This window comes from Thunnus maccoyii, chromosome 5, assembly GCF_910596095.1.
Source record: "Thunnus maccoyii chromosome 5, fThuMac1.1, whole genome shotgun sequence".
NCBI lineage: Eukaryota > Metazoa > Chordata > Actinopteri > Scombriformes > Scombridae > Thunnus > Thunnus maccoyii.
The window spans coordinates 6,102,554-6,246,732 of record NC_056537.1 but is presented as its reverse complement, the minus strand read 5'-3'; the positions used below and the strand labels follow the sequence as shown (position 1 = coordinate 6,246,732).

At 40.3% G+C, this 144,179-nt stretch overlaps 5 protein-coding genes and 1 long non-coding RNA gene across 9 annotated transcripts; 3 read left to right on the top strand and 3 right to left on the bottom strand.

Annotated features, from left to right (window-relative positions):
• Nucleotides 1–36,580: 36,580 nt before the first annotated feature.
• Nucleotides 36,581–87,161, bottom strand: poc1b (POC1 centriolar protein B). Of its 2 annotated transcripts, XM_042411246.1 has the most exons (14): nucleotides 87,087–87,103; nucleotides 86,762–86,816; nucleotides 86,503–86,628; nucleotides 85,801–85,885; nucleotides 84,863–85,034; nucleotides 84,515–84,694; nucleotides 84,077–84,184; nucleotides 83,667–83,782; nucleotides 83,446–83,579; nucleotides 82,922–82,990; nucleotides 81,519–81,671; nucleotides 81,304–81,381; nucleotides 38,439–38,744; nucleotides 36,581–37,282 (listed from the first exon to the last, which is right to left on the bottom strand). In XM_042411246.1, exons 3-14 carry the CDS (start codon nucleotides 86,524–86,526, stop codon nucleotides 37,121–37,123), a joined length of 1,587 nt encoding a protein of 528 aa, XP_042267180.1. In that variant the 5' UTR covers nucleotides 86,527–86,628; nucleotides 86,762–86,816; nucleotides 87,087–87,103; the 3' UTR covers nucleotides 36,581–37,120. The 2 variants fall into 2 exon arrangements, with proteins under 2 accessions (XP_042267180.1, XP_042267181.1); XM_042411247.1 differs by lacking the exons at nucleotides 36,581–37,282; nucleotides 38,439–38,744 and adding an exon at nucleotides 80,487–81,001 and having other exon boundaries at nucleotides 86,503–87,161.
• Nucleotides 75,529–76,979, top strand: LOC121897019. The gene is made up of 2 exons (XR_006096165.1): nucleotides 75,529–75,707; nucleotides 76,434–76,979. It is a non-coding gene; the product is annotated as an uncharacterized LOC121897019 (long non-coding RNA).
• A 128-nt stretch (nucleotides 87,162–87,289) lies between the features above and the next one.
• Nucleotides 87,290–95,531, top strand: cep41 (centrosomal protein 41). The gene is made up of 11 exons (XM_042411249.1): nucleotides 87,290–87,420; nucleotides 87,737–87,800; nucleotides 87,898–87,945; nucleotides 89,286–89,347; nucleotides 89,613–89,682; nucleotides 89,939–90,062; nucleotides 91,828–91,994; nucleotides 92,090–92,157; nucleotides 92,312–92,426; nucleotides 92,766–92,984; nucleotides 93,551–95,531. The coding sequence occupies exons 1-11, from the start codon at nucleotides 87,388–87,390 to the stop codon at nucleotides 93,676–93,678; spliced, it is 1,098 nt and encodes a 365-aa protein (XP_042267183.1). The 5' UTR covers nucleotides 87,290–87,387; the 3' UTR covers nucleotides 93,679–95,531.
• Nucleotides 95,532–97,444: 1,913 nt separating this feature from the next.
• LOC121897017 (carboxypeptidase A1-like) lies at nucleotides 97,445–104,791 on the bottom strand. Its single transcript, XM_042411248.1, has 11 exons — nucleotides 104,714–104,791; nucleotides 103,426–103,507; nucleotides 103,104–103,238; nucleotides 102,830–102,934; nucleotides 101,830–101,931; nucleotides 101,532–101,633; nucleotides 101,326–101,436; nucleotides 100,506–100,596; nucleotides 99,666–99,865; nucleotides 99,396–99,480; nucleotides 97,445–98,075 (listed from the first exon to the last, which is right to left on the bottom strand). The coding sequence occupies exons 1-11, from the start codon at nucleotides 104,776–104,778 to the stop codon at nucleotides 97,888–97,890; spliced, it is 1,266 nt and encodes a 421-aa protein (XP_042267182.1). The 5' UTR covers nucleotides 104,779–104,791; the 3' UTR covers nucleotides 97,445–97,887.
• Nucleotides 104,792–107,822: 3,031 nt separating this feature from the next.
• On the bottom strand, nucleotides 107,823–116,582 carry cpa5 (carboxypeptidase A5). Of its 3 annotated transcripts, none has more exons than XM_042411944.1 (12): nucleotides 116,524–116,582; nucleotides 113,520–113,719; nucleotides 113,095–113,176; nucleotides 112,774–112,908; nucleotides 112,480–112,584; nucleotides 111,911–112,012; nucleotides 111,697–111,798; nucleotides 111,484–111,594; nucleotides 111,038–111,128; nucleotides 109,777–109,976; nucleotides 109,484–109,568; nucleotides 107,823–108,173 (listed from the first exon to the last, which is right to left on the bottom strand). In XM_042411944.1, the coding sequence occupies exons 2-12, from the start codon at nucleotides 113,585–113,587 to the stop codon at nucleotides 107,986–107,988; spliced, it is 1,269 nt and encodes a 422-aa protein (XP_042267878.1). In that variant the 5' UTR covers nucleotides 113,588–113,719; nucleotides 116,524–116,582; the 3' UTR covers nucleotides 107,823–107,985. The 3 variants fall into 3 exon arrangements, with proteins under 3 accessions (XP_042267878.1, XP_042267877.1, XP_042267879.1); XM_042411943.1 differs by lacking the exon at nucleotides 116,524–116,582 and adding an exon at nucleotides 115,320–115,407; XM_042411945.1 differs by lacking the exon at nucleotides 116,524–116,582 and adding an exon at nucleotides 115,157–115,268.
• A 4,062-nt stretch (nucleotides 116,583–120,644) lies between these two features.
• On the top strand, nucleotides 120,645–136,978 carry tes (testis derived transcript (3 LIM domains)). Its single transcript, XM_042412645.1, has 7 exons — nucleotides 120,645–120,865; nucleotides 127,184–127,269; nucleotides 128,952–129,414; nucleotides 130,315–130,962; nucleotides 133,680–133,895; nucleotides 134,028–134,186; nucleotides 135,214–136,978. The coding sequence occupies exons 1-7, from the start codon at nucleotides 120,650–120,652 to the stop codon at nucleotides 135,403–135,405; spliced, it is 1,980 nt and encodes a 659-aa protein (XP_042268579.1). The 5' UTR covers nucleotides 120,645–120,649; the 3' UTR covers nucleotides 135,406–136,978.
• Nucleotides 136,979–144,179: the final 7,201 nt, after the last annotated feature.

The window sequence follows — 144,179 nt, the reverse complement described above, 5'->3', positions numbered from 1 at the left end:
TGACCTGTTGATTTGATATCACTTGTCCAGACTAAGGAAGTCTAATTAGCTGCAGATTATAAGTACAAAGCACATTTCATGACATTAAAGGACATGAAACCACAGTGATCCTGCTGTGGAAGTTGGAGATATCTCAGGAGTTAATGACACATAATATGCAATGTAATAAACTCATACAAACATATTTTTAATATGAGTTTGTTATTCGTTTTGCAAGCAAAATGTAAATCTGCAATGTAGTATTGCGATCAAGTGAAATCTGAACAGGCCCACATAACTCTGAGAGGTGAGGATGATAGTAGAAAATGGCACAAAATGAAAATAGTAAAGTAAATATTGCTGATTTAAATTTATAATTAAGACCATGTGCTTGAGTAAATGTAAATAACACCTACTTCTGGTTTAATATTCTACCAAAACTTGAAGTGTATGTTGGAAAATTGCTGTGAGAATCACATAAGAAAAAGATGAGACAGTACTGTACATTATGCTACAAATTATACAGCTTATTCTATATAAATTACCATATCAATTATCATCATAGCAAAATTATGAATATAAAGTATAGATATTTTTTAAAGAGGCAGGTTGTTGAATTAAAACATCTGCATCACAAGTACAAACATGACTAGAAGATATTGCAAAACAGACAACATTAGAAGTGATTATCAGTATCAGATGTCTTAAGGAGTCAGTTCTTTATAGTCAGAATGAAACATTAGCTCATGCACTGACCAAACAGTGAATCATGTACCCTACTCTGACATTAATGTTTAATTTCTCACAATCATCCTGTCAAAATGATCTCCTTCACTCAGGTGACAGAGTGTGGATTTCTTTTAAAAACCTATGTGATTGTTTCTGTCCATATATAGACATGTTTTGACAGCTAGCGTCCTTATCTCTCTGTGCTGTGTCCTGTCTGTCTCACACTTCGGAAACCAACAGCTCTGTAACAAGATAGCATCAGTGTGCTGGAGGAGTTTATCAATCACGGACAACATCCGCTGGCACAAGCTGTGCAGATTCATGATTATAGGTTTTTACACTTACTGCACAGCATGGCACGCAATGATCCCTTGTGTGCTGTTTAGAGACAGTGCACACTTGGCTTGGATGGTAGATGGTTTTATTTTCACTTTACACCAGTTTTGCCACATGAGATTTAAGATGAAGAGTCTTTCTTACCGAACCTGAAAATGAAGTTCCACCATGCACTAAATTTTAAACAATAAATCCCAACCTAACTATTGATCTCACTCATTATAGGCCATTAACCAGACCAGAGCACAATGAATAGCCAGGCAGGGGTTCACCGTCTTTCTATTTGACACTTCAGCAGCTCTTTTCCTTGCATTTCTCACATAAATGGCCGTTCAATATCACAGTATTATTTGTTCTGTCTTCACAAATTGATGCCAATAGGACATTGTAGCATCATAAAACTTTTTTTATGAACTTTTTCATTCCAAGACATTACATTGCATTTCCATTACAGACAGGAAATCTATAAACAGAATGAAGGCAGTCATGGAGCAATAAAAATCTCTTCTGAAACTCATATGTTTCATGTAAGTGTATATGGAGGTCTTAATTTATCTCAAGCACAAATATGCGTGCGCCTCTTCCCGTCTCTCTCAACCAAAACTCACACACATGACAAGCCGACAACAACACACTCTACCAGACTCACACCCATCAGCCCCTCTCATTACTCAGTACCTGCGTGTCTGTGTGTGTGTGTTGCATCGCTGCCAGTGTCTCTGCAGCATGTTAGCATATGAAGTGTGTTGTGGCCTCGGCGTTAACATTGGCCCCTTAGCCCCCACCCCCCCACGTCCCCCCCCAGCGTGACAGAAGTTCCCCTGAATGGAGCCAAGCTGTTTCTATTCACCTTCAAATGAATTCTGCTCTCTTTCACCAGCAAACACCCCGTCCCTCACGTCCTCACCCCCCCTCCTCCTCCTCCTCCCTGCTGCTCGCTCTATTCTTCTGCCTCTGCCTTTTTTCCTCTTTCTTTCTCACCCTTTCTGTGTCATTTTCACCCTGTCTCTTTGTCCCCATCAAGAAATCTAGGATCTGTCTCCGTACATGTTAAATGTCAGAAACCACCAATTTTGACCAAATTTGTGGAGACGCTGCATGTTACTATACTTTGAGGCCACATTTTCAAACATATCAGGTGTAAAATGTTCCCATGTGAGAACAACATGCATCCTCTGTTGCGTTTTCAGGTGGGTTTCAAGAGGTTCTCATCAACACAGACATACCAAAACAATAGAAATCTCTTTTTCATCATCTTATTTTGGTTGTCAAACAACAAATCTCATGGTAAGACTCAATCATGGCTCATTAATGCTATTGATTACCATATAAAATTAGTGGTTACTGCACAAATATAGATGTTTAGCAATACCTGCACTACTGGCTGTTGTGATAAACATGAGCAATAGATAGATGGATAGCAGGTGAGTATGAGTAGCAACAGAAAGGCAGCATTATGTCTAATAGTCAATTTCACCCCGACATCGCTGGGAGGAATTGAATAGCTGTATGGCCTGGGGGACAAAAGACTTCCTCAGTCTGTCTGTTGAGCAGGACTGAGACAATCTGCCACTGAACATACTCCTCTGACTAATGAATGTGCTGTGCAGAGGGTGGCAGGCATTGTCCATGATGGACAACAGTTTATTTAGGGTCCTTCTCTCTGCCACTGACATAAGGGAATCCAGCTCCATGCCAACCACAGAGCTAGCTCTCCTCACTAGTCTGTCCAGCCACATAGCTTCCCTCTTCTTAATACTGTCTCCACAGAACACCACAGCATAGAGGTCAACGCTGGCAACAACCGACTGGTAAAACATCAGCAGGACTTTCCTACAGATGTTGAAGGAGCCCAGCCTACTCAGGAAATAGAGCCAGTTCTGCCCCTTCCTGTAAAGAGTGTCAGTGTTTGCTGACCAGTCCAGTCTACTGTAAAGCTGCAGCTCCAGGTACTTGTAGGTCCTGACCACCTCCACATCGACCCCCTCACTGGAGACCGGTTGCAGGTGGGACCTGGTCCTCCAGAAGTCCACCACAGTTGCAGATGGTTCGACCTGCACCATGTCACAAAGTCCTCCACCAGGCTCCTGCACTCCCCAGTCCACCATTAATACACCCCATAATCACAGCGTCATCTGAGAATTTCTGTATGTGGCATGATTCAGAGTTGTACTTGAAAATTGGCTTTTTTCCTGAAAAAGCACCATTTATTGTGGGAAAATCAGTGGCTTTGTAGTGACAGAAGGCCAAAGTTTCCTGGTTCAGTGTGGAAGTGGTCTAAATGGGCCACAGTAGGCCACTACAAAATTTTGTTATTCAACTGTCTACAACTTGAGAAATCTCAGGCCATGTTTAAACCAATGCAAATATACTTGAAAAGACTGTTTACATGTGGTAAGATTTCCATCAACACTGGCACACTGAAATCAAAGTCTGCAGCAACTGATCGGTTAATTTATGTTACCACAAATCTAATGTTTAGTTAATTAGTGAAACAGCTATTTTACACTAGTTCAGTTGTCAGACTACAGAAATGGGGAAATATGTTGATGACAACTCAAAACTGTCACCGGCTGTACTGACACACAACACAAATCATCACAGGCTGAATCAGACGTAACATTTCTGCTAACTTTATTCGGAAAAAAGACTCGAGACAGTCACAGAATAATGGCTTAATTCTCCGGTCAGACGATTGTTCATTTTTCCGGTCAGACGATTTGTCATCTGTTGACATGTTTACTGTTTCCTTGTCTGTTCTTAATTGCTTTGCATTCGACTCCTGGAAACCCCCTGTCTTTCCTCCTCTCCTTGTCAATCTCTATTTATTTCCTCCAGCACTCATGACATACTGTATTTCACGTCTTATTCTTATTGTGTTGCTGGTTTTGTTTGTGCTTTGCTGTTTTGTTTTCACCCCGTATTGCCTCCACTTCTTGAGAGTTTCACCTCTTCATTTTCTCTCCCCTCTCTCGCTTCATTTACATTTCAATCGGCTCACATTTCCACATTGACTGACTTAATGATTGAAGATGAGCGAGTCGAATGAGCTTCATTTACTAGATGACCAAACACAGGGGGTTTAAAGGTCAGCAACACTTCCCTCTCCATTACTGCAGATTAATACCTGCTGGTCACAGTTCACAGAAACTCCAGTCTGCAACTGTGGCTTCATGGTAACAAAGAAATTGAAGTTTCAGTTCCAGTTCTTGTGTGACCTCTCTGCTCTTTTTGAAACTACTTAGGTAGTCAGTCAAATTATTTCAAATGCCAAAATAATACATTTAATTCCTGTCCCTAATAGAGATGCCTGTTCACCAAAGATGTGCAGTATGCGACTCATGAACCCAGGTCCAAACATTCTCTTTACCTCCATCTTTTCCCATCTGGCTCCCACCTTACCCCACCCACCCCACCCCCTCTTCTCTTTCAGTAGCTAATTTTGTCCTCCTCCTTGTTTCTTTGCCACCGGCTGCTTGTCTCAGACGGGGAAATCCTTTGTCCTCAAACAAAGACTCACCATGTGCACTAATCAGGTCTGGAGCTGGACCTGTCTGTGTGTATGTGTCTGTCTCTCTGTGTGTGTGTTTGCGTGTTGATCTATGCACATGACACATACACAGGAAGTGAGTATAGCTTATCATGGAATTTATTGTGTGAGAACGACAGCTAGACAGACAGAGGCAGACAATGAGAGACTGTCTGTGTACATCACCGCATTGCAAAATACTAAAGTTAGTCTGTTTGTGTTCGTGCTCGAAAGAGGAAATGGGTTTTTAAGCATTAGGGGTGATAGATATGATGACTAAACACAAAAAAGAAAAGCAAAAGCAAACAAAGTAACTTGGAATCAAGTTTTGAGAATCTGAGCAACCAATTATCTCACCATTAAGTTGTTTTATACTCCATTTACACCTGGTATTAACATGCAAACTGTATCTGGACATTTTGTTTGGATTAGGAAAAACGCACCTTAATACAGGTGTAAATGAATGCAGAAGGTATCGTGATCGGAGTACAATCAGATCGGCATGTGGTCTGGCTCACATTGTCAGCCAATTGTAAATGCAATCTCCACAGTTTGGCCATATTCTAAAGAAAAAAAAAATCCAAAAGTTCACACAGTTCTTCCTGCAATCTACAGTTTCTCAGCAAAAAGGTATAGAGACAAGGTCTTTCTTGGCAAAGGAAGGAAGAGCCCACACACCAGCATCATTCCTTGGACCTAGGACGCACCATGATGTTTGAAGAGTCTGCCAGATCTAACTACCTAATTTGTAAATTGAGGTCAAATCACAATGTGGGGAGAATAGAGATAATAATACATTTATTTATAGAGCAACTTTCCTTAAAAACAAGCCATAAAATCTCAAAATCTAGTAAACTCACAAGCCACCAGTGAAAGGGATTGGTGTGATGTGGTCACTTTGTGTCAAAAGCCTGGCAGCAGGGTTTTGTGTAGTCTTTGGACATTTGTTGCAGTACTCAAGTCTGGAGGATATAAGATTGTGTCCTCTTATCAATCACAGGACCTTTTCTAGATCTAAAAATGAGAGGAATGACCAAATCTTGATTAAATGTCTCAGTTTGACAAAGCAGGACTTCGACATAGACACTTGTGATATAGAGTGTAAATACAAAAGGCTTGTTATCAGATGTCAGATAACTAGATAACACATCCAGGTATAGATCACATGTTAATATCATGTAAATGGGATCACAATCAGTATCATGTCAAGACGAGAGGAACTTGCGTTCAGCATATATGTTTCAATACGCAGAGATTTGTTTTTACTGCATGCACAAATGTAAATAAAGGGCAAGTTGAAACCAACAACAGTAAAGCCGATAATGTATTTAAAATGTCATGTCACCCAGATCTAGCTTATTTTGGTAACACAAACGCATCTACTGTCGCAATCAGTGGGTTTTATTCAAAAATGAAGACTGAATGTTTATAATGTGTCTGAATTTAGACAGAGTTCAGCGAAATGTGAATTATCTGTGTGAATTGTCATTAATTTGCCAAATTTGTAAGTCAATACATTTCATCATTTTCAATGCTGAAAACAAATTAGTTGATTTTCAGATTTTGTTCAAAGCTTGTTTTCTGTGTGCAGGTGAATCTGTTTGTTAGTAATCAAGAGTTGAACCGCTTCAAATTTTGATCATAGAGGTGTTAAACCAGTGTGCACAATGCAAAAGTGACACAAAATGCAACAGTGAAAAAGGCAAAACAATGCAATGTGAAGGCAAAACAGCATGAAGTCAAACAGCAGAAAGGCCATGTGGCATGAAGATTTCGAAGGCTTTCGGCTGCAGCAGAGTCTTTAGATTAGCAGAGACAAAACAGGAGGAGATGCCAGGCTCCTGCTCACAGATAACAACCACATGCTTCCTTCTCTTATCACACTGATTCTATCTGCACGGGGGCAAGAACACTCTCCAGAGCAACACACACACACACTCACAGGTGAACAGCACGCAATGCCCGTGACAACTTATTCTGTACGTGCTGTTCTCATAGAAACACTGTCCTCATGTTTTTCGCACTTAAGGGACTGCTTGGGGTTTTTTGGAAGTCTGAAGCTGCCAGTGTGGATTGAAGCAGGTTTTTATGCAGATGAACATTATGCCAATATTCTTTAGAGCCCAAAATGTGAGGAAGGAAACTCATTTAGCCTGCTGGACACTTCAAGAGAACCATATTTGTTTGTGGAATTGTCATTTTAGACAGACAGTTCAGTTACCATTAAACACATCATGTTTATCATGTAAAATATAAATGGCCTAACCTGACATGCCAGATGGTTTGTTATGCAGAGGCATCTGAGAAGTCGTCCTTGGAAGCTGTTTGCAAAAGGGCAGGCACTTTTAAAAAATATAATTGGCACGTGATTGGATGAATCATCTGTCCGTCACCGTCTATCACCATCTATCACCGTCTATCACCGTCTATCACCGTCTTATCTTGTGAGGCAGCTGTTTCGCAAGATCACAAGATCAAGCAAGAATCCTCATATGACACTGACGCTGACATTGACTATCTTGCAAATCCAGCTGCCTTGCAACATTATAGATGGCCAAGAATGATTGTTTTCTTTTATTTCAAGTATGAAGCTAGTGTAATTTGTGACCTCAACAGTCCACATATTTATTTTATAATATTATATGTAAAGGTGTGGTTATGTGTAACTCATGAACCCATTATTTTACCAAGAACCAAATTCAAAATTCCAGATTAAGTTTGCAAACAAAACATACATGACAAGGAAGTAATTTTTAGGTACTTTTTTGCACACGATAAGACAACAACATACCGTCATGTTGTTCTTTGTAATGTACTGTTATGACACAGTATGATGTTTGAAAAGAGACATTGAATCAAGGAACCAGGAACCAAAACTAGACATGCCTCTGGTCAAAACAAAGTTCCAAAAAGGGTTCTTGGAAAAGTTCCTACAGCAGAAATGAGTCATACATTCTGCCAAAGATAAGGGAAACACACACCAGTGGCGTATGACAACCCTCATTGCAGATAAACAAGAAACAAATGTAGTCACGATTTGCCCAAATCAATTCAGGCCATGACTAACCTACAAAAAAATAGATAAATAAATCCACTCTTTTCAAAAGAGTGGCAAAAAATCTTCTTGTTTTGTGGCCAATTACCATTCAAGAAAGTGAGAAAAGTAGGGAATGAGAAGAAAAGATCTTTTGGTGTTTCACTGTAAGCAATACATGTTTAGAAAAAGATCTGAAAATGCTAAAGAAAGCTTTTCCAAATGTAGCACCATTGTATCCACATCAATGTGGACACATGGCATCTTTAGCCCCTTTTATACAACCTGTTCAAGGCGGTAATGTTGCGCCATTATCCTGCCTTGCCGTTCTGTATAAAACATACGAACATGGACTGGGGGGAGGGAGGGGGGCATTGTTGTTCTGCCATTAAGCCAGCAGCAAAGGTAGTCACATTGCCGAATCAATGTCTGTGTAAAAGGGAGAGCCGGCATGGTGGGACAGTTGATACTAGACGGCGACGCTGTTGTGTTACACATCACAGCATTATGCTAGCTTTGTTTAGTTCAGTGTATAAAAGCAAAGCCGGTATAGTGAGGCATCTTCTTTATGGCAATATTGCAGGATCTCTGTTTAAAAAAGGGCTTTACTTTAATGAATATCGTATACGTGAGCTGAAGAGGTGGAGATTCAGACCTTTTCAGCCCACAGTGAGATCTCGTCTCCACTGCTCTGTCAGCTGCCGTCTCCACCACTCTTCTACAAACTATTCACGTGCAAATCAAAGAGCTTTACATTTATAACCTATATCACCTGGGGGAGGGGAGGGGGGGTGAGGAGCACACAGAGACATTCAGACACATTCACACGGCAGAGACTGAGACAAGTAGGCGCACACGTTTCCTGTGTTGTGCAAACTTGTCCCGCTCTATGAGGTACACATTCATGCAAGCATACACACTTAAAGTATTTCCAGTCTGTTTTTGTGAGCACACACACCCATAAACAATGTCTAAAATCTGTTTACTGTCTTCTGAATGATGTGTAAGACACAATATGTTCTCAGTATCTCAGTAAATTGCAGGTTTACTACTTTGCTTTCATGTATCCATTATCTTTTTGGTTATTAATATTAGTTATAATACATGCGTATATCTGTATCAGTCATACAGAAACTAGAAGTGTCAAACACACTTTCATTTCCAGGGAGGTTCCCTCCAGCTGTTCCGTGACACCTCCAGACACACACACAGACACACCCTGGTCTGAGCTCTGTAAGGACAATGGTGGCTCCAGTGTTATCAACAGTTCCATCACTCTGTCTCTGCTCTGAATCGCCTCACTGCTGTCCTGCTTCTGTATGTGTGTTTGTGTGTGAGACCCACATAGAGGATTTCCCCTTCAGTGGGTGTCCACTTCCCTCTGCCTTTGGCCCATTTCTGTCTGTCACTCTGCATTCACCATGTACAGATAAAAACAGGTTTTTTTCCACTGACTCAGTAGCTATCGTGCATATTTAGCACTCAGCGTGTAATTTACATGTTCAGATCAGAGGAAGTGACAGTTGGCCCGACAGATCGCTTACATGCAGATTTCTGTTTTGTGGTAATGTTGCTTTGCAATGTCTTAACCTTGCAAGATTTGTTTGGAGCCAGAGCAAGGTGCTGCACTGTCTTATCAGCTTTAGCCTTCAGCCATGTTAGATGCTCCTTGTGACACCGACAGTCATGAATTTCTGAATGGACATTCAAAACAAACAAAAGAACAGTACTGCAGGAATAAAAAATAACCACATCATCTACATATATATAACCACATCATCTACATATATAGCGATTTCTCATAAGATTACCAAGAAAACTTTCCATAGTACCTAAAGTATCATTTATTTGCCAAAATCAGTTTAAAATACAGTACATTATACATTTGTTGAACGGTACAGGGACTTGCTGGTATAGTTTGATAAAGAGAAGTACCTGAAGCATGGTCCAGAGTTTTTACTGGTGTTTTCAGGTCAGTTTAACATCCAAAATCGGAGGGTGTCATAAGTGAACAGTTAGATGAAAACTGGATCTGGAACTTCTACAATTTAGAGATATTGGTTTAAACCTGCTATGGAAATGAACTCAAAACAAGTTGCTTCTTTATGTATTAAATTAGATTCAAAATACAATAGAGAAAGCGCTCCAAAATGCATTTTGACTTCAGTTCAGTTGTCAGCTGACATTTCAGGCCGAGCCCTTCCTCAGTGGACTTGTTAGACATTAACCACACGCAGGTTATTGCCACCTTTCTACATAAGTCATGGTGTGCAGACTTTCCAGTTTGTTTTCTGTATTGATTTTGAAGTTGTAGCACGCATGCATTTCAAAGAAGGAGAAGAAGAAGAGTGTTTATATCAGTATTTATATCACAATATCACACATATTGCAGATTATACCAATTTTGTCCCACAACACCAGCTGTTGTCCAAAACTAAACAAGTCGAGCAGGACAATAAGACCCATCTTATTGTGGTAACACAAAGGCATCTTCTGTTGCGGTCAGTGGGTTTTATTGAAAAACAGAGAAGAGGTGTTTATATTATGAATGATGATCTTTCTGAATTACATAACATTATTAGTCTGTTTGCAACCTTTACGGATCAAGTGAAATTGCCAAGCCTTTTCCATTATGTCACTATAATGACCAGTTGGGTGGGCCTTGAATATATGCAAAGGCTGTGTTAAAATAATTTTAGGAGGTAACATGTCCAAAAATTATGAAACCAAAGTCTAATTGACTTACTGCTAGTAGTTGAGGATTTTTTTTACTTACATTTAACTAACTGATATTTAACTTATCAGTTCTTAAATTATCTGCCCAGTGTCTGTAATTCTTTTTTGTTTCTTGGGTAAAAATAGAGGATGTTTCATCTCAATTTGTCAAGATGAGAAGCTCCTCTTAACTGCAGTCAATAATCATTACTTACAGCAACATGACAAATGGAGTTTTACATAAAACTGTTAAGTGCACTTCCAAGCTATGGTGTCTTTCACTGCTGCCGCTGCTGTAAGCACTAATTATGCCTTGTTGTGCTTTCCACGAGCAGGTAATGGAACAGTCAAGGTGTTTTACTGGTTCAAGTGGACAGAAATTCTTGCTGCCCTGCTCTTTCGTCTTATGTGGTCTAGTGAAAACAGGAAGCGTCAGACTGAAGGGCGTCCTTCGAGAGCGGGTCCGCAAACAAACAGACCCGCTGGAAAGAGACGAGTACAAGCATGAAGAAAACAGGAAACGCTGATGGGGAGGGGATGGAGAGAATTTCACAATGTGCAACTGTGCAAGTCTGTGTGTGTTGCACTGAACTGTGTATGTGTGTGGTAGTGGTGTGTGTGCGCGTGTATGTGTGTAAGCTCTTTGTGGTTTTTCTGTCCATTTGAAGAGGATGCGAGCATAAGAAAGAAAGAACAAAACAAAAACAGAGGAAGAGGTAAGGAGGTAAAGGTCATATGAGAGTGACACTATGAGACAATAAGAGAGACAGACGGAAACAGAGACTATTGTATGGAATTGAGAAACCATTTGTCCAAAAAAGGCTGTCTCTCTTGCATGGATTCACTTTGTTTCTCTTAGCAAAACATCACTGACATTCCTTGTCAAGCCGCTCTGGGAGGAGAGAGGATGTGTTTCAATTTCCAAACAGCTGTACAGACATATATAGACATCAGCCAGTGGACTCAATGTACAATAAAACCATCAAAACAAGGCAATTGGACATGTACCCACTCATTGTATGTGCTGTGGCCACTCTAAAGTTGATTCTGGTTGTTTTCTTTTTTTTTTTTTTTAAATGGATTTCAAGAATATAATGTGTGTTTAAGAGATTACCAAATGCTTACCTCAATGGCAGAAAGAACTGGGTCATTGTTTGAAACAGGATTATTTTGGAGGTAGGTTTTTGTTTTTTGTAAGAAGCCTCCTTGTTTTCTGATCTTCTCATTTGCTATTAAATTCAAGATAACGTACATCGCCGCAGCTTCCGTTCCATCTGTACAACAAAGTATATGATGCTCACCGATCTGTTGCTCTACTTCACTGATGAATTGCACTTGGATTCACATTTAAAGCCTTCCAGCAGGTCAAAGGTCACAAGATCATTACTGGAAAACTAGTTTTTATTCAGGAATTTAAGGTAAATGGCTTTGGCTTTTATCATGCATTATTAGTATCTTGGTTCTACGAGGTTTTTATCTATAACAATGTCCTTCATTTTATGTGATAATGTGTTAAACTCCCAACTTGACCAGACACTTTGCACATGAGTACACTGAACCATCCACTTGCAGAGTCATCTGCATTTAATCAACAAATATCGGCCAATTCTACTGAGACAACAACAAGTGGAAATCTGCTGAGATTCGGCTGCATTTCAGCCAGACATCAGGGATGTGTCCACTCTCAAGACCTCATCCAACACAAAGGGGCATTGTGTCACTGCAATACAAACTGCTGGATAAACAATGTAGACACAGCAACACTCAGCGTCATCGGACCTCAGCCACAATGTGATGTAATTGAATTTGTCTCATCCTTCCTTAAAAATGTTCAGAAAAATTAAACACAGGAACATGGCAGTTAAATGGCATGTTAAGCAAGAAATAAGGGGTGGGCGTTTGTTACATTGAATGTCCTTGTTGCTTTTTTGTGTGTGTACTTTTGTAAAACCAGTAACCGAAATATTTCCTTAATTATGTTAAACTTCACAGTGTTGCACCAAAAACTATTATATCTGCAACACAAGAAGTAAAATAAGATTTTACAAAAATACTGAGCAATGCATGATTATAGTTATCCATTCAGACAGACCATTATTGCTTTGTATTGTTCAGTTGTATTGTTATCCGGTTAGTTTGGTTGTTGCTGGACGGTTAATAGTACAAGTTACATCACCAATACTGAATGGATAATGTTTTTTTTTTCTTTCTCAATTTCCATTACGAATCTACGTATTTCAAAATGTTTTGGCTACACTCAGTAAGTCCACATTAGGCCCTTTTTTCCTCCACCGCCCAAGATGCTGTTTTTATCCCCCCAAAACTGAGCTTTTCAGAAAATAGCTTCCAGATGAATCTGAAAGTGATAGCTTGTATTAAGTGTATACAGGGGGAAAATGGACTCCTACATAATGATGACATAAGCCTGCCCAGTCACAGCTGGGGGATGTGTGGCAGTAAACTTAAGAGAAAAACCTTTTTTCACCCTAACCCTCTCTGCGACAACTCATTTTAAATATCAGTTCAGCTGATCAAACAGCACAGGTGTTGTCATTAACCTGTATTAATCATAAATTAATGATTTTATTTGCACCACAGCCTGGGAATGACTGGTCTGGTTAAGAGGTGGTATTTATGTGCTGCAATTAAATCATCATTTTATGGTTGTTTAGTTGTCTGCCAATGAAAAAAACAATATGTAAATGAGATCGACTAAATAATCAGTTCAGCCATATTAAAACACAGTATAGGTGATGACAGGCCTCAGCAGACTGTCAGGCTGTGTGTCCCATTCCTGACCAGATGTTGGTTGTGATGCACAGATTTTGTTTTCTCTGCCAACTCAAATAAGGACAACAAGGAGATTTGGCCATTTTTCTATTGTATGGGTGTTTCCATGAGGACAGAGATCCTTATTAAAGGTGCACTATATGAGATTTAGCCACCTGCACCAAACAAATAGGGGGCAACATATCACCAGAAAGCACAGCCCCCCCCCCCAATATTCACTCACTGAATATAGCATAAAGCTTACTAAATCTGTGCTATGGCATCGTCAAGATATAAAAATGCTAAGGAGACACTACAGCCAGCAGTAAATTACCAAAGAGCCATACACAGATTAGTTCATCGGATCATGCAGCTGAGACGACCAGCTGTCTCACCCAGCCAGCAGCTGCAACAGCCGACAACATCCCCACAGATTTCCAAATAGGCGTTTTTTGGATAAACTGACCACATATCAGGACTCTAAATGGTTACTTTCTTGCCAGAAAAAAAATATTAAAACTTAATAAAGTGACATATTAACAGTCCTACAGTGAAACTTACAGCAGCTTTCACAGCAATACTTCTTCTTCCTCAGATTGAGGGCACACTGGACGCTACAGTGACTCTCTTGAGGTACAAAGTGGTATTACAAGACATCAAAAACTGTTATTTTTTCACACACTGTTGATAATTTTAGTTATTCTTTGAATGTTTTAAACTAAAATTCTACTCAGACCTTACATAGTGCACCTTTAAATCCATCTGGACACAACGGTTTCTCATACAAATGCCATTTTAGAAATTACAGGAGTGCTGTCAAACCTTCATTGGAGCAGAATTGTTGAATGCCAGCAATATAGGCCGGCAATTTTCTTTAACCTACTGGCAGGTATTGTGTGTGTGTGTCTCCAGACACTGAAAATGTGATTGCTGCTATCCGTCTTCAGAGCTGTTTCCAAACAAACTAACATGACCATAATCTTCAAGGCGAAGGAACATGTGGCTCGTTCACGTGTTTTTAATAGTTTTTGCACAACAATGGAGGTCTCTGGCATAGAAGAAGAAAATATATCAAGCTTTGAATACACACACACAATACTTATAAGTATATACATTCATTGTTGGTTGTGTATTTTTCAAAGTAACTCAGTAACATTTACACTACAGTACATTTGAAATGAGCTACCATTTATTTGTAGACCAGGAAGTTCAGGTACTCCATCTACCTTTAGCTTTAAATGAAGTCTTTAAGTAACTGTTTGTTAGGACAAAAATGTGCCTGTATTGAGAGGCAGAACAAAAGACAACATACTCCGCGTGATAGCAGATGATGAGGTCTGAGCTTGTTGCATTCCAGTGCCCCTCAGCCTCCCCTCAGCCTCCATAACATCCCAACAATCCCTCCCCCCCTCCGCACCCCCGCCGAAAAAAACAGCAACCACATGTCAGGAAATGAGTCGAGACGTACAAGTTCAGGCAAGACCCTTCGCTCCTCGACAGCTGTTTCAGTCCCACACGCACACACACACAGATACCCTTGCATGGTCTGGAGCTTCCAGTGCAAGTAATGCTGAAGTATGGGAAGAATGTGGTAAACACTGGGAAAGGAAGCAGGCCCTGAAGCAGCGTGGGTAATGACCCCCCAGAGCCAGGGATGGTGGGATGGTGAGCAGGATGAGGGCTATTATGTGGTTGTTGGTGATTTGCTGGTTGTTGTGTGACCTTAAGTGAAGAGGCCCCTGTAATTAGATCGCTATTGCAGTTATTACTATGAGCATCTGGTTGGTGGGACAAACCAAAGGAGGAAAACCTACATGTGGACTAAGTACAGATAGAAGTGGATGAGTGTGTATATCCTTCAGCTGCATCCATGTAGAAATATGCTCTCACAAACTGTGAACAGGTAAAGCTCGTTTAAGACACAAACAAGCTTTTTAAGTCAAAATTCATAAATATATTGCCAAGATTTGTGTACTTTGGTGGTATTTTAGATAATATTTAAGACAATGTGTGCTTCCAACTTTGAGGCAACAGTTTGGGGAAGGCCTTTTTCTCTTTCAACGTGATAGTGAGATCATATACAGTGGCAGGTCAATGAAGAAACTGTTGTCTGTCCATCTAGTTTGGTGAAGAAAAGTGTTGTTAGGTGCTGATACAAACTATAAGTGTGGCATAGTTTGCAATATCTCCATTGGTTCACCAGTTTGATTGCAGTGAGGTCCTGCACTGTCTGATAAGATCTACGAAGAGATGTGATTTGATGATTTATGGAAGATCCAGAATCAGTTTTTTCCATACTACATTGCTGTGATTGTGAAAGTACAATGAATAATCAGGCTGGTTGCTGATCAGCTCCATACCATCTCAGTATTATGGCAAAAACTGAAACTATGGCATGTCAAAATGATTATTCATTCAGGGCTTTTTAGACTTATTGATTGTTAAATTGTTATATAAATACAATAATTATCGTATACCTGGTAATACTGGAGTTTGTAAAACTGAAACGGCCCTGCACAGAGCTCAGACCTCAACCCAAAGCCAGACCTTATTGCCCAAAATCAGTGGCCAACCTCACTAATGCTCCTGTGGCTGAATGGGAGCAAATCCCTGCAGCCAGTTTCCAAAATCTTGGAAAGCTTTCCCAAAGTGTCGGCTGTTATAGTAGCATATTGATGCCTACGGTTTTGGAATGAGATGTTCAGCAATCATATATGGGCGTAATGGTCAGGTGTCCACATACTTTTGGCCATGTAGTAAACATAGAATAGAGGAAGAAAATGTGAATTAAATGTCACATGAGCAAAGTTGTTGATTTTTTTACAAGGTTCTCTGACCCTTTGATACACATCACATTTTGTGCCTGCCAGCTACAGGTCTGTGACGTCAAATCAACACACAGAGTAGCTGTGTTTGTTACAGCATGGCTTGCACTGGATCAATACCATATGTTGTATCCTTTGGATTCAGTGTCTTAAGGCTAATAGGAGAATTGTCTTGTGTACAGATTTACTATCTCTAACTTTATATATTACTTCCTAAAAACACAAGTCAGTGTTTTTATCTGTAGCACTAGCTTTGGGCTAGATACTGTACTGTCAAATGTATTCAAACAGTGTTTGTGTTGCCATAAAGAAAAACCAAAGTTCTTCCTCTGACAGATTCATTGTTCAGGTTATATCCATTTTCTGCAAATAGTATCCTGGTTACAGACCTCTGAACTGATGCGTACATTTGAATTTTGACTAGCAAATATAGATCCGGTGGTTTCTCTCACCTGTTGGAGAAACCACCAAGCAAATAGAGCCTTTGTGAGGCAGACTGTGTGTGATGATTATGGTCAGCAAGTGAGTTTATCACACAGTATAAGCAGATGCAGATAATGAAAACTGAAATACAGGAGTCCTGAATATGCTCATTGACCAACATTTGCTATATGCTGCGTTGGCCTACATGTTAGCTATGATTACAGTCCTGTGTCTGTCCTAACCGGCCATATTTTCCTGAAATTATGGTGAATATACAGATGGGTGACAAATTAAAGGAAAAATCAACAAGGTGTTGGGCCACCACATGCTGCTAGAACAGCTTCAATGTGCCTTAGCATTGATTCTACAAGTCTCTGACCTCTTCAGTAATAGGATCCTTCTGATGTTCTCGTGTTTGTCTCCAGGTTAAAAGAATTCATCATGAGATTTTACAAAAATCATTATTGAAAATACAGATTTTACTTGCAAACACAACGGTTTATTTATAGGTTTTGGTTTACGGTTAGGAAGGAAATGTCAATGAAATGTCAAATATAACCATATTGCTTCTTCTTCTTCATCAAGACTCAAGAGTTGACTTGGACTTTGTGAGTGAATGGGAATCTCCGGTATGTATGTCTCGTGTATATTTGGTCTGTTATGTTAGCGTCCCTCTCCTCACCCCAAGCCTTGCATTCCTTTTCACATCTCATGTTAGGCAAACATGGAGGTGCACTAACCCCCTCGTGCCCTTGACACAACTCTCTGGTGGGTTTCGGGTGCTCTGCAAATGTTAGCAAAAGGTAGGGGGTCTGGTCTCTACAGCAAAACAAGAACTAACTCTGCTTAACTTGACCCCACTACCCCTATCTAATGTGGCTGTGGACCACCCAGGCTGCCACTCACTCACACACACACACACACACACACACACAGCGGGTCACTATTGTTCAGATGTCTGGATTCGGTCCAGGAGAACAGGACTTGCTCCACTCCATCCCCTTTGGAACAATTAGCACAAGGGATGACCTTTGACCGACTGAGCAGCAGGGAAGAAATGAGCTTCGAGGAACTCCGGAGGACACAAAGCCAGGAGTCTTACACGCTTCTGACGATAAACAATAACTGGGATTTTTGAAGAGAGTGGTTAATTTGCTTCAGCTAAAGGGATGTGGTCTCCGTTTAACTGCTGCAAAGTTGAGATCAAAGACAAAAGGTAATCCAACAATTTCAGTCAGAGCCACTGAACTTTGGAACAACCTGCTTGAGGAAATCCCATAACAAAAGACTACCCTCTGCTCTCAACACTAAGTTTTATGAACTGTCAGTTTAATTATAACTTATTCATAGCAGTCGGTTTTGCTCTGGTAGTATTGTTATTTCATTTGTTGGGGTTTTTCACTAATGGTTTTTTGTTGCAAGGTATGGGCTTTAGTGTCAGCAGCAGTAATCTTCACTGCCTCTCTTCCTGATCCCTCAGGATCCTCGTGAATGTTTCTTCACTAAGTTACAAAATACAGTTTGTTTGGTTAATAACATTTGTTTGGTTATTTCTGTATTGGGTATTATAAATAGGATGCTATTGTTAACATATTCATCCAAGTGAGTATAAACAGTGTTGATTTGAGGTATGAAAAGCTCAGTTTTAATGTTAAAAACATGACAGAGATTAAGTTGCAGTTTAAACCTGATTTTCACACTGAAATGAAAAGCCCATCAGGAAGGTTTAGGCTTTATTAGTGTCTGAAAAACTGTATATTTCTGCTGAAATTTTACAGCCAGTGTAAACATGGTGGAAGTAGAGAAATGGAATTGATGGGATTATTTAGAACAGAGGCCTGCTGGCGAGAGACACAGTGCAGTAATGAGAGATTCAGAATCACCACTGAAATACTGGGACATCCTGATGGATCTACTAGCTGAAGCACTTACACTGTTGGTATAGTTAACCACAATGCTCAAATAATAAAATAATTTATAAAATCTATACCATGAGTCACATTTGTATCTCACAGTTGTCACAGATATGATATGTTCAATTTCTTTTACTTTGCATTTTGTTGATTTTCTTACGTCGTGTTTCATTTTCTCTCTGTTTGGGATTCAATATTTCATGAGTAACCCATCTAAACTTCACGAAACCTCCCCGAAACAATATCAAACAACACTATGTGGACTGGATCACATAATATTTCATGTTTAAGTCACCACACCTCAACATAACCCTGCTTTGTGTCACTTTTATCAATTGAGACCTGCAATCCATGTTGCCCTGTAAAGACGTGGCGGGTTTAAATCCACTGACAGCAGATTTCCTTTCAGCACTTCAGCAGCTGTGACAGTGACACACAACGACAGTGAGCAGACGGACGCTTTACGCCAAGAGTCGACAGCCGTTAGCCAAATGCCCGAGATGTAGCGATTAGCACTGTCACTGCTGGGCAACCTGGGCCACCAACTGTCACCACACTGATCCACATCACACACACACACAAGACAGGGATGGCACGTGGGCACGCACACACATAAACAAATAAGCTTACAGTCCAAAAAAAATAAACCAGCCGTCATTGTTATTACGTACATTTAGCTCATAGTGAGCTCAAGCGCTCATTCTGCTCCATAAACAACCTTCTTTATATCAGAATCAGATAAACATTATTTATCCCTGCAGGGAAATTGCTTTATAATCATTCATATGTCATATTCATCAATCCAAGGACACACGTGCATCCCCCTCCCTCCACCCGTCGCCCGACACACACATATTTCCGTTCCCACTGTGGCTGAAAAACACCGCCAAACACCACTAATCCTCAGCGGAGGCGTACTGTGTCCACCCCCACACCTGCACTGGTGATATTGGGGGATTTGAAAAAGGCCATAGCTGCCAACGCTGGCCAGCCCCACACCTCCTCGCCTCACTCTCCCCCTTCCAATATCCCCATCCGACCTGACTCCCGCCGTAGCCAGCACTCCCTGGCTCCTTCAATCCCATCAGTCCCGCATAGGGCCAGCTGCCCACAGGTCTCGTGTGTGGCTATGGCGTCTTAAAGGATCTCTCTGCCACTAATGCCACTTAAGCACAAAGCGCTTCAGCCGAGGAAGGCTCAGCGCTGATGGTGCCTCCCTGAAGATCAAACGTCACCATCCCACAGCCGGCTGCTTGCTGGCTGGCCCTTTGCCCACTCGACATACTACAGCAAGCTGTCGGGACAGGAGGGGTGGGGGCTACTGTACCACAGCCAGAGATGACAGTATAGGCTGGAAGAGGCTGCCAGGAGGAGAGAAAGCAAAGTAAGACTTAGGTCTGATGGGATGTGATGAGGAGGACATCAGAGGCCCAGCTGCCTGTTTTTTTTTAATCTTTTCTGGCCTACAGTATGTGAACTTCCGTGTTATGGTCAAAAATAATTAATTGTAAGTGGATTTTACTGTTTCAACTATATGTTTTTCTGAGGGGATGCATTAAGTTAACTGAATTTGTCCCCAGATAACAAATCCCCAAAGTCTAAAGAGATCATGACAACCTGAAATGAAAGCTGACTTAAATACTTCAGTTATTGTGAACAGTAGGTGTTGAACTATGAATGCAACTGGAGTGACTGCTGCAGCTTCTTTTTCAGATGACCGTCAGACCAAAAACAGCCTGACGTTATAACAGCACAGGGGGCTGTATCGGTGGGAACTTAAGGTTTTTAAGGTTTAAGGTTTTTTAAGGTACCGGTGAGACAATGAAATTCAATCCAGGAAGTCCACTTGGAGTTAAGTATTGATGTGTTTGAAGGATTATCAGACACCAGTACTCACAGACATGATTCTACAACTCCAGAAAGTTATCATGGTTGCAACCATTTTATCTTTCATCACAACAATCATGAGGTAAACAGTTGAATGCTGCGTTCAATGTAACAAAGTAATCAACCAGGAATGTGCGCTCGCATGTATGTCATTGGCCAACATGTGATCTAGTTAGGGTTATTTTTGTAAGTTGTCATTAAAGGATAACACCGTTTTTCTTATTGTCAAAAAATCCATGGAAAGACCAAAACCGACAACGTGTTAGTCCGCGCGTTATTCTCTCAATACTTTCCGACTCACACCAAGCCCGTTTGTTCCTTCTGATGATGTAAGTCTTCGGAAGTGTGTTACAAATATATCGTTTTATTTTTAAACAGCTGAGTAATTTCCTTAAAGGGCTGGCAAACATTACTCAAACAAGAGTAAATAGTGCATTCGTTGGGGACTATTTCAATCTGTGGATTAATACAGTATTTTAACAGTATTAATAATTGGCCAACGCAGCACCTTGCCGGATGACCCTACATATGCACCTCTACTATGCCAAAGCAGAGAGCGCTGTGTTTTTCCACACAGGGTTCAAGTCGGTTTGAATTCGACTTAAAGGTGCATCCTTGTAAACATGGGCTTAATAAATCAGAAATATGATTTGGAGCCAATCCATTAAATGCCTTATGAGTTGATAGAATATTAAACTGTATTTTGAAAGCAATCTGAAGTGAAGTGAGGATACTAAAATTGGAACTGCATTTTGAACAAACTAGAAACGAAATAATAGGGAATTAGTCGGTGAATCATTAGATCAGAGTGAATTATTGCTATTTTTTATCAGTAGCAGTAAAGATACTACAAACTTTATTACTGATCAAAAGGTATATATGTGTCCAATGATGCTGACAGTGTATGGCAACACCTGCCCTGAATACAATCTAACAGAATAGCCCTTCCAAAAACATTACTTTGAAGTATTTATGATATGTTAAGTTTTTGGCATGTATGTGAGTGATATAACATTCGAGATAAAAATTTTAGTCTTGACTGGGTACTCACAGTGCCTTCAGCCCATCAAAACTGTTGCATGGTCACTGTAACTTATGCTTATCATTATTATTTTGTCTGTTTACGTGCTTCATGTGAACAAACAGTTCCGCGACTTGCTTCAAAAGTGCTGAATCTTTGTGTTTATGTGAAAAAATTCACTTCCTGCCTTCCTGGCGCCTGATCATGACATAGCCACAACACGGGCCTCTTTCCCATTTCCCCCCTCTGTTCAGGAAGACCGGCTGCAAGGTCTCGAGGTCACAGCCTGTTTAGCAGAGAGGGACAGAGTCCGCGGTGAGACATGGCCAGGCACTCTGCGTATGACAGGACCAGATGCTCCTGAGAGGAAATGACAAATAATACAAGTCTTTCATTAGATCAAACGCAGAGATGGAACTGGGTCTACACTCAAGGTTCAGCGAACTAATCCCCCTTGACATTTTACCTGGAGACAAAATAACAATCTTTCTCTGAGTTTTTTAATGTTTTTGCTTCTGCTATTGCAGCATCATTCACTGTGAAGTGAAAATGTTTTGTGTGACAACACACGGTGAAGAAAATCTCCAAACGTGCTGTTTCGTTAACAATGACCGATGCTGGTGTTATGCAACCAAAGTTACCAAAGACAAAGGGAAATTAGAACAATCTGGAAACATCAGTGAGTCTGTGAAGGCTTAAACGACCACATGAAAGTAAGATATAAGCTAGAATGAAATCTTCACCTGGATGACCAGTGAAAGCAGGGGGGAATACGGTTGTCTTGGGAATCACAGAGGAAGAGTCCTAATCAAATCAATCAATTCCCCAGCAGAGAGATTCTCCTCCTTTAGTCACGGCTTTCAAAATGGGTGGAATCCGCTTTAGACTATCAATCGCTGATTGATCTCTGGTCCATGGGGACCTCTTTGATGTAAAGAATAAAGGGTTCCTATTGGGTTACACAGGTCAGGATTGATGATGCGTGAAATCAAGGCCTTTGAGTGGGAAAACAGGGGAAAACACTCATCTTCCCATGGGAAGATCACTGTTTTTCCCAACATGCTTTTTACGCAAAAGCTTTTTGGAAAACCGTTTACATCTACAAAGGCTGGCAAACCATCAGATGAAACTTCAATGCATGACACCAGGTTCAGGGTCTTCTACTGTTGGCAAAGAGAGAACCAAAGTCACCGGACATGGAGCGTTTTTGTCTTGAGTGAATAAAAATTCCTGTTTATCATTTCAGGAAGCAGATAGGAGCCGTTTTTTACAGTGTATAGGGCGTCTCATCTGAGGCCTTTGGCTGCTCCTCTCGCTTTCTCTCATCTGTCATCTTCCTCCTTTCTTTCCTCCCCTCCCTTTCTCCAGTCTGGGGGATAGACACGCTGACAGATGGACCTAGGACATCCGGACGCAGGAGAAGGGAGAAAGGAGGGAGAGGAGGGTGGACCTGGAGGGAAGGAACAGCAGCAGTTGCCAGATACAAAGTGTTTCTCTTCGCGGGCAAAGGAGAGATGTCCGATTCCAGGAATGGAGGGTTGATTAAGGGGAAGAAGAAAGAGAGGGCAGAGGGGGGCCAGTGTTGGGGCCTGAGTTCGCCAACACCTGGTGAGGATTAGAGGTAGAGGGATGGGTGGGAGTTAGGGGGCTCTGTGATCTGGGAGAAAGAAATGGGTTTTTTTTACTTTTTTGGCACGTCGCTAGAGGCTTGTAGTAGATGTTGAGGAAATAGGACTTTTCCAAAACACATGAACAAAAACAATAGGGTTATTGAAGGTGATCTAGTACGATGAAAGGTTATTGTTTTAAGGATTTAATTGTAAGTTGTTATTAAAGGATAATGCTGTTTTTCTTATTGTCAAAAAAAATCCCATGAAAAGACAAAAACCAACAAGTGCGTACCTCAATGTCAATACTTTACAACTTACATACCCTGTACCAAGCCCATCTCTTCATTCTGAGGATGTAAATCTTTAAAAACATGTCACAAATATATAGTATTACTTTTAAACAAGGCTGAGTAATTCCCTTAAACAGCTGGGCACTGTAGTTTTTAGCAAACATTACTCAAGCAGGAGTAAATAGTGCATTTGTAAGGGACTATTTTCAGTGGTGGATTAATACCCATTTGTTGCACTGGTGCGTATTTTTGGCAGCAGGGCGGTGTATGAGGAATTCACTCAAAATAAGTGTTAATAGTGATGAAAACACATGTCAACCAGTGCAACAGGGTGGCTCGCTTCTTTCTGATTCTACATAGTTTTCTATCATGTTATATTTGTTAAAGTTAGTTTGAGTGCAGATATGGTAATTATTTATATAGGCTGATAATTAATCAGGCTATTTACTCAACTGGGTAACTCTATTTTAATTTCTGTGGTGGTTATAGTGGTTGCTGCCTATTTAACATCGTGGAGCAAACGATCCACCGGGAACATACCATGGTTCTGTGTCTAATTTTATCATTTTTAGGAGCTTTATGTGGGGAGAAGATGAAGTTATGTAGGTGTGAAAGGAGACATTCCAGGTTACAGCAGAAGATTGGGAGTGACACTGTCATTCAGTGTAAAGGTCAACAAACCTTTGGGGTACAAGAAGAGGCAAGTTGTGGCTGTGACACCAAAGCCTTGCTTATTAAAATCTTTCCCTTGAGCACCAAACTATGTAATTTTCAAGCTAAAGCAAAAGCTAGAGAGCGATTTATGTGGCTGTACTTGAGACTTGGAGCTCTATATACAGTATGTGCGGACTATTTTTATGTCACAAAACGTGGTGTTCTATTGAGGCACAGTGGAGTGTTTTTCCATCATTTTTTTGGGAGAAAAAAAATCGTGCGTGGGAGTGTTAATGGCAATCCAGTGGCACATTGCAATTTTGGAATGACGATTTACTGCATTTTGAACTGTCCAGGACCAACCTACGCTACTTACCGCACTCTTTTTGTCACTTTAATTGGCGGATTCACACCCACATACATCTTTCCAGCATCAAATAAACACCTAGTTGCAGAGGGGAGGAAAAGCAGCTGTATTCTTGTTATGGCAGTGATGTACAGTAGGGTTGTTAGCGTATGTAAACCCACCAAGAATGACTTCTCCCTCATTTTTAGGCTAACCCAAATTTATACTAAACACCGTAGCAGGTTGTAACAAACTGATGCAAAAAACTGTTTTTTCATTACGTGTAACAACAACTGAATGGTTATCTCTACTTTGTATATATGACTATAGCTACAAGAGAAGAAAAAGCATGATGAGAAGACAGGAAAAGAAATATGAAGACAGGAAAAGAAGACAATGAGAAGAGCGAGCAGACTGTAGAGAAGAGTAGCGAAAGCATGTTCACAAACAGCAAAGTGAAAGCAGGTAGGAGTCGTGTCAATCCAATCAGTGAAGGTAAAGAGGATGGAGGGATGAGAGAGGACAAAAAGAAAAGAAGGGATCAGGGCAGGCTGCTGGCAGGAGACTCTGCTGTCACGTACAGGGAAGTGGGTTTTACTTCCCAGAGGTGCATTGTGGGAGCTGACCCAGAGGCGCCAAAATGCTGAATAGAGGACTTTGGCTTAGTGTGGTGTTGAAACTACTAGAATGGACAAACTGAACAGTAGCAACCATTCAGAATTATCAGCAACTCAGACTGTTAGTAGATACTACAAGTCTATAGACTGAATATATCAATATATATTGAGTTTGGAAGACAGAGAAATGAGTCCTTGATTGATTTTTCTATTATAAAATGAATATTCGTTGATTATTTTCATCATCAAATGAGTACTGTGCCAACTGAACTGATTTTATTTTTTATCCAAAGGGCTCCAAGTTGCAGTTACTTTGTCATTATTTTAGTTAAGAGAGATTACTTTGGGTCTTCCTGTTTGACTCTGCTTCTATTGGTTCATAGGAGAATACATCATAACCACTGCATATCGTTTTGCATTTCAAAATAAACACAAATAAACACCATCAGAGCTGTTTTTAACTTGTTTCATGTACTTAAGATGTGTAAACGTGTTGCTCCAATTCAATTCTGGATAAAAATTTTCTAACACTCACTCACCTTTATGTTTCCTGTATGTTTCTATTGTCATCAAATAAGGTTAAAATGCACAGAAAAATAACAGTAACACAATTATTTGGAATAAAAAAGCCATCCTTCATTCACAACTAAAGAGCACTTTCCTTTATTTGTCTCTTTTCATTTTCCTTGTGTAGTTTTTCTGTCTAAACTGATGCCACATAGGTGAAACAGTCTCACTACATTCACCCCTTTTGAGTACTTTGTGCCATCTTTCACACACTGTGTGTAATGAAGGAACATTTGCACATGCATCTTTGTATTTGTTTTGCATTTGTGCACACACTTATTGAAATAACTCAACATGCAGGTAAAGCTGAGAAATGTGTAAAGACAAACTTAACCTGCCGTGACCTGGATGAGTGATCCTCTGCCACCCTCACCTCAGAGGAAGGACTATGGAGGGAGAGGCTGCGACAGCAGGCTTAGAGGAAAAAACTATTAACTGAGAGAGGATCCTCGGGTCTGGAGCCAAACACATGACTGAACAGACACATGGAGGGTTGGTGAGAGAGAGAGAGAGAGAGGAAGAGAAAAGGAGAAAGCAAAGGAGAGACAGAGGGACAGAGGTGATCCAAGTGACACAGTTACTCACACGAAGAGAGAAAGACTATCACGCTTTCATGATCTGTCAGGCCGTCTGTCGATCCCACAGCTGAAGACAACGTTTGAAGCGGTCTGCTGCATTACTCAAGACATCCAGATACAAGCTCTGACAAATACTTTTACACCAGTTCATCATATCACTCTCCAGGTTAAAAATGTTGTTGTTTAGTGCATAAAACAAAAGAAATCTGCATTTTCTTTCTGTATATAGAACAGTGCCTACATGTACCAGCATGCATTGTGTTTGAGATTATCAATGAAAAGCTTGTGAGCATGTTTACCCGACTGTTGGTCTGATCTTCTTATCACAGCTGTCAACTGAAAGACGGTATTCCTGGAATTCTGTCGATCACGAGGGCTGCATCTAATGATTATCTCTGGATTATTTTTTCAATTAATTGAATCATTGTTTAGTCTCTAAAATGTCCAATTCAAATCCTAAATATATTTGGAAACTGGAACCAGAGGATAATGGATTTTTTGCTGGATAAAGGACCTATTAATCCATGATCAAAACAGTTGTTGATACATTTTCTGTCAATGGATCAGACAGTCTATCAATAGTTTGAGCACTTTCTCAACAGTAACAGAAAAATACCACAGTGTGATCAATTATATTGAAAAGAAAAAAAGGTGTGTGCATGATCTTATGACATAAAAAGAAAGTTTCATGTGACAGAAAAGTTAGGTTCTACACCGCATAACTGCTAAGCACAAGTTCTTTGGTTGTGTTTATAAAAAAATATGACAATCTGGATAACAAACCGCATTATTTTTGTTTAAAAAAGCTCAATTTTCAGCACATGTTTTCAAAGCATTTCTGAAATGCTCACAGGATGAAAAGCCAAAACAAACAGAAACGATGCATTTCTAAATATTCTTCCATTAGTGAGGATAAGAAGAGAGGAGAAAAGAATAAAATGAAATTTATTTCAATCAAACTCTTCATTCGTGGCCCTCTGCCATCCACTAACGTCAGAATTTTACTTCATGATGGAAGTAAACTGGCTGCTACAGTTGGCTGCAGAGAATACTGGCAGATATTATAGACATATCATCCCAATGAGTAATACAGGAAAAAACATTGAAATTTTTAAAAAAGTGTCCATGATCTGATCTGATTTTACCCACAGTATTGGCAGTATTCTTGTGCACATTAGTGTATCTTACACTTTTATCCCAACCGAGTCTAATATTGATGTAAAATAATCGCTAAAACCTTACAGGCAGTAAATGGAAAAGCAAAAAGTCAATAACACAGTGAAAAATGAAGGATTTTGTACATAAAGCAGCAGTGATGAGTATTATTGACTGTGTGTGTGTGTGTGTGTGTGTGTGTGTGTGTGTGTGTGTGCGTGTGTGTGTGCGTGTAAAGGGTAAATAGGATATGCCAGTCAGAGCTGCCACCCACAACCCAGATGGCACTTCCTGTAAATCTGTGTTCCTCAGAGTCAACTGGGGCCAAAAAACACACACACACACATATTCACACAGACACACACACACACACACACACTGACAACACACTAAGTTGAGGTTGAGTCGAACAAAAGTCAGTGTTCAAGTGTGTCGGGCTGCAGTTCCTCTAACAGTCTCTAGCTGCTGCCTCCAAGAAAACTGTTTCCCCAAAGTGACTGAGATCACTTCCCACTTCTTCTCTGAAAAACAAAGTTTATAACATTACAACACCAAAAAGTATAATTCAGGAACAAACTCTTTGATTCTAAATGTGAATATACTTCATATTTATACGGTTTAAAAATACCAGCTTACAGTTAGTGGAAAGGAGAACTGAATAAAATCCACATCGAAGGCCGTGACAGGAACCCAACTCACCAAACTAGGTGGTGGACGGCCAGGCAGGAAGGATGTGTGATCCACTAAAGCTACCTTTGACCTATATGGCCCCGGACCAATAACACACCAGGATGCCAGGAAGTCCGCCACTTCCTTATCTGAGGAAAGGAGACAGCCTGTTCCCACGTTATGTCCCTTATTCCCGAGAAAAAGGAACCAGATAAAACGACTGAAAGCTGAGCCATGTCGGAAGCCCGGCGGCTTTTACTGTATGGGAAGCGAGTTGGAGGGATGGCGGGAGGGAGGGGGTGGGGTGGGGGGGTTTGTTTGTTTTGTTTTTTAGTGTTCTGGGAAAAAGTCAAAAAAGTGCATAGACTGAGCTCAGTTGTGAGTCAACCTACAAGTCTGTCAGGTCTCTGAGTGTTGATCATTAAAATGAACATTTCCTTTCAAAGCTAGTTAGAACTGGTTTTTATTGATTTATTTTTACATAACTAAGACCAAAACCTTGAAAATGCATAGGCGTAATAAATATTCAACTTGTCCTGCCAGGTGCTGATTTATCTATTTTTTATTGCTCCAGGAATTGAATTCAAGTCTTAAAGGGAGTCAGATCTCATGAAAATGTGTCCAAAAGTTGAGTTGCTCTTTTTATGACTTAATTATGACTCAAGTTTCGATGGTGTAGTGTCAAACCTTCAAACCGAGTGACTAGACACGCACTCCTCCGCGTCCAAATCTCCCACTTTCTTCATAAAAATGAGCAACGTTTGAGCTCCGGATAATGTTGTAATCTCACCATTTTTTTTTTTAGAAAATCTTCCCCCACACTACCATAAGGCAGACTGAAATTAGAACTACCACACATGAAATTTCTGCTCATTTACAGTTGCTCCGAGACTTACGGTGCATTCCTCAGTACCACCTGATTTACGGGTCAAAAGATGTCTAGAATTTAATAGTTTTTGTAGACTTCTAGTGGGAATGAAACAAACAAATTTAGATCAGTTTTAACCTGGACATCTGCATGTCTTTTGACCTGCAAATCACAAAATCAATGCTTACTGTGTCTCTGACTCATGCAAATCAAGAAAGCAGTTAAGGTGGCTGTTTGATTTCTGTAGTGGCACAAAAACCAGACAGAAAACATTTCATGGTCACTGAAACTAGACACGTTATGTAAATATCTTTAGCAAAGGTATGCAAGGAGGAAAAGGCATCCACTGCTTAACACAGTTAATGCGTTTTTCGTGGAAAATAACCATAGCAGTGAGGCTTTAGTGAAAAGCACTCAATTAACGTCTTTGTGGCTTATCGGAGGGTAAAACGGTTATGATGATTAGCTGGTTATATTTCATGGAAGTGAAACTATTTGGGGTTTAGCACGTTGTGTGTGTGTGTGTGTGTGTGTGTGTACAGGATACAGGAAGTTAGAGGAGAAACAAATAACATTTTATTAGCCCACAAAGGAAGGGAAAAGGGTGAACCTGTTGTCAGAGGCCTTGTGTACATGCATCTCTCTGTTTCCTGTGAGTGAAAGAGAGGAACAGGAAGGCTGAAAGAGAAAGAGAGAGAGAGAGAGAGAGAGAGAGAGAGACAGAAAATCAACTCAGGGATCAAATGACAACAAACAGATCATGCAGGAGCGGAGGTCCCTTTGAACCTTCCCTGTGCGGAAGTCAGCTTTTTTTTTCCTACGCTTGCTCTCTCTTTCCCCTCACTTTTTTTTTTTTTTTTTTTTATCCACCGCTCCCCCCCCTTTCCACCGGAGATAAGCTTTCAACATGCTAAGCCCTGTAAAAACAGGCCACGAGTGTTTAAGCTGAGACCGGTCTGCAAAGATGTCCCTGCATGCTACGCTGCATCAGGCGACTGCTGCTCAGGGCTGCGTGTCTTCACTGTGCAGTGTTATTTCAGCTATAATAGCGGGGGACGTATAAATGATAATTTGACTAATGAAGAGCCTGACATGATGGTTGCGGGTTGAGAGGATAAAAAAATGTGTTAATGCTTTAGGTAGATTATTTTCAGCTGGTCACTTTCTGTTTTGTTGCAAACAAACAAAAGTTTATATTCTGTGTTTCTCACTGTGTGTATCTTTAAGGCCGGGCAAACATAGCAAGTGCATTTCCTTCCTCATAAAACACTTTCAAAGATTTTTAAAAAAGATTTCAAATTGTGCATTGTTTGCATCCACGTTTACTAGCTTCTTGCTACATTTCTTTCATGTTACTGCTGCCATCTATCGATCAGCATGAACCCGGTGACAGGAGAGTGCATCGTCCTCGTGCACATGCTTGATAAAAACAAAACAGGGACCCCACTCATAAATAACTGCTCCATAGCGCTAGTGGTGAAAAACTCCACAGGGCACCTTTAATTACTTAAAGAGTAATTTATAATCCCCTGAAATCTTGTCTTATTTGACCTCCAGTGGTTTAACCTCTTGCCTTGCTGCAGTGGTGTACAGGTGTGCCTCAGGACCCCACACCAGCACTGTTGGGTGTAGCTACAGGTGCAACAGAGGACATTTCTGACCAAGTAGCAAGTGCTTGGATGGTGTAAACAGCTCACGGTGGGCTATGTTCACTGTCAATGATGCATTTGTTCACTTCACCAATTGCACAGTGTGTCAGTTCCTGTGTATCTGTTAAAATTTTCACCACAAGACACATCCTGTACATTTTGGTCTGATGGTGGAAAATTATTTTACCAGATCAGCAGTAAGAGTTAAACTGCCAATCATGTAGACATGAAAACCTGTTGTGCTGTGGTTTTTTTTTGTTTTTTTTAAATGAGCGAGGCAGCGGAAGCAGGTTGTTAAACCCGTCTTGTTTTTTTTATTGTGTAAAGCACTTTGTGTTACATTGTATTTGTGTGAAAAGTGCTATATAAATAAAGTCTGATAGATTGATTGGTTGATTCTGGCAAACAGGCGGCATTTTTCCGGCCGAGGCGAAGTCAAACAGAAGCATGAAAAACAAACACAGGAGCCACTTGTTGAACAGCGTGCAGGTTTCACTGTTTACCTGTCCCCTTCTGTACCTATTTGAACAGGTGTCATTGTGTGTGTGAATAGGTGTGCACATTAGATAAACTACAATCAATTATTGTTGAGGTCGTATCCTGAGTTCAGAGACAGACTCGCTGTAACTCAATAGGCGTGGGTGCAGGGTTCTCCTCTCCTCTGCTATCTTCCTCCTCTTCTTCTGTCTCTCTGTCATCTGTTGTTCCGCTCCCTCCGCTCTCCTTTGTCCCTGGCCTCAGTTTATCGCTTCATCCCCTGAAGGGGGTTAAGGGGGGAATTTCCTAAAAGAAAATCCTCCTGTTTTTCAGAGGAAGCGGTAGAAAAGAGAAGAAGAGGAGGAGGAGGAGGAGAAGGGGGTAATGTCGATTCACTTGGGAGCTAAAGATAATGTTTACCTTCCGCCTCAGGACGGAGTTGCCAGCTGTGAGACAATAACTTTACCATGCAAGGTAAAACGATGACAGGCATACAGTGCACAGAAAAGGGTACCGAGACTCTGAAAGCCAAAATTAATACTTTTGTCCAGAAGCGGACAAAATTTCTGTCAGGGTGGAACAACATCCAGAGCCCCAGGGGACACTGAAACTCTCCACTGACAACCAGACTCATAAAATTCTTCTAGAATTACCAGCTCTTTAATGGGAGAGTGACTTAACTGACCTATTCAACCACAGGGGAACTCTTAAACTGACCAAAAACATTATTGAGCAATTAAAAGTGCCAGTTCACTGAAATTTCAGTCCTAACTGACGTCTTTTTCCTCGTAGCAAATTGTTCCAGTGAAAACTGTTGACAGCATGTTGTGGGGATTATCCAGAGTAACGGGGACATCATTTCTGGGAAGAGATGATGTTGAAAATTTCAAAGTCATTTGTTTTATTGCTGTGAGCACCACTAATAAAATTCCATTGAACAATAACTCAGACCTTAGCACAGTCACCTTAACAGTAAGGTTTTACGTTTTTTCGTACTTCATGTTACTCTAGTTAAGGCAGAACCAACTACCACAGCTTGAGGCAGAAGCCAATATGGAGGTATATTAAAACGTAATGCCACCGACGGTTGCTAGATGCTAGCTCCAATTGGCTCCCATTCAAAATTCATCATGTTATCTCTAGAAACATGAAAACAAGTCATCATGGCCTCACTGGCTGAATTCGGCTAATTAGTGTGCTGCTGACCATTTGGAAATGATCGCTCTGTTAGTAAGATTTGCAGACTTGTAGTAGTTTTGATGTTTGCTATGTGGGCGTTGATTGACAGCTATCGAAAGTTGGCTCACCTGCTGGTCTCCCTGTCTCCAGGACTCGCACTGAGTTGGACTATTGTCGCAACATTTCACAAGTTTAATGTTATTTGCTTGCAATACCTGCCCTATTAGCACAAGTTAGCTAAAGTAGCCAACGTTAGCCCATGTGTGCACCATCTCGGTGTTCCCTGTGAGCTAGCATTAGCTTCAGTCAAGGTCCTAGCTCCAAACGCTACTCCAAGCTGCTACTCTGGGCTTCAAAAACAGCTCCAATGCAAACCAAGAGGTGACACTTTGCTACGTCCATCTTTATATACAGTCTATGCTTGGTGGAACATCCATTATTATCATCAAAGGATGAAAACTAGCAGATATCTGATATTTGATAAAAGGTAAGTATCAACCAAGCAAATCGATACATATATCATACGATAACATACGTCAGAACATTGCTTCCACTGCCTATAAGGACAAACATAAATACAAACACACACACACACACACACATGCGTTGGCTCAGTAGCGAGTGAACAACCCTGGCTGTATGAGCTCCTTCCTCAATATCAACAGGAAGCCCCTCCTCCAGGAAACTATTAACAGGTTATAGGATCGTGTTCACAACGCACTAAAGAGAGACACACACACAAACCAGGGTTTACAGTGCGCTGGTGTGTGCTCTGTAAATTGAGGCCTGTGTGCATTTAATGAGATGGAAGTGGAAGTGAAGGTGGAAATTGGTTGTTAACCGTTTGCATGTGACTCTCCCTCCTGCTTTTGTACACAAAAGGTTTTGCAACTGGGTTTGTTTGTGTGTTCCTGTGTTTCCATTCTTAGAAACCAAATAAGAGTACTAGACCTTCAGGGGAAAATGTCTGGAAAGTGAGGTCATTTCGTCCAGTCTTTAATTCTTTTATTCACCCTTGGATTAAGAATTAGGTTGAGGGTTAAAAGAACATCCAAAAGTAAGGCCTGGAAATCATATTTTATGGTGTTCAGTGCATTTCAAAAATTCTTGACGAAAGAATCTCCACAGTTTCCTAACCGACCTCACAACAGCAGATGAAGTTTGCTCAGTTGTCTTGGGACTGCAATGTTCAAACTTTCCATTATTTTTAAAACTTTTAGGACTTCTTGTCCATGTCGGCTCAAAAGTTGAGCTCCAAAGTCCGTTCTCGACCTTGGAAACAGCAGATGACAAAACGATCGCAGCAAGTTCCACTTACTCACTTGTTCTGGAGCTTTTAAGATGTTGTGATCTGGTCAAAACCTCAGGACAAAAATGGACCTTGAATCGAGTTCAATTTGAAATTTTGAAGCTTTTTTTTTGATGAAGTCTTTTCATTTTCCCTCTGATTGTCAGGTCTTGCTGAGTTCTATCTTCTAATTTCCTACATCTCCCAGAAAACGTTGGAAAAATACTGTTGTTACCCAAATTGATTTAAAAAGTCCACAATAGTGGGACACAGTTGATTGCAATGCAAATTTGGTTATTTTATGTGATTTTGCATTCATTTGAAGGAGAGTAATTATATGCACATCATGTAGGTGCCTTTGCATAAATTTGCCATATTGTGATATAGTACATCATAATATTGTGATACAGATTTAAACTATTCAGCTGAGCATCTTCTATTTGGGGGAAAACTCATACTCTGTCTATGAGTCTGACTGGTGAACATGGCATCTCGACAGCCAACAAACTAACATTTCTAATTGATGTGTCATATTGTTGAAATAATTAAAGCTGTCAAACTAAACTGTAGCTAGAAACATCTGGACATGATGTCACATTTATGTGAGTCAAGTTATCAGAATGGATCACAACACTAAAACCTAAAACAGACCCAGAAACGCTCCACTGACAGCTGTTATTTTGCTAAAATTTAAAGTCCAATCCCTAATTTTTCAATCATATGAACTTAGATTAAGTTCTCGTCTAGCGGTGGTCCCTGTATTAAAAGTTCTGTCAATGTGAGGGGCTCACAAGTACAATAAAAATGTGAACGTGCTCTGTAAAACAATAATTGTGGATATAACAAAACAGAAGTGGAAACAGGAGGACGCCGGTCCAAAATTATGTTGTTTTCTTTCAAATTGATCTATTTTTGTACATCACCCATGTATGTATTTTGTTTTTTTATGCTGCGTGAAACCTCAAGTCTTCCACAACTCCAACATCCTCCGCTCGGCCGTGGGTGAACTGGATCTGTCCTCTCACAGCAGGCCGCTCCTTCTTACGTAACTTAGAAGGAGAAAAAGATGCAAGAGGAGGAAAACCAGTAAAGCCAGAGAGGAAGGAAAGGATGTGGTCGGGAGAGCAAACAGCAGCCATTGCAGAGCGCCCCCCTTTGTGTGGTTTTTTTTTACTGCTTCCTCCCGATCCGGCCGCATCGCTCACCACATCTCCGCCGCTGGAAAAACATAAACAGCTAAAGTCTCCACGCTGGGCGAGAGCAAGCCAAAACATTTCACAGTCAATGGTGGAGACAAGAGGCACTGTGACACGTATCGCATGTACGAGCTGTACCAGATGACAAACAAGAGCATCAACAGCGTCGAGGCCTGATCCAAACGCTTTGCCTTGTTGTTGAAATGTGCTATACAAATAAACGTGCCTTGCCTAACCAGAATATATAAAAAAAGATAGACGAAAAGTTAAAATATGAATACTAAGTCAAAATATTGAGACACTAACTCATAACCTTTACAAACCCAATCAACATACTGAGATAGTAAGTCAGAGTCTATTTGATACTAAGTAAACAATGTTAAATTAGGTATATTTTATGAGATACTAAGTTCTAACATTGACTTACTATCTTATATTTCTGACTTAGTGTCTGATAACATTTCACAACACAGATTACAACTTTGAAACTTCAACGTTTCATGAACATTTTGAAGTTTGAAGGAGGTCTGTAGGATATGAGATATCAGAGCAGATGAGTCTCAAAGTGACAAAGGTTCCAATCCTCCCATAGACTGCCATTATATACATTTAGATATTTAAAAATTCATATAAAAATCACTGGAATATGCTAGAAAACAGGAACACATCTGCTGAATAAGCTTCACATTTTGACATTTTAATGTTTTTTTTTCTAGCACAAAGTATGCAGCAGTTTAAAAGGTCCAAAAACGTACAGAATGTGGAAGAAGAAGAAGTAGCAGAACTAGTAAATGCAATTTCTGAAGAAACTGAGTGATTGCTGAAAGCTGATTTAGAATGCATTGCCCGAAGCTGAATAGTATTGAAAATCTATCAAGACTAACGCAGACGGGATCAAACCTATGACCTCATGTTTGCAAAGCAATAAAGCTAAATACTAAGCCAAAATGTGACAAAACAAACAGTAAGCAAGGTAGATTTTTATATTTAGACTTTTAATTGCACCTCTGACATCTTTATAATATGAAAGGGAAGTGGAGAAGACGAGGTGAAGAGGAGGCGTGTTTGTGTCAGTGCATGCCAGTATATTATGTTGTTTTTTTATATATTGTTTGTTCATGTTTGTGAGATAAAGGCAGGTTTGAACTGTGAATGTAACCTGAAGGTTTGAGGTGACTAACAGTTAAAAACAGAGAAAGAGAGCGAGAGAGGGGTCCTGTCAGAAGGACTGTGTTTAGCAGCCTCAATCAGCAGATTAGGAACACCTGTGTGCATCTGCTTTTTTTTTCACCTTCAACTCGACTGAGAAGTGATTGTGTATGAAAGAAGAGAGAATTTGTAAGTTTAAGAAATGGGAAAATGCGGCTACTGGCAATCAGCGCTCTTCCTATCAATTAAGATTTAGATATCAAAAACTATAACTCCTATGTGAAATATATTGACATTTTAAGAGAGAGGAGGCCTGTGGGAACATTTTAAGGTATGATATGTGCTTGAGGACTTAAAATTGTGGGAGTGAGATGTGTTTAGAATATTTTTTCTGGCCTTAAAAGAAATCTTTTGCTCTCCCCTCTGCCTGATAATGACACACTGATGACATCTAAAGACTGCTATAAAAGCCCTCACTTTAGACTAAAATTGCTGAAAAAGTACAGAAGGTATCACAGCACAGAAAACAACTTTGAAAATTGTTGTGAACGTTTTAAAGTATGAAAGGGGTCTGCAGGATAAGTTACGTCCGAGCAGTCGAGTCTCAAAAGTGACAAAAGGTTCCAACTCAGTTCAACAACTCCTCCCATAGACTGACATTATAAATTTTGATGTTTTAAAAATGAATATAAAATCACTGGAATATGCTAGAAAACAGAAAAAGTAATAACACACATCTGCTGAATGAGCTGCATAGTCTGACATTGGAATAGTTTTTTTTTTTCTAGCACAAAGTATGCAGCAGTTGAAAAGATCCAAAAAATGTACAGAATGTGGAATAAACAGCGGAATAATAATAGTGAGAAGAACAAAGTGTGATCACACAATAAACTAAAAAAGAAAAAAACATAAAGAGTGCAGATAACGAAAGTGTGATTGCTGCAATTAGCTTTATGCTAACTCTAGTGCAGTACATCAAATGCAACATTTCTGCTTAAAAATTGTACATGGTCCCTTACAAATAAATAAATAACAATATAGGAATGTTTATCAAAACAAAAATGTGTAAAGGGTACAGACAATACTAATAACATTAGGGCAATATAATATATCATTTATTCATATAAATTATATTTATATGAGGATATTTATTTGAGGCAGTATGCAGCACAGCTTTTAAAGTTACATGGCATTATGCAAAGATGCAATCGGATTACGATGAAAAACGTTATTGCCGAAGAAACCAACTGCTAAAACACATGCTAATACACGAGTATACACATGTAAACACACACACACACATACACACACACACACACAGTTCATGTGGCAGACAAGCACCATCTGTTTCCATAGCTGCAGCTGTCTCGATTGGATGTAACATCCATATCAGCACACACACACACACACACACACACACACACACACGCTTGGCTGCACAGCTGGATATCCTTAAGAGGTGAGGAAAGACATGGAGAAAATATGTAACACACACACACACACACATATAAAAACTCACTCTTCTACCCCACCCAAATCCTGATTAAGCCACTGACCCCTGAGAAAGGCCACCAAGGTGGACATTTAGAGTCTCACGCACACGTCCAGCAACCTTGGGTTAAGCAGTGCAGTCAGACTGTGTGTTTGTGCTGCAGTCGGAGATCGTCCTCAAGTGAAAAGTACAGGTGACGATCCGTCCGTCTCCTCGCTCTCTGCTCTCCGCCTCTCTCCCGATGCTCGCACGTCCTTAAGAATCCGGGATTGGTGGACAAGACAATCCTTCAGCTTGTCCTCGGTCAGGGTGAGACGCTCCTCTAGCACCGAAACGGTCTGTGTGAGTGAAAAGAGGTCGTGTGGGAGGTTATAATTAATAATAATAATTATAAAGCAGTCAAAGAGTAATTATAGAAGTAGAAAATCAGGAGAGCAAAGATCAGTCTGAGTGCCTTGAAATCAATCCTGTCAACATCATGGAAAAAATAACATAAGAGCAAAAGAGAGACAGAAGAGGCTTCTTTGTACTTGTGACACATCAGGCTGTTTTTTTTTCAGGACAGCAACACTTTGGCCTTGATGCCGAGAATAACTCAGTCACCACAAGTCATAAGTATAAAATTGCACAATGGGGCTGAAACGGAGTTTGACATGTTCAGTTCATCATGTTTAATGTTTCCTTTCTTTCACTGGTGTGATCTTGATGTGTTTGATCGTCTGGAGCTCTGTTTCTGATAAAAATGCTAAACTTAAATGTGTTAGTGCCTACATCTCCTTCTTTTGACCGCTCCCGTTAGGGGTCACCACAGAGGATCATCTGTTTCCATCTCTTCCTGTCCTCTGCCGCACCAACCACCTGCATGTCCTCCCATCACCATCTCCATAAACCTCCTCTTTGGCCTTTCCTCCTCTCCTCTTGCCCTAGCATCCTTCTCCCAATATAACCAGCATCTCTCCTACGCACATGTCCAAACCATATCAATCTCGCCTCTCTTGCTTTGTCTGAGCAGTCCCTCTAATATACATGTTCCTTATCCTGTCCATCCTCATAACTCTCAATGAAAAACTTAGCATCTTCAACTCTGCCACGTCCAGCTCCGCCGCATCCAAACCATACGACATAGCTGGTCTCGCTGCCCTCTTGTAGACCTTCCCTTTCACTCTTACTGGTACCCTTCAGATCACTCCTGACACTCTTCTCCACCCACTCCACCCTGCCTGCACTCTCTTCTGCACTCCCCGTTACTTTAAATATTCGACCCTAAGCATTTAAACTCTCTCTCCTGAATAAAAATTGGAACATTGGACATAAAAAAATCATTAAACAAACTGAATACATAAATCCCGTTGGACCACTTGCTATGTTTTCATTTTTCTTTCCTCTACATTTCTGATTCACCATCACACTTTCCCATTTTTATGATGCTTTCTGGGCATTTGACACCCTGCCAGTATCTTGAGTTGACAGATTTGACCTTTACTGATAACCGACCTGGGTGAGAATATCCAACTGTTGAACGATGTGCCGCAGGGTAGAGTTCAGACCCGGTGGATGACCAGAAAGAACTTCGAGTGGGTGCGTCTGGCCTCTCTCCTCTTCCTCTTCCTCTCTCCTCCCTCTTCCTCCCCCGCTGGCCCCAGTCTGGCTCCCGGCTATCAAGTCTGCCCTGCCGGTACTTTCTTCCCCCGTCCATCCTTCAACTCCTGAACTGACAACGTGACGTGCCGGCAAACCGTTGGAGTGGTGACTGTTGGCGGCCGCCTGCGTGGGCGTCAAGCGCGTCCGACCGCTTAAGAGCTGGAGGTGAAAGAGAGAGAGAAAGAAAAGACTGGTCTTCAGCTGATTGATTTGCACTGCATAATGTGCTCTTATACATTTCACAAGTTTTTTCTTTGATATAAGTGCAGCGCTCTGCCATGAATTTTGCCCTCGTTAAATGCATTGTATCCCACAAGAAACCCAGGTGTGACACCCTGACATTATATTGAGGATATGCTACAAAAAAAAGGCTCTCAAAATAATACCCCATTATAGGCTCCCCAAGAGTCCGGCCTGATTCAAAACCCTACTGAAAGCGAACAGGAAGCAAGCAGAGACCTTGAAATTGCAACATTATTTGAAGAAAATTTTCAGTGTTGCTTCCACTGAAATAAAGCTGTTGAAACATCTGAAACAGCTTGAATGTCGTAAAATGTTATTCTGTTGAAGGTTTTGAAATGTATTTTGCAGCTGAAGTTGAAACATTTAAAATCATTTCCGTCAGACGTTCAGGTTGAAGCATTGAAAGAAGTTAAAGTGGCGGTTGTTATACTGTTAAAGTAAAGGTAAAGTAATTGTCAGTGGTGAAGAAAGTGTCCGTTTAATTGACTTGAAATTAGTTCACGAGTGACGTTCGGTGTTTGTTCAGAGAGGAGTTTTCAATTGAAAGGAGTTGAAGTGTAAATGCTTAAAAAAGAGCTTACTTATTTATTGCAGTGTAAGTGTGGAAGATAGTTAAAGTATTCTAAAGCAGATTAAGTATCAGTGTAACCATGTAAAGCAGGTGAAGCGTCAAAAACAAAGAAAGAAGGAATTTGGCATAAAAGACTAACTTGGAAAGATACTGACTTGATTTGACTAATTTGGGTGGCTGAAGCCTCAATAAACTCAATCAATAAACTTTTAAAAATATTTTTGCACAGAAGAACTTGTAGATTTTGCCACTCATGACTTAAACTGACAGTGAATTATGAATGAATCTGAGACACAAGCGGTGACGAGACCTGAAGTGTCAGTTGAAGTGTAAACACCTAAAAGAGTTGAACATGGAAGTTGAGGTTCAATCATTAACTTTTCACAACTTCTTTTAATGTCTTGTGCTTTTAGTGTGTTGAGTTATTTGTTTATGTAAAGCTTCTTTGCATACCTTGAAAAACGCTCTATAAATAAAATGTATTATAATTGTTGTTATTATTACTAAAAGGAGTTGAAGTGTAAGCAGGAAGTGTCAGTTTCAGCTGTTAATAATACACTTAAAACACACCATTAGTGGCTTAATGGAGCCCTAAGCATCTATCCTGCTTCACTGTTAAAAAAGGTACAATAATCAAACTGGGAGAGAGAAAAAAAGCATAAGAGTATTAATTAGCCTGGCTAATATGCCATAGTGATAAATAACGCTACGCAGGGTTAGCCAACATCCTTCCTGTCTCATTGTTCTCATTGGAGCAGGCCTTGAGCCTGTTGTAACTTGGCAGACTGAAGAAGGTGGATGACTCACACTGCTGGATTACTGACTGAACAGCAGACTCTGTGACCAATTGACTAACTTGTTGGCTAAAGGCAAGTTCACAAGGTCATTTGCACTCTAAGGCAGGAAGAGCTACGTCGCTACAGAGCAAAACAGACAAAATTCGTTTCATTTTTTATTTAACCTTTACTTTTATTGAGGTTGCTCTTTACAAAATGATTTTTTCTTTTGCACAAGTAAAGAAAAACAGATGAGAAGGGAGACCGAACAAAGAGAGGGAACATTATGTTCAGTTTAACCAGGGACACGTTTTCCTCGTTCATCATTTATCAAGGCAGACACGACAGAGCATGACTTCACATTTAAATAGTTTCACACATGCAAAACAGTCGTTTCACAGTATAAAGCCGCAGTATTCTAATGGTGGCTGCTAAACAACACTTGCTCAAGGATACTTTTACACCTGTATCAACATAGTGTTAGTCCTTCACTATCAGGGCTGAAATTTCCCACCTCCATGTGGGATTCAAACTAGCGACTTTCTAGTTACGAGCCTTCTGTTCTAACTTTGACTGACAGTTTTAAACTAATATGAATATAAATTTTGAATTCAAGCATATAGATATGTTGGTAACTGATTGGCCAAGAGGCTATACATACTTTTTGCTAACCAGAGCTCACTAACATTGATTTTTTTTTACGATTCATTGATCAATTGTTTAGTTATTAAAATATCAGAAAATAGTTATTGATTAAAATTTCCCAGGGGCAAAGGTGATGTCTTCAAATTGCTTGTTTTGTCTGACCAACTGTTGGACGGCCGTCCATTGGTAGCCTTGGTTGCTAAGGTTGTTGCTAAGGTTGTTCCATGAGGTGTTCACATTGTCCACCTACACATTTCAGATCAGATTCGGGCTCCAACATGTACGGATGTATTTGAGAAGTTTCCATTTTTTGAGTAAAGAACAAGAAAAGGAAGTGAAATCCCAATACTACTATTTATTTACATAGCCTCAAGAGCCGGAGGAAGCTTCCAGAAGCAAACCAATCAGAAGAGAGCGGGCTCCTAAGGAGGCGGGTCTTAAAGCAACAGGAGCTAAAACTGCCTGTTTCAGACAGAGGCTGAACTGAGGGGCTGCATAAAGGGCCAGTATAAGTTAAATAAGGGGTTTTTTCAACTGTAGATCATTCAAAGATATTCTAGTAGAGCCCCAGAATATAAATATAGACCTGAGAGATGTGAAGAATATGTCCTCTTTAATCAATTAATAATTTCAGCCCTATGCAAGTTGTCTGCTTTGGACAGCTGTAGTCAGATCAGTGTCTAGACTCAACTCATAAACAGCAACAAGTGAAGCAAAGTTGGGCTTTCGGCCAAAGTAATGGTAGTGGTGTGTGTGTGTGTGTGTGTGTGTGTGTGTGTGTTTGAGAAAGGTGGAACGGGGCAGGTGGTGCATGGAGTGCACAAAGAGGAGCTGAGGAGGGAAAATAAATGAGGGATGTGTCAGGAAGATAGAGGAGGAAGGAAGAGGAGGGTGAAGAGGTGGAGGGTGTCACACATTCCTGGCCTAATGCATGGAGCAATCGATTCCGGCTCGCTTCCTGCGCACTGTCCTCACTTCAAAGAGAGCGTGGAGGGAGGCAGAAGAGGAAGGAGGGATGGAGGGTAGAGAGTAGAAGTGTATGAGTGTGTGTGTGTGTGTGTGTGTGTGTGTGTGTGTAAAGGAAGGAGGAGGGAGGGTTACTCAACTCTGGAGTGGAGGTGAACAAAGCTGTCAGTGTGTGTGGATGGTGAGTCTCTCTTGCTATCCGTGCTTGTTTCTCTCCTTATTTTCTTCTCTCTTTATCCCTCCAGCCCCCCCTCCCCCTCCCTACTCCTTAGCCACATCTGGCCAACATCTGCTCAGCTCATTTACGCTCAGCAGATCCAGATCTCCATCCCTTTGCCCCCTCCCCTTGAGCCAGGAAGTTTGGGTGCAATCAAATGTTTAACAGGCAGGATACCCCAGCTGGCCCGAGTGTCAATCAATGTACAAACACACACACACACACACACACACACACACATCAACATGAGCACATTCACAACACATAACTGTATACAAAATGTACAATAGGCGGAACTAATGATCCCTGCAGAACAAAACAGAACAAATGCATGATTGTAAAGAAGCAAATTATGCAACAGATGTATATAAATAAAACATCTTGTAAGATATTCACAAGTTAGAAGCACTTAAACATGCTCATTTATGCTATTTATAGTATCAGGTATACATAGGAATTTACAAAAGCATGAGAACACGCTGATCTATAGTGCTGCTACTTCATTTAATCAAATGTACTGACAAAAGCTCCATTATTTACAGCAAGCTCTGTAAGGACACTGCGCCTGAACCCGAAAAAATAAGCGTAACGTAAGATTAATTATAATTATTTCATGGCACATAGCACTAAAGCATGACATCTAAAATAAGAGCTTTATAATTACAAGGGTAGTTTCTGAGATAAAATCGTCATTGCTGAGCTTGGTGGAATGTCAGGGGTCACAGCTCGCTGTAACTGCGGTCAGTAGCGGCAGGAATGCGGCGATGGCACGCTGCCAGCCGAGGTTTTCTTCTGTCCGATGGGAGATGAGTGGGCGGTTGGGTCGGAGTGGCACGGCAGAAACTAGCCGCTGTGATAATAAGAGGCCAGTGGGAGTGACGTGACAGTGCCCCACCGCTAATGGCGAGGCGACAATGTCCGTGTTGTCTCTACGTGGCGTCGGGGAACGGAGGGCTTTTGTGCATCATTACATTCTGTGGGATGAAGAGGCTCCGTGCAATATGTTTGGTGAAAGGTTACAAGGTCATGTGAGGTGCTGGTGGAGCGAAAACGGAGAAAAACTGTATTATTTTTTATTCAGTTTCATTTTGCTGAACTTTTTCATTTGAAGTACAGTTGATAATCAGATGCAAAGTGAAGGATGACACTGACTTGACTTGTATCTACTGACGAGTACCGGTACATTTTTATCAATGATTAACCATTGATAATACTGACAGCAGATTTACCAAACATAGTCATAATATCCCCCGAGAGCAGCCCGTGTTGAAATGTTAACAGTGGCTGTGATGTTTACGATCAAAAAGGATCCTCAAGAGAGAACAGATCAAAAATAGCCTCCCCTTAATTTTAAATCAAATCACAGATGTCTGATCAAAAACATGATTACCATGAGCACCAGAATTAGCTGCGCTCTCTCTCTCTCTTTTGGCAGGAAACCACAGACACTGTGACCCTTACATAAAAAAAAAAGCTGTTTGATCTTAATTGAAGGGTCTCTCTGATGTTGTGCCTCCCCTTTGCTCCCCCCCCCCCCCCCCCCACCCCCCTCCTTGCTCTACCTGAAGCCGCATACTCGTCTTCAAAAACAGCCTGTTTATTACTGAACATCGTCAATCCTCCTCAACTTAAACTACACTTGATTTTTGTCCCACCAACAATCATTTTATCAGATGTCACATATCACCTTTCTGCATATTCTCAACAACATACAAACAAGATTTAATTAGTGGGTCTGACTGACTTTTTTGTTGCGGGTCAGATTTACTGTTTGATATTCTCATTGTAAAATGTGAATCAGCACGCTGAGCACACTTCATAAGGTGGGCCTGTCACGCTGGTCAGAGCATGTCGTCCACCGGAGAGCAACACAGACGGGCTCTTGAGCCTCGTGATGCTTAATATTCACACCGAGCTGCCTGCCCTCACGATGCTTAGCGTCGGCTTTTGTTTACATGCTGATCATAATGTGACAAGTATCATAAGCGCTACTTAAGATGGGAGAGCGTGACTGCACGAATTCTGTAAAGTGACACTTCTACATAATCTATGTGACATGAGGTTAATGGATGGATTCTAAAGCACCAAGAGCTGCTCGAGGTTAAAACTTGATGTAAAGACAGCATGTATGTAAAACTAATGCTGGACACGTGGTGGCACAGCAACGGTAACCACCACAGTGAATTTCAGATGTCTGAGAGAGTTACTTTGTTATCATCGGTACGGTGTCCTGCTGGTTATCAGGAGATCAGCGGGATACATATTCAGGCGATGAAGTGAAGCTGACTAGCAAAACAGGAATCTTCTTATCTGGGGAGAATGGTAACCAAATCAACAGTAGATGTAGCTTTTCCACTGTCTGGACATGAAAGGTGTGTAGTAGATTAGGATTAACTGATGCAGCTGTGCAGTGGGCATGACAAGCATGGACGAGATCCGCACAGCTCTACATGTTGATCTAAGGTCAACAGAAATAAAAAGTAAAACTATTTCTTCAACCAACATGACAAACATTAAAGGGCAGGTTCACATTTTTTTCAAGTCTGACTTAAAGCAATACTGATGTGCCCAAATGCACACTGAGACACTTATTGTTTGCTGTAGTTGTTCTTCTTTAGTTAGCCAAATCAAGAAGGTATTTTCCAAAGTTATAGTCTTTAAATTACAAAATTACCTCTTTTTGGCAGGCCAAGTCCTACTCATGCGGTTGTATGTGAGTGAATGAGTGATGAAGTTACACCATTGGCCATCCAGCCAAGTGTTGGAGTTTTCCCATTGGCCGTTGGTCTTTCAAAACAAATCAGCGCTAACAGTTTTCTATTACGTCCTTATTCGCATGGAAATACACTTGTGTTTCGTGTGGCGCATTCGCACAGGATAAGCAAAGTCTTTATTTTACTCGGATTTACTGACATTATCACCCTAGATATGCGTGACAACATGAAACTTTTACAGTCTTGTCTCTAAATGACCTAAATACATAACTGAGTCAGAGAGCGATGGTGTTTCCTGCTCTCAGCTCCGATGTTAAATGCAGAGAAGTCGACTAAACTCCTGTTTAATCAGACACATACAGCGTCTCTGCTGTCTCCTCCTCTACTGCCAGTGTGATCAAGCAGGAGAGACGCTCCGTGGTGTGTTTGGATTTTATAACTGACTAATACCAGGGCGCAAACTTTTTATTTCTTTTGACGTTTTGACATCACAAATGATGAACGGCATTAAAACACAGGTCTTGCGGGTAAAACGTGAGACTTATGTGGGCTGTTATATCAGTCTAGTTTAGGTGCTGTAACTCGATGTAGCTGAAGTAACTGGGCGGAGATGAACCTCCTCAATTAACACCCACCGCTGTCAAAACTTTCATCTATGATTTCCACCGCAGCCTCCAGTTGAACATATAATATCCAGGAATTCACATTAAAGACACTATATTATAGACACCACTGACTATTCCTGTAACAAATTGGCCACAATCTTGTCACTCAGCTCATTGGGAAAATGTTTTGTATTTTTCCAAAAACTGGGTTTCAATAAGGAGACACTCACAAGGATCGGATGGTTCACACTTTAAAAAGTGCAATAAACACACATATATCAAACACATATTGTTTTTTTTACTGTACATGCTGCGAGAGATTCATAGCAACAATATTCACGGTGTAAACATGTTTGTTATCTCTTTTCAGCTCTTAATGAACAGCATGCATATACACAAACCAACAGTCCAATTATTCATATTTGTGAATTTTCGGCAGAACGGCACGAGTGCTTCAAAAAAAAAAAAAATCAGCCAATCAAACGGTTCTGTGGGTGGTTCACTTTGTCGCTCGCTGTGGTACACGCACAGGAAAGTGAAGATTAGTAACTGTCAAGCTCCATTCATTAAGAGTGTGGTAAAGAAACCGCTGCTTTACTTCCTCCTGAGCCTTTTATCCGGTATGTCATGACAACATGGAAGCATGGTTTTATCTGAGAGGCGAAGAATGGTGAGAAAGGAACGAGAATGAGCCAAATTAAAAAAAAATCATTGTGTGTGTGAGTGAGTCAGTAAATCTAATTTTGATTCTACAAGACACAAAAAGAAGTGTGTTGTCGATCAGCATGTCGGTGAGTAAGCGCTGTGTTTGTATTGTATGCAATGTCTTAAAGTTGAACAGATTCTAATGCAACAATTCTGCTCAGAAGATGTAGGATTGTTTTTGGGAATGTTCTGGCATGGACAATGTTCAAAACATTGGCATCTGCCTTTCAAATTTTTTTTTTGTCAGACTATTGTGCACCCTTCACGTAACCTCACCACTCCTTTTCTGTATTAGACTGGTGGTGTGGTGACTGAAATTGGTCCTGTGATGGGAAGGGAGCGTTTCCTGGTCACAGGATGCCATGTAATGCTTTTAATAAAGCTGGCTTCATGGAGGGAGGAAATCCTTGTTAAAAATCAAAGGAGGCATTAGCTGGCCCTGACCCTTTCCACCCGGGTTTCACTTTTCCTATATTTGCACACTAACGCACACTTGAACACGCAAGCAAACGGTTGCCCTCAAACACAAACACGCACGTATGTCAAACTAACAATACTGGTGGCACGTACACACAATCGGTATTGCCTGCCAATCCTTACCAATAGTCACACACAAAAACAAATATCTCCTCAGCAAGTACCACCACACACAGCTGGAGTCACTCACTAAAATTCTTCCCTTGATTGTTAACAACGGTCTGGGCCTTCTTCTCCAGGACACACAGTCACATAACCTCTCACACTCAGGAAAACTCTTGCTGTTGTTTAACCAAAAAACGCATTAAAAGAAGTGTATCTGCGCTGTGGTCCAGGATGGCCGGTTTGACTAATACTTTCATGAGTGTGAAGGCTTATCAGACACCAGAACACTACACGGTGATTAACAGGACTTTACAACTCTATCATGGCCACAATCGTTTTATCCTCTGCTAGGTTCAATCGCCAGCCGGATGACCCTGCGTGTTTTTGCCAGAGACCTCTGCGTTGTCAAAAGCAGTTCCAAAGCAGGTGCTGTGTGTAAAGTAGGTATCTCACATCACATCTCCAGCACTCATTCCAGCTCCTTACCCAGAGAAATTCCCATCCCAAATATCAGTTTTTGTAAGCAGGGGTCAGTTTGCCAAAAACCCCTTGCTTTGAGGGTGGTTTGGGGCCACGTTGCTGCTAGAGAACACAGGAAATAAAAACATTAACAGTACAATGTAGCGCCACTCTACAGCACCAATTCAATGCCTTTTGGTGTTCATCACATGTTTGTGTAATATCAAACACATACAAAATAAGATATTTTAAGCACTGCATCACAGGTGTGCAATGAAAACTAAAATGATGGCCACTTCAGCAAAAAAAAAAAAACCCCAAAAACATGAGGTTGTCCAGAAAAAAAAAAGAAAACCCTGGCTTCAAATTTAGCCAATGAAATACGTGCAAAACACATTCCTGGTAGATTACTTTGTTATGTGGACACTCGACAGTATTTCGTCTGTTTACCTTGCGATCGCAATCGAAAAAGATGAAATGACTGCTGCTATGATAGCTTTCCAGAGTTGCAAAATCCTGTCTCACAGTATTATAAACCTCTTTCTGGTGTTTTTTGGCATCTGATAAGCCTTCGAATTCATGGGTTTATTATTCAAAATGGACTTCCTGGATCATATTTCATTGCTTTACTGGTACCTCAAGCAACATGCCCACACCAATATGGATGTTTTCAGTCTGAAAGCACTTAGCAAGATTAGTAGTAGAACTTGTATAGATATCAGTGGTGACAATACGTTTCAGTAGTATTATGTGTTGGTAGCAGTAGGAGCAGAAACAATGGTAGTTAATGTTAGTGCAAGTAATACTAATAGCTTTAGCAACAGTATCAGTAGTCAGTGTACAAGCTGACTACAGTTGAATCAAATATAACAGTCTTCAAAAAGTAACCTGCTTCCTGTGCGGTCATGAGCAGAGACACACATACACACAATATCCTCTTCCCCTCCCCTCCCCTCCCCTCCACCCCTAACCTTTAACCTTAAACAGGAAGTCAGGTCGCAGGTAGAACTGGCAAGAGATCTGAAGCGTCTGTTTCCTGTCGGTCCTGCCAAAACGCCACATCAGAGGATTGATTTTCCATTCATGTCTGTCACACCTAATTGTCATGTATCCAGGTGCTCTATCCCACACCCGCACCGTGACATTGTATCTCTTCAAACAAAACACACACACACTGTTAAGGATGTTCGCACCCACATACGGACTGGTGAGGGCGACCAAAGCATTAGTCACATGAGTGCACATATAAAAAGTCATTAAAGTTCAGCATTTAGCGGGAACCACTGATTTCATCTAACAGGATTTGTCAGCAACGCAGCGACATTGATGTTTTGTTGTTTTTTTTTTCAAAAAAGCCGCAGCTGAAAGACGAGCAGGAAACCGAGAGGGGGTTCATGTGGCTCTGAGGAAGTGGATACATCCTCTTTACTTCTCACCCTCCCTCCCTCCTCTCTCTCCCCTCTATCTGTCTGTCTCTGACATCCGCACAGCAGCCACCCACACACCCAGACGAAAATATCGCGCTCGGCGGCAGATTGCCATTAAATACAGTGTGTTTTCTGACCACATCACACACACACACATGAATGGGGACAGTAAACACCTCCACCAAGGCCAATAAAAAAAAAGCATCATCCTGCCACGGTTCAATGGCAGCTGAGCCGGATATCCAAAACTCTGGTATACACGTGCACAGACACACATGTAGTTACACACAGATGCTGAAAGCACACGGTTGCAAACATTGACGCACACCTAGACAGTGATCTCAAAAATGAAAAAAAAATATACACAGGAAGACTCACAAACAAGACAGTCACACACCAAACCAATAATACCGTGCAACACATGCAATTAAGCAACCCACATATATAACGAGAAGCCAAAACACACAGAGACACACGATAATTCCTCCTCAAACATTATTGAATGATGCTGCAAACTACTGAATGAATGCAGCAGCCATTCATATGTTCATATTTTAAAACTGAGGTACCACCTCCGCCCTGAACAGGGGGTCCTCTGTTATTGTACCACAGAATTTATTTGAAAATGTATGCATCAAAACCCCTTCTGCATGGACGGTGTGGATTCAGTACTGATGGCAAACAAAACATATTCCTGAAAACGTGTGAATGCTGGTAGATAGAGACGAAAAAGGATAATGGATTGTGGAATTTGTGTAACTTGGATTCTTAAATCAAATAATAATAATAACAGATTAAATTAATTATGTAGTCTGTTGGTCTTGACAATACACGTCCTGCACAGTGCTATAATTAAAGGTACAATCAGTAAAATTTTACTAAAGAAAATACAAAAAGGGTAGGATGTGACAAAAAAAAATCTAACTCCAAGAAATTAAGTGGATTATTTAGAGTAAAGAACCTTTAATAAACCAACTATATTACAAAAATTCACAGCGCATATCTGCATACTTGCCTTCCTCCGGGTGTCTTGACACACAATGAACCCAAACCTATAAGTAGCCTGATTCACATGACGCATGTTTGATGATATCTGAGAAAATGAATCTTTCAACGTTAAAAGGTTATAAGGTCACCATGCATTAGATATAAAATGGTCATTTTGCACTGTTTCTATGCCCTAAATAAACATCAGCTAGGGTTCAATCAATGTGGTCCCTTCAAATGCACTACAGACATGCCGGTTTAAACTGTAATCAATCCATCTAAATCTGTGTTTTTTTTCTGGTTGTCTATCTGGATATATTATACTGGATCCAGACAGTGAGATATAGAGACACAGACAGAGAGACAAAGATGAGATGAATGAGACAGGAGAAGATTAATAAATGTAGCAGCATATATAGCAGCGCAGACAGAAAGAAAAAGAGGAGAAACACTGTATATTAGTGTGAAGATGAACATGGCAGTCTGACCCACTTCTAGAAAATGAATGAGTGAGCATCTGTCATTGAATCCCACCAAGACTGAAGATGACTCATCACTCGGCGCAGCTTAGCGCACCAAGAGGGGTAGAGAGAGGTACCGAGGAGACGGAGGGAGAGAGAGAGAGAGAGAGAGAAGGAGACAGAGGTGTCATCCCTCCAGTCAGTCTTATCATTATACCCAGGAGCAAGATGTTCATCGTTTTTTCAGAGGAAATGACGAATGTACGGATAGTGGTAGCCTCTGATTTTTTATAATTTAGATCTAAACGGAGCTATCGGGAGCTTTAAAGCTGCACTAACCCAACAGAGAATTATCACCTGACTCTGCAGTTCCCCTCAGCTCTACTGTTTGACCGTCTTTCAGCTCATTATTTTGGCTTTCCAGCCCACGACTCTACTGTTTACAATCAGTCTCACTGCTCTCATTGACCTGATTCCCAGCTGCAGCAGTGAGCTGGAAACAAGACATCAAATGACAGACAAAATTAGTGATTGTTTGAACATATCAGAGCATGTGGCAGTTAAAGAGCCAGATTATTTCCCTCACAAGTTGGTGGAGATCAAACCAGAGCTAGAAGGAGAGTGAAAAATTGGACTTACATTAATCAGGTGAACCAGAAACACCACAACAGATGAATGCTAATGTTGCTCTGTGCCTGCTGGATTTATAAATAGGCAACTCTTAGCTAACACGTTTAATTGATATTATGTCAAGCCCCGAGAAGTAACCTGTCAAATGATTAATTAATATAGCCAAACATCTACAAAGATCAACAGTCATCAATCAATAAATTAAATAGGGTAGCATTGGGGGGGGTATATATATATATATATATATATATATATATATATATATATATATATACATTATATCAAAATGAGAAAAGTCAACATGATATGCTTGTCACAGTGTTGTAAAAAGAGCTGCCTTCTTTTCTAATATGCAATCCTTTCACATTGATGGGGTTACAAGTTCCCACTCATGCTAAAAGTGGATGCGGTGTTGACAATGGAGGGCTTTAGATGAAAGCCTACTCCAAAAAGGTAGCTCAGTGTTCATTAAATATGGTCAAACACTTGTAGTGTTGGTATGGAAACAAGCTTTGAAGTGGATTGTTTTTTGGGACCACAAGACAGTATCAGCTATCCCTACCCTCTGTTCATTCCCCACTTCTGGTCTGAAGACGCCTTCAATGAATCTCTTCCCCTTTAAAGGACCAGTGTGTAGGATTTATTGGCATCTAGTGGTGAGGTTGCACTCCCCCTTCTCATCCAAGTATGAAGGGGAGAACCTATGGTGGCCACGAAAAACACGAAAGTCCCTCTCTAGAGCCAGTGTTTGGTTTGTCCGTTCTGGGCTACTGTAGAAACATGGAGGTGCAACATGGTGGGCGCCGTGGAAGAGGACCCGCTCCCTCTGTAGATATAAAGGGCTTATTCTAAGGTAACGAAACACAACGATTCTCATTTTCAGGTGATTACACACTAATTAAACGTACTTATGAATATTATATTCCATTTCTGCCAATATGTCTGCCAATGGATCTCCCTAAATCTTACATACTGGTCCTTTAAGAGGAATGAGTCACACCGGAGCACGTGTGTCGTGATCTGGACCACCGCCTGCTGAAAGGCCCTCATTATCACCAGTTGGCAACGGACTAATAATGAGTGGACAACTAACCCTTGATTGGTTTGATTCAAGACATGATCTCAAGAAAAACATTCTTCACATCTTGTTGGTTGGAAGTCTATAAACGGCTGCAAACGTCACGATAAAAAAAACTTGAGAACATGTGCTTCAGTAGCATTAGTTAGATTTAACAGTAACATAGATCAAAAGGATGAATGTAAAAAAATAACTTGTTAATAAAGCTTTTCGTGGTACGCAGCACAGATGAGATGATATGTGCAGGTGGTCTAGTGAATCTGTAATCAGATCTCAGTTACAGTCAGCCAGGTGTAAATGTAATTAGTCCAGCTCGCTCGACTTCCTGAAAAAGTGTCTGCCTATGATCTGGTGTCTGTGTGCCCGGGTTTTAAGAGGACACTCCACCCGCTTATATAATAACATCATGCCAAAGATGAGTCATCATCGTGGGACACAGAGGTTAAGCTTCCTGCAGATCCCATAAAAAGCGGCGATGCTGTCATGTTAGGGACGTAACAGATAAACATACACAAACACAAGGACACAGAAACACATCTGCACACACAAACACAGATCCACGAACCGACACACACTTTCATGCATGAGTCAGATGAGTAGCAGCAGTACTGTTAAATATATATTTCACTAATGTGCTACTTTATCATTAAGCGGGTCCCGATTTTATTTGTATCTCTTGCAAATAACAGCCTGCGCACCACCATGCAGGTGACATGATCCACATTCCGGCCAACAGGAGAGGGTCGTATAAATGAATTACAGTGGCAGGGAAGAACACAACTGTTAATGATGCAGGTTTCATTTTTTTTTTTTTTAATCTGCTTAACAAATGTTTTATGAAGAAGGGAATGCATTCAACATGTTTGTTGGAGGATACACATAATGCTTTACGGTAAGCAACACTGAAAAACTTCACAGGTTAGCTTCAATAATGTCGTTGCTAAGATCCGGGGCGCTCCAAGTCCACCGTGAAATGCCACATGAGCAATCAAACAGGTTTTGAACAAATTCACAGCCGTGTTATCTAAACCTCTTGTAGGATGAGCCTACATGTCCACCACTTGAACTAAAAAAGTAGATCTTCACAATGCAGTAATAGCCTTACACTCAGAGGGTAGATAACTGTGATCTTCACAAGCAATCGAACAGTACAGTTACTGCAACAGAGTCATATGAATGGTGTGTTTGCTTGTGTGTACGTTTCAGTGCTGAAAACAGGTCATCCGTGTAACAGTGAGGTTAGGCAGGCAGGCAGGCTGTGGCGGAAATAAACAAGCATATGTGGCAGTTTGGCTATAATGCATGAGAGCAGGAAGCTATTAACATGGCATTACCAGACCAACAAGGGGCAGGAAATTAAATTTGGCTGTCTCTGAGAAGGTTATGTCCCGGCCTTCCCTTGTGGTGGGTAATTGATTAATATAGCTTTCCACAGCTCCTGTGCTCCCATATATTTTCCACTTTCCATATATTCCATTCCATGATTCCTGCATTTTTTAGACAATGCAGACTTTTATCACTCAGCTTTGAGTACGGGCCAGATGTTTTTCTCGCTTTATAGAAATAAAATCATTTTGACTTGGATTAGCGCTTGGCAAAGGTCACTACAGCCGTGACAAGTGAGAGACATGAGAGTTACATTGTTCGCTCTGGATATGCAAGAGAAAAGATTCAGTTTAAGCGCAGCTACCGAGGCTACCAGCTGTCAAAACTTCAACCGTATTAAAAAAAAAAAGTACCGCCATGTCCTCCCCATGCCACAAGAATGACAGAAGCGTGAAGCATGCTGCCTGAAACCATTAGTGTCACGTTTAATCAAAGTTAAAGTGTTGGCCATGTGTGATTTTCACTGTGTTTCTCTTAAGAGTGGGGACAAAAAAAGCCATTGTTTCCTGCTTCAGCTAACCACACAAAAACTAATGAGTTCTCAGGCAGTGATGAACATGCTTCGCAAATGATGTGTAATTGTGTATGACAACTGGATTACTCACAATTAACTGTAAGATACAGATATATCAGCAATATTGTAAAATCTCATATGTCCTAACACTTTTTGTGAAAAGGGAACTGTTGAAGATGTCATCTGAGCAGTAAAATAACTTTTCTCCTGAAATCATAAAGACTTAAAAATGACATACTCACTCTACCTGTGGAAATACAAAAGCCACGATTATGTAGCTCCAGCAAAGGTCAGACATACTTTACACCAGTTCTCCTTAACTGCCAGCAAATATGACCTTACACAAACCTTGTTGATTATTAACGTCAAACGCCACTGGGGTCCTGTCACAGATTGAGATAAGAGGACAAAGTAAACATAACCTGCACTTACCTGGGCACAGAAAGTTCTACACCACGCAGGGTGTTGATTTTTACCTAAGATTAAATATACCAAGTGCAAGTTATAACAAGACACATACAGTGAGTAAGACTGGGCTCTAGCTAAGTCTTTGTTTGGAATCTGTAGGAAAAAAAAATCCCTCTAGATCCAGTTTTTATTACGATTTGACATTTAAGTGTTGACTGTACCTGCGCTACAAGTTAGTTAGGTCTTTGTCATCAGAGACAGAGATGAATGAAGAGATTGAGACAAAAAGTAAATCCAAAGGGGGGGGGGGGGGGCAGACAGAACAAAACAAACCTGCCATTAAACAAGACTGTTTGAGGTGGTGGGAAAATGTTTTCCTGGCTATATATCACTCTGCAAACACCCACAGAGCAAATACACTAAAGTGAGCCTGTGCTTTAGAGGCCTTAACCCCAACGGATGCACACATACGCTATTACACACATTCACACCTGGGACATTGCTCAGATAAGATCACACCCATGCAAATACACCCACACACACACACACACAATTCCAGCCCTTATCCTGATGCTGTTAATTGTGTTTACCATGAAGTGCAGAGCCACTGTTTAATGTGTTTAACTTAAGCCAGTTTTTCTTTTTTTTATTTGCATACTTGCTTTCACCTGTTACACCAGGCTGTTGCCAGGACCTAGAGGAATTGCTCCTGCATTGAATATGGCTTCAGCTCAAATTCCTGTTTAGCCTTTGTTTGTCTGGATGCGCTGTGAAACAAGTTCATGTAAGCCTCCTCTACCTCAAATTATTACCGATACTCTGCTCTTTTAGTGCTCTGACATACAGTATGAAATGGGCCTCAAAGTAGTGTGAAAATGACACATTGGTCTACATTCTTGGTTTGTGTTTGTTGATGGAGTATCATCTCTGGTCAGGAGAGTTGAAGCGCTGGGAGTCGACTGAACAGTGTGTTTATTCTATTTTGTTCAGTCTGTCCGTGCCTGCCGGGTCGCTAACGCTAACTAGCTAGCAATCTGCAAATATCAGGCTAATGTTTTGTCAAGAAACACAAACAGCAGGAGCAGATACATTAATAGTGAACAAATGTTTCTGCTCTGTGCTGAAACTGATTATTAAACTGTACTGCTGTACGTGACAGCGTGTATTTTATGCAAAACGATGACAGTCTTGCAAGTGGGTGCAGGTCTTTTCTTATTCTTTTCAATTATCTAGCACATTATGTTCTGAAAAATGTGATGTTACAGTTTTGCATTTTGCTGGAAGAAATGGCAAAAACATGAATTGACTTTGAAGTTTGGAAAAATAAAATAAAATTTAATTTTTTGGCCATATAGTCCACCCATAACGCACACTTTGAACAAGGGAAAAAATGTATATTTGATCTGTAATGACCTGTTTGAATTAAGAATTTAGTGTCTATAGGTGCAATAGGCCATGCCACATCATTCTGATCTATTTCATGCTATGTTGCCCTATCATTAAACTCTCCAATTGTTTTTCTCTTTGTTAGCGCAAAATGTAAGGCTGTTTGATGCCTTTTATAAACATAACTGCTTTACATTAATGTAACCACACTAACAGGTCTTAAGTTATCTGTAGGAACTGCAAATGAACAGAACCATAAACTACTTACTTGCCACTTTACTTGAAAAAGTGGCAACCCTAAAACACAGATTGCAAGCTGTGTAACTGCATGAAAGAAAATGACCTCATGAATCATGAATCCAGAATATGGCTGACATATACTGAGTTGCAACCAGGCACAGCTGAAAGATAAACGACACCAAGTGGGTGAAATGACTGATTTGCTAAGCAAAACAGCCAGTCAAACTCCCACAAATCAAGCATTACTTCAACATGCTCAATCATACAATAGCTGCCAATAAGGACCAACTAGTACTAGACACATCACAAAAACTACAGCCGATGGTCAGCCACTAATGTGTCACAACAGTCCAACACCAGTCAATGGCCTTGGTATGTCGGCACCATAATGCCCTCCTTTATTCTCTTCTAAGTCACTAAGTAATAAAATAAATAATTGCTGCTTCTCTTAAGTTCTTCTTGTTGTAATATTCTGTACCTATGTAGTGATTTTGAGAGAGGAAATCCTCTTTTCTCTTTTAACTGCTCCTCTGGGAGGTCAGACATCAGGGTCAGCAGCAGAGCAGTACCCCTAGAATAATCAGTGTTTTGCTCAAGGACACTTTTGCAGGATGTTTACTGTTATAGGGGCTTGAACATGAAACATGGCAGTCCGAGTCCACTTGTTAGCGGATAGATATAATCAATGGTTCACATGTGGATAAGATTTCAGAGGGGCCTTTCTGCCTAAACGGGAAGTAACAGCCCTACACAGAAAAAAAAAAACAGGAGGCAATCGCATGACTTCAGGCAGACAGATTTAACAAAATGAAGACCAAAAATGTAGTTCATCGACCCAGACACCAGAGAACAGGGTTATATTTTCCCCTTTGCTGGAACTTTCGGTTCCTTTCTTTCTTTGGCTCTTGGACATCCTATGAGTCAGTCAGCAACTCAAGTTCCTCACGTATCACTCCCTTATTTTTTCTCCCTCTCTCTTCTACTACACTTCCTCTTTATACTTCTGCTTTTTTCTCTATTACGTGCCAAGAGGCAGTGGCAGTTATCTGGTTCCCTGTATCTATTTGGATTGGCCCTACAATAACTGCTAATCATCCATGTAGGATGCCTCTGACTAAACAGCCGCAGACACAAAAATGGGAAGACAGTGTTCGTGACCAAGGTCTATTCTTTAGTCATTGTCATTGCAACAAAGTTAAACAAAATTTAGAAAGTTTCACAATCCCTGAGCTATGATTCATTAAGTTACACTCTAACTTTCTTGACGGCGCTTTCATCTGGTTATATTTCTCATGTTAGGGTAACAAACTGAGTTTTGTGGTGAGTGTCTTGATGTTTCAAAGGCACGGCAAACTTTCACGTTCTGTTCATGAAAAAGGAAAACAACATCTGAGAGGTTTCACTGTCTTATAAGAGAAAACCATGATTGCTTGAATCCTTTACGAAGCATTAGCCAAAAGTAAAAGGACAAACACAAGAAAACCTTGTTGTATTTAATCAATGTGAACAGCGTCTATGTTGATGATTTGCACCTCTAGCATTCTGCTAAATGAGCTTCAAATGGATTGACATCACACAGCTGACGTTCCTGAGAAAAGTCTCTTGTTAAAGAGGAAATGAAGCTTTTGCTGAGAAATTCAGTAACTCCTATCCTAACCAGGGGGTTTTCTTCGGTTTCTTTCCCACCAGAGTCTCAAGTGGAGGCGAATCCTTTCACAGTGAGGAAGTGAATGAGCGTCATTGTGGCTTTGCATGGGATTAGCCCATTTTAAAGCCCCTTAGTAAGATTTACCCACATAATTCACATTTTAATGGACATTCCCACCCACACATACACATGCTCGCTAAAATCAAAATCCATGGCAATGAAATAAGGCGGCAGGAGGCTTACTACAAGGGCAGAAATTTCAAGGTTCAACGACCTCACTCAAGTGTAAGTATTGTGTGGGTACAATGAGAGTATTGAACTTATTGAAATTGGGAGAACACATATAGGCAGTGTTCCTGTTTAGGTGCGTGAGTATGAATATGCAAAAAGGCATAGAACAAATAATATTTGAGCATCTGGAAAGGATCCAAATTGGTGTTATAATCAAATGATACCTCATGATCTAATATCATTATGATAAGTTGTCTTTGATTATGATAGCACTATTTCCCCTATAATTGTACAGGCCTGGCGGGCCGCCAGGTCAACGAGAACCCCCGCCAGGCTAAAAAAATTTTTTTTTTAAATGCCAAAAATAATGCCAAATATCCATTCATTCGGAAATCAATAGCATTTGGGAGCATCTGTGCAGCACTGTTCTGAAACATGAGTTAACCTCTGTGTTGTTGCCTAGGGAACTCTAGAGAGTTAGAAAGTTAGCAACAATGGGTTAGCCTAACCTGAAGACGCTAGCCAGAGAAATAGAGAACAGAGAAATGTGTGGCTGCTGAGTCTCCCAACTTTTGTTCAGCGCACCCCCCATCCCCATCAGGCCAAAGCAGTCAACCTAGGGGAAACACTGGATGGTTTCATCACCGGTGAGATACAGTAAATTACAAAATCTGGAAATATAACTAAAATAATTGCTCAGAGGGAGCAGATACATCAGTAAAGCAGCCAAAACAGGAAGCAATCCAGGTGTAAAAGTCTGTCTTTGAAAAGGTATTTGTTGTGCTGTATATTAAAATTTTGGTTGCTGTATGTTTGCGCGTTGGGGCTTTTTTTCCAGAGAACTCTCCTCCCAACTCATTAACAGTCGCTGCCTTTAAAGGGAATGAGAGGAGCTGATGTGACTGACTGCAAACCTTATTTAGGAAATAAGTCAAGTCAATTTTATTTATGTAGCATCAAATCACAACAGATGTTATCTCAGGGCACTTTTCACATAGAGCAAGCACTTGGCGACAACGGCAAGGAAAAACTCCCCTCTAATGGGAAGAAACCTCAAGCAGAACCAGCCATCTGCCTTGACTGGTTGGGTTGAGTCAATTGTTCATGCCAGATAAAGGAAATTATATTGGAAGCGCCCATGACTTTCAAATCCCTTAAACCAAGAAGTTTAAACAGAGGTATACTAAAAATAGCAGAGTGAACAGAAAAAATCTAGTCCACAACCAATCACATGAGATTGTTGACCAATTACAGATGACAAATCTCTGGGCAATAGAAAACGAGGTGCTGCAAACACTTTGACAAATTACGTTAGCTACTCTGCCCACACATGTATTTGCATAACCACTATGTTGGGTAAGTATCCTGTTTTAAATTAGCAATCTGTTGCACTTCACTAAAGCAGAAGCAGCACTTGAAGAGAGTGTAATGTTGCTGTGGCAATTAAGTGAAAGGCATCTTCATCGATCATGGCTGAAAATGACATATTGGGCTTGCTAACTGAAATGTCAACAACGATCCACAGACAACTCTAACACTCACCTGCCACCCCTCCAAAATGCCAACCTGTGGGAAACACTGATAGCAGAACGACAAGAAAGGCCAGCTGATTGGGCTGAAGAGGCCCTCAAAGAGGAAGCAGTTAGCACTTCCACCATTGAGTTGCATGGCAGGCAGGGAGCACTGGATAAGGGGGGGTGCTGGGCTGCTTGACTGGCAGCTGGAGCAGTGGGGAGTTAGAGGTCATGCTGTGCCTCTGCCCTTAACAGTACAGGCAGGAGGGAGCAGGGAGAGCTGCCCCAGGCCCTGGCAGCCACAGGTGGGCTTTGTGGTCTGTCATCATGGGTTCTGTACCACCAAAATGCATCTCAGCCCACTTATCAGAAAGACAAATAAAAAGCAGGCTATCTCTGAATGTGTGTGGTCATATATTTCCATGTGCATACAGTATGTGCATGTCTGCATCTCCCAATCTGTGCTCATATTCATAATAGACAGAGCTTTTGTTTTTTATGTGCATGCCAGGATGTGTAAAATATCTGACTGGCCTTTCACTCTCCTCTATGGCTTAGGCCTTTTCAGACGTGGAATCTGTAAAGCCCCTTTTACACATGCAGTCTATCCCTGAAATGTTCAGGGACATTTCCTGCATGGGTTCATGGGTATGAATGAGAGCAGGGATCAATATTCAGGGAAATCTGTACCACCAATTTCCCACCTCAAGACCTTGACACCTCAGGACAAGCACGTCAAGGGTTACGTTTGTCTGATGAAAGGCGTTTTCACACGGAGCGAACAAACCAATGACAAGACTCTGCTGATGACGTACTTGAATCTGTGACTGTTTATAGTTGCCTTGCCAATGCTTTCAATGATTTGTCTCGCAGACTTGTTGAATATTAAATACTATACAAGAACACTGGCACTGGACAAAAAGAGCTCCTCGCTTGGCATGTTCCTAAAAATAATATGAGATGTCTTCCGCCGTCTTCCGTACACGTAAATCCGGCCTTGCCCCATCTTCTTCTTCTGTTGAGTATTACGTCGGTTGGCATCCATAAGTGTTGCATGACCGCCATCTGCTGGACTGTTCCTTGCCTCATCTATTCTGGCATTGCCACGGCATGTGTGAAAAGGCACAACACGGAAATGTTCTTGAATGTAGCTGCATGTGTGAATACTGAAAATCACTAGCGGTCGAAGAGGCTTAACTTTGAGTTCAGAATCAGATACTTATTGCCAAGTAGGTTTGTACATACAAGGAATTTGCCTTGGTGTTGTTGTGGTGTGTAACAGTCAAAAAATATACACAAAGTTAAGTAATCCTACATAATATTTAAAAGAAAGAATTTACAATAGAAAGAAAAAATATGTAAAATATATTATAAAATATATAAGTGAGAGGGGCTGCTACAGGTTTAAATTTTAAATATTAAATAGAAGAGAATGAGATGAATGTACAAAATATTGACCAGGAGTAAACAGTACTGGCAGTGCGCATTAATAATAATAATTATAATACAAGTGGTGTTCATATAACGCGCCATGTAAGATCACAGATCGCAGATGTACAAATGTGAGATTGTGGGGTATTACATTAATATGATGTGTAGTGTTCATGAGGGGTAGGGTCCGTGTCAGTGGGGGTCCCGGGCCTTGTTGATGAGGCCAGCTGCAGATGAGAAGAAACTGTTCTTTTGGTGTGAGGTTTTTGTCTTGACAGACCTCAGGCTCTTTCTGGAGGGGAGTGTTTCAAAAAAAGTTTATGTCTGGGGTAGAAGGGGTCGGCCATGATCTTTCCTGCTTGCTTCAGTGTCCCGGAGGCATGCAAGTCCTGGAGGGATGGCAGATTGCATCCAATCACCTTTTTGGCACAGCGTAGTCTGCCCTTGTCCTTGGCAGTTGCAGCAGCGTACTGAATGGTGATGGAGAAGGTGAGGATGGACTCAATGATGGCGGTGTAAAAGTGCACCATCACTGACTTTGGCAGGTTGAATTTATTCAACTGCCACAGGAGGTACATCCTCTGCTGAGCCTGCAGCCGCTGATGTTCCAGCTGATGATGGTTCCCAGGAAGTGGAAGGACCACAGCGTCCACTGGGGAGTCACACAGGGTGATAGGGGCAGGTGGGGCTGTGTTCCTTCTGAAATCCACAACCATCTCCATGGTCTTTAGACAATGAGCTCCAAGTTGTTTTGTCCACACCTAGTCACCAGAGGGTCAATCTCCCCCCTGTAGGCGGTCTCATCCCCACCAGAGATGAGCCCAATGAGGGTGGTGTCATCCACAAACTTCAGGAGCTTGACGGACTGATGACTGGAGGTGTCCTGTTGGTGTACATGGAGAGGAGAAGTGGAGAAAGGACACAACACACCGAGGCTGCCATCCACGGCGCCATCTTGATCTTGATGTGTCATCAATCTGTCATAGTCAGATCTGCCAAAGTCATGGCTTTTTGGCTTTCACATTGGTCTCCATTGTGGGAATGCATGTTTTATCGCTAGGGATAGGGCTACAATTCTCAAGCGATAATTGACTTCTGACAGTGAGTTTAGGCAATACAGGAGATTGTTTTGAAGATGGTTTATTGTCTTGTTATCTCATCCAAGGTGTGGAGGGACAGCAGTTCTTCAATTTCAGCCCTGGACCAACTTCCAACATTTGTGCCTTTGTTGCCAAATTCAATTTGTCTGAGCTCCAAGTGCCAAAGACCAAGTGCAGTCAAAATGTTGGTTATACAACGAAATTGAGCTTAGTGTGCAGTTATCTTCTCTTCAATAGTTGTTCCAAATCTGACATAAGACATATAGAAAATGTTACAGAAATATGAACGTGTCTTCAGTAGGCAGATAGCCAGCTCAACTCCGGAAATATTACTTGGGGGTCCTTTTTCAAACATGACACCATCATAAAAAATTAGTAGAACATTTACGATTACAGTGTCTGAAAGAGGCTTTAGATATTTTGTTTACTCTCCTTGTTTTGAGCCTCATCCTCTTAAACATCCTACTCTAGTGGCAGCACCGAGGGGTCAGATTAGAACCTGGCTGGAAGAGCTAAATTGGGCTGACATCAGCTGCTAAGACCTTGCACATCAAACGATGGGATGCATGAGGACCATGATAGATTTCCTGAGAACATGAGGTACCATGTAGTGTGTGGGTGTGTGTGTATGCATTTGTGGGTAACCCAGTATTCATGGAAACTGCAGTCTACAACTCACTGAAAATATCCATATTAGAACAGGATAAACATTAAAATTCTGGGGTCTGTGCAGTGTTAAAGAAGTTAATGTTCATGTGTGTAATGCACAGGTCATTACAACTGTGATGAATCAGATACAATGACCTTAAATCAATTCCTGCACACCATTGAGACTCAGGAATTGACAATACGCTGAAATATTACTTAAAATCTACCATGAAGTGAGATATGTATTAATCAGTCAAAGGTAAAGGCAGGGTTGTGTAGACGATTTGTCTAGGTGAGCTCAGAGCTGAGCAGAGCTGAAAGTGGGTGGTGAAGGTGGGTGCTTCTGAGAAGGAAGAATCTACTTTTTCTGGAGATGTGACGGGACTAGCTGGCAGAGAAGGTGCTTATTCTGTAACCCCGGTGACATTCCTGCACTCACCCACCTACTCTAACATCATAGCCAGGTTCTCATGTAGGCGTTCAGTCTAAATAGCACAAGGGATGGTTACATCAGATTCTGTGTTTGTTGCTAAAATGTCTCATCCACTGCTGCCTTTAAGGCTGGAACAAAAGGGTGTCCAGGTTCTCGGAGTTTGCCTGGTTTTGTGCAGCCTTGGCACTTTAAAAGCTATATTATTCTTGTAAGCTGTCTAAATTATGGTAATAGAACTAGCAATTCCAAAAATACTTGTAGAGTGTAGTAATGCAGGAGCAGTTGGTTCAATTATCACAACATAGCACTATCATAAACTAACATTAAGCCTCTCTTCCAAAAATGTTAACTTTTAAAAATGTATAAAATATAGTATTATACCTTTCCTTGACTTTTACCAAAATGGTAAATTATGTGCAAAGCTGATGCTTCAGGACTAGGATGGGTTTGAATTATTTCCTGTTTAGCTTAGTTCTTTCCCTCACAGGTAGCTTTGACTTACTGCCGGAAGACAATCCATTGCATGTATCCTTCTCATCTGCAAAACACAAGTCAGTCAAATTGAACACATCTTAAAAAATCTGACACTGCATTGCTCCATTTTTGTGGCAACACTGAGACTCACTTCACAATCAAACATTTTTTAACAATAATAAAACTGACTGATTATATAAGATATACAATCAGCAAGACTGTGGCTTTGTACTTCTGTGTTTCAGTGATGTGGTCCACTTTACCAAGCACACATGCATCTAAGGTCAGCCTGGAAAAGTTCAAGAAGTGAGAAGACAAGGATATAATGGAAACGCAGTAAAACAGCAAACAATACGCCCAAGGCAAAGACATTAATGTGGGGTGTTGCACACAAAAGCTAAGAGCGGTAATCTATGATATATTGTATTCATTTGTTATTTTGAGGGGGAAATACATACCACAGCTTTAAAGAAGAATTTGCAGAGGAGTGAAAAGACTCCAGAGGTAGGAGAAGTCCTACTGGGCAAACTTCTGAGAACCGAGGAAAGATTTGACAGACAAGGAAAACATTTCAAACAGTGGAGCCCTTCTCGTCATTTTCTCTGTACCACCTCCACAAGGGCCAGGGGTTAACGTTAAACAGGCCAAACCTTTAAGCCCACTCTGTCCTGAAGCAGGTGGATCAACAGACTGACAAGTGTTTCCTCCTGGGCACTTGTAAACACCAAGGCTATTGTGCTCTATAGAGAGTGGTAGGAACAGAGGAAATGTGTTCTATCATCAGAGCCTCTTGTCAGTTCAAAAAAAGGCATCAGAGTCCAGCTGCTTTATATCAGAGACAGTAGGCCAGACAGTTTGGGAGGAGAGAGGTGTGAGGAGAGGAACAAAAATTAAGACAGGGAACAAAGAATAAATGGAGCATGTACTGTAGGAACAGCAGCCGTAAGATTGCTAGTTTGGGAGACCATAATGCAACCGGAAGGGTTCGGGTGGTTCTGTCAAGGTATCCCAGAGTAGGACATCAGAATCCCAAGCTAATTTCATTTTGGGAGCAAATTTTGGATAAAGGCCTACAATGAAAATGCTCACCTATTGTGTATAGCCCCAATACAGTGTCACTGTATGCTTTACAGCCCAAAATCACCAATGGTTCCAGATACACAAGCTCTTAAAAGGTGCATTCAGACTGAACACGAAGTGAATTTTTGCCTTGCTTTAATTGTGCAAATTTGACTGCTGGACTGGTGTTAAAAGAACAGCAGAAGTGAAGACATGGGAGGAAGTGTGTACATTCATGATGTGGAGTCACACAACCTTGCAATAAGCTCCAAATTTTTCGGATCAAGTAAACAGATTTTCAAACTGGATGGACACATTTGCACCACCTCTAGAGCAAACCTACATCTTTTGCTTCCACTTCTTTTTATATCTTTTTATAGACTTGATATGTAGTTACACCACATCTAGAATTAACTTTATTTGTTCAGACAACAACAACTGCCAGAAAAATTCATGGAGGTGTAAAAACGTGAAGCAGCACACTGCTCTCAGCATATGCTAAACTCTTTGCTGAACAGGAACTACAAGTTTACCAGATGCTGTTCTTTAAAGACAATCTGCTGAGGCAGTTGGCACACATCATTTGACATATTTGATAAGAACTTATGACGCTGCGTGAATTCAGGGAAAAATTTTAGAATAATTGGATTCAAGACACCTAATCCAGTTGATCCATGCTAAAATCAGGGACATCACTGTGTCACTTGTTGACCAGAGTTCGAGCTCCTGTTGTGTGTCACAAGATTACTGGATGCTTCTTGACAAGGGCCATGGCTGTCAGTTCAGACCAAGGCCTTTGAAGTGGTGCCACTGATTCACCAGAGCAGCAAAGGGACTTTCTAAGAATAACTAACTGTAGAGAGGGACATAAATGGGTGACTTCCTTTCATTAGGCTCACTTAAGTGTTCAAATATAGCTAGTCACAAGGGGACTTGCGACACAAAGGTGGCATGTGGACATATTCACGAAGAGAACTGTGGTGGGTCAGAGTGAGGACATTTATGCCGAGTTTGTTCCATTCATACAGTTTAATTCTATACAATAGGCTCTTTATTAATACAACATTCTGTCACAGTTCCTTCATAGGTCAACGTTGAAGATGTGAAACTGAGGGAAATAATTTAATTGTCATAGATGCATTCTGAGAAGCATTATTATCTTGATTTTTACCTACATTTTTACATGATCTCTATTAAGAATTTTACTTTAATGTAATATATCAATTGTCTACAGGCCTTTGTCACTCTTTTTCAATTTGTGGACTTCTTCTAGGAGGAGTAGGGTTGGATAAAGTTCATATTTTGTAAATTTCGATTAGAATTTACTTTTAATAAATCATTTTATTGATTCCAGCTCTTAACAAATCCTGGTTCAGATTCTTGTTATTGTTAGTTAAAAGTAAAGAAAGAGAGCACAACATGATCATGGTGACCTTTTACCTTTTATAGCAGATTCAAGCTGCCATTATCAGTAATTGTCTTGCTGCACAAGTTGAAACATTTATTTTTACGTTAGCTGGACAGGCTATCATTAGCTGATTCCAGGACATCATGACTACAACTGGAAGGAATACTTTGTCATGTAAAATGGACGTCCTCCCTTGCATAAAATTATTTTTGCGCAGATATTAGACTTTGCTGCATCACCAGCTTTGCTCAGCCATATTGTAAACACTATACACATGTTGATACATACATGGTCTGCTATGCAAACATAAGCATAGTGGTTCCAACCTCCAACCTACCTCAGAACCAGCTCCTGATACCCAACTCTAGGAATAAGAAAAATGTGCACTTATATCACACTACAAACAAACTCTGTGAACTGACAAATTTAAGCATATTCCATTAATGTTTCACATTCTTCCCAGCATCGGTACAATCAGGTATGAACTGTCAGGTAATACTATGGTAACAAGCAACCAACTATAACACTGACCATTCACAAGTTGTACTGTTCTTCTGAATGACGGTTACATAATGCTGTGCAGTTAGACAGAGAGTTAATACCTAAACAAGTATGTTGTGAACTAGAACAATGAACATGGGTGGAAGAATGGGTGGCAGTATACAGAGAAATACCAAAGCAGAAAGTGAAGTAATATACCATGAAGATGCTATTTTCCAAGGATATTTTATCTTTATCTTTGTGTCATTTGGGATGATGATTGTTTTTACCACCTGTGGAATTTTGGTGCTCTCTTAAAGGACATATTAGTTCCTCTCCATCTTGTAATTCATTCATTTTATCATTTAAGATAAAAGTGACCTAAAAAACAAGCAGAACTTGTGTTCAGGGAAGAAATGTTTTTGCCATATGGAGGGCTTACGTATATGTAGGACAGCAGGAGGTTAATCTTTCCGTGTAATCTTGACACATATCTAACCATTAGCATGACTCATATCCTTTTACCTCTCTGAGAAAGCCAACCTGGAGATTACTGGACATGTAAACAACTCAATGGGAGTTTGAAAAGAAAGAGTGACAGAGAGAGGATGAACAAAGATCAGTCGTGCTGATTGAAAGTGTCACAGAAAATCCAGCATTTGAAGTTCATCCGCTGGTGATACTCTCATGAAAGGTAGAGCATAAAAGCACAACAAGAGAGCACAAAAACACCTGAATGGTTTTGAATATAAACTCCTACTAAAGAAGCCATCAGACACTTAATGCAATGCAAAAGTCAGCAACATCTTAACACAAATATTAAATCTTTCAAAGGCGGTGCCTCTCACAGGAAATTGCCAGCAACAGGCAGGTGTCCAGAAGGGAGATTGGCTTGAGCTGCATTGCCACACAAATGCCTGCTAATCAGCTTTAGCACTTAAGCTAATACCAAAAGGACTGCAAAGCACCTGTGGGAAACTCATTTGCCATTGAGAATAACCCCACTGCTAATTGCTAATTGTCCCACCGTAAGACAATGCAAGCTCTAGGCTAGCCCTGATCCCCCTCTCAGACTATGCTAGCGACCTAACTTTTCTCGTGTTCCCACACATACCGGGCTCACAGCCACTGCAAAACACTTAAGCGCCTTTAGTGGAGAACCTTATATCTGAACCTTGACAAACAATCAAACAAAAAACGATTATAATGAAACACAAAGCTATTAGTAGTCTGGATCTAACAATATGAAAACCATTTTATAAGGAAGCTAAAATCCCAGTTTATGGCATAAAAACCAAGTTTATATCTGATTAAGACAGCATGTTTTTCAAAAGATCAAAGAGGTAGAGTCTGGATACAAAGAGCCAAACAACTTAAGCTGCGTGCACAGTGGCTACTGTATTATAATCAGGGGTTAGATTGGGATTTGTTATGTGGGGGGGGCTGTGTGGTTTCAGGGTTGCCATGTGTGCGCATGGACTACAAAATCTGATTGATATCATTTGACAAACAAATAAAATATAACAAGGTGAGACGACCCTCTGCTTTGAACACTACAACGCTAATCAAAGTCCTTCTAGATACTGTTGGCGGTGTGCAAAACTACAGCTGATGACAATAAAATCTTTCAGTATGTGCACTCTCCTGTGTATCTGTATCAAACATAGGAATGGTGTTGTTACCACTAAAGGAGAGAATAAAAATACAAAGTAATATGAAAAGAACAGACTTTTTAATAGTTACATGAAACTGGAATTAATATACATGTTACAATATCATATACACTAAAATTGAACAAAGCCTTTTTCCTATGAGAGGCAAGGCAAAGACTGTAAGCTAGTTCCTTTTCATTAATTAATGTTATAGCTAGGAAACGGTCAGACTAGCCTGCATTACCTAACCAAGGTGTAATTTGAGTTGCTCTGACATTCTGCTCAAACCACAATTGTCCTGACAATGCTTACATAACTTCATTTAGGCCTATGTTCTCTACAGCTACGAAGGAAACGTGTGTAAGTCGTTGTTTGAGTTATTAAGACAGAGAGAAGTGTAAAAATATACACATTGTTGAAGATGTGCAAAGTTAAGCGTCCCCTGATGACATAGAAGAGCGTAGGCCTATGTGCCCCGAACATCCCCAACCCAATTTAACCCGATTATAATCCTCAACAACAATGTCATGAAGGCAAAAATGATAGATGAGCTGATCTACAGGCTGTTGAGAGTTTAAAAGGTCAATTTATTGGAAATGGGTAGCTGGTTAATGTAAGGCTGTGTATAGATTGACGATAAAGGGAAGGGGCTGTTGGGGTGGGAGTAGTGTATGGGTATAGGTGAAAAGATAAAACTAGATAAAAATCAAACCAAGAGGTCTTGTATGAATGCTTTTCAGATGCCAAGCCACAGCATGATGATACTACTTACAGGTGGACCTTACAACTATGTAGGTTATCATTGCAGAAATAATTTGCTCTTCTGTTTCAACACTTCAAAGCTCAATGCCACACGGTACATGTTATAGGGTATTTTACCAAGGAATGCATGCTTGCATGTATTTGACTGGCCAACACAATACATTGCCAGGTGCTGTTGGATGGTGCTGCAGCAAAAGTTGAGTCAGAATCAACTTTGTCCTCTGCAGCAGCAATCCACCACCACCATGCAATGGCCTCACTATGAGGAATGAGGATTAAGCATGTCCCAGATCCCAAAAGACCTTTAGAAAAACAGTCTGGAATTACTATGCAATCGAAGAATGTTCCTTTAAACAGTACCTTATGATCAAACCATCCCAATAAATCACAACTCCAAACTCCATTCCTTTTACAAAACTAGGCTAATCTCTAGTTCAGTCATTGTCATTTTCTTTTCCCTAAACTGGTCCATTCTGTAATACCTTGTATTATTTTTTCAAGGCACCCCTGATTCTGTAGCTTGCATTGTTGGTGATCAAATAATTTCTTCTCTTTTATTTTTTTGTGATGGGATTACAGTCAGAAAAATGGAAATATATGAATGGAGAGGATTTAACATTGTAGGAGAACATTCATGTTGGTAACAGACACCTTCCTTTAACCAAAAATAAAGTCCCTTTAATTGCTGTACTAGAACAAGGTCCCATTGTAAGACTGCATATGAGAAACAGAAATAGAAGATAAACACAAAAAGGAAAAATGAAGAAAAAAGGTAAGTCATGACCAGATCGAGTAAAGAGATATAAAGACAGCAGATTAGATTTGGGAAAGAAAGGGGAGGAAGAGTGGATATATCAAACAATAAAAGCCCATTAAACCCATCCATCAGTGCGGCTGTGGTCAGAGGTGGGGGGATCCAGTTATCCCTCTCCGGGGAACAGAGAGATGAATGACTTCCTAACAGGTGGACTATGAGCTTAACAGGGAGGGGGTAGCAGTGAGGGGAGGTGGGGTTTAACCTGGGACCAAGGCAGTGTTGGGTTACAGCTGCACCTCCGGATAGAAACCATGACCCCGTGGCTTTCTCAACTCACAGGAAATGGATTTGTTTTCCCATCCTTTTCCCAGTAATCCTCCTTTCACAGACAAACGTATGGGTGTGTTGACACAAGTACATGAGGATTCACACATGCAGACTACACATGTGTGCAAAGAAGATAAATGTACAGATGCTTTTAGAGGAACACAAAGACTAAGAGGGCTCCAGCACCTTCTTTTTGAACATAAAATGTAGATTCGGGGGTTTTATATAACCAACCCTAGCAGTATAATTTAGAACTGTTCCACAAAAGGCCCAAACACAGATCGAGAAAAATGAGCCATTGCTACTAAGTGCAGCTAACGCGCAAAAAACAGATGAGACAGACACGACTATTCTCAACCCACCACCAAGCTAAAAATGGTAAAAAAAAATGTCCTGACAGTCAACTGAAAGCACAGTCCTGTCTTAGCTAACCTTCGCCACAATCACTCAAGGTCTGCAGGTAGATGCCTCTCAATGGGAGGAAAAACAAAACACATTAAAAAAAAAAAAAAAATTCAGAAAAATCAATAATTTGTTTTTCTGTGAGCCTGGATGAGCTGTACAGAAATAAGCCCGGCCGGCAGCAGAGCCATGAGGCGTCTGATCTGCCTACGCGGTTCACCGGGCCACATCCTCTCTGCCTCCACTCAGGGAGAAAATAGCATCAACGAGCAACACTGCCAGATATTAAGGTAGCCTGTTATTTCCACACAAATACACAATAGTGCATCCATAACAGGTGTCCAATACAGTTTGACAAACTTAAATATAGTGATTACAATTATTATAATATGTTGGCAGTCCACCTTTAAAGCAACATCAACTGCATTTTCAGTTACCGTCCATTAGTCTTATATAAATAACAAAGTAAGTGTCATTCCTAAATTAGAACACCTACTGGAACTGCAACTGAACTTCACAAACACACAGTGGAAAACAGCAATAATTGGCAACTTAGATATTGGTGTTGGTGTGCAAACATTGACGAAATCGTTCACAGATGTAGTATGTGAAAGGATGACTTGAGAAACTGTGATCCAAATCACGCTCTTCCTTCTTTTGCCTAAAAGACAGAGCATTAACAAAGGAAGTTTAATGTTGCCTTTTGTCAATGTCTTCTTTAAAGGTTTATTGGGGCACACATGAAGGGATTGAAAAGAGAGTCAACATTATAAAGGTTTTTATCAAAAGAGCATTTCTATGGTGTGTTCAAGACATGGTCATCCTGTTTATTAAGCACTATGTGAATCTTGCATACAGGAGAATGAATGGACCAAACAAATTACAGGAAAGAAGAAAATCTCCAAACCAACAGACTGAATCCTTGTGTGAAGAGAACACAGTTTCAATGAGCAAGCTGGGAATCTTTAAAAAACATGAGATGATCACAAGGGATAGGCAGAGTACCGTGTTTTTTTGTTGTCTCTTTCCCTCTCTCTTCTTGCCAGAATCTTACAAGCAAGATGATGACTATAATCAAATCTCCTGTCTGCTCTTCTTTATCTCATCCAAGTTCTATTTTCATCTCTCTTCCCAGCCTCCCCACCCCTCCTCCCCCCATTTCTTGGGGCAGGAATAACGGCAAGCAGGGAAAAAACATAACACATCATCATTTGCCTTTCAGGTGTCCCGGGTACCTGTAATAGACCTGCCTGGCTATTTTTAGCCTCCTACGTGGACCAACTGTCAGCACGTTCCAAGAAGAGGCCTCTCAGGATACAAGCTGTACCCTTGAGAGAGCACATTTAGAGGGTTGAGGGTTGGTCGGATGTGGAAGGATGGCAGAGGTTGCATGCAAGGAGGGCAGTCCTTAGGCTACATCCATACTAATACGTTTTGATTTTAAAATGCGTAACTTTTGCTATGTTTACGCTCAGTGTCCACACTTCCCCGACGTTTTTTTACCCCTAAAACTGAGACTTTTGAAAACATTGCTGACCCCATTTTAGTTTGAAAATTCCAGGATTGCATTTTAGTCTGGACGGGCATGGGAAACTTTTGAAAATGATGACGCAGACACCCACGTTCGTTTCCTGATTGGATCTTATGAGTCACGTCTTCTTTCCCTGATTCATCACGCCCCTATCACATGAGAGTTCCACCTCATATTTGGTCCAAGCAAAGAAATCTCCGGTCTTACTTTTCACCATTTGCTGGTTCTTCCTCCGTCGTATTTTCTGCAACTACGCAACCGACTGCAGAGACGACGATCTGCTTCCTGTTTACACCAGTACACCCACGCCTGGTGTACGTGAATGGTCATATGATATGCATTTTCTGGCGTGTTAGTATGGACAGAGATTATTTCTGAAATAGTGCTAAAATGCTTGTGTTGATGGAGATAGTTTTTGTTTTAAAATGCCGCTTTAAAATGAAAACGTATTAGTGTGGAGGTAGTCTTAGACTGATAGGCAGGAATGGAGGTAAACCACTCAGAACAATACTAAGAGCCTACAGCCATGTTTGTAGCTCTGTGAGGCTGTAAGTTCAGAGGATAATGTTGATTACAATTCATCATCCGGAGACCATGAATGTATGTGCAAAATTTTACAGCAATCCATCTAACAGTTGCTAAGATATTTCAATAAAAGTTAATCTCATGGTGGCACTAGATGAACAGTCAGGGTATCATCAAAGCCAGTGGGATACATCATCTAGGCTCCATAGATATATGTATCAAATGTTGTACCAATCTAACCAATTGCTCGAAAATGAAAAACCAAACATGTCAACCTGCTGAGCAGCACTCGAAAAAATGTCAGGCAATCACCAAAGTCAGTAGGAATCATCCTCATGGGACCATGCGCATTTGTGCTAGAACCAAGCTAGCATGGCTAACAAAGTCATGATGTGTCAAAGTGAGAAAACTGTGGTAAACATAGAATTATATGATGGCAGGTGTATTATTGACATCAAATGATTTTTCATATTAAATTAATTAATGAATTTAATAGCAAAAGTATACCTGAAAGGACTAGATATAAACCAATAATTTCTTGATACTGACAGAGGAAGTCACTGACTGACCTGATTTTTTTTCATGCCAATATTTCACTTTCAAGAGCTGTTTCAAGAGCTGCCCCAAAAAACAGATCCTGATCCAGAACGCCATCTAGTTGCATGCTTCCACATGTCTCACCTTCATTGTACATTCAGAACAAAGCAGTGTGCAAATGACAATGACTCCAGGGACTCCAACGTCCTTGAGGACTGTAAAATACAGTACTGTATATTAGTCTTGAAGTTTGTTTGAAAGTAAGGCTGCAACTAATGATTATTTTCATTATTATCAATAATTTGTTGATTATATGTTTCCATTAAGCAATGAATCATTTAGTCTAGTAGTTGTTTCTGATATAAACAAATACTTTAACAACTAATTTATTGTCAGAAGATCTTTTGTCTCATTGTAATTAGTCAATTTGTTTTCAGCATTATTTTAAAAACTTCTAAATTGTTATAGTTAATTTGTGCTTCTGTAGAGAGGAATAAATAATTATGTAAATACTCAAAATTGTGGTGGTTTTACTGCATATTTAAACTGCAAAACAGAAAAAAACACTGTTTCCCCCATGAGAAGAAAACTCTCCTGATAAGAAATACATCGGCATGGCCCTCAAGCAACCCCCTACTTCTGATAAGTGAGTGTTGCGTAAGGTCGAGATAAAAAAGACAAGAGTTACAAGAGGAGAGAAAGGAGAGACAGGAAGGGTGAGAGGTGAGGGGGGAAAGGACAGATGGGAATCCGAAGAGAGAATCCTACTGAATAAGTGATAAGGCTTGCCCTCCTCATGTATTTTTGATGAGGAATATCAAGTTTTTGGACACTTGCATGCAAGAGCTGAGGGGGACTGGAACCACCACAGGGAGTCTCACAGTATAACACAGCGTTATGGGATGTGTGCGGTGTTCCAAGACAAGTTTAAGCTTTGACTCCACTGTCACTGGGGAGATCGGATGGTGAGGAAATGTCATGTAATATACCAGTTACACAAGACCCCATCAAATATCTCATTATACTTCATCAAGCCCGGTCTACCCGTTAGGAGGAGGAACTCATAGAAACTTTCTGCTTTTGTAGCCCTTATAGCTAACATGTTAGCAAACAGTTGCCTATTTACACATCCAGCAGACAACATGAGTATTTCATTGGACTTGTATCGAATATTCCCTTTTATCTTCAATTTGAACTCCACCAACTCCTGAGAAGAATGTCTCTGTGTAGCTAAATTCTCATTATTTTGCTGTGTTGTGCTGGGAACGTGGTGAACGCTTGACCTATCTGGCATCCTGACACAAAGGGCTCCAACAACAAATGTATGTCACCTGGCAATAAGTTGAACTACAGCTTTGGTCGCTTAGCTTTTGCCACAATACAAGGCAACGTCATGCAAATATATAAGTGCGCATTACTGGTATAGTTTACCTTCCAATCATTTGCCAAGACAGAAGATGACTGTCGTCATGATAACTTTCTGGACTTGTAAAAGTATTATTAAGTGCTGTGCAGTGTTCAGGTGTCTGGTAAGCTTTCAAACTCATGGATGTATTACTCAAACTAGACATGCTGGATTGCATTTCATCTTTTTCCTGGCTCCTCTACAAAACACCCACACTAATGCAGACCCTTGCATTTTTTTTTTTTTTTTTTTTTTTTAAACACAGTGCTATTTTAAGTCTGAATGTGGTCTACGTGCCAGCCAGAGAACCAAAACAATTCGTTATGGAGGCTAAAATCTGCGCAGACATGTGTAATTAGATGTTGATTCTCCAGCACTACAAGCGAACCCTTTCAACATTATGAAGTCATCTGATTTAATGTTATTATCAAAACACTCATTTAATGTCAAGTTAAAGTACATCATAATCATGCGGAGACACTGATGGCCATAGTTGACGCTGCATATGAGTATCAGGTTTAATCCCGCATCTAACGTTTCATATCGGGTTCATGCACATTCTGTATGCATGCATTTCCATCTGATTAGGTCAGTATGAGAGCGAGAGTCAGATGATTCTAACAGTGTATGACAGAATACAGTATGAATGAACTTGTTTGATTGTGCTTCAGACTGAGTGTGCACGAGCGGGTTTGCCTGAGTATAGTGTAGTGTGTGTGTGTGGGCATGTGTGTGCATGTGAGGGTGTTATGTAGCTTCTGGGAGCCCTTGTCCTGGTGGAAAGTGAACACCCCCCCTCCCTCCCCTCCCCACCTCCCCAGAGCTATTACTATCTTTAGCTCGTTTCCGTCGTGTCTTGTCACTCGTGCTCTCCTCTACAGCACTTAAATCTGGTATCTAAACCTCCGGGCCATCCAATATCCTGTACTTCCCCTGCACAGGAAGCTAGACATGGGTGGGGGGGGCGGGGCCATCTGTCTGAATGTGGACATGTACACACTGTTAAATTAAACAAACATTTATGGCCTTACATATTCAAAGTTGATCCAAATTATACACCTATTCACACACGATGGAAAGACAAATAACCCCACACACACACACACACACACACACACACACACACACACACACATACACACATACACACACACACACACACACACACACAGGTCCGTGAGAGGAGGCCTGTCGGTAGAGGACACCTTGTCTGGTCAAACTGGCGTCACAGCTATCGTCTGTAGGGACACGAGAGATGGCGCAAGTAACCAAATCTAACCTTCTGCTATCTAATCACCTCTTTAACACACAAACACACACACACTTTTGCACTGCGGTAGCTGTGAGGGCCGTTTATCAGCAGTGTTATTTTACCAAAATGTCGCTTTAACTTTTACCATCAACACTATATGGCTAATTTAATTAACTTTTACTGGATGTCTGACCTCAAACTGATCCTAAACTCATGTGCTAAAACGGAACTTCCACAGACTGTGACATCACAATCTAAACTCCAAGCTAGAAATTCTTATTAACTTAACTATGTAAACATTCGGTCCTCACAAAGACAGGTACAGCACACACACACACACACACACACACACACACACACACACACACACACACACACACACACACACACAAACATTATAGCACTCTGCTATCTTCTTGGCCCCATTTCACGCTTGCCATTCTTCATGTGTTTCACAGCTGACTTAATATCTGTTCAGTGCAATGAGTTTGACACTCCGTATCATTACCTACTCTCGCCTGCCACTCAACTAGAGGAAGAACTCAGGTAGGTGAACGACTGTACTGCATTTTGAGAGACACCCAGTCACACAATTCAACAAAGCCCTCTTATACTATCGTCATTTCATATATTTTTGTTTTTTTTGTCAGGTTAAGTCAAGTAAAATGCTTAAATCACACCTCAACACAAGCGCAGTCCAAATCTAAATCGTTTGAGTTGTGCGTACAGTCTTAAAGCCACTTTGGGGACACTGTAAGAAAGCAACACATAGATTGCACCTATTTTTTATCTGGACTGTTTCATTTTTCTACAAACAAAAACAAATGCCATCAAGAGTAATGAGAAAGATGCTAAAATCACATAAAAATTTCACACATAGCAATTTCAAAAAGTGCTGAAATGTTTCTGTTACTTAAAAACAAAAGACCGCCATGGCTCATCTAAACTGACATCAATTTAATGGTTATTCACTTAATGGTCTTAATAGACATTCTCTCCTAAAACTTCAAAAATTTAGTAACATTTAGATGAAAAAGTAGCCAGCCAGCCAGCCAGAGACAAGTAGAAAACAAGTAGGGGAGCACTTAAAAAATAATTTTGTTCTGATACAATCTGGAGGCCTCTAAATGATCTCTGAGACTCCCTGAATAAGTAATTTGGGAGCAACTGTCACAATGACATACACACTATAGCTTGTATCAGAAAATAACCGGATTATGTTACATTGTTACTGTGAATTTTTATTTCAAAAAGTTATATTTATGTTTGTAGATTGAGTGGATCCCAAGTAGAGAGAGTACTCAAGGACACACAGAGAGCAGCTGACGGACACTACGGCTGTTGGCACGGATGAGATAAAGTCACTTTACGGTGACTGTTGTGTCTATCAAAGCAGTGTAATGTCAATGGAGAGAGCGAGGGCACCACCCTGGGCCTCTCTCTGCTCTGTAATGACGTAGTGTTTGCTGATAACACTCCATTCAGAAGCACTGAGCCCTGCTTGTGCCGCTAGCTTACTGTAGAGCATAATGGCTAATGCGGAGTGAGAGAGAGAGAGAGAGAAAGAGGGAGGAAGGGGACAAAGACACAGCTGATGCCACATTGGTGTCATCGTGCTATAATTGACGTCACCTCCCGGTTCATACAAACTCCCTGCAAGTCAAAAAGCGTGCAGGATTGTGCTGCAATGACAGACAAGAAAGACAGACACAAGAAAAACAAGCACAACTACAGACAAGTTGCTTTTGCAGTAACTTTTGGTGAATAAGTTGACACATTTCTGCTCATGCAAGGTCATGCTTTAAAGACAAAACATTATTTATTCATTGTGTGTTATTATTATTGTTAGATGATTAGTTCTACGGTAGTATTTTGGCAATCTTAGCAAGCAAGCTACACTGCATGGCCAAAAGTATGTGGACGCCCAAACATGACTGTAATATATAATTGTTCAGCATCTCATTCCAAAACTATTAGCATTAATCTTCTGCCATTTCATGACCTGGCTTTGTGCATGGAGCCATTGTCATTTTAAAGAAGGAAAACGCATTCCCCAAACTGTTGAAGCAAAACTGTATCACTGTATGTTCTAGCATCAAGATTTCCCTTAATTGAACTAAAGAGGTCTAGCTCAAACAAGTACAGCAAAGCAACCCCGGACCATATGTATAAAAATAAAAAAGAATGTCCGCAGGGGTGTTATGTACTGCATGCATGATGTGGACAAACTTCTGTTTAGTGGCATTCAACTCAAAAGAAGAAGTACAGATAATACATAAGTGATAAGAGGAGATGGCCCTAAATTAAGGACACAAAAGTCAGTGATGGCAACGCAACCGTGAGTGCAGGAACCTCCCCATTCAGCCACCCACATACCCACCTCAGGCCATTTGCATCTCCCGTCCTTTCCCTTCCCTCTCTCTCTCTCTCTCTCCATTTGTCTGTCAGGCTCTCTTACCCCTTCTCTCCCCGCTTCCGCCTACACTCGGACCCATTAGGGCGATGGAGGGGAAACATGGACGCAGGGCGGAAAGGGAAAGCACTCTGAGGACATCAACAACGGTGAAAGGAAGGAGGAAAGGAGGAGGAAATGACCAGAGGGGGAAGACGAGGGGAGGAGAGGAGGAAGAGGGGGGCGGGGGAGGGGAAGGGGGGGTAAGAGAGGAGAGGAGAATTTGCAGTGATGGAAATCAGGTGATGTGAGCTGACAGGAGGAGTAGCACTGGGGGCTCCCCGCTCTGAACCGATCTAAACAGGAATGACCCTCACACACACACACACACTCGCACATTCACACTCCAATACCCGGTGACTCATGTGCACACACAAACACCCCCCAGAAGCACACATACACACACACACACACACATTACTTTGCAGAATTGCATATCCGCTGACACACTACGTGTACACACATGCAGGCTCATTCACACACTAACATGCCCATTGACTCAGCTGCACTCACATAAAAATACACAATACAGCAAGCTGCAGGGGGGGGGGAGGCAGGCAGGGAGATGGGATGGATGTCCAAAAATTAGCCAGTGCCCGTGTGTGTGTGTGTGTGTGTGTGTGTGTGTGTTCAGTTTTAACCAATTCATTTGAACACATTTAGCTGATGCGCTAACGGTGAGTAAACAGGTAAAGGGCCGATGTTTAGCTTGCTATCTGTGGAAAGGACAAAACTGATGTATGTGTATTAAATGCGTGTGACACCAGGGTGCAGTGAGTAAGTGAGTTAAACAGGCAGGCAGAACTCCAGCTAGTCTATTATTAGAGCTGCGGCTGCTACTCCCTGGTCGGGGCCCCCAGGGGCCCAGGCACCGGCACGTGGATTCCTGCTCTCACCCCCCCCCCCCCACCCCACCCCCATCACTCTGATCTCTATTTCTCCCCCATCTCTCTCTGTGATCTCTCCTCCTCCTCCTCTGGCCCGGCGGGCACGGGCCTTTCCATTCAGCTACGCTCAGGCGATTCATAGAGGGAGCAAAGAGAAGCTCCTTCAGCTAAATGAAAGAGGAAAAAGGAGGAAGAGGAGAGGGAGTACATGTCACGGACTACACAGTAGTCTTAGAAGTCTTAGAGTCTTAGTTCTGAAAATTTGAGTTTGTTTTACCGTTCTTACATGTGAAATGTCTCACTTCCTGTATGCCAGACAAAAAAAAAAGAGCTACTAGACGCATTTATATTTGCTTTTGTATAAAAACATCAATGAATCAGTTGAGGATATTTACTTTAAACAGTCCATTTAATGAGTGTCCTACATTTGACAATTTCCCAGAGATGATCCGAGTAAACCCCATCCATCTGATACTCTAAGCAGGTTAAAATGAGTCCCTTCCCCTGCGCCGTTCATGTATCCATTTAACTTAAGAACATTTCAAGTTATGAATGGCTGTTTTGCAGTTGTATGTTAACTGTGAGTCTTGAACCAAAACTACTTCTCTGACTTGGCCATCCTCACTTTAAATGACTTCCACTCGGCTTGGTCCATTCATAGCTTTCCTCCCACTCAGCAGCCAAAGGCAGGGAAGGAGACACTAACAGAAGTAGGGCGGCACACTAAGGAAAAATTACTACCATCGCAATAAGAGCTATAATTCATGTAGACTACGATTTTTAACATGTTTAGAGATTGGGAAAAAAAGGATAAGGAGATCTCAAAATGCTAATGTTTTAGGGTGTTCAGTCCAAGTATAAAGTGACATTTGTTTGCATAACCTTTACTCCACTGTTACAGTCTCCCAAGAGCAAGCATGGCAACGCCCATATAATGAAAACGCTAAACTGAAATGACATTCTCCTACATTAGTTTCTTAACTGTGCAGAAAACATGAAAGATCTTAACACAACTTGACTTTTAGTTTTGAGAAAAAGTCACAGCCCTAAAGCAGCAGTGCTACTGTATATGCGCACCACTTCACAGTCCATAATGGATCGGATCTGCTGTCCGTATTCAGAGGAATACAGGAATCCCTCTTCATATTTGAGCACATAAACAAATATTTAGGCTCCCATTTTGCGTGCATACTGAGGGTTCAGCCCCCAAAATATCAATGATATTACAATTTGTCAAAGATTTGTGTATTTAGCCACGCAGGGTTTGGAGAACTAACTGAGCTTTTGTCATTATGTTCTTTTTCATATCAAGGCAAAGTGATAAGTCAGCTCTCAATTATTGAGCAATGTCTTGCTGATTTACTGTTATGAATGTTTTATGATGTGCTTTATCAGTGTATAAAGGTTTACAGCTTTTTGTGTGTGTGACTATTGACTAACTAACGCTTGGTGAGAGCCTAATTATCATTGTTTGTCTTAACATTTACAGTCAGTTTGAGTTACTGAATTACGATGGATGGGCTGTTATTGCAGCAGAGAAAGCACTGTCTTTGTGGTGCTTACTTAAAATTGGATTCTACAATTTAAAAAAAAACATTCTTTTTTCTGTTTTTGTCTTCATAAAACACTATTTTGTGATCACTAAATCAATACTGTTCAGTTACTTGTCATGTTGTTTCCTGTAATTCAATTTCATACCAGCAGGTGGCAGTAATTTCTAGTTATTTCTCCTCGGAGCTGAGTAAGTGGATAAGTAAGGGTAAATGCTAGGTTGGATTAGCTGGAGGGACAAACCCTCCTGAGGTGAGGTTAAGGTTAAAATCTTGCAAGAGTTTCACAGATCATCCCTCCAGCTGATCCAATGTAACACCGACCATAAGTAAGGGTGTCAATCATACTCATAAAACCTAATTTCTATGTTCTGATTCTGAGTCTGATTGAACTGAGAAGAGCTATAAAAATGAGCGACATAAAACCAGGAGTTCGATCAATCAGTAAACCCACAATCCAGAATCTAAAAGTGGGCATACAGCTTTGTATTTAATCAGGAGAAGCAAATCAGAGATGAACCAGCACAAGAAATGATAAGGAATACAACATCTAATCCATATTCCCATTTTATGAAAACCAAAACCCACATTACAAGTAGATTAACATCAAGTTAAAATATTTGATCAATGTTATCACCTGTACTGTGCAGCTCTCATGTGTGAATGCACAGAAAAAGATGAATGATGTGTTTTCTCGACAACACTACTATAAGAATAAACACAGATCACAGAGCAAAGACAGACAGAGTGTTTAATTCTACTGTCATCACAACCTCTGTGACAAATGAAGTCACAGAGGTGAAGAATAATGTTTAGCTGTTGTATGACAAAATGTCCAAAAGCTGTCACACAATATGTTCAAGCACAGCAGCAGGAGATTCTAAAATTTAACTGGTCTGCAGTGCCACCTGGTGGTACTGGGGGGCATCACCATATACTGGAGCCCATATCCTGAATACAGTGATATAAATAAAATAATCTTTACAGGCACTCACTTTTCATTACAGTCAGAGTTAAGCATAACTATGTCTTTGATTGATGTGACTGTTAGAAATAACTGCTTCAGTGTTTTAATTACATTTAAGAGCTTTCAGTGGAGCCAATTTGTAATGTTGCGTGTTTTGTTCTGTCCTAATTCAGTCTTTGTAATTAAGAATTTTTTGTGGTTGATGTATGATAAATGTACATAAACAAATACCCCCTATGTGATTAGCAATAAAGCCTGGTTTCTTGTGGCTGGGATGTAGACTTACCGTGGTGTTGTGAATAGTTTCGCCTAACTCTATAACATGCGGGTCAGTGGACAGAGTGTCTGCCACCTTTGGACTGATCTGTGGAAAAAAAAAAAGTCTTTGTAGCAGGTACAACAGGAAATATGAGCTGAGATTTTCTGGTATATTTCACAGTAGTCTAGTCACAGATTAGTGTGAATTTATAGAAACTAAACATTCCATAAAGTGAAACTGACATGAATGGCAGTGGGCTGCGGGTGGTGAAGGTGGGGTACCCGGGGGTGGATGTCGCTCAGGTGAGGTGGAGGATCAGGGGTGGACCTCCGACAGTTTTGTTGCAGGGCGTTCTGGTAGGATTTGGTGTCAAAGTTTGTTCTCCACATCAGCACCTAGAGGATGAGGGAAACAGCACAACTTTGATGACCCTACAAATGTATTGAAATGCATCATAAAGCGATACGTTTTTTGGGATGGATGTCGCTATTTCAAAGAAGTACTCTGATTGATCAAAAATTAACTCCAACTATGCTGACAAATCATATAATTTACAACTAATAATCACAAAAAGATTATGTTATCTTTAGTGGTGTAACGGATCGTAGTTGATCCGTGATCAATACGGATCGCCCCCATGGTTCGGCACACATATGAACCGCAGATCAATTGCAAAATTTAATGTCTCGTTTAAGACGAAGTAAACAAACTGCTGTAAGTACAAGTCATGGACAGACGGTGTGTCGCTATCAGGGATTTTGAAGAGCAACAACCAAACCAGCATCTAACAGGTCCGCAGTGACATCTGCAGGTATGTTTACACGCTATTTAATGTGCTGCAGCTGAGCAGATAATTAGCATCAAATATTTTATATATTTTAAGATTTTATTTAAACATTGGACATCTTGAATGTTGTTTTCATTTATGACCATGGGCAAAAGTTCCTTGCTGTAAGTGTTTTACAGAACATATGGAAGACAAAGTTTTTTGAACCGTGAGTTTTCTGATCCGTTGCACCCCGATTATCTTTGAGTTCTGCTTTGAACGATGCTTTTTGGATATTAACAAAGCAGGGCTGTGCGATATGACCAAAATCTCATATCCCAATTACGATATGGCACATTTTCTGTAAATTCAATGAATAAATAGTTTAGTAAAATAACGTAACAATTGTAGTTGTCATCAACTTAAGAGCTTCACCCCATGAGGGGGGCAAAATATTAGGAACACTTTTCAATATAATGCACTCCAGTGCACCATCACCACCCGCTACCGCCACAATAATATACATAAAGTAGAATTATCACATTTCTGACAATGTCAACAAAAACTGAAAATGTATAAGCTTCGTAAAAGTAGAATTTATAGCAGAGCTGTTGTATTGGATTGCATTAGACTGTACAGGTGTTCCTAATGAAGTGGCCGGTGCGTGTGTATCATCATATCACACAGCCCTGTAACAAAGTTTTGGTAACTGTGTAAAGACCCTCATAACCTTAAAGATATCACAACTACAAGTATGGGTATGACAAGACAGCCTGTGAAAGCGCTTCCAGGTTTTTTTTCCCCAATATCCTGATATTTCTTTAAACACTATTAAAAAAAGAGGAACACAGGATCATATTTTTGTTGTGTCACACTAACCTGACTATCAGCTCCTCCAGAGGCAAAGAAATCTCCAGCCCTGGAAAATGCTACTGTGAGTACAGCACCCTAAAAAAAACACACAGTAACAATGTTAGTGAAGAAACAGACGATACCACTACAGCTTGGACACTTTGGGATATATATATATATATATATATATATATATATATATATATATATATATATATATATATATATATATATATATATATATATATATATATATATGTATGGAAACAAATCCTGTTTCCATATATATATATTCCTAAATGATGAGCTACTGTTTTCTGTATCACATTGAGTGGATTTCATTACTTTTTCATACATTTTGATTCATTTCAATGCCAATATTTGTAGAAAATACTGTATCACAACTGTATCATTTTTTAAAAGTCAGGTTTGTAATACCCAGTTAATCAGAGGTCCCATGTAGCGACATAGCAAATACCTGTAGGTGCGTCTCAACCGAACTATTATCTGTTATCTATCTGTGGATAAGCCAAGCTGTTCTGTAGCATCACCTTGTGTCCATGGAGGGTATAGATGAGTCGTCCCTCCAACAGGTCCAGGATCTTAACAGTTCTGTCACTGGAGCCACTGATCAGGTAGTTGTTGGATGGGTGGAAGGAAAAGCTATTGATTCCTGCGCTGTGGACTGTTGGGAAAGATGGAAGAAAAAAAAAAAGAGTCAATTGACGTCAAAAAAATGACATTTTCCATTATTGCACTGCAGCCATAATACCTTGATAATGCTGAATCAGCTTGTTGGTCCGTAGATCCCAAATTTTCAGTGAACTGTCAGCTCCTGAGGACGCAATACAGGTGCCGCTTGAGTTGAAATCAACAAACGTTGCTGATCTGGAAAAGTAAAAACACAGTGGTGTCAAATTTCAAATTATATTCAGTGATGTTCTAGCCTTTCCTCAGGAATGAACCTCCTTGAATCTCCTGTTTGGACTTTTTTTTTCATAAGAGAAAAACTATGACAAGAGTTTGTGCAAATTAAAATGACACAAAAAATAGTTTCATTAAGTGACTAAAACTGACAATGTTTTAATCACAAAGCAACGCTTAAACAAAATAGCAAACTGATGGCAAAATTAAAGCTAAGTGGAGTAACAGGACACTCAAGCAGGCTGTGTTAGGACTTACCCTCCATAGTCAGTGAAACAGTTGATACAGTGTTTGGTGGATGTGTCCCACAGCCGCACAGAACGATCGTCCCCGCAGGAGGCTATGAGACGCCCATCTGGAGAAAACCTGCAGCAAAAAAGACAAATTGTACCAACTGAGTGAAAATACAGTTACACATATTTACACACTGCAGACACACTTGACCACTGAGTAGCTTACATATACTCGTCTCTAGCAAATACTTCAAACGGCGCCTGAAGTACACTGAAAACAAGTACAGTGCCAGGAAACCTTGAATTCCATTATCTCTATTAGTAAAAATTCTTACAATAAAAATTTTGTTTGTTTGTGAGTCCTTTATGAGAACTTGTGTAAGAGGTAAAGCTATTAACACCTGGATTTCTAACATATAATACACACACATGCAGGCTAAGGATGTGGGGTGCTGCTGGGTACCTGGCACAGCGCACCCAGTTAGTGTGCTGGTTGAGAGAGTAGACGAAGCACTGCCGGTGAACGCTCCACACTTTGACTGACTTGTCATCAGAACCTGTCACCAATTTCTGGCCGTCATGGGAGAAAGCAACGCTGCGTATGGCAGCCGTGTGCGCTCTGAACACAGTTGACTCTCCTTTTCTGTAACAGATAACAGACACACACACAAGTTGTTACTATGTGGACACCATACTGTGCACCAGGACATTTGTTTTATTTTTTTTCCTTTTACATTGCTGTACACTTACTGTAGTTAGGTAAAAAAAAAAAGGTTATAATTAAAAGTATCAAAAGCAACATTAAGCCTACATGGAAGGTGTCCACAGTCGGACCGTCCTGTCCTTGGAGGAAGTTGCCACCAGGTTACCAAAGGGTGAGAACTGCACCGCAGTGATGATGTCTTGATGGCCGACGAATCGGAACGCCCTCGCCTTGGGAGCCAGATTCCAGATCATCAGGCTCTTATCCACTGACCCCGAGGCTGGAGGGAAACCAAAGAAAGATGTACGGAGATATTTCAGTCAAGAATTACACGAGAAACTTTGGCCACTACAATCAATGCAGCTTTTCTGTTGGTGAATTACAGTAGATTTAACTAATGGCATATAAAAAGGTTACTACTGCACATAAAGTCAGCTTGGTTTGTATTGGTTAATGTTTAATTGTGTCAAATATGAAGAAAGCGTCTAAACTGACTATGTAGATGCTACTAGGTCTGCTTAGGGGTTAGAGATGCTGTCCTGAAACCATAGTCGCAGCTTAAATTCAGCAAAAGTCAATGTGTGCATCAAGAGCAATATGAACAATCATATCACTGACAGAAAACATCAGACAGAAATAAAGATGACCATCGTAGGAAACTAGTCGGTTTTCTGATTTAATAGCTCAGATGGAGGTAAAACCTGGGAAAACATATTTATCATATACTACTGTATATGATAAACATGATAGGCCACATTGTATACACTTACATATAGTATTGAATGATTATCATTAATGATCTGATAGTGATTTTTTACTTAACACTGTGATCATGATACTTTTACATATCGCCTTCTGATATCAGCATCTTAACTGTTTCAGGCAAGCACAAATTAGAAAATAAGTGTTTCAATTGTGCTGATAATAAGGTCAATATTTGGCAAATTGTAGGAGCTAAAAAAGACATGAAACATAACAAACATACTGCAAAGAACATCTGAATTGTATTGGGAAATTGTAAAAGTTGTAGTGGAAGCAGAAATTACCCAGTTGTTTGCAGTTTGGATTAAAGTCTGCACAAGTGACAGCATCTTTATGACCCTTGAAGTGTCTCTCGAGGGTGGGATCCTCCTGCAAAGACATTGATCACAGGTCAGTTAGCTAGAAAAACTCTGCTTTTACACTCTCTGTATGAGCTCTTCCTCTGCACTTAAATGCTCCAAATAATTTTAGTCGTTAAGAGAATGTTTGAGAAGCTTGCTTTGAACTTGATTGCTTTAGTATCGTTGAATGATCATGACAAAAACATCATTTTAACTGTAAAGTGTGCACATTAGAGGGTAATTCAGCAAATATGTTCGAGAGATTACACTTTTTCAGGCAAAGTGCTACTGATGTGGAAGTGGAGCACTGCTGTGTGTGAACACTGAGAAAACAGTGAGTTTCACTTTTATGGTTTCACCATGTCTGTAACAGTTTTATATTATGTGTGTTACTGGTCTGCCTGAGCATATTAAACTTAGTTGATTCAGTGCGAATAACATAATATTATTATGCTGTGTGATGACAATAAGGAGCAGAAAGTATCCGGGGTGTGTTTGACAGCTCCAATCAGCAAATCCTCTTAGCAGAGATGCAGCTAGCAAATTCGCCGACTCAGCTAGGTTAGTGTATGTTATCAAAGTACACGCATTTCTTCTAAAACAACTTTGGCTGTTTTACGAAGATACCAAAACAAGTTTACTTACCATTACAGACGCCATTATGGGCATTTACTGAGCTAATGTTGTCTAAGCGAAGGTTGAACTGTCCCGCTGTTGTGTACTTCCATGACTGTCAAACAGTGCGCCTTTAGCAACTGCTTCAGACCTGACCTGTCGAGCCCAGATAACACTGTCTGCTTAACAGTCTATTCGCAACGTTATTTCCCTTTCAGTTTCGATATATTCTGGATAAAAACTGAGTTTTGTGTTTGCATTACCACCCAAATTACACGTGCTAACTTACTAGCCACCTGTAGCTTGAGCTTGTGTAGTGTAGTAGTGCTGCATTCACTTAACATCTGGCAAGGAGTAGATACGACAATCTAACCTGATAATTACATTCACAACATGAAAATACCGTTCACAACAAAGTTCAAATTGTAAATAAAAAGCCGTAATCTACCGGAAGATTTCAAGTACACCTAACAGCTAATTGGTACACCTAGTCAATCAAGCCTTTGCATACGGGCTCGAGTGGAGAGATCCGCAGGCAAATATAGTGAATATCAGCTAAAATCGTTTCAATTAAAAATGGACAGAACAATATATGCACATTAGTTAAATAATACCATTTGATGACTGAAAAACAATATAGAATGCATATCAACGAGCCAGGAACTTTAGCTTTGTTTTTGCCCAAAATCGTGTCCACGGAAATTCCTATTTTTATGTGACGTGAATGCACCACGTCAGTAAGGTGGAGCGTCTTCCGCTGCTAAGCAACTAGCCAGTCGTATCATGTCCAACTGCTCTGGAGGAGGACCGCCGCAGTATCGGCTTCTCCGATTGGTGCATGAAATACCGCTGACCAATCAGCACAGAGGTTGTTAAAGTTGAAAATTGACGCTTGGTATTTCGGTTTAAAAAAAGATGTCGCTTCATCGGAGTATCGGCAGTGTGGAGGTAATGTCAGTTAAATGACAGCATTGCTTATTATACTAACCTACTAGCTGACATTACTGCGTTATCGAGTATATCATGCGCTATGAATCCAGCGTAGATCAACAAAAAACAGGCGAAGCTACGCTAGCTAGCTAGCTAGTTAGCTATGCTGAGTGTTGTTACCATATCAACCACAGTGCACCTGTGAGAATCATAACGTTTGCCAGTCGTTCTAACAACTCTCCTGCTGGCAGCCTAACATAATAACCTTTACTACCAAGCCTTTGCTACGTGTTATACAGATAACGAAAACCCTGTTGTCTGTTCCCTCTCCTAGTACATGAAAAAAAGGATCCCGCAAAACGCCAAGTATCAACATGTCAAAACAAGGCTGGACACAGGTATCAGAGGCACTATTCTTATTTAATGTTGTTTAAGTTAAGGCAGAGCTATTTCCTATGTTCTTATCTGTTTATGTTGCTCGTTTTCATTTGATAGGATACAGCCTTACGAAGTATATGGAAAAACTGGAGGAGATTAAAAAATGTGAGTAATTTATTTGAAGAAGAACCAGAAATGGCAAGGAATTGTACATATTTTTATAATTACGTTTATATGTATATATCTTGTTATACGTTTTTACCCTGCTATATGCACTTTTGAACTATGGATGCTTTATGTTAATGTCTTGGTGCGTTTATGTGTTGTCGAGCATCTTGTCAGTTTTTATATTTGGGTTTTTCATTTCAACTGTATTTTTCATTGTTGGAATGATAAAGTTGATGTAAACTTAAATTTTGCTTTTTGATTATGACATATCACTGCACCATCTTCCATAAATATTATGATCATTTTTTTTACTAACAACCCACCATTTTAAAGTCTTCAAATTTAAACCTCTATGCTTGAGTTTTAGTTCACATTTATGGCACTCAGTGGGCTTAACAGATGTTGGTTGCTTACACGTATAAGGACACGTATAGCAGTTTGGATTTTAACCCAGTCAGTGCAAAATAGTCCCTCTATCCACTGGACCACAGGACTGTTGCACATCAGTTCAGTCCATTAGCATCTTTTAAACACATTCTGCACAAATCTGAACAGGTGGATCAGATAGCCCAGTTTGGCAGAATTCTGTAAAACTCACACATGATCCACTCACAGGAAAATAAACCCTCCAAGAGTCTTTTTCTTAGATTGAAGTGGATGTATCTGCTGTACACTAAAGTTTGCCAACTTCTTTCTGTGAGTTTCTTTTCTGTGTTCATCTGTTTTCTTCAAGAGATAAACCGGAGAAGTTCTAACCCACTGATATTTCCCACTTAAATAAGTTCTTTGTGGACAGTGGTCATTTTGTTTTGACCTGTCCTCTGATTTCTCAGGGATAAGTGACACTGATTCCTCCGTTCTCCAATGGAGGATTGTACTGCTGTCCACAATTATTCCTCTGTGGCCCTGGACACAAACTATGGGGACTTGCTGGTCAGGTGCCAGTAGGTGCCTTTGACGGAGTGTGAGATAGTGAAGTCACAATGGGCGTAAAACCAGTATCAATAGCAAGGATAAAAACAGTGAGCAGCCCTGACTTAGGTGTAGCAGTGAAAGCTTTAGCTGGAAGGTAGCATGGGAACAGAGCTTGCAGAGGTGACGTTTGGTGAAGCATTAGAGGAGGAAGGGGGAAAGGAGGACCTGCAAGACCCAGGTGAGGTGTATGTAGTATGGGTTTGTGCGGTGTTTAAAGTGGTAATCCCTTTTTTTTTTTCTGGTTTACCATCACAATTATCCGTTTCAATAATTAGACCTTAATATGACTCAAGGTGAGAAGGCTGAGAAGCTCCTTTATCCATTATTTTTAGATTTAAGTATTTGCTTCTTCTCTTCTTCAGATTACAGGTATCGAAAAGATGAAATCTTCAAACGACTAAAGGTGACAACGTTTGCGCAATTGGTAAGCATCAATGAATATTTCCTTGCAATATTGTAACATTCTACAAAATATCTGTTTTAGTCAATGCAGTTTTTGTGGACTGTATTTTGGAGGTGACAGAATGAAGGCGGTGATCCATTTACAGCTCTAATAGTTTTAGACGGACAGCTCTGAATACATTTTGCTTGATTTACAGACTCCAGCAGACCGTTCTCTTTGCACATTTTCTTTGCCATTGTTTCCCAGTTCAAGCATCTTTGACTTTCAAACTTCTTTTTCACACCAGCTACTTCAGGTAGCCTCCGTATCAGACCTGAATGACAGTGAGAATTATGGCGAATCACTTGTCCCAGAAGGTAAGAGGCACTATTACTTATTCAAAGGCAAAAATGACAAATAGAACAGAAGAGCATAAATAGAATTATTTGCAGTAAAATTAAAGTATAAACTAAGTCATCAACATTAGTTTTAAGAAAACGTCATGTTTAATATACATATTAATTTTATACTGAAGTGAACTATTATGAATAATATGTTAATTACTGTATGGATATAAGTCTTTAACAGAACAGTTGGTGACAATCTGACGGTTACTCACTCATTCTCACTCAGACGGCCTGTCAGTGATGTCTGACGCTGACCTGGAGAGTCTGTCTGATCACACCAGCGGCTCCCCGCAGGCGTCAGACCGTCAGGATGCCAGTGGATGCTACACCGCCCGGTCAACACTGTTAAGGTACTGCACAGCTCAGCACCCTATAAAGCCTCACTGAATACCCCTTACTGTACACAACACATATATTACTCATAGTTTGGTTGTAAACTTTTATCCAAATGCGCAAAATACGTTTGTGAAGGCCAATGTTTTCGCCATGTGTTTGCATCGGAGGGAACTTTACCTCTGACTGAGATGTTAGTAACCTTTTAGCTGCGCTTCCAGTAAAACCATAAAGTTCTCTGCCTGTACAGCTGCAGACTTCCCTCAGTGAGCAGTCAATGATTAGTTTGTGGCCTAGCAGGTTAGAGCTACAAAATTCATCACCACTGAATGGGTGTTGAATGGTCAGTAGACTTAAATTGCCTTATTTCAGTTGGTACTTAGCCATGCAGAGAAATGTGGTTTTATATGCCTAGGTTTTGAGATATCTCGAGTAACAGAGACACTGTTTCTGGAAAGATGCATTGCTGCTGAATTCTTAAAAACTTGAGATGTAGTGTGCACCCTGTAGTTAATCCCGTTCACCTCAGTTGCAGTGGGGTGAATGCAGAATCTCAGAATTGTGGCAAATAAAATAACATTAGAAGTATCTGCATGGATAGATGCCACTAGAGGTGAGTGAGAAAATATGTGTTTTTGTAATTTGGGTGAACCGACCCTTTGATTTCTGTTCATAAAAATAGATGCTTAAATCTAGAGCCTTCCTCTCTTTTTTTATTGTCTTCAGTATTTCTACATACAATGGCTCTTCACTATCATCCTTTCACCCATCGTCACACCCAGCATTCAACAATCACAACCCCTAACCACAAGCACACCTGTAACCTTACACCCACCATGTCTGTGTCTGCACTAACACACTATACATTCACCTTCATGTCCCAGAGGGGTCCCCCATTTCACCTCCTCTGTACCACACAATAACCTCCCCCCCGTCTGTTCTCGGCGTCCTCTCCTCTCACCTGCGCCTGCATCTCTTCCAGCCTGGACATAAACCCCAGGAGTGTAACTCTATCTGTGGCCTCTCCAGGGGGCTGCAGAGTGGGCCTCTGTGATGACAGAAGTTTTAGGTCACCTTCACCTTGTGGGGAGGACAGATGGAGAGAGAGAAAGTAGGGCAGTGCTGGGGTAAACCTACACAAGGGGAAAGCGGTGTGCTTCTACAGAGTTGTTTGGCTCAGTTCCAAAACTCGATTTGCTGCAGAGAGTCATCTGTCCTCCGGTTTGCTGGTCAGAAATGTGTCAAATCTACTTGTCCCTGATTTGTGAAAGAAAATCACTGTAGTCGTGTAGTGAATCATCACTGACAGTAACAGACTTACAGAAAATACCACTAGGGCAGGCCAAGGAAAATATATGTCTGAGTGTCTGACAGGTGGTAAAATCATATATCAGGACTCTTCAGTCTGCATTTTAAATCAATGCACAAGACTGTGTGATCACTGCGAATAGCCAAAACTCAACACACTACCCAAAAGAAGTTTAATATGTAGCTAAATCACCCGCAACAGATAATGGGCTCTGCTTTGACTATTATTTTCCTACATCAAATACGCCATTGTGAATTATGTTGTGAATTTATGAGCAGGAGGTATGCTGGACCAAAAAACACATTTTCCATATAAGATCTCTCTCCTCCTACTTAGGGAGTGTTGGAGACCAAAAATGCTGCACAGAGCAAAACAACCTATAAACAGGCAATGGAAAACAATAAAAATAGATAACACAACGATCCAAAAAGTTGTTTTTTTTAATAAAAGAGGATTTTATTTTGACTTCACAGTGTTATCAGCGGTGTGGGGGAGCTGAACCTCGACAGGAACAATCAGAAGACGGCGGATATGTCGGTGTCCAGCCCAGCGTTGGCTGACAGGCCCTACCCCGACTGCCCCTACCTGCTGCTGGACGTACGGGACCGTGAGCAGTACGACCGCTGCCACATCATCAGCGGTAGGTGGCGAGAACATGACGCTCATCAAACTTCTAATGCCTTCGAGAATATTTATATCATCTCTATCGTCGTTTTTATCACCTCTTTCCTACAGCGCACAGTTTCCCCATCGCCATGCTGTCTCGAACCATGAACCCATACACCAAGGAAGTGCTGGAATACGTATCCTTCTAGAGCCGCAACCATTAGTTGATTAATTGATTAGTTGTCTATCCCCACAAGCCTTTTTGTTTAAAACACTTTGTCATGTTAAATAATGAACGTAAAGGTACAACAGTCCATTAACTGGTCTGACCTTAACCCACAAACTGTGTAGAAAAACGCAGCAGGTAAGATCATCATCGTGTATGATGAGGATGAGAGAATAGCCAGCCAGGCGGCCACCACCATGTGCGAACGAGGCTTTGAAAATCTCTTCATGTTGTCTGGAGGTGAGTTCTAATATCACTCAGGCTGTCTAGTCTACTTCCTTTAAAAGTTATCTAATCCTCAGTGTATTTGAAGTTAGCATCACTATTTTGTTGTAGCTAAAAGTTTACAGGAGATGATTTGAAAAGAAAAACCAGTGGCCACAACGCTCCTTAACATGTCCTCTATGAAACTAGTTGACAAAAAAATGTAGTGAAACTGAATATGATTTTAATTTTAAGTTAGTTAAGTCTTGCAACATGCATTTAATTAACTGTATATATGTTTAAACCAGTAATGTTGCAGGTTCCATGTGTTTAAAAGAGCTGTTGTCACTCTCTGCTATCCTCTCCTTTTTATAGGTCTCAAGCTAATCGCTCAGAAATTTCCAGAAGGAATGACGACAGGCTCCATCCCGACCTCGTGCCTGTCATCTCCTACATCAACGAAGGAGAAGAAGTTCTCTGTGCAGCAGCAGCAGCCATCGCAGGCAGCGGAGAAAAGATGGCGGTTCACATCAGACGAGCTGGCCAAGATCCAGGAGCAGCTGGATGAGATGCTCATCCCCAGCAACCCCAACAGTAAGGCATCAGGAACCTATTTTCAGTGTAAAATTAGACCAGCCAGTAAGACTTTATTTTACGGGTCTGTAATTACCTAATAAGTTTACCAGGAAGAGCTATGTTATGTGGCGCTAGGTAATAAAGGACAAATCTGCAACAGCTATTTCACTTTAGTTAATTGTGTTGAGTTTATGAGCAGATGTTGATTTCCAGAGGAATTTCCTTGGAAAAAAAAGAGCTCCATTTGAACTGAAATATATGTATTATTTAGGTTAATATTGACATGTTGAAGTGTATGCATGTTCACCTTTCTGTTAATTTACAGTTACATATCAGATCCTTTCTAGAATATTATAGGGAACTATGAAACCCATAAAATAAAGCAATACCAATGACCAGTTTAATCAATGTAGATCACAAAATAGGTCTACGACAAATCAGTAAGGCCCGTCCCTCTTGATTGAGATCCTATAGTTTTTGTTTTTGGAGACTGAAGTAATGAAACAAAACCAAACTTTCATCTAAAGAAATGTATAATATGTAGATTCACAAATTTTGTTCTTGTTCTACCCTCTTTGTTGCAGGCCGCATGTCCAGCCGGATGTCGAGCAGCAGCACCCAGTCTAAAACGTCCAGCGCCCGCAGTCGACAGAGTTCCTCGACATCCGGGAGAGACAGCAGCAGGGTTCAGAGCAGTAGACCCTGGAAATAACCCCGCCCCTCTCTCACCCACATACAGTAGACAAACAAACATACCTCCAACACAAAGTCCATTTATTTCAGATTACATTCCTCCCTCCCATCATTCCTTAACTGTAAAGAAACACACTTCTGGTCTCAGTCTGCAAAGTAATCTTCCACAATACTGCTGTATAGTCAGAGGTGGACAGGACCAAAACCGTAACTTTCTTCTTTTTTTTTACAGCAGCTTGGATGCATAGAGTGATTTTCTATTTTTTCATTCATTTTTTTCTCTCATGTGTTCGTGAAGTGACGCAAAATTGAGATCGCTGTTTAAATATTTGTCTTTCCTCATCAGTTATCATCATCTAACTGTTCTAACCGTCTGATGCAGAAGATTCTGGCGCCATCTGACATGTTTTGCTCTAAAATTCCTAAATTGTGATCATTTCCGTTCGCTTCCGCACAGTTTTGCGCAATTAATTGCTGCTGTATTTAGAGTAGAGATCAGTTGCACTCTGACCACCTCTGACAAAACTGAAATGATTAATCTCTGCTTTGTCTCTGCTTGTAAATAGAAATTCCTGTTGAGGACAGAGTTCCTACACAGGTTAAGTGAAAAAAACTATCTTATGTTTTTTTCAATTTTGGAATTTATGCAAATCCTAGGAAATTAAATAACACTGCAAAACGTATGTTCTTCTAGATTGAGGGATAATCTTAGTGATATGGTCTACTTGAAGTTCTCACCCAGCTGTGAACAGCTACTTACTACAACAAACAAAATATTTAATCTCAGATTAATACCATGACATTTGGATAAAAGTATGAAATTTTCAAATTGAAAATGTTGGACTTTTGCAAACAGTTCAGCGTCATCAGCGAGCAGTTTAACATTTCAGTCTTCATCTTCACAAATCTTACGTCAGACTGTAGTATTTTCCCCTTCCTGTGTTTTTTTTTTCTTAATATATTTAATAAATGGCGTGTATACGTTTGCACAGTGCCTCATCTGTGAACCTTCGAGCTGACGAATCCTTTTGCACTCAAATTAAGATTTCATGTAACACTAATCTCATCGATTTTTCATCACTTGTGTCTGAGGATGATCTGATCTGTTCAAATCATGTTTTTTTTTTTTTTTTTGTTTGTTTCTATTTTAAGGTTATTAACTCCAGAAAGGTCAAGTTCAACTCGATCAGTATGACATACACCACATAAATGGCCTTCCTTAAAGATGTTGATTGTTGGAGACAGAAAACTGAATGTTAATGATGTGAAGGATACGCCGGGAATCTCTGTAATACAGTAGATGTATGTATGTACACATAATGTTACAGACTTTTATCCACTTTGTGAAAACAAGAAGAGTTTTGCTGTATTTTTGTAAAGTGCTTCATCCTGTCATGATGTCTTATTGTGATTCCTAAACAGAGGGGTGCAACTGCTGCCTTTATGTGCTATTTTTACATCCTTTATACTCGCACTTGACTGATTTTGTGTGTGTGTGCACTGTATGGATCAAGGTACTGTAAGTTTTGATCACGCAAACTGATTAGTTGAGGCCTTCACATAGACACACGTGCTTATCACAAATACATAAAGGATGGAAGGAAATGGGCATTTTGTCACAGATGTTACAAAATCACAATTTCCAAATGTGAAAAACAGTATTGCTAATTTCTTACGTGTGGCCCTTGTGTGGTTCGTTGGTATGGGACTTCTTGCACGGTGCACTTACATAGTCTTATGAAGTGCATTTAATGAAGTACGGAGCCCTTTTTTTCATGATTCTGTGTTTTCACCATCAGTCTTAACTGACATTAACCAGCTGATCACATGATTTGGTTTGTAAATGAATGTTAAATAAAGTGTAAAATTGTTTATTGGAGTTGTTTCTTTGTCTACCAAGACAGTTTTGAAATATTAACAGAACAAATGGCAAAAGTTATTAAATGAAAACCAAACTTTCATTTACTAACATTAGAGTTTGAAATGTGTACAGGATCTTATTTTGTTCTTTAACTTTTAATTAAAACCACCTGAACAACATCCTTTTTAGAGAGGAACTATTCTAATTCAGCTGGATCAAATCTAACCACCTCTAACTCCCAACTGGTCCCATTTACTTATATTAAAATAGAAAAACCTGAATGAACCTTGGAACAGGACCTAGGTAAAAATCGTGAGGTTTTCCAACCCAGTGGTCACAAAATTTAATCTATACATCCATGTACATGTACACATTGTTTTTTCTCATTTGTTATTTGCTTTTAAATTATAACCTCTACATTACTCAACATTTAATGACAAGATTTAACCTTGTTTTTATTTCTTCAAATTGCGAAGAAATACAAAGTGGTAGAGCAGTTCCTGTCAGAACGCCTTTTGTCAACGCTTCTGGCTCATGTGAAGGACGGTCAGCAAGCAACAGCGAACTGCTTCCCCACCATTTAAACTAAAACAACCTTGTCGACACAATAAAATGTTGGTGCGCAGACACCACACTGGACGGCGTGGCTCATGTTGTGGGCGGTTGGCACGTTTGACTCCTGTTTTGGCCAAAATATCTGAAATAAACCAAAACACTTATTATTTCTTAACATAGATCTTTCAGATGCAGTGTAATTACTGGTTCAGCTGTACTAGATATATTCAGTAGATCTATTGTTTTACAACCCTACTTTACAAACCAGAAGATCTTCGACTGTGGTGTAGATTTGTATCAAGCTGCATGGCGAGGCTTTAGGGAATTGTAGTTTTTAAAAATAGTGGGGGTTTTTTGTTTTTTAGTGGAAATAGTGACCAAAGTGAGTAACCTTCAGAGACTGCAATACTGCTGACAATCTAGGGCATTACTACAGGCTTGGCGGAAGACTTGAAGTGCTTGGGTTAGGGTTAGGGTAAGGGTTAGGGGTTAGGGGTTAGGGCTGAATGCAATTCTAAAGTTCAGTTCGATGACATATTTGAAAGTGACAGGTGCAAGGATTAAAATCAGGGATGTGAAATGTAAAGTCCAGTTTGATAACCCCATCTTCATCCCGTTTATATGGCCATGGTACAAGATTTGATGCACTCGCGCAGATGCAAACACACTGTGGTTGGTTTGGGATAGTTATGTTGCTGTAGCTTTGTTATGTTTTATTTTCTTGCACCTTACAACACTCACACACATATCTTACATCTATGCACATCATACACCACTGACGCTACTGATATCCACATCCCACGCTTTAATTATATTTAGTTATTTAGTAGGAAGAGGAGTTTTATTGGATTATGTGGATTAATATTAATTGAGGAATACTCTATGTTTTAATAAAGATGATTTCATATTAAATATCATCAGCCACATGTTTGTGGAAATATAAAATTTAATGAGCAACTTCACATTTTACAATCACAGGCTATAAAATGCCTTTTCCCAACAGGGATAGAGGCGTTTAGATGGAATGAAACCCACTGATGGCAGACGACCCAAAACAGTAGTCAAACATGCCAAGTCTGCACCACCATAACCTACCACTATCAAAAACTTACAAAAATAACTTTATTTCTCTGAATAAAAGGAAAAATAATTAAGACTGATGGCCTTAATTTTAACCTATCATATTGTTTAGTTATCAAGGACACATTCATGTTTTTGTGTTGGGAAATGATAAAGATATCATTAAAAGAAAACCTTAACATGGTGACAGAGGGGAAAATAGCCTAGTCTAGTTCTGACTGATAAAATTGAAATAAAAAAATAAAAACAAGGATAAAATTTTGTGATTAAATGTTGCATAATGTAGCAGTTATAGTTAAAAACAAATAATTCATTCATCATTTTCCGTTCAGTACGAGAAATATTTTTCTCTAAATTAAAATGGGATTGATGGGAAATGTGACAGGATCAGGAAGAAATAAATTCAGATTAAACAAGACAGTTTCACTCTTTGCTACAACCAAATCTATGCAATGTATTTTGGATTAAAATCTCTTTAAAAAGCAGGCAGATATTGAAGTTTAGAGGATGTGAAAATGATGCAGACATAGAAGGTGCATAAATGTGTGTAAACTTGCGACAAAGTAAAAGACTTCATAATCATAAAGAAATGGTTTGTGGTTTTGATGATGTTTTAAGAGTCATGGAGTATGATGATAAAGATGACATTAGTCTAAAAGATGACATTTTAAAGATGACATTTGCCTACAGTGGTTTGTCTACAGGGATTTCCACTTTTACAGACACATTAGTTTAGTAGGGGTTCTTGAGGGTGTGATCCATGATGGTCATCAGACCCAGCCAAGTCTCCCGGGCGGTGGGGATGATCTGATTGGCTGGCAGGATGAAGCCAAAACGACCAGTGTCCCTCAGCTCGAAGGTGTAGGAGTACTTGATGCCCTGTTTGTAAGTCCAGTCAATGGTGCCACCGCTGGCTTGGTCTGCAAGTGAGACAGTTATTGTTCCGAAGATTATACTTCAGGTATGAAATAAGCAGCTATCTCAAAGAGGCTTTCACAGTTAAAGCCACTATATGTACTTTTTTTTTTCTTATTACAGCATATTACAGCATTGCAGACTGATTGCTTTACTTATAGGACAGGTTTGCAATTTTTCAAGTTGGTCTTAAAACAATAGTCAGGCGTCCATATGAACATTGAAATAGGTTTTGCTTGCTGTAATCATTCGTCCTGTTCATACTGACCATTAGAAACCACTCCAAATGCGCTTTCAATGTAAGTGATGGGAGCCAATTTTAAGCAAAAATGTATTTAAAAGTTTATCTGAATATAATATGAGGCTTCAGCCATGTGAGTTAGTCAAATAAAGTGGATATCTTCCACAGTTACAGTCTATTTAGTAAAACATTCCCTCTTTATGTCTTTGCATGAGAGATTTTGGATGTTAAAAGACTGTGTTTTGAAAAATATTGAGTTGATTTGACTAATTGGAACAACTGAAGTTTCATATTAACTTCAAATAAAGTTTTAAATACATTTTTGCACAGAAGGAGGACTGTGGGTTCTGTCACCCATTAATTGCAATGAAAACGCATTAATAAAGGGATCTTCTGATGGCCAGTATGAACAGGAAGAATGATTACAGCAAGAAAAACAAGTGTCAGTGTTCATGTGATCACATGACTATTGTTTTAGAAGGAAAAATTGTAAACCTGTCCTTTAATTCTCCAGCTTGTCAGTGAGTTTACTCCCAGATCTTTAATTCGGCATTTAGTTTGGTCTAAGATGATGTTTTCAAAGTGCTAAAGGGTCTAAAAACAAAATGGATTCCTGTGCCTCACAGCTGCTTGAATACAATCAAAAAGAACCTCATCAGACTTTAGACTCATACTTAAGTCTTTGTGTTTCTGTACTTGTGGTTGGATACTTTGCATTGGACCTCATAACTAGTTGCAGATGTTGTTACTTTGGGGATTTGTGACACAAATACAAAGCTTCAAAAGCAGTAAATAATAAGTAAGAAAGGGCACTTCAGCACTGAGGATGCCCTAAATCCCCTGAGCTGGAAAGCATTTATTCTGCTAAACTGACATTTCTGCACTAAGTTGTTTTGGACATATGAGAGTAATATATCATCATTAACAGTTAATTAATCAGTTAATCTGTAGTTACTCTTTTTAATAGGGGATTAAAGTACAACCACTACTAAAAGTAATAAGAGGAGGAAATTGACATTTACTGATGATGAGAATTAAGTGGGATGAAGTAAAACCAATGTATAACAGTGTTGCTGAAACTTACAGATGGTGGTGATGATGCTGCCGTATCTGTAGCGAGTACCGTACAGGGAGGCAAGGTCTCTGGTAGCCCTCCGGGCCAGACGGTGCTGCAGAGAGAGATTACTATAATCACATACAGATGACTCTTCACAGTTTCTCATGTTTTGTTTGTTATATTATTGTTGCATATTCTTACATTTCTAACATTACAGACAAATCTGCAAAGGAACTATAAAAGCACAGAGCCCAGAGAAGAGATCAACCAACTAAAATTCTGAGTAAAGTTTTTTACCAGCTCGGCCCGGTCCCTGGCTGGAGTTCTAGTGTAGCCGAAAGGGTACAGGAGCAACTGGGAGTAGGCATGGATGGAAATAAAGGCCTTGATGTTGCCATTGGACTTCACAAAGTCCACAATGGACTTGACCTCAGACTCAGAGTGAGCCCTGGGTCCATGGTAGGTGTTTGAGCAGGGGTTGTTGCTGGCCCCGGCTCCTACACATGATCAGAGCAGAATTAAAGAAACAGCAAGGAAACAGATGCCACTGTCTATAAAGGATTGCTGTAGTCACTCGGCATAATAAAAATTAACTGTCATGGTGACTTAGTAGATGCTAATGCAGATAATGTAGTAGTACAGATAGTAGGGTCTCCATAAAACGCAATCACAAAAATATGTATGTGAGAGTCTTATATGTGTCATTAGTATTGTGTCCTCAGCTTCCTGAAGAGCATTTTGTGACTGTGTAGTCTGTGCAGTTGTGCTGCCATTTTGGCTACAACTCTCCTGATGTGTAGGATTTTAAAATTTGGTAACTTGATGTAATCTGGAAAGACGCTGAAAGACAGCAATGCACATCACTAAAATTCTACACATCAAAACTTACCTAAGGCATTTCAGTATACATTGTACTGACTATAACTAGGTATGTGACAAATTAAATCTGAGTTTTGAATCACAGACATGTAAGCTGAGACATATGGGGCCCAAAGGATATATTGCTTCACATTTAAGGGTCTCTATACGGAAAGAAGTTGATAACCACTGCTTTAGACTACAGGTTTAGAGCTTAATAAATGCTGAGAAATGCATGTGGTGCCTTGGTATATTCCAGCAAAGAGAGAAAGACATTACCTCCAAAACCAGCATCCCAGTTCCTGTTGGGATCGACTCCAACACATCTAGAGCCGGGGTTGGGCTTCCTGGTCTTACGCCACAAACGGTCCTGGAAACATCAGAGTAACATCAGTTTGTTTCTTATTGTTATTATTATTTACCTTTGGCTTGTAACTTTAGTATTTCATCTGCTTTGTCTTTTTTTTCTTCTTTTTTTTCTTTGGTTGTTGACATTATTATCACTGCTAATTATTTTTACTATATGTAATATTTGTGTCTTGGGGTTTTTGGCTTTGTTTTTTCTGCAGATGGAGGTGATTGAAGTGTTGTGTATTCGGATTATGTTTCATGTGTGGTCTGCTATGGTTTTGTGTGTGTCAGTTCCCCTGTGTTTACCCTAGTCTATCAGATCCTTGCCTGTTGCCTTATCCAGTCACCTGTTCCCCATTCCCTCATTAGTTCAGTATGTATTTGATCCCTGGTTTTCAGTTCAGTCTTTGTTGGATCCTTTGTTCTGTTTTCTCCTTCACTTTGATCTGCCAGCTTTTGTTTTTGCCTGCACAATCTCAGAATTAAAAAAAATTATATTTCAGTTCCCGTGCCTGCTGTTCTTGGGTCCACTTGCCTGCCAAATCATGACAAACTAATATAATCTACTAGTTTAACTGTATATATTTGATGTACATGAACATACAATATCAAATGGTGCAATACTCTTCACATGACACTTCTTGTTGCAAGAGTCATAAGAATTTGAGGATCTACAGACGGTTAAGAAATCTTACATGAATGAATATCTCAATCAGTAAAAAGAAGTTGTTTGCTATGTGAGACTCACAGTGTTGTGGGTGTAGTAGTAGCCATCAGGGTTGGTCACAATTTCCAGGAAGATGTCCATCCTGTTAAGGATGGCGGTGAGAGCAGGGTCACGGCCAAAATCAGTTGCAATCTAAATGTGAAGGACACAAGTTCCAGTGCAGAAGATCAGAAGCTGCAGAGACAGTAAGGGGAAACAAAAAACAACCCAAGAGTCATTTAAAGCACCTTCTTGGCGAACCAGGTACCACTGGCCTGAGTGACCCACTCTCTGGAGTGGATTCCAGTGTCGATCCAGATGGCAGGACGATTGGTTCCACCAGTGCTGAACTAAGAAACAGAAAAAGGAAACATGCAAACATCCAAAGAGTAAATGAGCAAACATACTTCATAAATGGTGAAATTCTAAAAAAAAATATTAACAATCATGCATGAACAAATCTCTTCATTATGTCAAGACAATGCCTTACGTATACTACTATTCTCTATGAAGCACAATAGTACAGCCTTTATTTCTTTTGTTTACCTTGAGCACATTCAGGGGGCGACCCTCAAAGCTCTGACCAATCACCAGCTTGCTGACCAGTTTGGGATTCTCAGCCACCAGCATGTCCTGGAAACTGTAGATCTAAACCAAAGACAAAATCCCAGTCTTTATAATTCAGAATCAGTTGAGTGTGAAAAGATTCTCTGCAGCATCTCGACTGACTCTAAATTTCTTGTTGTTGTGTTATTATAATAATCTTGTAGATAATCTAAAAGATGCTTCTAGTAGAAGCCAAGTCATCAGTGACTGCTCTACTGTCAAGAAAAAAAGTGCTTAGATGGAAGTCAAATATAACACAGATACAAGACTCAAAGCAAACAGATTTTGAATTTTTGAATATTTTAAGATATGTTTGTTGGGCATCTTGGCCTTTAATGGACAATTAATAGTGGAGAAGCAGACAGGACAGAAGGGGAGACAGAGGGTCATGACATACAACAAGGGTTCCCAGCCAGAATGGAACCAGGGACGATGCAGGACTAGAACAAAAAATTTGAGTTAAAGTAAAAATAGAAATAATTTTTCCCATGTGTCCAGAACATGGAAGTATATAGACATAGTACAACTAGAAGCTGCACTTTTATTTATTTATTTATTTTTTAACTATATCCTCTGTTCTAGTCTTTTTGTTTTGCATGCAGAATCATTCTTCTATTTCTATTACTTGTTGCTGTCATCTCGTTCAAAGTTTAGGTGAAATTACACTGAATTGAAAAAATACTGACAATTTTTGGGGATAAGTCGACTGACATTCCTGAATTTACAACCTCAATTAGAAAAATGAATAAAGTCTGTAATTCGATGTGGTAAATTTTAGAAATGTCATTCACAAATACCCTGATTTGAAAGTTTCTAAATCTTCATTTTATACATTAGAATCAAGGATTATATCAGAAGTATTCAGTGAATGCTGTTTGAGGCAGCAGTATACTTTTACTGGATAACAGCTGCTTTGTGTATACAGAGTTTGTGTACTCACGTCACTGATGGTGTGGTATCTGGCGTAGTCGTAGCTGTCAGTGTTTCTGGGCTCAGCAACACGAGCAGCAGATTCCATCTCCTCCTGCTCCTCATCCAGCATCATCTGCAGGCCAGAGACACCATTTATATTTGAGTTAGACATCAACAAAGCTATTTTAAAAAATTCCATTAGGCGATTACATTGAGCTGATTGACATTTGAAAAATTAAAACAGGATGGAAAGTAAATTCTGCTCCTATTTCAGCCTGGACTTGAGGACTTGGACTTCATACCTGCAGGTCTTCAATCATGATGGAGTACTCGATGTCCTGGGTCTCCAGAAAATTTTTGACAGACTGCAGGCTGTGGAAGGGAACTCTGACATCCACAGGAGTGGCCAAATCAGTCACATCCCTCCAGAAGTCCAGCTGAAAGAAAACACAGACATCATGCAACAAATTAAGTCAAATGAAGTGTCAATTTAGAGCTTAAAGTGCTTAAAAACAAATCGTTTTGTTATATTAAAAAAAGAAGATAAAGATAATAAAGAAAAAGGATATCACTTATATGAAGCTTTGAATTTTATTTTTATGTTTTCAGATGATGATGGCTGACCTCAAACTCTCCCATGTCCTCCATGGTCTTGATAACAGACAGCTGGACATCATCCTTTGCAGTAATGCGAAGCACCTGATGTCTGTAACAAAGAGAGACACCAGAGTTTTACAACCTCTACTCAACTCAAGAACCCTGACCAAAAGAGAAGTTTCCACACATGATGTGAAGTAAGATTTCTCAAGGCAGACTTGTCTTGCATATTCAGCAGTTGCACAATAACACAGTAGGAGTGATGATTTACGATTTTGATTGCCTCCAGTTTGATTGGCAGAGCAAAGCGTTTCCCAGGATTTGAGGTTTAATTCCCAGTGTGGCTTTTATCTTCTACATCAAGCTGAAATAATACTTTTACAATTTAGTGGCCTCATGTGGAAACAAGGCTTAAACTTTTATGATTTGGAATGTCTGAAGGACTTAATCATTAGACAAGTAAATTGAAATGTCCAAATTTCATCCTCTTAGTATCTGATGGAGATGTAAATTATAAATTAATATGCAACAGGTTTAATCATATTCAGCTTCCTCAAACAGCATGACTGAGCCAGATATTCGTCAGCCGTAATAAACAGCTAACGTGATGAATTGTTATAATAAGACGTATCGCTGTATTTCTGTCGTTAATAAGTGTTTTTAGGAGGACTAGTGTTAGTGCAGCTTCAAAGAATCCAGGAATAGTGTCCCTGTTACTCTTGATTATTCACAGAACATGTGACAACATTTTCAGTGAGTTCTGTGGATTATCCTGATTGGGGCGTTGTTTCTAAGAAGAAATGTTGCTGTTGATTGAAAATAATAATACTTTTTTTCAATGTTTTGAGTCTCAGAAATCACATTTCATTCACCTCCATTGTTTTAGGGGTGGAGGCACAAATCTCAGAGAACGATATCTCAAAATCTGGATAAATAAATCCAAATGTAGAGTTGAAATGTTGAGTGAACTAACCCTTTAGAGTCTACTTGTGCAGATACTATGTTGTCCACTGCACAGTGTTTCCTGTACTGACTTTTGTAAACGTAACGTTCCTGAGAAAATAAAAATTACTGCATTTAATATGAAGGTGGACTGATCACTCCAAGTATTTAAACAAGCTTTTATTGGTTGTAATTAACTGATTTAAAAGAGGCCAATAAATAAAGAACTTTTATTATTGGAATTAGATGTTCAATTATTATTAGATCACATATACAGTTCAAACTAACAGTCTTTTTTGGGGGATTTGTAGTGTGCAAAACTCAGTTGCACCCTACAAATCCACCAGCGAGAGGCTTTGAGAGGCTGACTTACCCCTTAAAGGTCTTCTTGCCGAAAACGGCCACCAACAGCACGGCAAATGCAAGCAGCCCCCTCATTGTGACCAACGGTGTGAATCTGGTGGGGCCAAACACAGACTTTTATAGCTGAATGTGCAAGACTCATGTCCAAACCACAACCTTGCTTAAGGTGATGGAGGTGTGTCAACAGCTGATCCTGTTGCTACACCAGCCTGAAGATACAGATGAAAAGTTGCACCATGCACTATTATGTTTTTGACACTTTCTTGAGAACACATATTCTCAAGAAAGAGGAAAGTTCATCAATGTCTGCTGGGTTTAGTTTTGGTTTATTCAGTTGTATTACATAATATACAGTAACAGTAAAAATCTGGACAGACTTTCAATGGGCCCGGAGTCCACACCATCAGCCAGATGAATAACCTGATTCGGGGAGTTGCTACTGCCACAGGGTGTGTGATGTCGCCTGCCACAGTGGGCTCACATCACGTGTGACTGGGACTCACTGCCCCACAGAGAGAGGACAGAGATGACCTCCTGGGAGCTACCATAGCTCCGGATGGTCTTTTCAGGTCCTTTTCCTCTGTCACTCAATGCTTTAAGAGGCTGGAAGAGTAGAAGGTGCAGCTGAGCTGCCATCTGCTGCATACCCCTTGTGCTCCAAAACACAGGAAGTTCCTGTGTTTCACTTTTCAGGGGATAGTCTACAAGTACAACAGGCTACCGTTTGGCTGCTCCCCGGCTCCCCGCACATTCAGCAAGTGTGTGGATGCTGCAATCGCTGTGCAATAAGGGCATGAAGACCTTCTTAGACAACTTTGTTGTCCTTGCCAGGTCCAGGAAATGGGCCATTTTCTAGACAGCCAAGTTGGTGCTGTACCTAGCCCAGATTGCCATCAACTGTCTGTCATGCAGATGTTGGGTCTCATGGCGGTGGGCTATCCATTCATTCCACTGGGGCTCCTGCATATACACTGCCTGAGAAGGTGGTTCACCAACCTGCACTTGGATCACAAGAGGCACAAGCAACGCATGGTTAATGTTCCCCCATCAGTGCAGGAGGACCCTTCCTGACTCTGGTTCAGGGGAGACATGTGTTGGTGAGAACAGACAATCACACCATGGTTGCCTACATCAACGGCAGGGTGGAGTCTGATCTGCTGCCCTGTTCACTCATGTGGAGAACCTGTGGTTGTGGGAACGCTTTCTGTCTCTGAGAACCCTCCACATTCCGGGTCTGGAAAACTGGGGCACACCTCATGTCAAGAGGTGGCCCTCTGGCAAACGAATGGAGGCTGCAACCCAAGGTGGTGCAGCAGATTTGGAACTGGTTTGGGACAGCAGAAGTGGGCCTGTTTGTCAATCGGACCAACAACCACTGCCCTTTCTGGTTCTCCCTGACACTGCAAGACAATCCACTCCTGGGGGTGGACATGTTTGCACACGTGCCATGGCTAAGGAGGCTACTTTACACATTTCCTCCTCTTCATCTCATTACCCTGCTGCTGGAGAGAGTGAGACAAAAGTGGTTTGTCGGTCATCCTGATAGCCCTAGACCGCTGTTTGGCGCCATGGTACGCAGAGATGACCCAGATGTGGGTGGCCCAGCCCTGGTCCATCCCCCAAGTCTGGAGGGCCCTGTCCAAGGAGGCAGACTCGATAGGCACGCTGCCCACATTGGGCCAACGTCTCAAGGCTTGGCTCCAGAGAGGGACAAGCTGATGCGGGCTGGACTGTCTGCATAAGTGGTGCAGACCATCCAGGCAGCAAGAACAAGATCCACCATTGCTTGCTACAAAGCAAAGATTCCAACACTGGTGCGAGGAAAGTAGATTAGACCCCCTGACATGTGCAGTGGGAGAGGTTCTCTCCTTTCTACAGTATCTGGTGGGAAAGGAGTTGTCTCATGCCACTATTATAAGTGTATGCAGCAGCTATTTCCTCCCGTCATGAGTGTTTTGGTGACAGACCTGTCTCCACCCACCCCCTCATGAAACGTTTCTTACAGGAGTAAAGGAGACAATGCCTGCCTGGTGACGTGTGACTCTGTCCCCCAGTGGGAACTACCATTAGTGCTACCCCCCCCCCCCCCCCCCCCCCCCCCCCCCCCCCCCGTGAACGGCAGCAAGACGCCATATATACTGTGTGAGACACATGTAATTGGTAGGCGCGTCCTGATTGGCCAGCTACATACATGCAAATTTCAGTGGGCAATTGCGTGCGTATGATTGGAGGAGAGTTTTACCCATAAAGTCCAGTAAAGGGCTCTGCTCTGCTTGTGCTTATAGAACTAGGGTTACAATATTCTAATCTTCGTTCTTACCCAGTTGTGAACAGCATACATTTTACTACAACAACCAAAATATTAAATTTCAGATTAATACCCTGACATTTGGACAAAAGTATGAAATTTGTAATACAGTAGATGTAATGTATGTACACATAATGTTACAGACTTTTATCCATTTTGTGAAAACAAGAAGAGTTTTCCTGGGTTTTTGTAAAGTGCTTCATCCTGTCATGATGTCTTAATGTGATTCCTAAACGGAGGGGTGCAACTGCTGCCTTTATGTGCTATTTTTACATCCTTTATACTCGCACTTGACTGATTGTGTGTGTGTGCACTATATGGATCAAGGTACTGCAAGTTTTGATCACGCAAACTGATTAGTTGAGGCCTTCAAATAGATATATGTGTTTATCACAAAAACATAAAGGAGAAGAAGGAAATAACACAGCTGTTACAAAATTATAATTTCCAAATGTGAAAAACAGTATTGCTAATTCCTAATTTGTAGCCTTTTGTAGCCTATTCTAATTCAGCTGGATGAAATCTAACCACTTCTAACTCTTACTGGTCCCATTTACTTAGAAAAACCTGAATGAAAAAAGATGGAAATGCCTTTGGGACAGAAGGCAGGTAAAAACAGTGAGGTTTTTATATGCTTATGTGCACTTGTGTAGGTGATGCTTGTATCAACAAAAACAAACAAAACAATTTTGAAATGTTTCATTTTCTTCCGTTCAGTATGAGAAATATTTACTCAAACTTAAAATGGGATTGACAGGAAATGTGACAGGATCAGGGAGAAATAAATTCAGATCAAACAAGACAGTTTCACTCAGTGAGCCCATTCATTTATCTGTTTGTGGTTTTCATGATGTTTTAAGAGTCATGGAGTATGATGATAAAGATGACATTAGTCTTAAAGATGACATTTTAAGGATGACATTTGCCTACAGTGGTTTCTCCACAGAGATTTCCACTTTTACAGACACATTAGTTTAGTAGGGGTTCTTGAAGGTGTGATCCATGATGGTCATCAGAGCCAGCCAAGTCTCCTGGGCGGTGGGGATGATCTGATTGGCTGGCAGGATGAATCCGTAGCGACCAGTGTCCCTCAGCTCGAAGGTGTAGGAGTATTTGATGCCCTGGTCGTAAGTCCAGTCAATGGTGCCACCACTGGCTTGGTCTGCAAGTGAGACATTTATTGTTCAGAACATTTTTTTAAAGTGTGTCTTAAAACAATAGTCAGGTGTCCATATGAAAATTGAAATAGGTTTTGTTCACTGTAATCATTCGTCCTGTTCTGACCATTAGAGGATCCCCTCCGAATGTGCTTTCAATGTACGGGATGGGGGCCAAAATCCACAGTCCTTGTTTTAAGCAAAAATATATTGAAATGTTTGACTGCAGATGGTATGAGGCTTCAGCCATGTGAGTTAGTCAAATAAAGTGAATATCTTACACATTTACAATCTTTTTAATAAAATATTTCTTTTTTAGTGTCTTTGTATCTTTTGCTGTTCAGCTGCAGTGGAAGGATCACAACAAAAAGAAGGAATTTACCACTAAAAAGACTGTAATTTTGAAAGATATTGACATGATTTGACTAATTGGGACAACCGAAGCCTCATATTAGTGTCAAATAAACGTTTATATGCAATTTGCACAGAAGTCTGTGGATTTTGTCCCCATCACTTACACTGAAAGTGCAGTAGGAAGGGATCCTATAGGCCAGTATGAACAGGAAGAATGATTACAGCAAGAAAAACATGTGTCAATGTTCATTTGGTCACGTGACTATTGTTTTAAGAGGATAGTAAACCTGTCCTTTAATTATCAAGCTTGTCAGTGAGTTTACTCTCAAATCTTTAATACAGCATTTAATTTGGTCGAAGATGATGTTTTCAAAGTGCTAAAGGGTCTAAAAACAAAACGGATTCCTGTGCCTCACAGCTGCTTGAATAAAATCAAAAAGAACCTCATCAGACTTTAGACTCATACTTAAGTTACTGTTGGCAAACACACAAAATGACAACATCTCCCAAGGATCTGTTTTTGTTGGTTGGATGTTAACTTTGCACTGGACCTCATAACTAGTTGCAGATGTTGTTACTTTGGGGATTTGTGACACAAATACAAAGCTTCAAAAGCAGTAAATAATAAGTAAGAAAGGGCACTTCAGCACTGAGGATGCCCTAAATCCCCTGAGCTGGAAAGCATTTATTCTGCTAAACTGTAAACTGACATTTCTGCTTTTGATTACATCCAGTTCTTGTTCCTATGGAAGTTGAATGCACTAAGTGGCTTTGGACATATGAGAGTAATATATCATCAGTAACAGTTAATTACTCAGTTAATCTGTAGTTACTCTGTTTAAAAGGGGATTAAAGTACAACCACTACTAAAAGTAATAAGAGGAGGAAATGACATTTGCTGAAAATGAGAATTAAGTGGGATGAAGTAAAACCAATATATAACAGTGTTGCTGAAACTTACAGATGGTGGTGATGATGCTGCCGTATCTGTAGCGAGTACCGTACATGGAGGCAAGGTCAGTGATAGCCCTCTTAGCCAGGTTGTGCTGCAGAGAGAGATTACTATAATCACATACAGATGCCTCTTCACAGTTTCTCATGTTTTGTTTGTTATATTATTGTTGCATATTCTTACATTTCTAACATTACAGACAAATCTGCAAAGGAACGATAAAACCACAGAGCCCAGAGAAGAGATCAGCCAACTAAAATTCTGAGTAAAGAAGTCAAAAAAGGCAGATGGTGTTTTTTTACCAGCTCGACCTGGTCCCTGGCTGGAGTTCTAGTGTAGCCGTAAGGGTACAGGAGCATCTGGGAGTAGGAATGGATGGAGATAAAGGCCTTGATGTTGCCATGGGACCTCACAAAGTCCACAATGGACTTGACCTCAGACTCAGAGTGAGCACTGGGTCCGCGGTAGGTCTCTGAGCAGGGGTTGCCGCTGGCGCCGGCTCCTACAGATAATGAGAACAGAATCAGAGAAACAGCAAGGAAACAGATGCCACTGTCTATAAAGGATTGCTGCAGTCACACAGCATGATTAAAATAAACTGCCATGGTGACTTAGTAGATGCTAATAGACATAGTGCAAGGGTCTCCACAAAACGTAATCACCGATATATGTATGTGAGAGTCTTATATGTGTCATTAGTATTGTGTCCTCAGCTTCTTGAAGAGCATTTTGTGACAAGTCTGTGCAGGTGTGCTGCCATTTTGGCCACAACACTCTTGATGTGTAGGATTTTATTTTTAAATTTGGTTAAAAAAAGACAGCAATGCACATCACTAAAATTCTACTCATCAAAAATAAATTGTTCAAAAATTTAAATAAAGGTCAAATTAAAAATAAAGAGTAATTATCTATAATATAATCCTTGACCATTTTGACAGAACAAAACAAAAACATGATAGATTATTAGACCAGATTAATTTAGGGCGTGACGAGATAAATATTGGTGTAGGAAATAAACAACACTAAATCCGTTTATTTTATGAGTCTTTTCTGTTTTTTTCTTTGGTTCTTTCTTGTGAAACACTGGATAGTTTAACCTCTTTAGGCCTCCAGAAATCATTTACATCACACTATCTAACAAAGAAAATCACAAACTGCTCACAAATCAAATCATGTATATTATATGTATGTACTCTATATTTTATTTCACTTTATTTTATAGTAAATTTACAATTTACTGAGTGTATACATTGTTCCCAATTTTAATCACTTTGTTTTTACTCACTTTATTGTAATTTGAGCCGGATCAGGTACCTAAGGCATTTCACTACACATTATATTGTGTATAACTGTGTACGTGACAAATTAAACTGAAATTTTGAATTTGAATTTGTTGTAATCTGACATATATGGGGCCCAAAGCATGTATTGCTCACACTTAGGGGTCTCTATAGGGTAAGAAGTTGAGAACCACTGCTTTAGACTACAGGTTTAGAGCTTAATGAATGCTGAGAAATGCGTGTGGTGCCTTGGTATATTCCCACAAAGAGAGAAAGACATTACCACCAAAACCAGCATTCCAGTTCCTGTTGGGATCGACTCCGACACAGCTAGAGCCACGGTTGGGCTTCCTGGTCTTACGCCACATGCGGTTCTGGAGACATCAGAGTAACAAGTCACGGTTTGTTTCTCCTTCTTCCTCTTCTTCTTCTTCTTATTATTTACCTTTGGCTTGTAACATCAGTATTTCATCTGCTTTGTTTTTGTGTTTTTTCTTTGGTTGTCAACATTATTAACACTACTAATTATTATTTCAATATAGCTAATTTAAATCTACCAATTCTACTGTATATATTTGATGTGCATGAACATACAATATCAAATGGTGCAATACTCTTCACATGACACTTCTTGCTGCAAGAGTCATGAGAACTTTGAGCCCTACAGAGGGTTAAGAAATCCTTCTATGAATGAATATCTCAATCAGTAAAATGCTATGTGAGACTCACAGTGTTGTGGGTGAAGTAATAGCCATCAGGGTTGGTCACAATCTCCAGGAAGATGTCCATATTGTCGAGGATGGCGGTGAGAGCAGGGTCACGGCCGTAATCAGTCACAATCTAAATGTAAAAGACACAAGTTGCAGTGCAGAAGATCAGTGGTCAGAAGCTGCAGAGACAGTTAGGGGAAACAAAAAACAACCCAAGAGTCATTTAAAGCACCTTCTTGGCGAACCAGGTACCACTGGCCTGAGTGACCCACTCTCTGGAGTGGATTCCAGTGTCGATCCAGATGGCAGGACGGTTGGTTCCACCAGTGCTGAACTAAGAAACAAACATACTTCATAAATTCTCTTTGTTTTGTTAAGAAAATGCTTTACGTATACTACTATTCTCTATGAAGCACAATAGTACAGCCTTTATTTCTTTTGTTTACCTTGAGCACATTCAGGGGACGACCTTCATAGCTCTGACCAATCACCAGCTTGCTGACCATGTGGGGATTCTCAGCCACCAGCATGTCCTGGAAACTGTAGATCTAAACCAAAGACAAAATCCCAGTCTTTATAAAGATTCTCTGTAGTGTCTTGACTGAGTCTTAATTTGTTGTTGTTGTGTTATTATAATAATCTTGTAGATAATCTAAAAGACGCTTCTAGTAGAAGCCAAGTAATCAGTGACTGCTCTACTGTCAAGAAAAAAAGTGCTGATTGTGCTCAGATGGAAGTCAAATATAATGCAAGTACAAGATTCAAAACAAACAGATTTTGAATGCAAGCAATCAGGGCCAGAACAATAAACCTGAGTGAAAAACAAATAGATTTGTTTTACATGTGTCCAGAACGAATGTCATTCACAAATACCCTGATTTTAAATTTCTAAATCTTCCTTTTATACATTAGAATCAAGGATTATATCAGAAGTATTCAGTGAATGCTGTTTGAGGCAGCAGTATACTTTTACTGGACAACAGCTGCTTTGTGTATACAGAGTTTGTGTACTCACGTCACTGATGGTGTGGTATCTGGCGTAGTCGTAGCTGTCAGTGTTTCTGGGCTCAGCAGCACGAGCAGCAGATTCCATCTCCTCCTGCTCTTCATCCAGCATCATCTGCAGGCCAGAGACACCATTTATATTTGAGTTAGACATCAACAAAGCTATTTTAAAAAATTCCATTAGGCGATTACATTGAGCTGATTGACATTTAAAAAATCAAAACAGGTGCGGTAAATACAGATGGAAAGTAAATTCTGCTCCTATTTCAACCTGGACTTGAGGATCCAGGCTGTTACGTCATACCTGCAGGTCTTCAATCATGATGGAGTAATCGATGGCCTGAGTCTCCAGAAAAACTTTGACAGACTGCAGGCTGTGGAAGGGAACTCTGACATCCACAGGAATGGCCAAATCAGTCACGTCCCTCCAGAAGTCCAACTGAAAGAAAACACAGACATCATGCAACACATTAAGTCAAATGAAGTGTCAATTTAGTGCTTAAAGTGCTTAAAAACAAATTGTTTTGTTATATTAAAAAAAGACAAAGATAATAAAGAAAAAGGATATCACTTATTTGAGGCTTTGAATTTTATTTTAGAGTATTTTCAGATGACGATGGCTGACCTCGAACTCGACCATGTCCTCCATGGTCTTGATAAGAGACAGCTGGACATCATCCTTTGCAGTAATGCGAAGCACCTGATGTCTGTAACAAAAAGAAACAACAGAGTTTTACAACCTTTTACTCAACTCAAGAACCCAGCGCTAAGATGATTTATCATGTACTTCCCAGGATTCAAGGTTTAATTCCCAGTGTGACTTCTATCTTCCACATCAAGCTGAACTAAATACTTTTACAATTTGGTGGCCTCAAGTGGGAACAAGGGTTAAACTTTTAAGATTTGGTTGGAGGCCAATAAATGAAGAACTTTTATTATTGGAATTAGAGGTTCAGTAATTATTAGTTCACATACACAGTTCAAACATAAAGTTTTATTCAGTTGCACCCTACAAATCCACCAGTGAGAGGTTTTGAGAGGCCCACTTACCCCTCAAATGTCTCCTTGCCGAAAACGGCCACAAACAGCGCGGCGAATGCAAACAGCCCCCTCATCATGACCACCAGTGTGAATGTGGCGGGGTCGAACACAGACTTTTATGGCCAAATGTGCCAGGTCACATGTCCTGACCACGACCTTGCTTAAGGTGATGAAGGTGTGTCAACAGCTGCTCCTGTTGCCACGCCAGCCTGAAGATACCAGATGAAAAGTTGCATCATGCACTCTTATGTTTTTGACACATCTGAAGCTGTGTTCAGAGAACACATGTTCTCAAGAAAGAGGAAGGTTGATCAATATCTGCCGGCTTTAGTTTTGGTTTATTCAGTCGTATTACATATAGGTTACAGCACTAGTCAAAAGTTACGTTAAGTCAAAAGGACATACTTTCTCATGGGAAAGTGTGTCCAAACTTTTGACTTGTACTGTACATGTTATACACATAGAGGGCTCATTACAGCACCATAAAGAGTCTGTGTAAAAACATAGGGCTGAATTATTTTCAGTATTAATTCATCTTTCAGTTATTTTTCAATGATTAGTTAAATTGTTTGATCGTACGTAGTGAAAAATGCCTTTCACCAGTTTACAGACCCCAAAGTGACATCTTCAACATGCTTCTTTTGTCCAAAACATATTCAATGTACATATATATAAAGCACAGAAAAGCAGCAAATTCTCACATTTGAGAAGTTGTCACCAGAGAATGTTTTATAATTTCACTAAATGAAAGACTTTATTGATTAATCTGTTATCAAAATAGTTGTCTTTATTTTTTTACAAGGTGTTTTTATAGCAACAAAAATGGCTCTGCATCATGTCTATGACTAATAAAACATGTTCTTGTTGCTGTAATATTTGTTTTTAAAGATTCTTTACAGAAATGTGCTCACCAATAAATGTGAGTTTTCATTCTAACCAAAATGGTATGTTTTATTGATACATTTTTTTACTTTTTCTTCTTTTGTTGTGTGGATGGTTTCTGTGAAATTTTATAAAACAGAATACAATGAAACAATAGTAGGTCATTGTCCACTCTCAGCTGGCGTGAGGTGCTGCTCTGAAGTCTGTAAACAGCTCAAAATGGAATCTCACTGCTCAACAGGAAGTCACGGCCGACCACACTGTGTTTCAGCTTCATCCTCTTTGTTACTGTTTGGGCAACACTGTAATCAGCGGGCAGCTTCACTGAGCTAAATTTAAACCAGCTGCCAGGGATACATGCACTCTATTTGTGAGCTGAGAAGAGCTTCCAGACCAGAGAACTTGAGCTGTCAGAGAGCAAAAATGCACATCTGGTGGTTTTGAAGAGTTTCTTTTCAAAATGAGATATACACCAAAAAAACGTGATGCCTGCACTAACAAACAGAAAACCTGCATCAAACACTTACTTGACATAAATAGCCAACTTTTGCCTTCTACCTCTTAAAGTCACATTTTAGTGAGTGTAGTCTATGAGAATGTTTAAATATTGAACAACAGACATCAGATAACATTTTCTGCATTTTTTCTTTCCTCATATAGATCTAATGTCCTTATGACAACATATATCTGCGACACATTTGAAAATGTAATCTCTTATATCCAGTTCATACGATAGCAAAGTAAAGATCCTTGACATTACTCACTAATACGACCTCTCTCCACTGTTCATGTCCCACAATCTGCAAGCTCGTGTTGCGCAACCCAACTGATAACGACGTTGCAAAGGAAAAGCAAAGAGACAGAAAGCGAGGCAGAGTCAGGTGTGAAAAACACCTGCTGGAAAGTTTCTGATTCACAGAGACTTACAGTCCGCAGCCATATGGCCCTGCTGAGGTGTCGTCGAGCAAGACGCTGAACTCCTACCTGCTCGGTTTAGGCACTACTGAAGGTGTCAGATAAGTGCTGAAAATACAGACATATCTTAAATAATAGACGTCATAATGATACAGCGTTTTGAGAGTGTACAGCTTCCTTATTTTGATGTTCCATCTATTTTAAAACATGGTGTTGGGCAGAAGAAATGTCATAAAAAACAGTGGAATATCAACTCATAATACACAAAGTAACACTAGTTTCCATGAAATAATAGTTTTATGATTTTGACAGAAAAAATCAAGAAAATAAAAAGGTTTGAAAAGGTTTATGAAGGCACAAACAATTACTGCATATTGCTTCTGCTCTTGGCTAAATAATGTTCTGTGGTGGGCTAGATTACCAGGAGGATTACCAGAAGGCCCTAGACCCTCAGGGGCCCCAAAGGTTGTTTGTGGCAACTACTTTGCAGTAATTTACTTACAAATTTATTTGGTAATATACTCCTCTAACGCAAGATTAAAAGCTGAAATAGTAAGGGTCAGAAGACGAAAACAAAGGAAGTGAAGGCAAAAAGTTAGAGTGAGAGAAGGCATGTGTGGCGTGAGATCATGAGATCTGTGTCAAATGCATGAGTCTCACAGTCAAACCGTGACACTTGGCAGCTCTGGGCTTAAAACCAGCTCCAATGCAAACCAATGGCTGATGTCACACCTCGCTACCTCCATCTTTATACACAGTCTGTGGTTAAGTCACTAGTTTTCATACTTTTAATATTTCAGTTGATGCTTATGTGGTGTGTATCTTCAAATAAATGTGTTCTTCCTAAAATGATCTCAAACTAACTGTCATACAATAAACCTGGGGTTGTATCCCAGCAAAGAAATACTGGTTGCCTTCGGGACCCTGGGGAAAATGGTTTGGAGGAACATGAGTGCAGCTTATTCCAGCCCTGTTGAATTCTCAGTAGGGTGAACATGTCAAGTGGTGCAGAGCAGGTGGACCAAAATGCCGGAGACCGTAGACAAAGCAAGGCTGAAGAATAACTTCTTTATTCTAGGAACATGAAGGCAAAAATAAAGCTGGTAGATCAGAGCAAAACAGAATACAGAGCAGATCCGACAAAACTGAACTGAAGACCAGGACTTAAATATAACCTGAACTAGTGAAACAACAAGGAAAAGGTGGCAAGACTCACCGATGAGCACGCTGGGAGCCGATTGGCTGGGGAAGACACAGGGAGCAGGGCAGGGCTAAGGAGACTGAATGCAGGGCAGGTGTAAAGGGAAAAGCAGGCGAAGAAGGAGGAAACAGAAAACCAAAAACCTAGCAACACAATGAATACAGTCCAACTAATAAAGGCAACTTAAATGATATCATGCCAGATGTCTTTAAAGATACAACTCAAAACAGCTTTCCCCCACTCAGTCCAGTCCAAACGAAAAGGGAGAAAAGTCTGAGAGCCTCTAAAGGACTGGTGGAGAATGGCAGCTTGGAGTCAGACTGCGAACAGATTCATAACAGAACAATGATGGTAACTGGGGTCCAACTTGAAAGGGACCACAGTTTATCTTATAGTTGTAATCTGTCCCTTTCTGCAGTGATGATGCATCATCTAATGATGCATTTGGGAAAATTTTTGATTGCATTGTTGGTATGCAATAAAGATGTGAAAAAAACAACAACAACTGAACAACTATCTATTTACGAAAGCGATTAGGTCAGAAAGTATTAGCAGAAGTGGCTGCTGACCGGGACAGAGAATGTAGACGACTCTACCCTAGATGGTATTACCCTGGCCTCCAGCACCACTGTAAGGAATCTGAGAGTTATTTTTGATCAGGATATGTCCTTTAACTCCCACACAAAACAAATTTCAAGGACTTCCTTTTTTCACTCACATAATGTTGCAAAAATCAGGCACATCCTGTCTTAACGAGATGCAGAAAAACTAGTCCAAGCATTCGTTACTTCCAGGCAGGATTATTGCAATTCATTATTATCAGGCTGCCCTAACAAGTCTCTAAAGACTCTCCAGCTGGTCCAGAGTGCAGCTGCACGTGTACTGACAAAAACTAGAAAAAGAAATCATATTTCTCCCATCTTAGCTCCTCTGCTCTGGCTTCCAGTAAAATCCAGTATTGAATTTAAAATCCTTCTCCTCACCCACAAAGCTCTTAATGATCAGGCACCATCGTATCTTAAAGAGCTCATAGTACCCTATTACCCCACTAGAACACCGCGCTCCCAGGATGCAGGCTGACTGGTGGTTTAGTTTCCAATAGTAGAATGGGAGGCAAAGCCTTCAGCTATCAGGCTCCTCTCCTGTGGAAGCATCTTCCAGTTTCAGTCTGGGGGGCAAACACCCTCTCTATGTTTAAGAGTAGGCTTAAAACTTTCCTTTTTGATAAAGTTTATCATTAGGGCCGACCAGGCTCGCCTTTGACCAGCCCTTAGTTATGCTGCTATAGGACTCCCAGGGAACTTCCCATGATGCACTGAGCTCCTCCTCTCCATCTGTATGTATTCATATACAATTACTGCATGTTACTAACTTGGCTTCTTCTCCGGAGTTCTTTGTGCTTTCTCATCCGCAGGAAACCTCAGGGACCGGGCTGTGGCCCTTAGCCATGGGGATGTCCTTCTCCAGCTGTTGGTGCCGTTTGTTGTTGCTAGTCATGTATCTATTGTTGTTGTTGTTGTTGTTGTTGTTATTGCTGTTGTTGTTCTGCCCCCCCCATCTTTCTCTCTCAACCCAACCAGTCAAAGCAGATGGCCGCCCACCTAGAGCCGGGTTCTGCTTGAGGTTTCTGGGCTCTTGGGTTTCTGTAAATTAAAGAGTATAGTCTAGACCTGCTCTCTGTGAGAAGTGCCCTGAGATGACTTTTGTTGTGATTTGGCGCTATATAAATAAAATTGAATTGAATTGAATTGAAATACTATGGCCAATTTGTAATCACAATGAGGCACAAACACTTTCCAATGACCTGACCTGGTCTTATAGAGGCATGGGGAGGGTTCACTCCAAAACGACCCACAGCTGTGTTTCTGTAGGACAAAATACATCAGCACTACTTTTTTTTTTCTCAGGGAAGGATTGTGGTCATGGTTAGAGGAAACCTAATGATAGAGATGTGATGTGAAACCTTGTAGTCAGATGCTTTTTTACACTCAACCACCCAACTTCCCGTTTTGCTGCTAAATATTTAAATTGTTTTCTGGTTGTTCTAAGCTGTTTGAATAATTGAGCAATGCTGTAATTTTTCTGAGGAAGACATGCCTTAAGTCAAGTGTCTGGGGCAAGTAAATTTTCAGATCTCGCCTAGGGTGCCACCTACAGTTTAGAGGCAACACTGAGCATGTTCAGCTGGCAGGTGTGACAAGAAAAAAAACCCCAATTAATATGTCAAAATAGCCACTTATGGACTATAGCACTTGTTTTTTTTTCTTCTTTCACCACCCTCCACCATACAGATGAAACAATGAAATAACAGATTTCAGCTTTAGGTTTTTATGTGTGGAAAAGAAGTGTACAGACTTCTGCGGGTCAAATTAGGTAAATTCAGTGTCTGCAGCCACACTTTGTGGTTTAAGATGATATGGTGGGTTTATTCTTAAGCATCATGTCAAATGAAGACATCTCTGGAAATGGTAGAAAACAGCTGTCTGAGAGTTTAACAAGCTCTGGAGCACTGAAGGAAATTGTCTATTACACATGTTCATACCAGAGAGCATAGATCAGACATCACAGTGAAGCAGAGTGTTGCTGAAAAACAGCATCCACACTCTTCCAAAGCTGCTCCATGATAGATAACACCATCTGACCTGTCAGGGTGTCAGGGTGTTGTTTCCTTTTGAAAAGGCCAGTAACAGTTCACAGAGGAAGCTGTAAACCACATAGTTTCCTGTCACTGAGGCAATGGGACTCTAGCTGTTTGACAGGCGTTTCAGTGTTAACCACAACACATCGGATCACAGAATAAACCAGCTGTGGGGTGTGGTTGGTATCTGTGTGTGCCTGTGTACAAGGCTTATTCCAATGTGCATTTTTCACAGTTGACATACAGTATATTGCTTTTTTACAATATATCTTTAAGAAATCATCAAAATATCATGATTAGGTAGAATAAAAAATCTTCAAACATTTATCAGAAACAGTAAAATCTGAAATTAGCACTACAGCAGGTTGAATCTGTCAAAACACACGCATATTCTTTGTTATGATGAGTACACGCCCCCGCTGCACGCTGGTTGGTCGTCCCGCCCTGCGGTGGCGGCTTTCTCCATTCCTATTGGTCAACATGAAGATCCATCAAAGCGGAAGTGCCGTGTTGGGTATAAATTAAAAGTGAATGGGACCTCCTGAGTGAAACCAGTGTTAAGCTCAAGAGATGACGCAAAGATGGGACCGGAAGTGAAGAAATTTTGTCTTGAAAATTAAAGAAAATGACTGTGACGTAGAAATACAATAAAAATATTTCTAAAACAGTACAATACTCTCTCATTATATTATATTATATTATATTATATTATATTATATTATATTATATTATATTATATTATATTATATTATATTATATTGTATACTCTAATTGGAACTAGAGCTCAAAGAAGCCATACAAAACACCAGACATTAACTACAGTCTGTATTATGGTGGTGGTGATCAAATGAAGTTCATTTTTTAATAAGCTGCTGTGTACCCTGTCATTGTAGTTATTTTTATCATATTTTCTGCAGCGATCAGTCGAATAATCAGTCGATAGACAGAAAACTAATTAGCAACTGTTTTGATAATTGAATAATTGTTTCAGTCATTTCAGTTTGTTATTTAGTTTTGAGTAAGTGAGTGAGTGAGTCAGGCTGTTTGTGTTGTTATGGCCCAAAACTGTGGAACACCCTCCTCTTTGATCTCAGAACAGAGAACTTAGTATTTTTTTAAAATAAATTAAAGACCTATCTTTTAATTTGGGGTAACTTTAGTGGTATCATTGTTAATGTTTTATTGTATTGTGATCAAACTTTTGTTTGTTTTTGTGTTTGTTTTATTTTGTGTTTTTTTTCCTTCTCACTTTATTGTTTATTGCTGTGATAAAACTTTTTTACTTATTGTTATTATTTATTTTCATTAGATCTTGTTTGTAAAGCACTTTGGTTTGCATCTTTGCATGAAATATGCTATGAAATTATAAGTAGTAGTAGTAGTAGTAGTAGTAGTAGTAGTAGTAGTAGTAGTAGTAGTAGCAGCAGTCTCCGTATGACCGTAATACCAGCGAACAAGGGTTTTATTTTGTAAGCACTGGCCGGAAGCAGCGTTCTTCATGTTATGTTGCTTGACATTTCTACGGAGCACGACCACAGGATAGAAAGCGGAGAGAGAGCCGGGTCGTTATATTTCTCTGGTCCCCTTTCCTGTCAGTTTTTGTTCCTGGCAGCCTTTTTCAGTGAAGGCCCTGTCCCCTGGCTCTGTTCGCTTCGTCTGGACCGACTGAACTCTGCGCTGACAGAAACAAACATGGAGATAGAGAAGGAAGTGAAGAAGGTAAGGCTCCCCCGCAGTGTGTAACGTTACTCGGCGTCTCTTACTGACCGGGGAACGCCCTGAAAGGTGTGCCGAGGACCGGGCAGGTGGCCAGAAAAGTTACCAGACTGATTTTTATCACTTGTTTATTGGGCATTTCATTTCAAATATGTCGTACTGGTAAAGTTTTTGCGTTTTCATTGATAAAAACTTGAATTAAATGATACGAAAATGTTAAAATTTGCTAACTTCAAGACTTAAAGAAGCACTTCTCAGCTGTGGTTTACTATAAAAAACCTCGTATCCTGACCTGCCCTCTTAGTAAGCTTTCTTCCTCTTGAGAAGATGCTCCCATCGATAAGATCTCGACGCCATACTGCGTTTAAAATGCTTTCAATGTGGAGATACTTTTCCTATTTACAAAACTTACATGTTCTATAAAGTATTAACAATTATTTAGCAAATGATTTGAAGCCATTGCGAAATTCGTCATTGATACATAGAAACAGTTCTATTTTTTTTTCCAGTAATATGCTCTTTATCGCCAACAACTAAAATAAGTACAATAAATACAATTTAAAAATGCAATCCAGTTGTAAAAGTTATAATTTACCAAACAGTAAGCGCTGTTGTTTGAATTATAAATATGCCGAATTGTAGAGCCAGTCTCAATACTTCTTATAACATATGAATTCATCTTTATCTTCTTTATGTATGTCAGGTTATATACAAGAAGACATTACATTTAGAGAGTTTTTAATGTCATCTCTCCATGCAAAAGGGGGAAGGCAAAGTTATGATGCTGCTGTGAGACTTTTAAAATGTGAAACTAGTCTATTTTTGAGGGAGGGGTTTTTTTTTTCTGACTCAGGCTGGAATTTTGTCTAATAGGCATTCATTCATTTCAGAGACGGCTGCTGGGCACCAGCTGCATTCATCGAATTTCTCTCATACATTCTTTCAGCTTTGTCTACTTAGGATCCATGAATAATCCCAGTATATCCAATGCTGTTTCAAATCTGCTTTTTAAAGTAACAATCTTGAAGATCTCTGTTTTTGTTCTCTTTGGTGGTACCTATGGTGATAAGCTGTGATTACAGGTGTGATTTTTGGACCTCACTTCCCAGAGATCCAAACAGTGTCGCCTGTGTGATGTCAGGGATTGGAAAAAACAGTAGGCCACTTCACACACAAGTCCAAGTAGGTTATCTGAGGACTCGCAGTATGTACATGACACACCCACTTTACTACACGTCACCCCCCTCCCTGATGCTGTTACCATAACAGCGTGCTACATAACACATCCCCCCCCAACCCCTAACCCTAACTATCTCACTGCTCATGTCTAAATCTGACCAAGTGGGCGTGTCGTGTAGTAAAGTGGGTGTGTCGTGTAGATACTGTGAGTCTGCTGATAGACCTACTTGCACACAAGTGAGTTGAAGAGTGAGTCTGTTGCTTTAGCCCCGCCTACCCTCTCTGGTGGACCAACCACTGCTGAGTGATGGAACTTGATGTGCACTGCTTGTGATTTTTGCGGGAATGTCACCACAGACACCCAGTTCGTAGTGCTGCAAATGCAAGGGCTTTCATCAGTGGGCCATAGACTCAGTCGCCATTGTGTTACTTCATTCAGCATTAAATAGTGACATAACAGACATTTGAACATCTTTGAGATTATTACTTTAAAGCTCTCTGTTAAGTTTTTGTACTGAAATCAACTGACTGAGGTCAACCGTAAGACCATTTACATTATGCCAGTCAAGTGTGCTTCTATTTTAACATGGTAGGTTAGGAAATAACAGTGTTGCAGTTGTTGAATTCTTTCAACATTTCATCTAGAAATATGTGCTTACATAATTTACATCTCAATCCGCAATCTGTGATCAGTAGCTGAAGAATATGTACAGTAAATTAAAATGAAACTGCAAATTATCAGTTAAAAATGTCTTCACATCCTATGGCCTGGGGTTCATTTACTAGGGTCAGTTTTTCTGCAGATGCAACACCACATTTTATCTGTTTCGTCTTAGTTTGGCTGAGCCGTCCTCCTCAGATCTTTGCGTCTATGTTTAGATAGCTGGCAGCAGTGGAATGGCAGTACAGGTTGCTCCAGGGGTAAAAATCGTTAGCGTGATGTAATGTGTGTAGCAGTAAAAACGCAGCATCAATCACTCAGTGTGCTGCGGCTTTTTTTCAACGTGACTTTGGCTTCAGTCACCTGCACAGGCAACTGTTAGGCTAAAATAAAATTGAAATGTAGTCCATGTACACCGAAGATCAGGATGTCTACAGGATAAGTCACAAGCATATGATGCTTGTGTGGCATGAAACTAATTTGCGGCTTGTTGTCCACATTGTGTGCTATTTCAGGACTCACCAGCAGTTGTCATAAGGTTGTATTTTATTCTAATTAGCAGTTACATTTTGGATGAAGTATGACGGGATAGCTGGTCGTCTGCCAAAGTGAAGGAACTCCCCCGCCTCTAACAGAGCCAAATGTATTACAGTACATGAGTCTTGTGGCATTTTTTCCTTTTCTGTTTTCTGGTTACTGGTTAGTGGGTGCAAGTCAGCAAAAGCAACTCCATTAAAGCACAAATAACACATTTGATACTGTACATACAGTAAGCTGGTGCTGGAAAGTGGGTCTGGATGAGCAGCTGGACGACCCAGACAGACTAAGTCTGACATCTGCTCTAAATCCCTGGAGGAGATCAATCTGCAGCAGCTGCAGGGTTTCTGTCTGCTGGAGGCTGCAGGTCACAGTCAGAGAGAGGCTGCTGTAATTACTGTCAAACTGTAATTACTGCCCCCGTTTAAGAAAAGCAACTTGTGTACATAGGTAATTTTATGCTCAATTAAGCTCACGCAGTCTTTGAAAAAGACAGCTGATGTGATAGTATGTGACTATGAGCACGCTGCTTTCAGGCTGGGAAATCATCATTACTGCAATTTAGTTAAACTGAAGTTGTATCTGGTGATCTTTCTCCCAGGCTTTGACCTCATTTGGAGTCATTTTCCCTCTCTAAACACCTAAATGGTTGTTGAAGTTGCCATAGGCAGGAATTTTGTGGAAAAAATTGCAACACAGTTGAGTGACCTCATCCCCCTCAGATCTCTCTGTTTGTTCAAATACATTGGAGACTTCTGTGTTACGGACTGGAAAGCAGTCAGGCCAGCAAAAACATGGGATAAATGAAATATCAAAACTCTCTCCAAAACCACAGCGAGGAGCCTGAAATAAAATGATATTTTTAATGCTATTGGAGATATGAATACCCCCCCCATATATATATATATATATATATATATATATATAACAGCTGCCTCAATGTGAAGCAGGAAAGTATTGAGCATTTAGCATTTTGTTGCGCTACATTAGACATAAAATAGACATAAAATACTACAGATGTGCTGTAGATGTAAGACAACACAAACCAGAATTTAAAAAGTTTTAAAGAATGTTTTGCGTCTTCTTATCGATGTTAAAAGAAATAAGATGTTGCGGTTTGACTGCTTGAAATGAAAATGGCTCCACAGCCAGTGACTGCCGCCATCATAGCTGCTGTTGGCCTGCAGCCCCAAAGACCTTTTTTCAACTGACTGACAAAATGACTCATCGTGGATGTGACTCATAAGACGTGAAGTGTATACTTTGTGTCTGAAAAGCCTTGTTGCAGAGCGTTATCACCAGAATGAATTACCCAGCAGGCTTAGTCATCATACAGAGTCACTGATCGACATCAACTGCTAATGCAGTTTGTGAAACTCTGTTCCAAGGAAAGACACTGAGTGACTTCACTGTACCCAAGACAAATATTTACACATCCGTAAGCGGCGATTGCTTATCTTGGCTCCCATTAAATCCCAACACTTACTTTTGCATTTTTGAGTACAGTATTCAACAGATGATTTCATCCAGAGATCTAAAAAGAAGAGTCACTGAAATTCTTAAATTATAAACTTTGTACAAGTATCTAGTTCACTTCAACCTGAGAGGAGATGCAACTAAATGTTCCCGTCCAAGGAATAAGGGTTGAGTTTTGAATCTCAATACTTTCTTGGTACCAACAGAATATCAACAACTATCAAAGACCAAAAGTTATTGTAATCCTGTTTACTGATCAGATCAGATTGCTCCTGATTTAAATTTAGCCAATATTTGATTGTACTTAATTTAGATAAAGTTATTACACAGCTGCTCGTGTTAAGACAACATTAAGTTTTGCTTTGCTATTAGTGCTCAAGAACTTAAACCAGCTGAATAGATTCTAGATAGATCAGACTCACCCGATGACATTTTTGAGATGTGCATATGCTGCTGGGATTATTTGTTATTTCTACTCTTGGAAAGTTTCAAATCATAGCCAACCCTACCTAGAATGATAGCGAAGGAGCGTTATAGTGAATTTCCAGGGGAAAACGGGGAACGAGGAAAAAGTAGGAATGTTTGGTCTGGACTGAATAACATCATATTTCAACTGCTCAGCTGCTCCAATCTTTTATAAACACCATCAAATTGAATTAAAGAAAGTATGCTGTTAAACGGCTCCCACACTTGGTAGCATACGCTGAGGCGAAGTATGTTTATTTATATGACACACTTTACAAAATGCATTAAACATGAAATGAGACACTGATTTAAAACATTAAGACCTAAAGGGAAAGGATAAATACAATGACTTTATGAAGAAATTAAGAAAACTAAAAAATAAATTGGTAGTTCAGTATGTACAGCAAGTACAAGTGGACAATGATGAGGGTTTAAGGTTCAGGGTCTGAGGAGGACATACGTTGTGGATTTATCCTGAATTTCCTGAGTCTAGGTCAGTTTAACAGTCTGTCATTTTATAAATAAAATAAAGGAAGCTAGATATCTACTCCTACGGTTTTATTTATGTTGCTTGCGGAAGTGAAAGCAGTGCCTGTGCAACTTGAGATGTACTGATATGTGTTGTTTGTCACAAACCATTACTCTAAACTTCATTATCTCAACCTCTCCCAGGGGATAAAAATCTCACTTCTTTGGGAAATGCAATTGTAGATAAAATAATTATATCTAGTCTCTTCTGTTAAACCCAAGAGTCACTGTCTGCATTCTTCAGAAGTGAGTGTCTTTTGGGTCAAAACATCTCAGACAACAGGGGTGCCTGCTGGCATCCCACAAGGCTTTCAGCATCATTGAATAGTTGACCATATATGGTCATAAACGACGGTAATGGCTTAAGGCTTAAGGTGGTCGGAGCTTTGTTTGACACTGAAGCCAGGAAAAAGGATGCCGATATTAAGGAAAGAAGAGCAGCGCAGACATACTTGGCAGGAAAACCAGAGAGGATATAATCCCCGATGGCAGTTAAGTGAAGTGGTTTAGATGTTTACTGTGGAAGAGAAATGAAATAGTTTTCAAGGCAAGGAGAAGACTAATTCTGCTTGGATAACAAATCATCTGAATCACATTAGAGGGTTTGTTGTGACGTTAAATATACATTTTCCCAAACTAGAGCTGGATCATTATAGGGCTGCAACTAACTGTTATTTTCATTATCAGTTGATCAGTCCATTATTTTCTGGATTAAATGAGTAGTCGTTAGGTCTAAAAATGGTGAAAAATGTTGAGCACTGTTTCCCAAAACCTAAGATGACGTCCTCAAATGTCTTTTTTTTGTCCTGACTAACAATCCACAACTCAAAGATATTCAGTTTAATATCATAGAAGACTAAAGAAACCAGAAAATATTAACCTTTGAGTATCTGGAATCAGAAAATGTTGGCACTTTTTCTTCCAAAATGACTTAAAACCATTTATCCATTATCAAAATAGTTGCTGATTCATTCTCTGTCAAACAATTAACTGACTAATCTTTGCAGCTCTGCATCATTATATTATATTGTGCATTATATGAAGTGTGAAATTATCATCTTGTCCTGTCTAGGCTAGATGAATTCATTCACTTCATGTGTTGGCGCCAGTCTTGTACCGTCCAGATCTCATCACATTTACTTCTGAAGCAGTTTCAGTCTAGAGTAATTATTTCACATGTTGAGCATCATTATTATCAAAGAGTCTGGGCTGCTCCCCTAACTCCTAGAGAATTCCCAGTCTGATGCTGGTCTCTAGTGCACAACACCAGAACAGCATGTTACAGTTCCTCCAAGAACAAATAAATCTTAAATTTTGGAATTTCATTTGCAGTTTTCCGTATCATCATATTTTATACTTCTGTCCCCAAATACTTGTACTGCCCTGACCTATAAAAGCTCAAGATTTCCTTTTCAAAGTAGGCAGAAACAAAACTGTGATAACACACTAATCTCCTTCATGTGTCTGGTTTACAGATGACCCTCGGGCACGAGTTTGGAGCCGGAGCGGCCTGTCTCAAATGCAAAGACAAGTGTGAAGGCTTCGAGCTGCATTTCTGGAGGTTTGTACAACTTCTGTTTTATGTGTTGAACCGACGGGAACGAGTTTGACAGTGTGAAGTCAGCTGCAATATATTGATTTCCTGTGTTACATGTGGGTAATTAAAAGGAAATGAACAGAAACCATGGTGACAGGAGTCTCTTGAGCAAAGGAATCCTCAGGTAGAACAGTGGTTTTATTAGGTGAGTTAGTACAGGCTTACAAACCAGGACAATCAGCAACAAAATCATGCACATCCTTCCTGCAATAATAAAAGAAAAACAAAAAAAGAAACGCCCATTCATTGGCCCAGACTGGCCCAATAACATCACTTGCCTCTTTGCTTAATCAAAAATACTCTGATAGCAGCAGGAGTCACCGTCCTAATGGGAACATGTTGTCCCCCGAGTACAGCTGCTCTTCATGTTTGTGTTTGAACCCAGAGTTCTACGTCATACCGGCTTATTGTTAACAAAAAATAATGGTGACGGTGGAAATGCGGCCAGTGTGAGTCTACCATAATGACTTTAGGTCTGATTAGCGCTGAGAGTGAGGATGGAGCCTAATTCAACAATATATCTGTAATTGGAGGCTGAGAGCTGCCCTCCTAGTCTCCCACAAGGACTCTATGTAGATGTTCTCATGACTTATACTGTGTTTAACAGGGCCTGACTTCACAGGGTTCCCTGTTTTGCTTTCCCAGTCTGTCACAATATGTGCTCTTACTTGGCACAGTGACTCTTGAAAATCACTTCCGTCCGGACTCTGACAATTATCCACACTTGTCTAGTTTTCCTGAAGACAGCACCGGGCGACGCGATGCACACCACAGCACCAGCACAAAGGCTCCCCGCGGTTCTCTGGTGGTGGTCAGCGGTTAAATGTGTCGCTTTCAATTCAGCCAGGAATGTTGTACTGTTAGAAACAGACAGCGGCCTTACTTATCATGCCAAGTCGGATCTGTAGGAATCTTGCTGTAGCTTGTTGGATATATGCATATGTGGGCCTTGCAGACATGCTGTATACTGTACATTCTGTACATACTCGTGTGTATTCCACCTAGTTTAAGGCTTTTCTTATGTCTAAAATTTTAAAATATGAATATATGACCTGATTATAACCCACAGTACCATTAATATCATCATTATGAACACCAAGGATTTTTCTTTTGAAGGATGAATCCCACATCAGTTACAAAATATCTGCTGCACAGAATAATAGTTGCTCTTTAGCGTTTTTGTTTTTTAAAAGTAAGTTACAAGCACTCGATGTATCCAAGTGGATTTATTCAACTGGGTTTAAACAGCGTGACACAGCAGAGACAAATGAAAGAGTGCTTTACCAATCCTGTTTGAAATATGTGAGCCTGGTCGTGCTGGAGCATGACTAGCCCTCATAAATGATGTCATAGTTACTCTGCAAATATGAAGCAAGTTTTGTTGAGACATGTGCACAGTGCAGAGATACTTGCACTATATATTTTCCCAAGGAACATACAGTAATTAACATGTAATGCAAAATTGGGAAAACAGAAACATTGTGTCTATTAAAGCACAAGACAGTGTCCATGTACAGCACACATGTGCACAATCACAGCATTTTCATTTTGATGTCATTTGAGATCTTTTCTCTCTCTCCAAACTACTAGAGAAACTCAAGTCCTAACTGTTTTCCCTCCTTTTCACCCCGTTCGCTCCTCTGCAGAAAAATCTGCCGAAACTGCAAATGTGGCCTGACGGAGCACAACGTGCAGATGAACTCGGAGGAGAACAAGAAGGTGGGAAAGCTGTTCGAGGACACCAAGTACACGGGGCTCATTGCTAAGCTGAAGACGGATGGCATACCAAACTACCAGGGCAACATGGTCACCATCACTCTGCCCAGCCCTGCCTCCTCCTACATTGTTCCTCCCAGTGCCTCCTCAACTGTGGTGCCTCCTTCTGCTGCAGCTGGTTCTGTACAGCATGCTGGAGCCTCTGCAGGAACAGCACCCGGCAACGCTCAGGCTCAGGCTCAGCCGGTACCCGCCAGCGTCACACCCGTCAAAACTAACAAGTTGCCGGTCGCTATCAGTGCCACACCAGCCAGTGTGGTGCCAGTATCCAAAGATGTGCCAATGAAGTCCGTCACCTACGAGTGGGCACCACCAGTAGCCAATAAATATCTGGTAAGAGTTCAACCTAGTGCCGAGACCATTAGTCGACCACCTGACCAAAACTGAGAAAATCAGACCATATGCTCAAAATGTCTTGAATATCTTTAGATATCAGAGACATCACTTTGGGCTCTGGGAACTTGTCATGTGTCAGTAAAATATTATTTCTGCCTCTGCATTAATTTACTGATAGTCTGTGCCTTCACTTTGTCCTATACGGCATAAAACAGCTCAACTACAGCATTCAAATTTGACTTTTTTAAGACACATCATGTGGGCGTGTGCTCCATTTAAAAGCTTTGTTATCAATTATTATTCGGCGTTTGTTTCGTTTTGCAGACAAAACACAATCTAGCATGTGTGGCCTTGGTGTGCTCTCTCTCTTTTCCTACTATAGTGAAAAATAGTTTGTCTTCACCTTTTTGTTATTTTAAAATAATAATTAAATGAAGCACAGAGACAAGTGTCTTTACTAAAATGTTTGCAGACGACAATGCAATTTTAACTGAATCTAATCTCAGTTGTTTAGTAGGTATATCACATCATACTGATGTCTTGGGTCTGGACATATCTGGGTAAATCCTTAAACTCTTAACATCAAAATAAAATGTCATTCTTGCAATTTAATCCTTAAAATATGGTTCCTTATGGACACAGAGCCACCTGTATGAGGGATAATATATAGACTTAATACCAGAACTCAAAAACTCCCTGTATCTGTTGTTTTGCACGTCTTTCTCACCACAAGCACTGTTTGAAGAGTTTTTTTTCCCAAGACAGTTCTCCCCTAATCTCTCTCTGATTGGTCCTTTCCTCTTCTCTGTACTCTTCTCATCCTTGTCCTTCACACAATCTGTGTTTATCCCATCTGAGCAAAACCGCTTCCTCTGATTTTTTCCTTCTGTCTTCCAGGCGGTGCGTTACATCGAGCTGCTCCCACCGGAGAAGAGACCGGTGGCGGGTTCAGAAGGAGCCGCTTACCGACGGCAGCAGATGGCTCGCCAGCTGCCCGAGCACGACCAGGACCCGTCCAAGTGCCATGAGCTGACCCCTGCTGAGGTCAAGCAAATGGAGCAGTACGTCCGCAAGTACAAGGACGAGGCCCTTGGGATCGGGGATGTCATGCTGCCTGAAGAGATGGCTCAAGTTCAGGCAGGAGGGCAGGGTGGAGCTGGTGGTGCAGCTGGTGCTGGAGCTGGAGGGGCTGATTCTGGGCCTGGGGGTAGGCCTGGGGTCGGTGGAGCTGGAGTTGGTGTTAATGCTGGAGCTGGTGCTGGAGCTGGAGGGCCTGGGTATAGACCAGGAGTTGGAGGTGCAGGGTTTGGAGCTGGTTCTGGGCCTGGGGCCGCAGGTCCTGGTGTTGGTCCCATGGGTGGAGCTGGAGCTGGAGCTGGAGCTGGAGCTGGAGCTGGAGCTGGAGGTGCTGGACCATTCTCCGGGCCTGGTACCGGAGCCTCTGCTGGCTTTGGACCAGCTGGAGGAGCCTTGGGTACTGCTGCCACTGCTGGAGCCATGGGCGTCCCAGGAACTTTGCAAGCTGGATTACCACAACAGTCCTTTGTAAGCAGTTTATATTTCTTATTTTATATTTATATTTCTTATTTATTTCTGTCTGTTTATGAATTAGTCTGTCTGTCATTTGTAAATACACCAAATTCCCAACGTCTCTTGAAACTATGCTCTGTTGGCACCCAGGCCTGGGCAGTGCGGTTGAAATCATCATCACAATATATAAGGATGTTTTTTGTGATATATATGAACTGTGTTTCACTGTTAAGCACTACACCATTACACCACACAATGATGTAATCAAACCATCATGATATGATTCCAGTGAAAGTCAGCAAACAATAATATTGAATCTTTGCCCACAATATTATTGTGAAAACACAATAAGATTATTTTTTGTCACATCTAATTGATAAACTAGTACTACTCAGTGGGGCAGTGAGCAGTTCCAGGTCTGTCCCAGGTCCCGCATCATCCAGTCTGCTGAAGTGTTAGAGTCCACCACACTGTGCTGGACTCTAAAAATAAAACCAATCATAATGAACCAATACAATAGTGCCTTAAATTGTAGGCTGTAGGCGATTTTTTACACTAACAGTGTATAAACAGAACTTAATCATTACTACTCGGCTATGGCAACAATCTGCACCAGTTTCTTAGTCATGTGACTGTTCTTGCACCAGACACTGAGATAATGACAGAGTATTGTTTGTGGATAGTACTTTCATGTGATGCACCAGGATAAGGCTGCTGGTTCTCAACTATTTTGGTTTGTGAGCCGTTAAAATGAAGCAGTGTCTACTTGCAGCCTCTAAACTTCAGATTTCTGTGATGACTCCTTGGGGCGATCCCGACCAGGCTGGGAAACACTGTTATAAATTGTTGTTTGAGTGAATCATGTAAGTGCTAGTAAGTTAAAGTCCATAGTTGTTAAAAAGAAATTCTTCTCACTGACCATTTAACAATAGAGACCAGAACCGAAGTATCAAAATTTAGGAGAGTTTCACAATGCAACACACAGGATGAGGTTACAAAGAAAAAAGGCTCCCAGAGTAGCGCCTACAACAGGGTTTTATACACCTTAAGTGAGTGTTACAGTTCTTTTCTTAATCTCTCAAAATACAGACTTATAGATAACATCATGCCTGTTTTCAGTTCTCCTATCCAGGAGCCATCTTGCCCAACTGACCCCCAGATGACATGTCTCACCCTTTTACCTACGAATACTGAACTTCCTTTAACCTCAGCTGATAAGTCTACTGATGTTGCAGAGCTGCAGGAACAATTTATCATGATCTAGATAAAACTCATACATAGTGCAATCATAATTTTTATAACAATAGTTTACATCAAATTAATATGCATGTGTTGTAGGGCTGCAACTAACTATTATTTACATAATCAGTCAATCTGTTGATTGATTGGGTCCACAACCCAAAGATCAAGAAACCAGAAAATATTCACATTTGAGACGCTTGAATCAGAGAATCTGCACATTTTATCTTAAAAAATGATTCAAAGCAATTAATTATATAATAGTTGGTGATTAATTTAATGACTTAGTTACAGTAATAAGGAAGATTAACCCTGGTTTAACATAATTAAACGTCGTTCTCAGACAGGACACTAGATGGAGCCATAAAACCAAATCTGACTAAGCTTCCTCCTTCAAAATGATGGATGTCGACTTAATTAGAAATCACAGTGAGTCATGAGTCGTAGTTGGAGTTCTTTCTGCTTTCTGTGGAGTCTTATGATTTATTCCCGCTTTTAGTTCTACTGTGTGACTCATGTATTCTGAAGGCCTTTGATACTGAATCAAGAAGTGTTTATGCAAGAGTAGAGGTGAGGTTGTGAGTCAACATCCCTGCTGCTAAAGTTCTCATTTTGTCCCGTTTTTTCTTGTATTTTTTCCCCAACTCTGCTGTCGTCTTTCTCTTCCGTTACAATCTCTGTGTCTTTTTCGTTATATTGTTCTCATCTTCCCTCCCTCTCTCACTCCATCCTCCCTCGTAACTCTTCACAGTATCCATGATGTCAAGAACATACTCTTCTCTCTTTGCACAGAGTGACTTCATGACTTTATATTTACTTATTTCTACTTTAATTTACCTCCAGATGTCATGTCATCCTAATCAACAACATCAGGGTCAGGTCACAGTGGCATATGTGGTTTAAAAAGGGGAATTCCACCCATTTTCAGTGGTAAAATATGTCTCTTCCATTGAGGAAGTAGTGTGATCGAAGGCAAAAAGTTCAAATGTTTCCTTTGTCAGATCAAACGAGGCCCTACTTGACTTTGAAATGGACTCAAAGAGAAGGATATAACCCTTTGTGCAAACCTTTTGAAAAATCCTGGAAGTACATAATCATTTTTTGTTCAAAAAAAAGGGTGTGTGTGTATTATTGTCTTGATAAGTGAATTCACTAATCTTTCAAGGCATTTGTCAAGCAAAAATGCACCATATTTCCTCGTTCCAGCTTCTCCAACAATGAGAATTTGCTGCCGTTCTCAGTTTTATTTATTGTAAATTGAATGTTTTGGGATTTTTAGCGGTTTGAAATGAATTAGATGTCACAACTGAGTAATTGGAAATGAAAATAACCTTACATTGTATCTCTATCACAATAAGAAACACAACCTGTAGATCAAAGAAAGCAGTACTCCATCACCTGTTAGAGTGACCTGCTGGTGATAGAACGATTCACAAATCAAATCCACCACCATATGAACGGTCTCTCCTCTTTTTTCTTTTTCTTTCTCCAAGTCGTGCCATCACTGCCAGCAGCCGATGCGTCTGGGTGAGCCGGCCGTGTACGCCGAGCGGGCCGGCTACGACAAGATGTGGCACCCGGCTTGCTTCGTGTGCTGCACCTGCACTGAACTGCTGGTGGACATGATCTACTTCTGGAAGAAAGGCAAGCTGTACTGCGGACGCCACTACGGAGACAGCGAGAAGCCGCGTTGTGGAGGATGTGACGAGGTGAGAAAATATATTATAATTTAAAGTATTTGGATATTATTAGTAGTTTTGCATCTTTGTGACAGTTTTTCTCTATAGTTGTGAGGTTGGTAGTACTATTCAATCTATATTCTGATGTCTGTCTGTCTACAGCTGATCTTCAGTAACGAGTACACTCAGGCTGAGGGCCAGAACTGGCATCTGAAGCACTTCTGCTGTTTTGAATGTGACTGCATCCTGGCTGGAGAGACGTACGTCATGGAGAATGAAAAACCTGTCTGCAAGCCCTGCTACATGAAGAATTACGCTGTGGTGAGAGAGACTTTGTTTCACTCAGTTTACATAAAATCTGTTTAGACTTCTCAATATAACAGCTGTCATCATGTCAGGTTTGAAAATGACAGCGACTCCTAGTGGTGATATTTTTAAAAAAGTTGCTGTTAGTCTGCTAGAAATATGTTTCTCATTATTAATCAGAGCATTATTGCATTGATCAGCAATTAATACAGAAGAGGTTTACTTTATGAGCAAAAAATATACTTGTTTTTGTCATATAATACCCTTTTCCTTATCAGTCTTCTATTTTTATTTTTTTAATTAAGATGATGAAATAGAGGCTGAAATTCTATAATAATAATAATAATAATAATGTATTTATAGTCCAAGTGTTACAGGCTGGATGTGTGTAATGGTGCCCCCCCCCCATGTTCCTGAACTGTCTCACGCAGGTTGAAACATAGTTTTCAGTATAAAATAGATATAAGAAAACAACTGTAAATGAATGCTGGCCACCCAAAGCCAAGAATGTGAAACACCCAGTGTGTGTTTGCATGATTTATCCGACATAATCCCCGGCAAAGCCACTGTTTTTATGTCTTTTTAACCTTCATACTTGCCCTCACTTCTGACTTGCGTCATCGTAAACGTGAAGAATTTCTCAGCTCCCTTGTTAGTGTTTGAAGGTCATCCCACTAACTGCTACCAATCATTTTGTTGAAATCAAGCCATCATTGAGCATTAATGTTTTTACATGTTTCAGATATTAGCTTCTATATTTCATTTTAAAATGGCTAAAATGTTTTTAGATTTTATCTTTTATCCCAAACTTAATTTACCACCAGAGCACGATTAAGAGTATGTGCTCGCTTATCTCATGTTAATACTTTCAGTGTCTGCAGTGGAGTTTGAGAGATTATTTTCTAAAGTAATCTACAGAAAACAATCAGAAAAATATAATAAAAGCTTGAATAACAATATGAAAACAAATCCAGAGATCTAAAACATCTCAGTTAAAAGACGATTATTTGACATGACATCATTATATCCTCTCTCTTCCCAGAAATGTGCAGCCTGCCAGAATGCGGTGGAGCCCGAGGCTCAGAGGGTTTCCTACGGTGAGCACAACTGGCACGCCGAGCCGGAGTGTTTCAAGTGCTCCGGCTGCTCCAAGTGCCTGATCGGCCAACGCTTCATGGCGGTGCAGGGCTTCCTTTTCTGCTCGGTGGATTGCAAGAAGAAAACCATGGCTTAGATGACCAATGCAAACCCCATCTATCTTCTCCACAACCACTTGTGAAACCAGGATGGGTTCAGCTAAAGCTAGAACCAGAGCAGGGAAAACAAACACTGGTGCAGCTGGGCGAGGGAAGAGATGTCCGATCGTGGTTGTGTTAAGCGTGCCTCTTTCCTCTAATATAGAGACGTACAGTAACAGTCAGTCTATTTGCATTTGGGTGCTCTGTCCTTTCTGGAGACTTCAGTATTGATACATCTGTCTCCACTTGGATGACACCCAAACTTCTATCATCTTCTGCCTTAAAATCAGTTGTCTTCTTTCAACAAGTACATTTTTTTCTGTTGCCTTACTTGCACTGTTTTTTCTTACTGATAAGATTATTTCAGAGGTGCTAATCCATTTTTTTAAAAACTTTAAACCTGTGTCTGTTTAATGGCATTAGCGCTGTTTAACGCACCACCTTTTTACTGCTTCCTTCATCCAACAAACTACTGATATTCACTCTCCTCTATGCAGCAATATGATGAGCAATATTAGCAAGGTTTGGGGGTTAATTTGTTTTTCCATTGCACTGTATTCAAGATGAAATTTCAATCTAATAATAATAAAGAAAAACCTTTCATCTAAATGAAATTATTATGTAGCAGACAAGTTTACTTCCTGAATTTAAGAGAGAATTGGAAGTAATTTGTCCAAACTCTGATAGCAGTACTATGTAAATGGCTAAAAGTAGCCACCTACTGTAGTTGTTGTATTGGATAGCATCATCCCATGAGATATAGTAGTATTTTCATTGTATTTTAAGGGACCAAAAACAATGTGAAAACCTTACAGTGTACACCACCAGGTAGTGGTTTATGAGGCACATCTGTACAAGCTAATGCAGTCCAATTCAACAGCCCTGCAATAAAGCAGTGGTGTTTTTGGGCTGCATTATTGACAGGTGTCTTAAATTATGTCTCCCTCATGTATGTAACGGCAAGGGACAAAGTAGACAAAGATTGCATTATTGCAGGGTTGTTGTATTGGATGGGATTAGCTTGTACCTAATGAACTGGTAACCATTTGTAATGCAGTTCAATCCAATACAACAACATCTTTCTGATGCGGCTTTAACATGATCTGTATGTATCTATTGTGTTAGATGGCATTTACAAGTGTTTCTGTTATTTTTTATTCTTTTTTCAGTTCCCATTAGCTTCCATAAAGTGTTTTCCTAGTCTTCCTGGGGTCCAAATGATGTGAAATGAAATAATAGTAACAATAAAATTATGAATGAAAGAAAGAATCTGAACAAATCAAACACAGACAACTTAAAACATTTGTCCTCCCTCTGTAATTACTCTTGGCAATAATAGGCAAAGAAGTTAACACATTGAATTATGTTTTCATGCAAGTTCAATTAAACGTCCACAGGCCCCCAGATGGATATAAACACTGTTAAGCATCAGAATAATGACACCGTACCCAAAAACTTAATGAATTCAAGAGATACACTGTAAATTGTTACTGTTTTCTGTCACTTTTTTTTTTTTTTACTTTTGTGCCATTTACTATCCTTTCCATGCAATAAACTGCACTTTAAATATTTTTTCCAATATTTTTTCCAATATTTTGACCAATAGAAACACGCAGCTAACAGCTAATTAAAGCTCCTACACAACCATGTTCAACCTACAGACATGTTTTCACTTATTTTGGCTGATTAGACCTCCTCTCATGACTGTGCATGCTTGATTGGCATTTCCCTCATTCACCTGTTAGTTTTGTTGCACCTTTTGCTGCAGCAGAACCTACTTACTGATCTTGTGGATAAAACTGGGGCTGTGATGCAGCCAGTGAGGGAGCTGTTAGGCTGCACAGCCGATGACATGCTCCACAGCAATCATCATGCAGAAAGTCATGGAAAGAGGTGACCCCCCCCCCCCCCATCCTTTATATACATTTTTCACAATAGACATTTTGACTTGTCATAGCGGGGGAAAAAGCACAGGTGTAACTAATAACGTTACTATGCTGTTCCATTAAATGTCCCAGTAAGCCATCCCAGTGAGCCAGTATGCAAAACACCAGGACACTGGAAGAGGCTCACTTAAATGGAATGCAGCCATCACCGATGTTATTAATTACACCTGTACTTCTGCCACTATGACATGTCACATGTCTAATGTGGAAAAGTAGGGTGACCTCATGCAGTTCCCATCAGAGCGTGAGGAGAAGCCAAACAGTATAACTGAAAACACTTGTGTGGATGTGCAGAGGCTTTGCTAAAGCTAATTAAGATATCAGCAGTGTCATAATTCCATAATATACATTAACATGTACTGCATATTAACAATGTACATAAAGTGTTTTATACTTACAGGAAATGATGCAATATGTGCACATTGCAGTTATGAAATGCCATCGTCAATTAAATTTCAAAAAGAAAAAGCAAGAGGCACTTTAATCACCATCCACAATTAGTTTTTTATGTTTTGCACCTGCTTGCTTGTACATTAACAGCAAACCAACAGCAACATCATACTATAATGCATACTGACTTCTTTTAATATACCGAAATTAGCCACTTTCTCACATTTATCAGCTACATAATCAAATTTAAGCTTAGCAATAAGACACAGCTCTGATAGTTTTCACACCACTAAAGTGAAACTTGTGTGTGACTCCTAATTCTTACCTTTACACAGACACAAACACACCTCCTTCCATGTCCAAAAATTGTTTTATCTTTAATTATCCGTACCGCTAACTTTGGCTCCCATAAGACCCATATTGCTCTCTGACACATCAGCTGTCTATGTTCAGATGGGAACTCTGTCGCAGGTCGGCCATGATGGAAAAACCACCTCTGAGGGTCTCGTGTTTTCATTCACTCTGTGGAAACTGTTCACAATTCAAGGAAGCTCCATCTCTAAGGAGCCCCATTGTCTTAAATGGCAGTCAGCCCAAAGCCGCGCTGCTATTTCCCTTCTTTCACCCACAGCTATACCAGATCTGATGTGACCGAATCACCTGGCTAACTCCAATCACCCAGTCATAACCTTGTGTCCCTTCTCTAATTTACTTGTGTCAGAAATTCTTTTCTTTTCCAGTTCTGTGACAGGAAGTCGGGGCTTTAATGGCTTGAAACCTTGCACTGTTGATCTATGAATCAAAGCTTCTCTTTTCCAAAGACATAATGCAGATATCCTGTACATGCAAATATCTTACCAAAGAAAAGAGATGAAAGAGTTGAAAACATTGAAAGCAGAGGAGAGAGTGGTGGAGTCTTATTCTTGTAACATTGTGTGCCAGTTTGAATTTGAATGTAATTTGTTTCATATTTGAATTTGCATTGTGCTGGAGTTTAACACAGGAATTTGCAATGTGATTCATTTATCACTGGCATTTGCATGGTGTTAAAGTTTACTTGACTCCATTACACATAACCACCTTCAGTACTCGGTGTGTGGAAGCTGTTTTACTCTCCAGTTCTATGTTTGCTTGTGTAGAAATGGGGCTGAGATGCTGAAGTGTTGATTTGCTTGTTAGTCACCTGACGCCTCACTCATGTTTCTGGATGATCCTGATATGAAGCAAATCTTTGACGGGCCATGTTCCATGTATCCTCGTCTGAGTACTAGAGTGCATTGGACAATCACAGGACAGTCAGTGTGGTCTACCGTCCAGATATGGTGTAAAAAAAAAAAAAAACACCCACCTGGCACTTTTAGTCCAGTTTATGTATTTGTAGGGTATCTCAAAAGCAACTTACAAATCTCAGTGAAATTCAGAAAACAAAAAGCCATGGGCCAACGAGGAATTGATTAGTGATAAGCAGGATCACCACATGATAATGAGATAACATGTGAAGGGACCTTTTTAAAAGCTTTATTTTTAACTGTCTGCGCCAGATCTCGTCCCTGTTCGTTCATCAAATTGTTTGTTTTTGGTGCAGCGAGCAAAACTATGTGACCATGCACCGTTTCGGTGTATAGCTTCTAAATGGAGACGATGTCTTTGTATGAATTTATATGATAATTTAAATATTTGCTACTCTCATTTCTGAATAAAAAGATTTCTAAAGTGTTTGCTTATTTTTTTACTTCACTCCTACAAACTTCATTCAGCCTTCACCAAATATAAGAGTACATAACAAAACATATTTGGATTTTTTTTGTTTTTTCATGTTGTACCAGTGTTTTGTAGCTCTGGATATAAACATTAATGATTCTTGAACACGTTACACGTTTGCAACCAAATTTAGATGACACATGCACATATCAACAATTCAGCTTAATGTTGTGGCTGTTGTCAGTGATACTGTAGCAACAGGAAATTTGAATCATAGAAACTAAGTTGTCATGAGTCTTGTGATACTACCACTGCTTGTGCAACACTCAGAAATGTTCAATTCCTACACAAAGTGGCTTTAAATGAACATATTCAGAGTGTGGTGCAACTTTGCTTTCTAGTTTGGCATATTGACTGTTTTGTATAAAAAATTGTCTTTTTACAAAACTGTTGCTTGGAAAAAAAAAATTGTAGACTTAAAGAATCAGCTTCAGTTGCTCAAACTCTCCGAATCAAGTCTGAAGAAGGCCTGTTCTCCATAAATCATGCTGAAAACTTGCAGTTGGAGGATCTCATGTCATAAATCCCAGTCATAAATGAATGAATATGGGGCAGCAGATACGTAAACTGTATCCAATACGTAACAGTGAGTCAGAGTCACACGAAAAGAGATTAAATCAAGATGAGATTTTGTAAATTATTTGGAATTCGAGTTGTCTGTTTCCAGAGCCTTCAGCTACAGTAGGGCAGTGTGGAGACTCCACATGAATCACCGATTGTTCATAACCAAGCAGAAGTCGATTTTATGGTTTTATGTTTGGATTACAACACAGTACTCTGTTCATCAGCATCTGGGACACGAAAAGCATCTATATTTTGCTCAGTTTTCAATAAACCAATCTTTACATCATAGAATATTGTCTTAACCCCTTGATAAAGACCACTGAACATGTTAAAACATACAAGTTAAATATAAACACATTCTTACAGTAAATGGGGGAGATGCTGTAGAGTGAGGATTACATGGAATCATATCTGAAACTTATCACAGTCATCTACTGCTGGTGGAGATATTACGGTGTTTTTGTCAAAAAGCACCTCTTAAAGGACCAGTGTGTAAGATTTAGGGGGATCTATTGGCAGAAATATTGGCAGAAATGGAATATAATAATCATAAGTATGTTTTCATCAGTGTATAATCACCTGAAAATAAGAATCATTGTGTTTTTGTTACCATCTGAACCCTTTAAATTTATATAGGAAGTGGGTGCCCTTCCACAGAAGCCACCATGTTGCATCGCCATGTTTCTACAGTAGCCCAGAATGGACAAACCAAACACTGGTTCTAGAGAGGGTCTTTCACATTTTTTGCGAGTTTCGCAGCCACTGTAGGTTCTCCTACACGCTTGGAAGTGGAGGATGAGGGGGGTGGTGGGGGTATTCAGTTGGTTGCAATCTGCAACCTCACCACTAGATGCCACTAAGTCCTACACGTCCTACACACTGGTTCTTAAAGTGAGATAAGAGTCTGTTTTGTTCACCAGATTTTCCTGAACAGGTTTGGGATTCAGATTAAAACATGTGATCTTATAGATCTCTTGATCACAAGCCTGTTTGTTTAAATTTCAGACTGCCGCTGACCTGATGACCTACCTTAAAGTGAAATCCTAGTTCCAGAGCCAGATATTTTCTTCGGGAGTTGGTGAAGACCTAAACAGAGCTAAAAGGAGAGTCAGTACTGGACTTACATTCATCAGGTGGATTTAAACATGAAGCCTTGTGTCTGCTTGATGTGTAAATGAGCAGCATTGATAATGTATTAATTTGCCAAAATCAAAATCGAATGATGCAACTTTAAAGAGAAGTTAGGAAAGATCAGAGTGCAATCCTGAACCTGAAGATCAACTCAACTCCTACATGACATTTTTCATTCCTTGGCCCGGCTGCAAAGTCAAAACTAGTGATTATACTTAACTTAAAAATAAGCTTCAGCTACATGAAGGAACAAAAGGCATAGAGACAAAGACTCAAAGGATCCTGTTAACATTCCTTCAACACCAGAAACATAATGTAGGAGAGCAGTTCACGCATGCAGGAAAGTGGAAAGCTTTTTTTTATTATTATTACCATGATAAGAACAGATTAGGAGAAGTTGAGGAAGATATGGAAGGATGCAGGAAGGAGACTAAATCAGCTTTTCTTAGCTTACAATAATGATGTGACACCCTCTTAAATGTACGTTTCCATTATCAAGGTATTTTAACTTTGGAGAGAAACAGCAAAAAAGGAGTGAAAAAAAGACTTGACAAATGGCAGATTAAGGTGCCGGCTTCATACTTTAAGGAGAGCATGCAGTCTTGGCTCTTCAGGCTCCATCATCCCACGCTAAATACAGACGTACTGTACGCTGGAATTTTAAAACTTTCCCCGACTGAGGATGAGGAGGAACATCAACGACGGCAGACATCTGAACACAGGTGGTATAAATGCCAGCTCTCTGAAACTGAGATAACTCACCACCCACATTCCTCCAGAAAGGGAGGAGGCAGAGAGCAGAACCAATTCATTTTTATGGAATGTCATTATAGAGGAGGCCTGGTATTACAGGCTGCGTCCCAGCCAACAGGAGTGATCATGTTCAAAGATACACACGAGCTGTGTGCAAGTCTACCTTAAAATGTGATTCAAGCCTGGCTCTTTCATCTCACTCAGTAAAACTATCACACTTTTCCAGTGAAGTGCCAGACCCTTGCTAGCTGTCATTACAGTCAAAGGGTCAGTTCACCCAAAATACAATTACCTCTAGCGGTATTCAGCAGATTTGCAGTTTTGGTTTTATTTCCCTGGGTGTACTTTCTCTCAAACTCTACTGAACTGCACCATTTTTTTGTGATTTTCTGTCATTTAAATACTGTTATAATGTTGGATGTCTTTGTTAAACATGTTCCAAAACTTGAGATTAATGCATGAAAAAATGTGAATCAAATCAAATCAAAAGCCAAAAGTCTGCTCTGGACGTTCTGTTTGCGATGTTACCTCTACTTTCACATCGAACTGATGTCAGATCGTTCTCGCATGCCCACAAATGGCCATGTGTTCTGTAGCCTTGGTGTCGAAACATTAGAGAATAGGGAATGACCGCTGCCAAGAGAAGAGCATTGACCGTCAGTAACACTTTGTTACTGTTATTTGAGTTATGACTTGAAGCAGGATGTAATTTTGTAGCATTGTTCAACTGCCAGAACGGGTTTTCGAGAGCTGCTACGTAATAATTATTGAAATACTGCTCTTGCTTCTCCCTCAGAGGGTTTCAAAAGGAGTCAGTTTAGCTAACTGTGGAGGATTGTTTAGTCTGGTTCATTTTCACTGCACTTTCCACATTCTGCTTCATCTTTGATTTTCTTTCATCCAGTTCCTTATCAGTCCTTCATTTGTTTCCAGTGAAGGATTGATAAGGAACTAGATTTGTTTAATTCCTCCATCTCTTTGCTCCTCCAACTCTACACCCTCTCTTCCCCATTCTCTATCCCACTTCCTTGTCCTCTCATTCTTCCCTCTATTTCTAACTCTCTCCCCAATGTTCACCAGACTGCTTCTCTCTTTCCACAACTTTCCTCACATTCCCTCCTTCTCTTGTCCCTCTCCTATCCTCAATATCTCTTTCACTCTCATTCTCTTCTTGACCCTTCATCTGCTCCTCATTCTGTCTATTCTTCCCCTTGATATCCCTCATCACCCTCCCTCCGCCCTCTTCATCCACGCTTTGATGCGAATTACGCCTTCTCGTTTCACTTCTTTTTTTTTTCTCCTTTGACCATAATTCCCTCCTCTCTGAGATGATTCACATTTCCTCATCTTCCATGAGTAACTTTCGTCTCCTCAGACTCCCTCTTTCCTGTGTGTCTGTGGGTGTGTGTATGTGTGTGAGTGTGAGTGTGAGTAAGCTTGGATATAAGGAAAAAGCACAGTTCCAGATACCTATCGATATGTGGATCATATGGCTCCCAGATTTTTGCTGCTTTCTTTACGGCTGAAATCATCCTGAGTAGAGGCCAAAAGAACACTGATCCCAGATTTGATATTATGATTTGTCTTTTGCTGTACCTGTTTCATCAAGCTGGCAACAGTCACTATCAGTCTGATGCTGAATAAAGGCAATGCTGGCAGTGATGAGGAGACATTAAAACTAGGACCAAAGGTCATTAAAATGCATCTAGTGTGTCTCTAACAAATGACTGTTTTGATCCAGTATAAGTTGCCAGCAGTGGTAGAGGAAGTACTCAAATTTGACTTGAATACTGGAAAAACTTGTTGCTGAGCAGCTTCTTCAAGTTGTTGAAGGGATTAATGTCTTCGATAAATTTCAATCTGGTTTTCGTCAAAACCACAGTACTGAAACTGTTCTGTTACAAGTCATGAATGACATCTTTATGCAGGCTGATAAGGGGGAACGCTCCATCTTGGTCTTACCTGACTTGAGCGCTGCCTTTGACACCACTGATCACTCCATCCTCATTAATCGACTAAACACATGCATTGGTATCTCAGGGAAAGCCCTAGAATGGTTTATGTCATATTTGTCAAATAGAAGTTTCTCTGTCTCCATGGGTAACTATGTGTCCTCATCCACTCCGCTGCTATATGGGGTGCCCCAGGGGTCAATCCTTGGTCCTATTCTTTTCTCTTTGTATTTGCTTCCCTTAGGCCAGATAATCAGTCGCTTTGGTTGTATA

Bases quoted from the DNA above. Each gene is read 5' to 3' on its own strand.
- poc1b (XM_042411246.1), bottom strand. From the start codon at position 86,526: ATGCCCATAATGGCGTCTGTAATG. The intron at 84,185-84,514 runs GTACCCAGCAGC...TTTTTGCTGCAG, and splicing joins AACTGGGTGCGCTGTGCCAG to GTTTTCTCCAGATGGGCGTC. The intron at 82,991-83,445 runs GTGATGCTACAG...TGTTTTTTTTAG, and splicing joins ATACCCTCCATGGACACAAG to GGTGCTGTACTCACAGTAGC.
- cep41 (XM_042411249.1), top strand. From the start codon at position 87,388: ATGTCGCTTCATCGGAGTATCGGCAGTGTGGAG. The intron at 92,158-92,311 runs GTATCCTTCTAG...CAAACTGTGTAG, and splicing joins CCAAGGAAGTGCTGGAATAC to AAAAACGCAGCAGGTAAGAT. The intron at 92,427-92,765 runs GTGAGTTCTAAT...TCCTTTTTATAG, and splicing joins TCTCTTCATGTTGTCTGGAG to GTCTCAAGCTAATCGCTCAG.
- LOC121897017 (XM_042411248.1), bottom strand. From the start codon at position 104,778: ATGAGGGGGCTGCTTGCATTTGCCGTGCTGTTGGTGGCCGTTTTCGGC. The intron at 101,437-101,531 runs GTGCTTTAAATG...CTTCACATTTAG, and splicing joins GTACCTGGTTCGCCAAGAAG to ATTGCAACTGATTTTGGCCG. The intron at 98,076-99,395 runs GTAAGTTTCAGC...TCTCACTTGCAG, and splicing joins CAGCATCATCACCACCATCT to ACCAAGCCAGCGGTGGCACC.
- cpa5 (XM_042411944.1), bottom strand. From the start codon at position 113,587: ATGATGAGGGGGCTGTTTGCATTCGCCGCGCTGTTTGTGGCCGTTTTC. The intron at 111,799-111,910 runs GTAAACAAAAGA...TTTGTTTCTTAG, and splicing joins GTCCCCTGAATGTGCTCAAG to TTCAGCACTGGTGGAACCAA. The intron at 109,569-109,776 runs GTAAAAAAACAC...CTCTCTCTGCAG, and splicing joins CCAGGGACCAGGTCGAGCTG to CACAACCTGGCTAAGAGGGC.
- tes (XM_042412645.1), top strand. From the start codon at position 120,650: ATGTTGCTTGACATTTCTACGGAGCACGACCACAGGATAGAAAGCGGA. The intron at 127,270-128,951 runs GTTTGTACAACT...GCTCCTCTGCAG, and splicing joins TTCGAGCTGCATTTCTGGAG to AAAAATCTGCCGAAACTGCA. The intron at 133,896-134,027 runs GTGAGAAAATAT...GTCTGTCTACAG, and splicing joins GTTGTGGAGGATGTGACGAG to CTGATCTTCAGTAACGAGTA.